The sequence below is a fragment of the Manacus vitellinus genome, unplaced genomic scaffold, assembly GCF_001715985.3.
Source record: "Manacus vitellinus isolate BGI_N305 unplaced genomic scaffold, ASM171598v3 scaffold_30_pilon, whole genome shotgun sequence".
In the NCBI taxonomy this organism is placed as follows: Eukaryota; Metazoa; Chordata; class Aves; order Passeriformes; family Pipridae; genus Manacus; species Manacus vitellinus.
In genome coordinates, this window is record NW_021940291.1 from 3,314,924 (window position 1) to 3,430,074 (window position 115,151).

At 39.2% G+C, this 115,151-nt stretch overlaps 2 protein-coding genes across 2 annotated transcripts; both read left to right on the forward strand.

Moving 5' to 3' along the window:
• The first annotated feature begins 15,033 nt into the window (after nucleotides 1–15,033).
• ABCC8 (ATP binding cassette subfamily C member 8) lies at nucleotides 15,034–94,939 on the forward strand. Its single transcript, XM_029961029.1, has 39 exons — nucleotides 15,034–15,418; nucleotides 16,780–16,921; nucleotides 19,608–19,729; nucleotides 25,069–25,235; nucleotides 27,006–27,248; nucleotides 28,097–28,285; nucleotides 34,988–35,152; nucleotides 37,093–37,248; nucleotides 43,014–43,148; nucleotides 44,615–44,777; nucleotides 49,055–49,095; nucleotides 49,406–49,551; nucleotides 53,992–54,097; nucleotides 54,319–54,429; nucleotides 56,405–56,480; nucleotides 56,570–56,675; nucleotides 61,029–61,064; nucleotides 62,612–62,647; nucleotides 65,973–66,071; nucleotides 66,858–66,942; nucleotides 68,192–68,272; nucleotides 70,881–71,018; nucleotides 73,333–73,458; nucleotides 74,125–74,224; nucleotides 74,733–74,980; nucleotides 75,539–75,699; nucleotides 76,876–76,945; nucleotides 77,637–77,794; nucleotides 78,988–79,080; nucleotides 83,476–83,578; nucleotides 84,957–85,070; nucleotides 85,695–85,815; nucleotides 85,989–86,119; nucleotides 86,670–86,748; nucleotides 87,621–87,729; nucleotides 89,132–89,235; nucleotides 90,022–90,155; nucleotides 91,499–91,561; nucleotides 94,315–94,939. Exons 1-39 carry the CDS (start codon nucleotides 15,034–15,036, stop codon nucleotides 94,450–94,452), a joined length of 4,980 nt encoding a protein of 1,659 aa, XP_029816889.1. The 3' UTR covers nucleotides 94,453–94,939.
• A 4,953-nt stretch (nucleotides 94,940–99,892) lies between these two features.
• KCNJ11 (potassium voltage-gated channel subfamily J member 11) lies at nucleotides 99,893–101,833 on the forward strand. The gene has a single exon (XM_018076057.3). It carries the CDS (start codon nucleotides 99,939–99,941, stop codon nucleotides 101,139–101,141), a length of 1,203 nt encoding a protein of 400 aa, XP_017931546.1. The 5' UTR covers nucleotides 99,893–99,938; the 3' UTR covers nucleotides 101,142–101,833.
• The last annotated feature ends 13,318 nt before the right edge of the window (nucleotides 101,834–115,151 follow it).

Consider the following 115,151-nt stretch of genomic DNA (forward strand, 5'->3'; position numbering starts at 1 on the left):
CAAATCTGGTCATCTGCTAGTTGGCAAGCTACTGAACACAGTTGCTATGGTATATTTTGTTTGCTAGGTCTCCTTGGGTGCATCTATCCAGAGCTGTAGACTTCCTAACCAACAAACTAATTTAAATGCTAAATGCATCAAGATTAGCACCAGAAGGAAATTGCAGCAGGATGTACTACTCCTGCTGCTTTGGTTCCCAGTTGCCTACATACTGCAACCATCTGGACTGTATGACAATGCAGATAGATGAGTGATGCTATCAAATGTTCTCTTGAGGGCTCCTATGATGTTAAAGAACTTCAGCCTGCAACCAGTGCTTGATTTTGCTAATCACTGTCTCAGCATACTAAGAAACATAACACAAAAAACTTACAGGTTAGATATTAGAAATATTTCTACTGTTGTTATTTTTTCAGAGACAAAAGGAGCACAGAAGACTGAGCTGGGAAAGCTGTGGGAGTACCAGGAGTTGAGTTCTAGCACTGATTCTTAGTCACAGAACTATCTTTCTTCTCCCCATCTACCCTGTTCACATGATTTGCTTGGATACAGCTTAAAATGCATGAGAGGCAGTTGAGGAAATAGTTACTGCTCATTACTTCAGGTATAACAAGAAAGTGTTACTTAGTGAGTTTAGCCTGTGTAAGAACTGCAAAGTTTCTTTAGGCAGTGTAAGGAGGTGGTGTTAGAAAAAAGGAACCTGACACCTCAGAAATGTTAAAATGATCCTAAGCCATTAGTCAGGTAGTTTTTTACTTTATTTCTGACTTTCAGTGCCCCGAGACTGGATCACATCTTTCATTTGCCAGTTAGCTCAAGGAGTTGGAAAATGCTACAAGAAAATACATTTTTCAAGCAACTTCCCTTTCAGTTACTTTGGTGAGCAGAGTGTCTCAGATGTAAATAATTTAAACAGGAGTGCCCGTTTGAGTTGCTAGTGCACTGTCTTCTGGTGGTTGTAATAATCACTGTGTGTGCCCAGGCCTCACCCCTGTCCAATGAAGCCAGCTGTGAAAAGATAACAATAAATGGGACTTTCTCTTTTTCAGCCAATGCTTAGTTCCCTTTGGGAGTATGGAAACTCTGACCTGATGCACAAAGCAGGAAGAAGCCCAAGTACTTCCCTGACAATATCACGAATGTTTCAAATTACTTTTAACATAAGATGTTCTTTTTGTTTTTCATTCACTATAATCTCAGAGGGAATATGTCTTGTTTCTCAGAGCTGTTTGTTTGGTTAAGACCACTAAACCCCATTATATCTCTCTATGGGATAATAACCCAGAGGAAGAGTTTCTCAGAACTGTTAACAGTCATTCTTATTCTCTCAGGAATTTCTTGGCCGTGTTAGTCACAGCGTTGTCTTTAGCATACCCTCATAGTTGCTGAACTGGAGCATGAATTACATTAGAGACTTGTGACTTTCACATCTGCTCTGTGAGCCTGTGCGTGCCTGTATGCAGGCAAAAGACGTGAGACCCTATGGATCAGAACCGTGACACTCATTACAGGATAGGAAATACTGTGGTTTATTACTCATATGGATATTAGCATAGGGAAGTCTTTGATCTATTTATTACTGCTATTCTGCTATTTGAGGGCTTATTATTTACTGTATGATTATGGCATCTTTTAGAACTTGTGTGTATATTTCAGGGAGGTCTTGGTTTTAAAAAAATGCTCTATTCATAAACAAATGTACATACATAAAGAGGGGTTATATGTGTACAGACAACAATAAGTTTTTTTAAAATCCAAAGCTCCAAAATTTAATTTGAAGGGCACACACGTACAAATAACCACAGCACTCCACAAATACAAGTTATAAACTCTGAATATAAATAAGTTGTTAAAAATCCCCTTACCTTAAAAACGAGACTGAAAATTATGGGCTTATGTCAAAGGATGAAAATTATGGGTTTGTATCTGGTTGTAAGGAGCTTGATATGCAATGGCTGATAGATGTTTTCTGTATGCTTTAGCTGTATGTTGACATCGATGAAGTGTGGTCAGAATTGAGGTAGCTGCTGTGGAATTCTTGGCCATCTTTCACCACAGACATGTTCTCCTGGGATCTGTGTTGATGTGAATAGTCACCTTTACACAATCCAAACCAGCTCTAGTGTAGAAAAGCCAGTGTCTTACCTGTAAGGAGCTGACCCTTAAGATTATAAATCAGATGAGTCTAAAATTACTTGTAAAAATACTTGTAAGCTAATAAGTGTTTGATCCTGATACTGAGTTTGACCTTCAGTGTTTTTCTTCTCATCTACCAATTTTATTTTTTGGCATTGTTCTTGTTCTCAGGAGGTCTCTTTTTTTTCTGACTGTCCAAAATTTCTGGAACAGATTTCAAAATTGCCTTCTTGCAGACTAGAAATCTGAGGATGCTCCAGGTGGGCTGCTCACAAGTCATGCAAACTATTTTCATGGAGACTGACTAGGATATTTTCTTTCCTTGTTCTTAAGGAAGGCAGCAAAATGTTTGCCTCTGCTGGAATATGAGGGGCCTATGCTGGAATACTTCTCCCTCCTTTACTAGATGTGCATTTGCTGTGTGATTGAAGGACACAGCTAATAGTACAACACTTTGGTAAGGCTCAGGGTCTATTTATACTTACAACAAGGTAACAAGGTAACTTGGTCTATTTTTGGTCTTTACTGAAAGTATCTAGGATGAAAGAGAAACTGGAGACAGACATAGGAAAAGCAATCAATAACATTTCTGTTCTCTAGAAAGAAGGTTTTTGAAATGTGAAGCTTTCAGAGGATCATGGATTATAAGAAGTGTTCTCTGAACTGTGATACTGGTTGTGAACCATAATGTCAATGAAGGTGCTAAACTATCACTGTAAAAGCCACTGGAAGGAAGTTTTAAGGAATTAATTTCGAATAAATATGTTGCAGACTGCCATCTCTTGGATACTTAAGTCTGCATAGCTGTTGTTGAACTCAGACTGTTTGTCTACCTGAAAACATGGAGTCTGATGTCCTGCAGATAGCTGCTTCATCCAGTATTCCAAAACCTCCTGCATGATAAGCAATGGTTATCCCTTGCACATCTGAATTGTGCTTGACAGATATTTCCTACTTAGATGGTAACCATAGACTAGAACAAGCAAGGCTCTGGTCCAGCAAAGCACTTAAGTACGTGCTTAAATTTAAGCATATGAGCCAATCTCATTGACATTGGTTGAGTTTGATAATACTACTCAGGCTTAAGTACTTTGCTGGACTGGGGCCTGAAGTCAAAATCTGAAGGCAAAGGATGCCTTAGCCCTGGAGATGCTTAGTATGGAAAGCTGTTAATGCTGAAGTTCTAGTACTCATACTGAATTTCAGTTCCTCCTCATTTTATCAAATAATTTTTGAAGGTTATTCCTCCCACCAACTCCCACTGCCCATTTTCCTAGCTTGTCCTCATCTTATCTTTTCTCACCATTTCTCTTCCAAACATCAGTAAAACTCATTAGTCTTCAATAGCTATAACAGAGTTTGTTTATGTGGTGCTTAGAGGACAGTTTGGGAGAAAGAGACTGAGATCCTCCCAACATAAACTGAGTAAGATAGAAATCAGACAGCATTTTGAGGACAAGGACTTTTCTAAACAGTAAGGAAGTGAGAGGCAAACTTGCTAATGGTTGTTCTTTATGCAAAGCTACTCCTTCCAAACCAAGGGAGTTTCAAATTACTTCTTATGAGGTTTTGTTTTCTTCTCTCTCCCTTTCCCCTAAACATTCTGGATGCTTTAGCCAGCAGGGGACTGAGACCCCCATGCTCATGCTGGCAACAGCTTGAACGTTAATGCCACTGAACAGAATGCAAAGCACACTAGATACAAAACTTTTAATTAGAAATATTGGGCACAAAATGGAGCTTTGACTAAAATCTTATGATAAGCGTTTCCCTGACAGGGTGAAGTAGCTTTTTGGGCTTGTCCTTGGAAACTAAATAGATTATAATTTTTCAAATATTATTTTTTGTTATCATTCCTCCCCCTCCCAGCATAAAACATGGAATTTTCAGAGGAGAGAAACCCAGGAACAAATTATGATTAGCAGCAGTTCCAATAGCAAAACAGGACAGAGGGGAAGAAAGAGGAGAAATTCATTTTTCCATTTTGATTATTCATTAAAAAATGTGGTGAAGCAGATCTGTAAATGTGGGGTATCAACCTGGTAGGATAGAAGAAAGTGCATACTTCGTTAGTGAAAATTAGGCAGCTCCATCTTAGTGCAGAGGAGAGACATGCATAGCAGGAATCAAAACCTGAAGAGTTCTTCAAGCTGGGTGAGAGAATTCCAGTTCAGAACAACACAGACATCAAACCATTTGTACAGAGATTGTAGCTGTTTAAGAGAATAGAAGGAACTGAGATGTTTGAGGTGTGTCCATTGTGCTCTGAGCTCCAGATTGCTTTCTTCATATAGGGGAAGGCAGCTTCCTCATCACCTATCCCATACATTTGGGTATGGGCAATTTGCCTATTTTTAAATAAATCAGCACTGTTATAAAGAAGTCAGTCCACAAAGCAGACTGTGATCTACAGATCACGCAAATGGTCAAGACACAAAGTCCAGATTGAAAGAAGGATGCACAGACAAGTCTAGTCTCCAACTAACATACGAATTTCTCATCTGTGATTTAAGAGTTTACAGGTGGGTACAAGATAATTTATGATGTTGCTCTTCTTAGAGTAGAGAATTTGATTGAAACAAATTTCTGTTAACCATCATAGAATGGATTAAATGGAGTGGATGGGCATATTTTGTGGTTGGATTGTTCACAGGGAAAAGTTATTTGAGTTGTATTAAGTTGCCGTTAAGTTGTAATGATTTGTCCTAGATTGTACTGCTGCAGAAAAGCTGTGTTTGTTTATTTGCTTTTAACTGTGACAATATTCACATTTCTCTACCTCTAGCCAGACAAACATGCCTTTTTTCTGTTGTGCTGTTGGATTACACTGTGAATTACGTACCTTCTCAATGATAAAATCACCTGGTATTGCCTTTCTAATGGTATATTTAAACCCATGTGTACATGAACAGATGTTTAAAATAACTTACTAAATAGATGCAGAGAACTGGCTAGATTTACAAATTACACAAAGGGACAAAATGCTTACCCTTTCTTACTGTAGGACAGTGCCAAGTGACTTTTACATGAAGCATGTCACCATTTTCCTAGAAAGCAGAAAACACCTGAGTATTAAATCTCAACTATTCTTTTTTTAATATTCATGTTAGTCACAGAGCAATGATCACTGTAGTCACTGTTCCCAACAGTGGAAGAGAGAAGATTTTTCATCTAGGTCTAGCATGACCCATTCCTTATCTTAGAGTATCTTGAGCCTTCATGGCCCAACCTATGAGTAAATAGGGGAACGAATGGCCAGTGCTCATTTATGATGTGGTGAAAAGAACAGTCTGTTCAGTGTTTAAGTTCAGCTTCTTCAAGAAGCCCTGGACAGTTTCAGGATTGGGAATATGTGGAAAACAATCTTACTTTTTCTGCCTAGTTACTTTGAGCACGTGTTGAGGATGTATCCCTGGCACACATGAGAAAATCATCACTTGTCAGTGCTCTCCAGCTGGATGTGGTTGTTCTTGTTGTCTCTACTGCATTGCTGTTACACTGCAGAGGAAAAACAGACAGCAGAGGATTGTACGTGAAAAACTTCCATGGCTGAGCCTCAGCGCTTGACATCCCCCCTCACGTGGAACTGCCAAAATGCAGACGTGCAGAAAGTTTCCGCGCACTCGTATTGCTGCCTTATCACAGGAGACAAATATAGCCCAGGGAAAGCGTGCTGGGACAAGCTACCTACACCCATGGGAAAAAGAGAAAATCAGGAATAATTCCACATAGGAGGGAAGGTCAGAGTCTGGGAACTGTACCCTGCACAGATGGTTCTGACATGTCAACTTGTAGTATCAGGTGGGCAGACAGGAGTGTTTGTGTCTGCACATGGCTGCCCAGGTACCTACTGAGGAGCCTTGGACGTAGGCTGAGAAGTACTGGGACCTTTTTAAGACATCAGTCTCCAACCAAGGGGACTCAGAAAACTCCCTACCAACTAGTTTCTGTAAAGTAAGGCATTTCTCTCTACTATGTTTTACAAGCTCATATGGCTCTCTACTTATTCTAAAAACTGTAAAACCCAACACAATGTTCATTCATGTTACTTGTCAATTCTCATTATATCTTCAGCAGGATATCAGCTCTATCAATCACAGTTGTATTTACAGATTTAGCACACTGCAAATTGGCTGCTGTGCTCACGAGTCAGCATTGTTTTTGTATCTGTTGCTACACAGTGAAACATTGGAACATATGCTGTTGTAAAAAGAAAACATTCAACTTTGAGAAAATAGGTATTTTCTTTCAGAAAATTTTCCACAACAAAAGAATATAGTTTCTCTTTTAAGAAGAGATGTACGATACAAAACATTATCTTCAGCCTTGTGGTACCACTAGGCAGGAGCAATTTAATATATGTGCTGAAGGGGAGAGTTATTTCTGAAGGAGAAAGGGGTTGTTCTCTTTGTAACCATTGTCAGGAACAAAAGGAGCTTTTCCAACTTGTTGTTTGCTTCTTTTTACCAGAACAGTGTAGACTTTTAATTATAGCATGAGTTTTCACATTAGGCACGTAATATTCCAACCAATAGCTCATACTTTTCTGAAAGCGGTTATAGAGATATCTACATCCTGCAGTGAGGTGGGTACCTAGAATTGTTTGCTGCCACTTATACTAGTTCACATAATGCCACTCAGCATCAGACTCCTGATATGCACCCACCTCTAAATATTCTTGTTTTCACAGAGAGAACAATTCTACATAGAAATAAAATTGGAATCATAAAATTGTTGGAAAAGACTTCTCACATCATCTAGTGCAACCATTAATCCAACACTGCTAAGTCCACCGTGGAATCACGTCCCTATGTACCACACCTACACAGATTTTAAATAACCCCAGGGATGGATACTCAACCACTTCTCTGGGCAGCCTGTTCCAGTGCCTGACAACCCTTTTGGTGAAGAAATGTTTCCTAATATCCATTCTGAACCTGCCCTGGCTCAACTTGCAGCCATGTTCTCTCATCCTGTAACTTGTTACTTGGCAGAAGAGACTGACCCCCACCTTGCTACACTCTCCTTTTAGGTATTTGTAGAGAGCAATGAGGTTTCCCCTGATCCTGCTTTTTTCCACACTAAACACCCCCAGCTCCCTCAGCTGGTCCTCATCAGAACTGTGCTCCAGACCCTTCAGCAGTTCTATAGCCCTTCTCTGGACTCACCCCAGCAGCTCAATGTTGTTGTGAGTGGCCCAGAACTGGACACAGTACTTGAGGTGAGGCCTCACCAGTGCTGAGTACGGGGGATAATCACTGCCCTGGTCCTGCTGGCCACACTATTCCTGATACAGAACAAGATGCCATTGGCATTCTTGGCCACCTGGGCACAGTGCTGGTTCATGTTCAGCTGCTGTCAACCAGCCTCCCCAGGTCCTTTTCCGCTGAGCAGCTTTCCAGCCATTCTGCCCCAAGCCTGTAGCACTGCACAGGGTTATTGAGACTCAAGAGCAGGACCCAACACTTGGCCTTGTTGAACCTCATCCAATTGGCCTCAGCCCATCAACCTAGCCTGTCCAGATCCCTCTGCAGAGCCTTCCTACCCTCCAACTGATCAACACTCCCCCTCAAGCTTGGTGGGGTCTGCAAACTTAGTGAGAGTGCCTTCGATCCCCTCATCCAGATCATTGATAAAGAAATTAAACATGACTGGAAAACAGCCCTGGGGGACACCACTAGTGGCCAGCTGCCACCTGGATGTAACTCATCCACCACCACTCTTTGAGCTCAGCCATCCAGCCATTTTTTTTACACAGTGAAGAGTTCTGCTGTCCACTCAATGGAAGCCAGTTTCTCCAGGAGAATGCTACAGGAAACAGTGTCAAAGGCTTTACTGAAGTCTAGGTAGACAACGTGCACAGCCTTTCCCTTGTCCACTAAGCGGGTCACCTTGTCATAGAGGAGATGAGGTTGGTCAAGCAGGACCTGCCTTTCCTAAACCCATGATGGCTGGGCCTGATCCCCTGGTTGTCGCGTACGTACCACGTGATGGCACTCAGGGATGATCTGCTCCACGACCTTCTTGGGTACTGACATCAGGCTGACAGGCCTGTAGTTCCCTGGATCTTCCTTCCTGACCTGAGAGATTATTCTCTCCGTTATTTTCAACCCATTCTCCAACACACTAAGTTTAGAGGGATGCTTAGCTGTACAAAGTCCTTGTTTCTATCATTCACTCTTAAAAAAAGACACCTTGTAAATGCACTGTATAACACATTAAAACTAACCTGAATATTCACTACTCGCACTCACCCGTTATTTCAGCCCTTTAAGGAATTCATAGTTTTAAGAGTAGATATTAGTACAAATACTAGGGCACGATCAGTCCGGGAGGTGATTCCTCTGTGTTATTCACAGTGTGAAGGACCTGTGGCATTAGTTTGAACACCTGAGAGACTCTATGACCCTGAATCCTAAGGATGAACTACTTGTTGTTCAGAGCCTGGTGGGCTGGCCTGTCTCAGCAAAGCCCGTTTTCTGTATACTAAAACAACTGACATGGTGTTATGTGCTGGGCAGTTGCTCCTGTATTTTCCTTACTTTCTTTGGCTAAAACACCAATTAAATGTGACTCAAACTTGCAAATAGTTTTAGCCCTCTTGATGCTGCATTATTTTGCCCAGGTTAAGGGGGTTTTATACTGCACACTGATTTGAAGGTTTGGTACTCAGTTTATCTTCTTTATTCTTGTTGCAAATTTGTAACTTTTCTATACAAGTCTATAAGTCTATAGACACTTAACATTCAAAATGTATTTTTCTTTTGCTATAGTCAGCAAAGAATACTGCCAAGTTTCAGTACTGGAGAGAGTTGTACAGCTATCTCTTCTATTTTTGCCCTTTTACAAAAGCTACTTGATTCCTCCTGAATACTGGCAATATAAAGAATATTTAGCCAGAGCAGAGGATCTTTGGCTGGTTTGAAGGCTGAGGCTATGAACATCTGCCATAACTGAGGACACTCAGAAATTACTGCTTCCAGGTGACAGTGTCACAGACAACTTAATTTCATGTAAAGCTTCCAGACCTAAAAGCCAGGTACAGCACTTTGCTGTACAAAAAACAACACTGTACTACTCCAAGAGAAAATAAGCTTCAGGTTAACATCATTGTGGAAATTAGGAAAAAAATATTACTGGCTACAAGTTCAATTACTAAGCTATTAAATTAATTTTCTGTATATTTTGTACGGGTATTGATTGTTTTAGCTCCCTTGAGCATCTGAAAATCCCAAAGGTAGTCTGCATGTGGGCTGAGCTCAAGAGGAAAGCCTCCTGAAATAGACCTTTGACAATTAACTAGTTATATGATAAATCACAACAGGGAATAAATATTATTGGCTATGCAGGAACAAACTCTTTGTGCATACTCATGATTTTTTTTTTAATCCATAATATGATTTTTGGTCATTGTTTTAATATCTAGAATAAATACCACATTGCATCCTATTAAAAAAAATAGAAGAAAAAACATACAAAGCATACAAAACCTCATTAAACTGTGACACTCTTTTTGTTAATTTTCTGTATAATTTTGTCAAATAGCAGCACAAGATAAATACATTCCAAATCCAAGTTTGAATTGATAGCTTTGTTTCTCTCTAATTGTCGTGTTGATTTTACCCACTGGATAAATTGAAGATAGTCTGAAACTGTTCCCAGGTGGTCAATAAACAAATCAACTAACTAAAACTCTCTGTGTGCCTGAACAGAAAACCATTTTCTATTCTGAAAAAGAAAGATATCTTTGTTTTGTTTCTAATAACCTTTAACAGACAATTCAAATCTTAGTTTTCAGACTAATTTCTGGTTTTTGGAAGGGTTCCTAGAAAGGCCAGTGACTTTTAGCTCTGTAATCTTTTGGAAATTAATGCTGGTTATGTTATTTGTTATGGTTATTTGTTAATGTGTGTGTATATTTTAGTATAAACAGGCAAAATAATCTTTTATATACAAGAGCCTATGTAACAAGGCAAGCATCATATCAGTGCTTAACTGAATCAGTAACGAAAATAACATTTGCTTAAGAATACCACACTGGAGCCAGCCAGGAGCTGTTTATGGACATGAGTTAGTTCACAGAGCTCAACTCATTCTCCTAAGGAGAACACAACAGTTGTACTACAAGTACTACACAGGGAGTACTCAAAACACTAAGCATTTAGATACTGGAAAATAAACTAAGGTATGATGTGATCAGTGAGATCATGAAGAGATTGTAAAAGTATATCTGTGTACAAGGCTTGTCAGGAGTGAATAGAAGGTTGGTTTAGGACTGATTTTTCAAAACATTAATGCTGCTTTTTTTGCCTCAGCATTTCTCAGCTCAAAATATTTTCAAGTGTTGAGCACCAACCAAGCTAACTGCAGCTGGTAATAAATTACCTTCAAAAACGTGTACAGGATGAATCAGAGCTGTCTGTAGGTGGAGTAAATACACAGGCAGGTTAAGAGGAAAAGCAGACCTTTCACCGAAAAGCTGGCTTTTCTTTTGCGGTGACAAGTGTATGTTCAGAGGAGAGAGAACTGATGAATGCAACAGTGACCCCTCTGCCCAGTGAGAGCAAGATGTAGAGTTCTGCCACGTGAGGAAAGCACTGTGCCTGGAGAGTAGTCTTAGCTGTTGAGAAGAATTCTGATGATGCAGGAGGGCAGGGGAGCATCAAGCCTCTCCTTAGGTCAGGCTGGTAAGGGAAACAGCCTGCAGCCCTTCAGGTGATTCACCATGAGTTTTGCCAGGTAGCCCCAAATGTCTGAGTGTTTAACACTTCAAAGGAGAGTGAGCAAAGAGAAAAGCCAGCTTTTCCCCCAAGTTTCAGGTGCCATGTGGCATTGCCAAGTTAGCACTGCTCTGGCCCTGTTGAACTGCGAAGCAGTATTAAACTGAGGAGCTAGTTCAAAGCAAGAATGATTTCCTGAATGTTATATTGGGTGTTGGAAAACGTGCTTCATAAAATGACTTGATAGAGCTCGTGTATGTAGCTGAAGCCGCAAGATGCCTGAACTTTGTGGCACACACTTAAAAGATAAGTTGTTCCAATCTAAAACACTTATCTGAGTGTTTGCCTAAAGATGATTTTCCAACAAAGAGTTTGTATTTTGTTTCCTCTTTAAGATAGATCTGCTTACTCATAAGTTCTTGCTTCATTTTTAATGAGGGACAGCAATTAAAAATTAATAAGGTTTATTTACAGAAAAACAGCTATTTCTGTGAATCTCTGCACTATTATTAAACTGAAAGAGAGCAGGTTTAGTTTAAGATACCAGGAAGAAATTCTTCACTCAGAGGGTGGAGAGACACTGGAACAGGCTGCCCAGAGAAGCTGTGCATGCCCCATGCCTGGAAGCGTTCAAAGCCAGGTTGGATAGTGCTCCAAGCAACCTGGTCTGCTGGAAGGGATCTTTACCCATGGCAGGGGGGTTGGAATAAGATGATCTTTAAGGCCCCTTCCAGCCCCAACCATTCTAGGATTCTATGGTTATGCTTATTGCATTACTTTTAATAGTAGCATTTTACCTTAGACTATTATCGCAAAGAAAATTCATTTTCTTTGTTAAATGATATCTTCTATGAAACTATCAAATGGAGTTCTTTGTTCCACAGGAATAAAACAACAGTTTTCTCTGGAGGTGATTTTGTCCAATTTTTTCGTTTCAGCCTTTCCCAATGTGTTTTTGAAATGGATTGGTAGTTTCCTTCCTCTCTACCTCCAAAGCAGAGTTTAATAGGAACCAAAAGTCATAGATCAGTGCATCTTGTTTAGCTAATTCTAAATCACAATGAGAATTTGTTTTATTACTGGTTTTTTTTCTGATTAAGATTTCCTGTTTATAATTGGTCTCACTAATGATTTAATTTTCCTGCTTAATGCCTAAATTCATATGCCTAACCATCTAACTTTGAATGTGGGCTGTAGCTGCTCAGAACTTTCAAAAGTTTTGTGGGGACTTTTTTGTATCTGTGTTTCTAAATGCAAACACAAGCCAAAAGCTGCAGAGTGATCCAGTAGCAAAATATGATTTTTAGGGAGAGACTACTTCCCCTACATAGCATTAATGAGAAAGAGAAGTCAGTGCAAAGCAGCTGAATAAGAGGAGCAAGAAACAAATTATAAAGGTAGAAAATAAAAATGAAAGCTTCCAGATATATGAATATCAGTTGAAAACAACTATCAGGTTTCAAATTCTGAAGTGTTAGTGCTTCACTACAAAATAAAAACCTCTCTACATCCTGTAGACAAAGTCAAATTCCAAGGCAAGCATGAAAAGAGATTTTTCCTTAAATTAATTTCCTTGAATTAAAATATTGCCCTTGTCTCTTTGGAAATCAATTTTAAATAATCAAAATGCTTCCAAAATATTTCCAGTCACCTACTGAATGTGCTAGTGGCTGCCAGAATCTAACTTGATGCCTCATTTCCAACAGAGATACTGAAATAATGAAGAAGGAAGCCGACTTTTTGTGATACGGAAATAGTCAGGAAAGAGTGAGGGAAACAAGATCTAAAGGGACTTTCATGAAAAATTAGGTTGCATTGCAACATGCAGATGAACGTGGCTGTCTACCTGTCGGTTTCGTATTTTCTTTGCCTTTTCTGTACTTTGAGAAGCGATTCTGCTCTCACAAAGCTTCACGAAATTGCAGCTTTGAGAAAGAAATTATTCCTCTGCTCCAAAGCCCGCAGGACTAGCAGAGGTAGCCTGGGTAAGGAGGTTCAGTCCTAAGACACCACAGGCAATCACATCTAAGCTTTACATAAAATGATCCAACTATAGCATTATTTTGTGAAGTCACAAAATAGATGTTTCACCTTTTGCAAGTGAAAAAGAAATTGTCATTTGCTGCTCTAGTGAGGAAAACCAGTATCTGTCCACATTTGGCACCCATTTTCACTGTTAGAGCAGGGACAAAATTGGAGCATTGCTATTGGAAGTGTGATTTATTTAAAGAGTTTGTGTGTGTGCGTGTCAGTTATTGCTATGAATGCTCAGCTTACCATTTTCAGTTTACCAACTGTTTTGATTTCTGTTAGTGTGGGTTTTTTTCAGTATTTCATTAAGTAGTTAATTGTAATCCAAGACGCTTCCTCATTTAATCCATCACTTTTCTGTTCAGGTTGCCAACACATTTTCAACTCAACTTTAGCTCTGTGATGGGTGCAGATCTGTCCTAGGATCTGGACTGAGACCATTAATTTGAAACCACCATGTTAACTAGGTAATCCAGGCTGCATTTGAAAACCATTGAAAGATAAATTTTCAAATTCAAAATTATGGAGTTGCCTGATGTTTTATTGTTTGAGATACATATTTTAAAAAAATATTGTGATTGACACCTTGTAATAAAGGAAGATGGTCTAAAGGTTCAGAGAACATGTAGATGTTCTCTGTGAGCTCAGTTCTTGTACTCCTTTGGAGACGTTGGGCAAACTTAAATTTCTGTGTTCATTTCTGTGGCCACAGTGAAGGTGATGATGATTCCACCCCCAAATCTTTACCATGATTTCAGTCTCTAGAGTGTAAACTGTCAAGAGTTCTTTGTTGCTCTTTGTTCTTCTGTAGCACAGAGCCCTAGTGTCACTTGGGGCCTCAGGAAATAGTAAAATATAAATTATTTTTAAATTATCTTCATGCAAACTGCTCGTACTGTTTATTAAATAAGTATTAGGATAACAGAGATGAGCTTGACCAGAAGTTCAGATGAATGCTGGATTCTGTCCAAAACTTAAAATAATTGTAGTCTTTTCAGCGTGGGTGTAACTTTCACATTGAGAATACATATACACAGGATTTGGCTTGGGGTTTGTCTTTTGATTTTTATTCTTAACTGCACTGCTGTAGTTCCAAAAGAGCATATATAGGAAATAATATGATGCATGCAGAGCATTGCTTTTTCTTTGCTCCTATCCAACAGCAAGATCAATAGCATGACAAACTTAATTTTCAGGTCTATTAGTGGAGCTGTCTGTCCTAGAAATTGAATGTGCTCTGTTATGCTGAAGGAAGAACAAAGAAATTTTTTATTCATGGGGTCATTTCCCTTAGAGGCATTCAGCCAACTTGTAGCTTTCATATTTTGAAGAGTGAAGCCTTGATATATGGGCATTATTTGTTTGCATTTCTGTTTGTAAGATGTGGCAAGTTGTATGAAGTACTCAGCAAAGCAATGGAAAAATGTGACTAGGAATGAAAGGAGCTCCAAGGGAAAGGATTTGGTTATGAATCTTATTGTTGAGTATTTCATGGCTACACACCAGAGATATTTGAATCTCAGGCTTTGACACAGGTTGTGCTGGGAAGTGCAGACTTCTGATGCACGTCAAGTTTTACTTTCCAGTATTATCCCCTAGCAGAGAGATATTTGGGTAGAGCTCTTGTTCAGCTTTAGCTCAGCTGAGCCTAACTTCCACTCAAGTAAAAAAGGTTTGAAAAGTTTGATTTATAGATTACTTTGATGTACATAAAAATGCTTAGGGAGTGAGATGGAACCCACTCAAATTAAAGGTCAGATTTCCATAGATTGTGGAAGTGTTGGTGGAGAAAAGAAAAAGGCTTGGACGCATTAGGGGTAAAAAAAGGTAAGGAACGAACATAACAGCTGTTTAGGATATGATGTAGAATCCTCCTTTGAGGAGAGAGTATGGCTGAATACACGACTTAATCTAATAATATCTTCATCATAGCGGAGAAAAAAGCACGAAGCTGACAAGGCTGAAAGAATACACTTCCTGTAGCCTATAGTTCCTCTGTCATCACTAATTTAGTGGGGTATTTTTTTATATTCTGTCATATTAACAATGCATGAAACACTCAATTCCGAGAGCCCCGGAACACCGGGTTTGGTGCTCTGGGGTACCGAGGGCTGTCACGGGGCGTTCGCTCCGTGCCGGGGAAGGGATGTCCCGGCTCCCCCGCTGCCGGGCGTTCCCTCACCTTCCCCCGCTCGGGGCTTTTCCCGACCCCTCGGGGCGGGCGGGGGCGGTGCCGGGGCGGGGCGACTCCGGCGGGCGGAGCGGATCGCGGTGCCCGGGCCGGCCGGGCCGTGCCCTCCCGGCAGCTGGGCAGAGCCTCGCCGCGCACCCGCGCCCCCCCGCCTGCCCGGTGCGCGCCCGGCTGCCGCGCAGGGTTCCAGGCCCCCTGGCGCTGCGACGAGCGCGCGAGGGCAACTCCACCGCCTACAACGTGGACCACGGCGTGCTCAACAACGGCTGCTTCGTGGACGCGCTCAACGTGGTGCCGCACGTCTTCCTGCTCTTCATCACCTTCCCCATCCTCTTCATCGGTGGGTGCCTGCGGGTCTCCCTTGCCCTGTCCGCCTGTGCCTTTCCTTCTGCCGCCCCCTTTCCTTCTGGCCCTTCCTCCCCCCGCCCCGTGTGCCTTGCCGTGTTCCCCCGCCGCTTTGCTCGCCGCGGTTTCCCTCCCCCGCTGCCGGTTTCCCCCGCCTGCCTGCTCCCCTGCCGGTGTCCCCCGCCTAGCCCGGCCCTCCGTGCCTCGAGATGCTGAAGCTGCGGAGATGTTATAGGAAACGCTGCAGCTGCGGAGCTCCGCGGCCGCTCTCCCCGCCTCTCCCCCTCTGCCCCGCAACCCTCGCTCTCCGCCCCGCCGCGATGCCATTCTCGCTCCGGGGCCTCCGCGCGGGACAGCCCGCGGGGCTCCCGCCGGTGAAAACCCCTTGCGCAGGCAGCGGAGAGATGGGTGATGCTGGAGGAGACCGCAGGATTTGCCTGCCGGTTTTGACGAGCAGCGCGGGAAGCAGAAATAAATGTGCTATTAACCCCCGGGAAACCTGGCGAGTAAGTCCTACGTTATCAAACAATGCTCCCGGTAATAACTGCAGAGTTACAGCCGCCGGGCAGCCCTCCTCATTACGGGTCCTGGCCAAGAGGGCTGCCCGGCGGCTGCGACTCCTGCGGTACCTGCGGTGGGTGAGATTTGGTGTCACAAGCCCGGGGGTGCCGGTAGGTGGCTCGGTGGTTCAGCACACGCGGCTCTCACTGCTCCCGGTCCAGTTCTCCTCAGCCTGGGCCGGCCTGAAGGGCCCCAGCGCGGGCTGCGTGGTTTAACACTCGCTGCTGTGGATCACAAAAAGTCCGGTGCGGAAATAACAACCAGCACGACTGTTAAAACGGGGTCAGCAGAAGAGCTGCTGAGGGTCCTCTGTGTTGGTCTGGAGTTTCTCAGTATTGTTAATTTTTAACTAGGTCAAGAGAATGAGTTGCTTTACACCTTAACTCGTGCCTTTTTTTTTTTTTTAACTTTTTAAAAGAATTTAAGAAAAAAACAAGTAGTGTGTTTATTGTATTGTTTGTGCATATTTGTCGAGATGTTAATTTGCTGTTTCTCTAAACTGTGAATGTATTTGGAAAATGTTTAGTGCAATGTAATTACTTATTAGTAAGTTGCCAAAAGTATAGGAATTTAAGGCTGTGTCCTGTCTGCATTGTTGATATTATTCCATATGAAGTGGAGTAAACACAGTTCTGAAAATATTCAAATGCATGTGTTTTTAACAACACAGCTCTGTCCATGTTGGTACACTAGATTGTTACATCTATGTTTAGGTTTGGTTTTCTTTTATGCAGGAGCTTTGTGTGTCACCCTTGTTGTTAAGAAAGCTCTTTATGATTCTCTTTTCTCATTTAGGATGGGGAAGCCAGAGTTCCAAAGTACATATACATCATAGCACATGGCTTCATTTTCCTGGCCACAATTTACGCTGGATATTGACTTTTATCCTCTTGTTTGTGCTGGTGTGTGAAATTGCTGAGGGCATAGTGTCTGATGGGTAAGTGTATGTCTGCCTTCTCCTGGTAGCACTGAGCAGTTTAAAGGTTTCAGGGTAGATATTTTCTCCCTGTCTAAATTCTCATCTAGACCATATTCCGTGTGGTTATAAACATGTAATCTGTTTTCTTAGTGATTAACCTATCGACCTTATATATCAGAAATTCCACAGACCTTGCCAAGTGATGTAGAGAGGCAAAACTGACCTTAATAATTTTTAGTTCAGCTTAATGACACTGTCTTTCCAAAGACTAATCATAGATAAATCCTAATGATTCAAACAGATGGTGACATTTTCGTAATATGTTTTATGTCCAAGGACCCAGTCCCACAGTCCTTACTCAGGAGGAACTCCCATGTGCACAGGAGGTCATACCATTCCTCCCCAAACCACGTTCTGTTCATGTTAATGAAAGTAGTGAATGTATTGGGCCTTATCTCAGGCCCTACAGAGTTTCTTCTGTTTTTGCAGTACAGCTGGTCTGTTACCTGGAGCAGAGCATCTCATATTCTGTGAGCATGATCCATCATCTGTTATTCAACTTAGGATGTCTTTAAACAGAAATCTGTGGGGGAAAATTATTACAAGTGAAACAAGTGATACAGGAGACTGATTTGTTACCAAAAAACCTAATGGTGTATAACAATGAATATGATCATCTTCTTCTGAAGAGAGGTATGATTTTCATAACAATTATGGATTTGCAACCGAAAGGATGATGAAGTCAAAGCTCCTCGTTAAATAGAACAAAACCTCTCTGATTAGCCATCTATATAACAAGTAAGCATCAAGCAGTGTGAAAGGCACTGCAGTCTTCTGCTGTAGAAGCTGATATCATCATTATTATTATAAGTTCTCTTAAACATATATAAATAGGATGTTTCTGAGTGCCAGTTTTTTTAAAAAGGAATTTTTCTTATACTTATTCAGAGTGATCAGGGTGTGGGATGCTCAAGAGCAAAATCTCCTGCTTTGTGTTTTCTCTTTTATTTGGCTCTTTAGCAATCCCTCTCATTATGTTTATTTGCTAGTGAACTTGACTCAGAACACTGCTGTTAAGTAATAGGTGTCACCTGATGAGAATCAAAGCTCCGAGCTCTACTGGGGGAGTGCCAACCCACAGTTGTGCCTCCCTGAGCACTCAGCAGGCTCGTGAGTGCTCCGGTGCATAAAAGCAAGTTTTGAGACTCATCAGCTTTCTAAGACCAAAATGGATCATGTTGGTAAGTCCTCTTGACAGCAACTGAGTGCTGAAAGCTTTGGCACCTCAGCAATAGAAGCAGCCTATTGGAAATAGGGTTATATAGGGGAATTCCTGCAACTGTGAAATAAACAGATTTAAAAAGCCTCCCACTGCAGTGTTACCCACTGAGGCTTAGGCTGTTTGAAGAAATCTGTTCCTGTTGCTTTTTTTTCTTGCTGAGAATTCAGCCCTTATGTACAAAACCCGGCATTAAGGAATTCAGACTCTGGAGAATCCTTTCTGATTTTGCTGTATACGCATACAAACTCATTGTCAGCAGGAGGAATTCAGTGTTCATGACACAGGCTGTCAGCATGGCTCTGGCCAGCTCTGTAGAGTTCACCACAATCTCCACGTAAGGGAGGACTCTCCTTTCTTTCCTACAGTAGAGATGCAGGAAAGGGTCCTCTTGAGTTCCTATGGATCTGTTAGACATTTGGGGTGTTCTGCTCTTATGTCCTGTGATCATCTCCCATTTCCCTGACAGCACAACCCTTTTTGTCTCTCCAAACTACACAAAAGTACCTTTTGCTGCAGCAAGAAGAAATCAAGACATTATTAGCATATTTTCTGTGAAGTTCAGAGGACAAGGTGTGAATTTCTCTGAGTGTTTGTGTCCTGAAGTCTTTCTCTTGGGGTCTTTTCTCCTGAAGCTGGTTGGGAGACAGGAAATTGTACCTTTTGCCAGCACAGGGTGCTTAATTCCTGTTGTAAAGGAAAGAAAATGGGAGGAAGAGAAGATGACAAGAAGAAGGAGGTGGAAGAAAACATATTTCTATCCAACTCTGCATAGCATTGCCCAGCAACTCCTATATTCCCAAAGGGCTGTGGTTGGCAGGACCCCCTTTGCTGCTGCCTGAAGCAAAGTATCAGGAGAGTTTTGGTTTATAGGACAAAATGTAAGGGTGTATTATTCTGTTGTAGTTTTTGTTTGCTGGCAGTCATCAAATACAGGCCTCTCTGTGATTCCTGTGCTGTGGTGCTGTTCCTTCTCCCAAACTGAAAAAAATTAAACGTTTCCACAAAACGTTTCTGTAGAAAATCTTGAACTGTGCTGTCAGTTGTTCTTATTTGCATACTTTGATGGACAGCTCCCAAACTAGTTTAGCTTAAATTAACTTTTCTCGTTTTGGAACTGAGCTGCTTATCCTAATTTAAACAGTGTTTCAATTGATTTCAGCAGGAAATAGGAGTACACACCTTTCATCTTCATCACAAGGGAGGAATTTGGAGTCCAACTATGTGATTTAGGAGCATAAATTCAATTTAAACTTGGAGAGTTTTGCATCCATAACTTGTTCTAGAAAAATCTTGAGGGGGGGGAAAAAAAATCTAGAAAAACCCAGAGCTGGTTAGAGGATACAATTCATAAATTAAAAGGGAAACATTTAAATAGCTAAGAGGGGTTTGACTTTAACAGATGCTCACTTTTTTCTTTTGAAGGGTCTCGGAATCACGCCATTTACACCTGTACATGCCAGCTGGGATGGCATTTTTGGCAGCCATCACATCGGTTGTCTATTACCATAATATTGAAACATCCAATTTCCCGAAGCTGTTAATAGGTATGTCTCACAACTTACCAGACTTGGAAGTGTGATTGTGGTGCTGTGTGTCTGCTCTTCCTGGGACAGGTCATTGCAGTTTCAGGAATGGCTTGTATGAATAAAGCTACAGCAATATGTATGTTGAAACTGTTCATTATTTTCAATGCTTTTAACTTCTAATAGTATTCTTTATAGTGTTCTTGGGGATCCAAGGGCTTCTCTAGGAAAAACTGGATTTGTGGGAAAAGTAGCATGACAAAGTCTTAGCTTTAAAAGCTGTCCAGGTTCCCTGCTTGCCAGCATGTTGTGTTCAAGCATGATATAAGAGTGAAGCAGTCTTTGTGTGTGTGGTCTGTTGAAATATGCAAGGAGTTAAGGAATGACATCCCTGACTTTCAGTATGACACACTGGATATATTACTTTGCCTGCTTGTTCTTGCTTAGCGTTCCTAAAACTCCCTTTGAAAACTGCATTAAGACCTTTCAAATGGAAAATGAGAACTACATAGTATACTAAATATTTTTTTCAAGGTTGTAAATAAACTGTAGCTAGAGAAAATCCATTGCTGCTGACAGTCGTGTATGCTGTCTTCTGTTAAGTAGACTGCAGGCTGTGGATGTCTACTTGTTTAGTCTTCCTGTTACCTGTTATTTCTTTGGTGGTCCTGGCTCATCAAATTTTGTTTGAGTTAGTTTTCTGTGTTAATAGATCCTGCTAAAATTTGTCGTGTGCCATTGTAGCTCTTTTTATCAAAGTTGTGTTTTAGTTTTTGTGGGAAAAAGTCAGTAATGACTGGATTTGAGAAAGCTTTGAAATATTGAAGATTATTTTGTACTGCATGTTGTGGTGAGAATCCTCCTCTGCAGAAGGAGCCTATGAAACTTGTAAAAAAATTCCTCTCCAAAGACTGAGATTTCTATCCAGGCTTAGCAACTTATGTCTTCTTATTTGGGACTGCTTTTCTTCTTGTACCCTTCTTCTAAGTAGGATCTTTTTTATATTTTATAACCGGCTGAGGTAGTTTAGTTAATTTTTTAATAAGTCAACAGTCTATTTAGTGCCTTCTCGTAGGACTGGATGTTATGTCTCAGGGAAGCATTGCCAGCCTGTTACAGTTCGTTGTGGGTTAAATAATTTAGTGTCATTACTGCATTCCCACTGTTAAGTCTTGAAGAAGGGTAGCACAAAGTTACAGCTGATAGGTGATTACCTGGTTTTGCTCAAGTCCTGCTCTGTAGAGATTTCTTTTTTATGATAATTTTTTTCAGTATTTAGAGTGCCAGTGCTGGATAAGCTCTGGACAATACTTGAATAGTAAGCAGTTATACCAATGAATACCAACATTTAAATATTATGGATTAATTTTAATTTTGCAAGAATTTCCAAGGAATAGACTCTTTCAGAAAATCTGATCTTAATAGCTCAAAGGCAAAAAAGAAAATCCAGCTATCATCCTCTTTCCCACTTAGTTGATCTGATTTGAATTTTAACCTGAAGTCTTCAAAAGCTGATGATCTTTGACTTATTTTATTTTTTCTTTTGTCTTCCCTTATTTGTCCTATGTTTCTGAGAGAACCTAGGACAGATTTTTCTGGAAGCCTCTATCCTTTTTTCATAACTGCACAACTAAGAGGACTGTCATCTTTAAATGTTAATAGCAAGTACTCTGTATTGACATGTGGGATGAGGCAGTTATCACAAATTAGCCCAGTGTGAGATAGTTAAATTATAGCTATACCCTGCTATCAACCCACTAGAGTGCAGTGTGGCCATGAAGCAGCTTCCCTTTAGAGCCTCATTTTATGGGGTAGATGGGAATATGAGGCAAAGCTAAAGTTGGTGATAAACTTTTTGTTGAGTGTATGAGAAAGAGGGTTCCTCATCACTGAAGTGTTGTAGAAGAGATCTAATGCTGAACCCACAGACAAATAAAGTAAATGACCTGATGTGGCATCTTGCTGCTTCTGAGCATCAGTGAATTTCCACCAAACTACAGGGCATCATCTGCCTCAGCTGCAGGATGTTCACAGTTGCAAGGAGTTGGTAGCTACATAAAGCAAAAGCTGACAGAGTCTTACCCAAAATTTACTAAACCCAGCAGAGAAATTCTCATTGATGCAGTTCAGTAGACCCTTGAAGGTCCGTTCATTAACTCTGAATAGGGTGAGATCTTCCAATCCTGTGAAACTTTAAGTTTCTTTTTTAAAAAAAATTCATTCTGTGCTTTAAAGAAACCGAGTCCATTTGTAGCTCTTCATAAGCAAGCAAGAGGCAGATAGATACCGTGACAGACCTGGGAATTAGCAGGTTCCCTTGGGGTTTGCAAGACAAGGACTCAAAGTTCCTTTACTGATCCTGCCTTTCAGCTTAGCCCAGACATTTGGCTATTTTGAAGCAGTCATTCTTATTATTTCTTATCAAAAAAAGTTGACAAGGTTTGGAATATTTATTCTCTGAAGATAACGATTGATTCCGGGGTCACAGTTGAGTTTCCTGACTCTTGGAACACTTTGATCTGATCCAAATATGTTTTTCTCTGTATGTATTTGACCTGTAATTATATTTCAACAAATGTAATTGTTCTCAAGTAACACTGTTTACCAGGGGACTCTCATAATAATGCTAATTTTGATGCCCTTTGCACCACATGGATTAATAACATTTGTACAGTTTAGCAGGACACATTTTGGAATAGTTTTCATACTGAATTGGAAAATCTGATAGCTTTCTCAACATTCAAAATATGTAATGAAATGGTAGCATCTGATTCCACTGTTTAAGTCAGTTTCTTTGTTTTGTAAAATAAATAAACCTCAGAAATTAACAGTAGGAGAAAATGATGAAATAACACTAGGACTTTGAGTTTTTAATCTGAAGTGGATTGTAGTGTGGGAACACACGAGTTTAAGAAAATTGTCCTTCTTTTAACCAGTCTTAATTACACAACTGCCTTACCACTGCTAGACAGTAATCTATTTTTCTAATTTAAAATTCTTGTACCTTTACATTGTAGTTATTTCCCTTGCAATTAGTTTATTCTTTTAAAGGAATATCATATAAAAATAATGCTTATTGCTTAGCATGCAAAGTTTCTTTCCAAGCAGACACAGGTTAATTAATAAATCCCATCCAGTTATGTGTGTGCATTTTTAGATTGGGGTTAATTCAATAAAAGTGTAGAAGGGTTTACTTAATTTTCAGAGGTCTGGCCCAAGTGTTGCGGGGTGAGGTATCTTACGTGGCCCAAAAAAAAAGTGAAGTCATTTAGGCATCTAGAATAGATCTAAAGCAATCCAGTAAATGCATGCATGCCTCTGTAGTCTCATCACTAGGCAGTTCTGATCAGTGGAAGTTCTTCGAGATAATTTCTAGAAACTCTCAGCCAATATGCATTCACCAGCCAGAAGACAGAAACATCACCTATGTAGTTATGGCTTAAAAGAAAGAGCCATAACTATATTTTCCAGGGATCTTGATCTTGAGGGGCTTGTGAACATTCACCAGATTAGATTATATACGCTTGTGTTGAAAAGTGACAAGCTAAGTAAATTCAAATGCTTGTAGGAAGTATGACAGTGAGTGGCCACTTATCACCTGAGAATATTGTGTTTGGCCCTTTCTAATACTTCTTAGATAAAACATAGGTTAATGTTATAAAAATGTCATATAAACCCTTATTTAAATCCTAAAATGGAGAATGGCTCTGCTAGTTCATATTTAGAATACCAAGAGCTCTACATAGGTGCCAGTTGGGTTGGTTGTTTTTTCAGAAGTCCTGTGCTGGTGCATATTTTAAGTTTGCAATGTTTGTATAAGTCCCTTTTACTCCAAGAAGGATGTGTTCTCAGCCTGTTGTAAGAAGAACGAGACAAAACAAAGATTAACAGATAAAGGTGGTTAAGAGTAGAACAGTATGGAATGTATTCTTGGATGAAGTAAGATTTTATAGTCAGACATTGCAAATAGGAAGGAATAGTGCCTCAAAGGAAGGAAGCAACCTGAAACAGGATAAGATTAAATTTGATGCAGTATAAGTTGGGAAGATAGTAGGAAGCCTCACATAAGAAAGCTAAAGTTTTATAAGATAAATTTTTAAAGTATATCTCTTAAATCCTCTCTGCAACTGCATCAACCACTAAAGTACAGTACCCGAATACCTACTTTCTTCTTATAAACTGGCCTGTTAATTTTAGAGGAAGATAGACTCTTGGCAAATGTCCTAATGCCCAGTATTACTGTACTATTCCATTCACTGTCCTCAATTAAGGGAGAGGTTTTAACTTGATATCTGTAGAAGCAGGATTGGCAGTCCCAAAGCCCATATGGATTCTCCATGTTGAATTTAGCTTTGCTTGGAAACGGTAGCCCCACAGTACCTCCCCAGAGGACTTCCTGGAGTGCCTCAGGGTAGCTGGAACACCACGAATTCTTTGAAGTTTGTACAAGTTCCTGAGAATATCCTTGTTTAAACTAGACTTACAGTTGCTAATGCTTTGGTCAAAGCCTTTCTCCGGTGTTTTGGCAAAACTTGGAAAGCACATCCAAGCTTTTCTTGGCAGCTAGATAACATTGCATCTGTTGCACCATGGCAGATACAGCAGCAGTGAAAGTAAAAGAACATAACCCCAGAAGGCATTTCCTTTAGAACGGGGAAAAGGAGCTGGCTTATGGTTTGATGAATAGTTTGGAGAGTGTTTCCAAACCGTCAGAGCTTATTGCAGAGATTATTTATCTGTAACTGGTGGTAGCATGAGCAGTTCTAGACAGGAAGTTCAATATAACTAAAAAATAAAAGTTGTATTCTATGAATGCCAGAATATCCTTCCTTGATGTGACTGTTTGTTTTGTCTACATTGTAAATTACATATATGGAATACGTGTAATAGTGCAGCAGCTGCTTGGACAGAGTATTTTATTATCTGTTCCTCCATACATCACAGAGAATTGCAGAGAATTTTTCCTCAAGACAAATTCATAGCAGTCTTGTAGCATTAACCAAATCTGAAGAGCATCATTCACAGGCACCTTCACTCATGGAACAATACCCTTCCTTGAACTCATCATGTGGACACATGTTTACAGCAGATGGAAATTTTCTTCAGCAGACTTCACTTTGTGAAACTTTTCAAATATCACTAAATCTAATAGAAAAAGCATTTAGAACCAATATCATCTTAATATTTTAATGTTTGTGGAATTGAATTAGGCTTCTGTTTTGACATGAGAAAGGCTACTCTCTGCTTTTATATATTTTATTGCATTCTTTCTGAATGAATATTTTATAATGCTATTTTATATTTTTGCAACTGTGGAGCTGATTAAGTTGTTTTGTGTTTGGTTTTTTTTTTCTCTGCAGCATTACTGTTCTATTGGACTTTAGCTTTTATAACTAAAACCATCAAATTTGTAAAGTTCTGTGATAATGGGGTTGGATTTTCTCAGCTTCGATTTTGCCTCACAGGACTCCTGGTTGTTCTGTATGGAATGCTACTAGCTGTAGAAATCAATGTCATCAGGGTGAGGGTAAGTTACTATCATAAAAGTCTCCTCCTGTGTTTTTTATTGGTTTGGGTTTTGGGTTATTGTTTTTTCTTCCTTTTTTTATTCCCCTTTCTGAGTACTTAGGTTAAAATGTATTTCTAAAGGAGAAAGAAAAATCCAGTTAGGAATAGAAATCAGTTTGAAAATCAAAGGTTAATCCAATTTTATTAGTAATCCAATTTTATTAGGCCAGATAAATATGTAATTTCAAAAAATGCCAGACTCCGTTGTAGCGAAATGAAGGTCAATTTCTTCTGTTCAAGTTTTAAATTTTTTAATAATTCTGTTTCAGTCATGACAAACAAATATTTCTGATGCAAGTGAAGACTGGTAGAAAGGAATTTTCTACTCTGTCAGAGAATATCTTAGACATACAAATAACATCTTTCATTTTCCAGGAGACAATCACAATAAGTGATTTATTTGGGCAACTGGGGTTTCTTCCAGCTGTATTTTTTTTCTTTTTCCCTCTGTGGTGTCTGCAGTCATAATTTAAACTGAGAGATGATTTTGGAGACTGCTGGATAGATAAATGCCAAAGTTTCCTTGACCTGGAACTCAAATAACTGTGTGCACAAATTAAATTTAGAAGGGGAAGAAATATTTCCATGTAAATTTTCTTGCTGGTTTCCTCATGTGTTTTCTTTCCAGTAATGCATGCAGCTGTGTGAGTTGTACCTGTCATATATTTGTTCTTTTGTGTTTGTGTGTATGTCTATTTGGTGACTTGGGACAAAAAATATGTCTAAAAGCAGCATTTGTAGTAACATTTTTAAAACAAAGAGGAATAAAAAGCTCAATGCTGGATATTCAGTATTTATATAATAAATGAAAACCAGTGACATCCAAATGTGACATCAGAGAGACTTGGCCATAAACCTCTTCGTAATAGAACTGTATAATTAAATGAGATTTAATCTCTGTGGAATTGTGTGTCACAAAGAAGAATAAAAAATGATCACTGCCTATTGTCACCTTTTTGTTTGTTTGTTTGTTTTATTCATTTAGTTTTAATTATTAAAGGAATGAATAAACTAGTCAACAGTATGATTTTTTTTTTGCTGCCTGTTGTTCTGTGGCTTCTTGCTGCAGCTGCTGAAGAAAGGTATTGGGATGATGGAGAGTTGGCCACTGCTGAGGAGGGGGCAGAGGAAAGAAATTAAAAGTAGGGGATGAGGTCTCTATGCTTTCAGAAACAGCAGACATTGGCCTCACTTTTTTTTTTTCTCCCACCTTCCAGTCTTCTTCTAGAAGAAGGAAAATTGACTTGTTTGACTTTGAGTCCCAACTGTACCTTCCCCCTTCTTTCAGCTGTTCTCTTGGTTCTAGATGGCCTTTCCCAACCCCATCACCATTTTTACTAGCACCTGTGAATTATTTCTCCAACTATGGTTGGAGCATATCCAGAAATCCTACTAAGATTAAAAGGATTTTAATCATGAATAGAGATTGAGTGAAATATGTGATTGAGTACCCTTCAGAAAGCAAAGGTATGTTTTTAAGAGGCTTGGCTTTTCATTCCCAAAAGTGAGTGAAGTCTGAAAAAGTTTTCTGTTGACAACAGGAAGCCACCAGCTGTCTGCCCTTTGCTCTTTCTTGCCTTACTATTTAGGCCAATGTAATAATTTGTTATTGCTGTATCCACTCTCAAGACTTATTCATTGATTATCTGCAATGTCCTTACCTGTTCTTTGTGCGGTTTTATTTTCTATGCATTTAGTGTGATTCTGTTGGTATTTTTATGAATTTCAGAGGTATGTTTTCTTCAAAACTCCTAAAGAAGTTAAACCTCCTGAGGACCTCCAGGACCTTGGTGTTCGATTCTTACAGCCATTTGTGAATCTGTTATCCAAAGGAACATACTGGTGGATGAATACATTCATCAAGACTGCCCATAAAAAGCCAATAGACTTGAAAACCATAGGCAAGCTTCCCATTGCTATGAGAGCTCTGACCAATTACATTCGTCTTAATGAGGCCTTTGAAGCACAGAAGGTGTGCAAAGCATGGAATTGTGTCTCTCTGCTTACTCAGTGTTTGCATTTTTGATTACTTTTTATGGAATGAGCATGATATTCTATCAGGAACCATGATGCAAATCAAGTATCCATTGGCATAGCTTTCCATATACAAAGAGAACACATACTTGGTGAATAATGAAATTTCTCTACCTAAACACGCATGTCAAATACATTACTGGTTAAATATGTGTAAAATGCATACAGCCTTTATTTTGATGTGGAAAACAATTATGGACTGTGTTCACTGAACACCATTTTTCTTCCTAATAAGACCCTGGAAACATTCAATTACAGAGTCAGTATTAATAAGGCCTTGCAGAACTGGGTTTTTTCCATGTAATTTCAATTACAGTTTGTTCATAGGAGAATTTGGGGCTGAAACTACCTCAGCTCAAATTAATTTTTACTCCTTGGTAGGAGCTGAGTGTATTGAGATTTTAAGAGAACTCTTTTCCATCCTGTCTAAAACAAGTGTAGGTTTCTAGTCTCTGTGTTCACCAGAATACAAAACCTATCAGTTCCCTCCCTCTTTTTTTCTTTCTCCCTCAGCAGGCCACAAACAACACACTTATTTGATCCCTATTAAGGGGTAGGAAAGAAATTGTGGTTCTTTCTGTGAATTGGGGGGGAGTGCAAATTAATGCTTTGTTCTAACTCTATAAAAAGAAATTAAACAATAGTTGTAGTTCCTGTGCTTTTCTAGCTCAAATATTGCAAATGATTTTCAATGAATTAAAGCAACAATAAAAATACCAATCATTTACCAGACCTGAGGTTACCGTGTAACATAATTCTTATTAATTTTTCTTTTATTCTGAACAGAACAAAAGGTCATCATCTCCACAGGGATCCAGATCCATTTGGTTTGCTCTCTGCTGTGCATTTGGAAGACCCTTACTTCTCAGTAGCACATTCCGTATTCTGGCTGACTTGCTTGGATTTGCCGGGCCGCTCTGCATCTCTGGGATTGTTCACAATGTTGGAAAAGGAAATAACACCATTCGCCCACAGGTACTGTCAACATGTCATAAAAATATAGGAGTCAAAAAAGCAGTGCTATGACTGCGTATTGTTTGGCCCCAGTAAAGAAAGCAAGTCTGCAATGTATTTTTGAATGCTAGAAATGACGGTATGAATGTACTGCCTGTTATCCACTTTTATACTGTGTTGGAACGGGTCCATCAGAGGGCAACAAAGGTCATGAAGGGACTGGAGCATCTCTCTTACAAGGACAGGCTGAGACAGTTGGGCCTGTTCAGCTTTGAGAAGAGATAACTGAGAGGGGACCTCATCAATGTATATGAGTATCTGAAGGAAGGGTGTCAGGAGGATGGAGCCAGGCTCTGCTCGATGGTGCCAAGCAATAGGACAAGAGGTAACAGGCAGAAACTGATGCACAGGAATTTCCACCTGAATACGAGGAAGAACTTCTTTACTGTGCAGGTGACTGAGCACTGGAACAGGTTGCCCAGAGAGGTTGTGGAGTCTCCCTCACTGGAAATATATAAGAACTGTCTGGTAACAATCCTGTGCAATGTGCTCTGGAATGATCCTGCTTGAGCAGGAAGTTGGGACCAGATGATCCACTGTGGTCCCTTCCAACCTGACCCATTCTGGGATTCTGTGGGGGGCAAAATATGTGACCCGTGTATCTTGTCAGCCTTGCATTCTGGAAAATAACCTCATTCAAGATAACAGTGAAGCATACTCAGAGTCTCATTAATGTCATGAGTATTTTATCCAGAAGCACAGAATGTTCTGAGTTGGAAGGGACCCACAAGGATCATCAAGCCCAGCTCAAGTCAATGGCCCATACAGGGATAAAACCCACAACCTTGGTGTTATTAGCACCATGCTCTAACCAACTGAGTTAATCTTAGGATCTCTTAGGTACAATCTTGAGTAGAGATTGAATCAGGTATGTGACTGAGTGCTTTTCAGAAAGGAAAGTGTGTTTTTAAATAGGCTTGGCTTTTCATATCCAAAAATTGGTGATATCTAAGATGATTAAAGAGGACTTTTGTAATCATAATAAAATGAAAAGTAATTTAACTGTGACAAAGAATTTCCACTAGTGTCTTTGGGGAGGTTAAGTTTTGAAAGATCAACTGAAACACATTTTTAAGGATGCTATTTAAATTATTGTTCTCCAAGAAGAGGCAGATGTATTTCTTGGTTAACAAAAAATAAAAGTGTAACTCAGGAAACATCTTTTCATTATAAGTTGAGGTCACTCAGGCTGGATTTCTATGAGATAGATTATTTTATTTCTGCAGCTCAGTTAATGTTTGATGTAAGATTTTATTTCCAAAGTCTGTTGACACTAATGGAAATACACCCATTCACTCAAGTACACTTCGGATTAGGTGCACTGTAAATATTGAAATACATCAGCTGCACTGCAGAAAATTTAACAAATGCCTCAGGCTAAAATTAATTGTTTGTCCATTTTGCAATCCTTATCCTAATATTTGGAACTTTAATATAGCGAGTGGATTCAGTGGAAAGCAGTTAAAGCAGGAAATGAAAAAATTGAGACTATAGGGCTGTGTTGCAGCAAAGTACTGTGGAGGTTGCTGAGCTCTGCTTCTTGATAATTTGTTTGGGATACTCTTTCAGCTGAAATTGTATCAAATCACAATTTACGGATTGTCATAGTTAATTTTCCTATGAAAGTGTCTGGTAGTGCTGCTCTGTGAAAAAAACTCAGGTCTGGTCTAGATAGGCTCCAAGCAGAGCCTCATCCAGCCTTGGCGTCCTCAGTCATTAGCCAAGCAGTAACGTCATCATTGTCATTTACACTATTTTGGGATCACCTGACAGCAATATTCACTGATGGTGATAGTCCAGGAGTGACACAAAGTGAATTTTAGCTTAGCTAAAATGTCTCCAAGAGGCTTTTCCTTCTGTTTTGACCTGGTTTATACACAGTTGTTTATACACATTGTTTTTTCTGTTAAGAGGCTAATTACATTAATGTTTGAAAATTGCCTTTGCTGGATTAGCTGAAATATCTTCCTAATGAAGGCTTTCTATTCAAACTATCTGTAAACAGGCTGGGGTGTTTTGGTCTGCTTTGGAAAGAAATACACCAGCTGTAGGGCTAGGAATGTATCCTTACTTGTAATGAGTCAAAAGAAAGAGAACCTTGCTTTATTTGCCCAAGAGCCTCATAGGTGTGAAAAACAAGCCTTCTGACATGCTGTCTTATGAAGGCAAAGACAAGTTGGAGGAAACATTTTGTGCCTGATGTGCTGCTGAGTTTGAAGGTGTTGGAAAGAGTTGCCACACAGTGGGACAGAATCAGACAAGCAAAGTAAGCTGTGATTACAGTGGAGGGCATCTTTTACGCATCTTTTACCCACCTACATCTTAAATAGTTTAGACTGAGGAGATGTTGTATCTTTCAAACAGAAATTCTCTTTGTGAAACTGAAGGCAAAGAAATATGAAATTTGCTCTGTTCCTCAGGCCCTGTGTGACAGATATAAACCCCCTTGGAGCCTGAACTCTGAGATCACATGGATGTCACAGGCAGTATTAACTGCTTTAGTTACTGCCACAGTTAGTCAGAGCATGACAGCGTCTTAAATTCTGTCACGCTCTTCATGTTTATTTATAACTCCAGTATCAATATTTATGCACACCCCAGAACATTCTTATGACATGAATTTCTCTGAGTGTTAATCATTTCACACCAAAGAAGAGACTGAAAGAATGATAACCATTATATTTTGCTGGTACCATCTTCCACATTGCAATGTTAGGATTAGCAGTTCCAGTATTAGGAGTATCTGCTGATATAACACATTCAAAGGATACACCAAACTTATTATTTAAAAAGTTTTGAAAGTCAGTGTAGCAAAAAGCCCAGAAATTACATTTGAAACTGTGTAACTGGGTTCTTTAGGTATTTAAGTAGTGGCCTTTTGCTCAGCCTTTTACTGGTTAGAGCCTACTGGCACTTATAAAAAGCAACATTCTCCTGAAGTTGTCAGGAACTGGGAACACTGAATGTCCCTGAAGACATTTCTGAAAATAAAACATCTAATTAGTTTCATCAACTTTTCAAACAAGGTTATTTGCCTTAAATGCAAAAGATTCGGTAGATGTTCATTGATTTCTCTGTATTTCCTACAGGCTGACAAGTGTAGGTAGACAGTTATTGTAGTTTAAACACAGAGGTGCTCAGTGACTTTGTAAACCATAATGGCCTGATAATGCATCTGAGACTTGGCAAACATCTTGGTGCTTTCACCAAGTGTGTGTGTGTGTGATGTTTATGTATGTTTGTCTTTCTTTTCTCTCAAGGGAGTATTAGATGAAATAATGAGAATATTCATCTCACTTTTGCTGCTTGTCTATTATATAAAGTTTTGATGGGAAACAATGCTGCACCAAAATCTCATTGCTAGAAAAGTATGCTTTGTCAAACTTGGTTTTGGAAAAAATGGTGTTCTTTCACATGCAGCAAAAAGTAGTATTGGCTGCAGTAATTAGCAGTACTTGCCAGCTGTATATGTAGGACAGCACTGAAATCATGTTGCTTCCCTTGCTGCTTTTGATAGAATACAGCACAATCTCTAATCTTTGTGGTTCATGACTGATACTGCTCTGGCCTTTCTCTTTGCTGTTATATATCTTTGACAATCAGGACCTCCCAGTGTTGCAGATTTGTATGTTATTCTGAATTTGCCTTCATAAGAAGCATTTTGAAGTTTTTCATGTGTTAGAGGTGTCACTTTTTCTTGGAGGATCATATATTGAAATAAAAAGAATTCCCAGTGAAGAACTGCTAAAATAATAGCAATTAACTCCTCAAATGTGATTTTTCTTTTTCTTGTTTTTTTTTTTTTTCTGCAAAACCTCCAAGTTTTTCAGTTATGTACTGTTTCACCTTCTGTTTAGTATTTGAATATATATATACTGCACAAGAAACTAGAGGTGGCTCTTGAATGGTACAGTTAAGGATTGGGGCCTTGCGGTTAGCATGGGAGAAGACTTGGTTGTACTTATAATTTTCCACTGTATTTCCATATATTTTCCAAATGTGGTATATTTTCTAAAGCTTCTGGGCTAAATTGAGAGCCTTGAGTCTTCCTCCTTATTCATCAGAGTCACAGCAAGAATAAGTTTACAAGGACCCCTAGATCTTGCAAGGGTCAAAGGCAAGTTGAATTGAAAAGCTGAACTTGTAAGACTATAAATAATCCGGAAGAAAGACTCATTTTTATTGTAGTGTAGACATTTGTAGTATATAATGCTGCTGTAGCCTATTTGAATTACTATGGGATAAGTAATAATTTAGGACTCCAAAATCTCTTTAAGGTGCAAATAACTAAAATTGCAGTTAAGCGTCTCTTTGTCTGAACATAATTGCTGACATATCTTGTAATTGTTCAGAGTTTTGCAGTTGATACAGATTTAAAGAAATGGGTATACCCAGTGATTACTTACGTTCTATTGATTTGACTTGGGAGACTGTATGCTTGAATAACTTTCTCTGAGGGCTGATTCATTAGTGAGTTCAGTGGCCCTACGGATTGCTGAAATGGTTATGTGCATCAAGTCTGGCTGAAGTCAAAGCACCTAGCTGAATTGGAAACATTATCATCTGACCATTTAACTTTGGAAGCAAGAAATAAACTACTGAAGTAGTTTCTATTCCCTGTTTTCAGAGCGTGAAACTCGGCACTGTTAAGTAGCACTTGGAAATTTTCCATGTTCAAGTTCTTGAACGTACTTGCATAAAAGTAGTATATGACTATCAAGATGCTTCTTTGTGGAAATAGTGAACAAAGATTTACAGGAATGGAATCATAATTACTTGCTTTTCTTTGTGTCCAGCCTTGTTCTGAATCTCAGTGCTTGTAACAAATGTGACATAAATGAGAAAAGGCAGTAAACCTTAGCAATCTACCCAAGTCTGTTTGTCTTGCATAGTAGACAAAAGTACTTTGACAGCTGCTTAGTTTGGCCAACATCTGAGGAGGAGTTAACCACAGTTGGAAGAGATCAGGTATTTATGGAGAATGACTGGTGTTGATGAATGAGCTCCCAGGCACCTCAACAGATGGTGAGATCATTGCGTGGACAGATCAGAGTAGTTTCCTCTCATGAAAAGGAGTATTGCTATGTGAGGTCGGAGACGCTGTCTCAGGAAACTTGTCCTGGATGTGTTAATGTAAGCATTCACTCTTCTCATGGAGTGAAACAAAAGATCCTTTCTAAAACAGTTTTGCTCATTATCTTATTTACTTGTTTACTTTCTCTGCTTTAAGACCTAAAAATCACCCTGCTGATATCAAGGGTATAGATAGTGTTCCCACTACTGCACTGGCAAGAGCAATCATGAATGCCAAAAGATAGAGTAAAAAGAGATGAAAAAAATACCCTAAGACTTCAGTTTCTCAGGAAGATGAAGTGACCTATTGGGTCACCACAGCTGAAAGGACTTGCTCTTCCTCCTTTCACATTCCTTGTCACCTCTGCTCCTGTTTTCTTCTTTGCTCTATCTCTGGCACTGAGTGGGCACTTCTGTGGTCTGATTTGGCCCATTATTTTTTCCTGGGATGATTTTCTTATGTTAGTGATTTAAATTAGCTCAGGAAGAGGTCCAGTTAACTCCCCAGCTAGTGCACAGTGAACAACAGAAGTGTACAGGTTGAAGCAAGCCAGGTGCAAGGAGGGGTAGGGAGAAGTTTGTTCCTTTTCCGGTTGGCTCAGCCTCACCTTACAAAAGAACAGCTTTAAAAACTAAATTTAGCCTCTGTATGAACTTGCCATATGGGGTTTCTATGAAGTTAACTACAAGGTGCAGATCACATCTAATAAAATGTACAGACAGTGAGAGTTTGTGAAATATAGTTTATTAAGTGTTATAACAGGTGTGAAAACTTCAACAGCAAAGAAACTATGTAGGCAAGAAGAAATATGCTGAGCAAGGAATACAGCAGGAGTGTAAATGGCAAGAAGCCCTCTGAAAGGGAATAGAGAGAGACCTCTTCCTAATTTTGCCATTAATGGAAGCACAAGCCAGCAATCAAAGTTTAGAAGAAGCCAAGAGGAGGAAGAGGAACACAGATATTTTAGTTTCAGAAGGCTTCCAGAGGTGGGCCAACCTCTCAACTAGTTGTGGCACTAAGGGTGTCAGCTTGTTAAATATAATCTGGAATAAATGCACTGTTTTCCCATTAAGCTGTAGACATGCTTCAAAATGCACTTGGGTCACCTCAGGAACAACTTGCTAGAAGGTATTGACCATAAGTAAAAGTTCTGAACAAGATGCTGCAGGCCAAAATAATGTACATAGTTCCAATAGTTTTCTTTGACAAGGTCTGAAGGTCGTTTTTAGTGTTCGGAAATCTGAGGCGTTAAAATAGTGAGAATAATTTCTCTGAAAGGATGTTAACTATTTCTCTGTGATGATGGGCACTCCAGATCTTTTAACAAATGACCATATGGAGTTACTCAGTGTCCTAGAGTTTTGGAAGGATATCAGTAATCTTGTAAATGTCATTCTGCATTTAAATGAAGCTTACTGAGTTGGCACGTTGTGGAAATGTTTCCTTGAATTGATAAACTGTGAGGTTTCAGGCAAGGTTGGGAGCACTTTCAAAGTAATAAATGGGGATTATCTCTGCTTATTAGTTATGCAAAGCAGGTAATGAAATTATCATTGCACCTGATTTCTAACTTTCTTTTTTTCTTATAGACCAAAATTCTCGGTGTCTTCTTTATTTCATCTCAAGAGTTCCTGTCCAATGCATATGTTTTGGCTGTACTCTTATTTTTTGCACTTCTATTGCAAAGGACATTCCTCCAGGCATCATACTACGTTGCTATTGAAACGGGAATCAACTTGAGAGGCGCAATACAGGTACCCAATATATTACTGATTAACCTTTCCATACACTTATACATGTATTTGTAAATAAAAACTATAATTATAGTTGTTAAATTCTGAAACGCTTCTCTCTTGAAATGTACTGAATGTAACCATTGCCATTAAAAATTGTTAGCTTAGACCTGGATTCTGTTTTTTCTGCATCTTATTTGATGATTTTATATAAACACTTATTTGTAATATCTAATGTTGTATTTCTTCTTACCTTTAACCAGTAATTTGCTGATAGTAAAACTGAATGTAAATTTTGAAAGAGTTTTGGATGTGAGCTGCACCTCACCCAACTCAAAGGCATTTTTTTTGTAGTGTTGCATCCCCTGTAAATAATACAGCTTTAAAATCTCTAGTTAATAAACTTTGGACAAAAGGATAGGTTGTATTCCCAATGTATAGAGTAGTTCTTATTCCATGGGTCATGCCACAAAACCTGCCAGCCATTGCAGGATCTGTAATTACGGAACATGAGTAAGATTGCTAAAGTGGAGTCCGTAATCATTGTAGCATACAGAATTCAAGTTTTATGTAGCATACAAAGCTCTGTGCCTGGAAATGAGAGAATTTGGTGTAGGATTACAACATGTGATTGCCAAATGCACTGGCTGAAACCTACCCTCTGACAGCCTGAAAGCCAGCCTTATAAGTTATACTATTTATCCACTGAGCTACGTGAATCCTGTGGGGAGTCTGTGATGGATGGATGCTTTCAATAGCAGCCTAATTGTTTAATTCTCTTTTGATCTTACACTTGGAAGCACTTGTCGGCTGCCAGGCTTCTGGATTCCATCCATTGGTTTTCCCTTATTACAGTGAAGTAGAAAAATCCCGAAGGAATAAGATTTGACCCAAAAGATAGGAAAAAAAATTGCATGTCTTGTATCAAGCGGAAGAGCTGCAACTCACTGAAACCACAGCAAGTGTAAAAGGGGAATTGTTGTAAAATAGCACTAAATTAATTTTGTTGAAGAAAAGTTTTCTGTTCTCTGCACTGGATGATACACAGAGGCCCAGTTGGGCTATTGAAATTGGAAAATTTTTATCCATCACTCTAAGCAGTAGATTAGTGTTAGTAGCACTCACTGTGCCAGTAATTTTAGACACTTTTTTTCTTTAAATCTTTTCTCTCTCTTCCTCTCCTGTGTAAACTTGCACCTCTTCAATGTGCCCTTTATGACTTTATGCTTTTTGATGGACAGTCATTTGATCTGAAGGCACTCACTGAATGAAGGTGCCTCCTGTCAGCTCAGTCTCATGATGGCAAAGAGTTGCTGTGTAGCCTTTTACCAAACCAGCTGGTAAAAGCACACTTTCATTTTTGTGTATTAGGTTACTTTCCTACATGGTGCCTGATTCTGTACTGAGGCACCTGTTTAATTCAGTACAGAATTGTACCTGTGGCATTAGTAGTCGGTGAATTAAACTTTGTAATGGGACTGAGCTCTCTAGCCAAAATGTAGCAATGTTCTCAGCCAGGAACATTGTTCTCAGGGCTGGATGGGACCTAGATCAGTTACCAGAGAAAAATAACAAGATTTATAATATCTTGATGATTGTATATTGAATCTAATAATACATTATTAGTGCTAGTTACAGCAAGAGCACTCTATGGATGTGCTGGAGGTATAAATCATAGTTGCTAATGTGGTTCTTGGGCATTTGGGGCAGTAAAGGTTTCATTCTCTTATTGATGCACAGGTGGAGTACTTAGACAACCATGATGCAGCTACTGTGCTTTGTGTTGGTGAAGAATAAGTAGCTTAAAATTTTACATCATAATATAAATGGCCAAACTCAAAATTCTTCATTTAATTTGCTGGAAATGTTGTTTTCCCTCAACATGCTGCACATGTGCTTTAGATGGAGCTAGAAAACTCATTTTATTTCTATATGCTAACACCTTTTGATGTCTCTTCCAGACAAAAATATACAATAAAATTATGCAGCTTTCCACTTCTAACATGTCTATGGGGGAGATGACAGCAGGCCAAATCTGTAACCTGGTTGCCATAGACACAAATCAGCTGATGTGGTTCTTTTTCCTCTGCCCTAACCTTTGGGCTATGCCAGTACAGGTAAGGTGATTGAATGTGCTTTTATTCTTAGTGCGCGTCAGCCTGTACTGGCTCATTGTGTATGAACTTTATGAAAGTAGAGATAGAAGTTAAAGAATAATTGAAAATAAGATTTCAAGCTATTAGCATCTAGAAATATTGCATATAATAGATTTCACATCTGTGACTGGACTCTAGGTATTTAGGATTGTATTAGAATCTTGACTGCTGCCAAACATGCTTTGCATTTGTAGCAAGAATTTATAGGGTGCAGCAGGTTGCAGTCCATTCATTTATTACATCAGGGAGGTTAACTGGAAGTTATTGCAATAATTTGTCTTCTGAATCCCAGCAGAAGCAAGAGAAGTAACACTTTATTTGCAAATCTGATTGCTTAGAGATGATCCTTTGGATGTCCCTCAAAACTACTGCTGCTTCTTGGATGACAAATTCCACAGTTTGGGGTTTTTTTATTATTATAACATATATCTTATATGAAATGGTTTTGCTACTTTGGTGTCTTTGGTCTCCTGTCTCTAAATACCACTCTCATCCCTTCAGTCCCCTTTCCCACATGGATAGCAGGGAACAGATCACTGTTCTGAGTCACACCCAATTGCCTTGTCATTCCTGGTTCTATGTCCTGTAGCCTTTTGTAATACCCAGTGAGATACAACTGTGTCTTATCAAGTCTTTAGGATGAGGAAAGCAAAGTCCCATCTCAGAGGGTACTTCCACGATTGATTTAAATTAATCTTAAGCCTATTCGCTTGCAGAAACAGGAGTTTGTGTGTGATATCCAACATGGAAACATGGTATTTTTACTTCTTCAGTGTTCCAGCTCTATAGATTGTATGTTGTGTCACATGAGCTTGTGGAAGCACTGAAGAACAAATCTGATCAAAACTAGTTGTTTTTTTTTTCAGTGAGGTGATATTCCTCTGAGTCTGTGAAGTGGTGAATCTCACTGGACAGGCATGTGATTAAGTCTGTTCTAATAAGTAGACGGGGGTAGTAGGAGGTCAGAGCAATTTCAGTAGAACCCTGGAGCATTTTTCAGAGTTCACACTTAGTGAAACAGGGGGGAAGAACAGATTACTTAGTTTGTAAGAGCCATACTTTAACAAAACTGTAGAAACATCCTACAATTCCATTTAAGAATTTCCTGAGAAAGCTGACAGTAAAGCACGTAGTTTCATCTGGAATTAACATAGTAACCTGTAAGTCTTTCCTCTTTCTTCCAGGTACTCATTGTATTTTGTTTAGCTTACTCTAATGCTAGAAGTAAATATAAACAGGAGGGACAGTAGAGTTATATTCACTTGGTATTTTCTAGAATATAGCTTAGTTTCAAAAACATGATGAAAACTCCATTCTGTTCATGTCACAAAGGCAGTCTGGTTTCAGCACCACACAGAGACTGATTTGACTGGTGGGGAAGTCAGAAACCTGCAAGTAATCTACCCAGCATCTTTGCATTTTGCATTGCCTGCTCTTGCCTGAAAACTAAATAATTTTCCTGAGACTGTATATAGACTGCAGCTGGCAGATCATGTTTCCAGTCACTTTCTAACATGGCTTTAGCAGTGTTGTTTAGGAGTTCATGTGTCCGTCAGCTTCTGGTACTATAAGATGTTAAGCATATAAGAATATTACATTGAAAAGCTGGGAATGGGGAAGAAGAGCCAGCCATTCCAGTAATTATGTAAACTGCACCGATGTCAAAGAGTGAGATGTTACAGTGCTGGCCATCAGGAGATCTGGATTCCTTTCTGATGATAAAGATACATATTAGAATTGAGTTGATTTTATAGTCATTCCTGTCAAAAATAAAAGATTTTGGTCAAGATGCTACAGATCAGATAAGCACATTCTCCTTAAAAGCAAGTCTTAAAATCATCGGATGCCATGATCAGCCAGATTAACTTCCTAACCTAGAAAAAAAACCTCTTGACTTATTTTTTAGCATCAAGATGGCTTCCCTGAAATTAAAGAGGGTGGGGGTGAGAGGGAGGGAGGCAATGGGAACCAGATTGTTTTAGAGTGGGTGGGGAAAAAAAGGTGATCAATGAATGTATCCTAATAGTGATGTCTAATCGCAAAAGAGAGGACAACTATAATGAAAAGAAACTGATATGAAATATCATATTAGATATGGCTACATATTGGCAGTTTGTTAGTAATAATTAGGATACCAAGGTATTTTACTTCCATTTACTGGAAGTACCCTGCAGTAAGAAGCCAGTGATTGTATACTGCTAAAATGATATTGCTGAAAGAGCTATGAGGCGTTAAGAAGAGTCCACCCCTTTAATGTTAATGTTTAGGGTACAATTATCCCTTCAGCTTAGTCTCCATTGTAAGTCTGTTAGTAAAACAAACAATGTACAAAGTACCAATTTCATGTACATCTCTTTTATAAGACCTCTCTGGCACCTCAGTGTAGGCAGCACTTTAGTGCAACTGAGAAGTAATCCAATATTATTGCATATTCTGTAACAGCATTTTACTCTAATGTGCCAGAAGTCACGGGCTCATAAAGACTTCCTGACAGTCTGCTTAAAATATGATTATATTTGCATTAAAATTCCCCCTGCAATGTTCCTTACCAGATGAGGACGATCAGTGCCAGAGCGTGCTCCTGTTTTGTGGATGGTGCACATATTGCCAAAAACAATGAGTCACATTGGTCACGAAGGTTTCTTCGAACCATTTTCCATAACATTCGTTCAGTACCTTGCTTTATGAGGTACTGAAAACAACTGCTTGAGAGATGGCTAATAATAAATTGCACAGACTCCATTATTATTTAAAGCAGATTTTTAATTGTTTTGTAGCTCTTAATCTAACAATCAATATTTCAGCATCTGCTGTGGATCTTGTAGTAGCCATTCATAACAAGTCAGGTTTTCTATACAGTCTTGATAATTTGAGCCCCATCTTTGCTCTGACTGCAGTCAATGGGAGCTTTATAATTGCTGTAAGTTACTGTTTGAATGTTATTGAAATCCATGAGAAGAGGCCCAGGAATGCCAATCAGTTGAAAGATGCCCTCAGTAGGTTTGGCTCAAACCCTGGGAGCAAAATGAGGCGCTATAAAGGCTTTCTCCCCACGACTCCATTTTATAAACACCTTTGTTTGAATTTGTTGTGGTTATTAAAAAATCCTGTATTCTCATATCTCTGGCTCACTGGTAGGGATAGCTTACACTGGTAATAAAAGGATATTTGTCTCTTTCAAAACTGCCCACAAAGCAGTTTTTGGCTGAAAGTGTTTGCTATCCTCAATAAATAATCAAGACAAAATAACCAGAGCTATTGGTGAGCTTCTTCCTCCTGATATATATCTCTGGCAGGGAAGAGCTTTGGGATTTTGATGAAAGGGAAGCAAAGTCTTCCATTACACAGGTTGTTTTTTTTTTTAAATATGATTGTTACCTTCTCAGGAATATTAATAAGAACCTTCCTATCTGCCAGATACTGTCCTCCAGAGTTCAGATATTGTCTGTATACTGTTTATTCTTGACTCTGTCCTTTGTGATATGATATAGAACTACATTCAATTAGATTTACAGATTTCAGCACTTTACAGATACAAGTCTTCACATATTTTTTTTTCCATACATGCTGAATATATTTGAAAGGTTTGCCCTTATTATCTCAGTATAAAGAAGATAAGATGGGATAACTTTAGCCTATTGGAAACAGGGAGTTTTTATTGTGAAGACTGTCCTCTCAATAGCTAGGATGACAGGTGGAAAAGCAACCATGAGCTAGCAGCTAACTCCCTCAAGATCCAACTGGAATAGCTTTCTCCTTGTCTATGTGAGAAGCTGATTCTCTCTTTTTAGAAGTAGGCAGTCCCATAATATCCTTGACAGTGAACCAGTAGCAAGGGAAAGCAGGAGAGCAGGGAGTCAGTATTCTGCAGTGGCTGCGCACTGTTCAGTGATTACCTGTATTTTGAGGGTCTGGAGTGTCTATCCATGATGAAGCCATTGGAAATTAATATCTTGATCTGTAAAGACCAAGACTGTTTTCTGTTTTGGAGGAGAGCTCTGCCAGGGCTATCCTTGTGTGTTTTGTTTGGCTTCATACACTCATGAATTTCCTGACTTCACATGGAAGCAGATTAGTCACTAAAAGATTTTTAATTTGCAATTTAACCTTACTAGATTTGAGGTGTGTATACAACAGGATTTTACTTTCATGCTATTGCATATTTCCTAAGTAAGTACTGTGGCTCAGTTTGATGGTCATGTTTTAGTTTAGTTCAGTTTTGGAGAGATGTAAAGGGTTCTTAAGAGAAAAAAAAGTCTGTATTTTCTCTCTGTGTCTTAAATTATTGAAAATGTTGATATAGAAATGTGGAAACTAGGGAGTCATTTTCTTCATGGAAACACCAAATTCCCATAAATGTGTGGAAATAGATGGGCATATAACTATTGAGCTTTGAAATGGTGGAAGATAATGCTTCTGTGAAGGTCATGAGACAGTGCAAACATAGCAAGAGTAGTAGATAACACTTTAAGGAAATTTCCAATTATTTTTTTAATTGAGGGAAATTATGTATGAAATTAATTTTCTATCACTATGTCTTCTGATTAATTTATCAGCTTGCACAGTTAAACATATAGAGTGTCAATGCTGCAGAATGTTCAGGAGTCAGTCATTAGAATAGTGTTAATTAACACTGGTAGCTTGTATATATTGTTTGTGTTTATTGAGCTGCCTACAGTAGCCCTCTCCATCCAGACTGTGGCTTTATCTCTAGGTTCTTACATATCCAAAGACAAACCTTTGTTTTTTAAGCTCTTTCTTTAATCCTTTTTTAATAGTCATTGTGAGTCTGGCACTGTAGATCCTTAAAACATATCCTTTCCAATTTACATTAGAGATTATTTGAAGGGGAGGTTCTCAGTGATGTAATTATGATGTTCCTTTGTTTTTAATGTGCTGGTCAGCACTAATGTCATCTTAACATTTGCAAGATCCATTTATTTTTAATAATATTAATTTTTGTAACATTATATTTTATTATTATTGATTATTATTAAATAATATTAATATTATTATTCTTTTAATAATATTTCATATTAGTTTCTATAGTAATCAAAGAAGCATTCCTTCTTGTGGAAGTCTCAGTGTTGCAGATTAGTGAGTTCTTACTAAACTGGGAGATGTAATTTCTTCTCTGGTATGAAAATACTGCAATATCAGAGAAGAAAAAAAATAAAATATATGATTTATATATGTGCATATATATTTTAAAATAAAATATGATATATATGTAAATATATAAATATAAAATATTTTAAAATGTATGCTATGTCATCCAACCAATGGAAAAAAATATTTAATAGTGACTCTAAAGGGAATACCTCAATGTGTTAGTTGGAAGTATTTTTAAATAAAATTTTATTTAAAAGGGTTTTTACTTTTTTTTTAAATAAAGTTCCTTTGAATAGCTGTGAGAGTTAAATTACAGAAGATACACAAACCTTGTACAGCCTTCTACTGGGCGTAATGGGGCATCTGTGAAACAGAAATATGCAGAATGCATAATTTGGGGAGGAGCACTGGTTGAGTGTCTGGTCCTCTGCCAGAAGATCCTGACTGATCACACTCGCTGTGCCAGCGATGCAGAACATACAACATTTGGGGTAGGGTGTAGCTGCAGTGGCTGTTGGTTTGAACATGGTGTCTGGTTACCCTCTAATTGGTGTTCATGGTACATACCCAAAGTAAAACCAGGACCTTTCCCTCACTTTCTTTTCTCCCAACAGATAATTGTAGGCATTCTTCTGCTCTACTACCTTCTTGGAATCAGTGCCTTAATTGGAGCAGCAGTAATCATAGTCCTTGCACCTGTTCAGTACTTTGTAGCAACAAAACTGTCACAGGCCCAGAGAAGCACATTGGTAAGTGCCTTCAAACTCTTTCGTGATATAAATATCACCTCTGGTAATTATGCATTGGTCTGTGTTTGGAATTACAAAGCTAACTGTGGACATTGACCCAGAACTGCTTCTCAAATATTTTGTAATGTTCAAGGATATCAAGTTCAAGAATGTGGAAACATGATAAGCGTAAGCAGTAAAAATGTATTTTTCGGGGTTATATTTTTCAACAAATATGTTTCCCTAAGAGAAAAAAAAAATCTTAAGAGTCAACAACTTGCAGATGTAAAGGGTCAGTAATCATTGACTGAGATGGCTTTGTGCAGTGCACAAATAAATGAATCGTGCAGGGCAAACTGTCCAAGGGCAAAGGAGGTAGGAATGCTGCATCCAAACTTGGACCCCAGATGTGGAAATCGATCAAATGGATTTATTTAAACTAACTCTATGCCATCCTAACTCCCACAGTGTGGGCCTGAACTGGGGAGCTTAGAGGTCTGCTAAGTCACGAGCTGTTCCTTGATCCCTCATTTGGCTTGTCTATAATTTGAATCGCCTGCATCACTGCCGAGAAAGTTACTTTGATTCACTGGAATTACTATGCCCAGCTGCTCTGAACCTTATTCCCACTTTCAGCGACTGTTGCACTGCCAAGGAAGCCGTAGGAACTTGTATTGGAGCCAGAGAGCTTGCTGAAATCTCTTCCACCACAAATCATTTGTGGTAACGAGAGTTATTTGTGCACCTTCCTGGGTGACCAGTAATGCCTTCCCATCAACAGCATGTGTCCTTCCAGAAATATGGACAGCATTCATCCCAACAGCATCCAAGCAGACGGTCGGTGTCACCTAGAAATTCCTGCAGATGGGAGCAGTGCTGTTTGTGATGGAAAAGTGTGTGCTGTGCAGTGTGGCGTGGTACAGAACTTGAGCTACCCTGAAAAATGGAAACAGTGTAACTTCCAGTTACACTTTACTGGAAGTATAACTTTACCAGTGTATGACTGTGCCGGAGCCAGCTGTCCCTGCTTGGAGCCAAGGTTCCTGACGGGATCACAACTCCTTGCTAACGTGGCCGGACTGTTTTGATTGTTTCCATGTCATGATGGCTGGTCAGAGCAGTGCCCAGGCAGAGCTTGTCTGCGTGTTCTGGTCTCCTCTGGATATTGTCAGGGTCCCAGTTGAAAATCCAGCCAGTGGTGTAAGTCCTGAGGGGCAGCCTTGCAAGTGATCAGAAACCTGACAGAGGAGTAAAATTTTCAGGCCAAACTATGCGATTTAGGAGTGCAAACCAACAGTCTTTTCCCTTGAAGTCTAGAGAAGCTCATCTCTGTGAAACACTGCAGCAGAACATCTGAATGGACAGAACTAGTGATGCATTCCTTACTGATTACAAGGGGCTGCAAAGAATTGTTGTGTCATCCTTATTCTTGGGGAGCAGGTGTTTTAATTGTACTCTTCAAGTAAATGTGTGTGTAAATGTTGCAGGAGTACTCCAACGAGAGATTGAAGAAGACAAATGAGATGCTTCGAGGCATTAAGCTACTTAAACTCTATGCTTGGGAACACATATTCCACAGCAGTGTGGAGGAAACCAGACAAAAAGAAATGACTAGCCTCAAGTCTTTTGCCCTTTATACCTCCATATCCAGTAAGTCTCTTCATTCTAATCCACTGCTCAGCTAAGTGCTGCTGCATTATTAGCTACTAATGAGTTTACCATTCCTCTGTTGAGATTATTTCTGTTGCTTTAGGCTCTGATCTGTCCTCACTTCCCATTTAGTCAGACTCTCCATTTATTTCAGTAGAATTTTGCTTGTATGGGAAATATGCCTGAAAGAGAAAGTCAATGCTTCATAGCATTGACTTTTTCTGGAGAAAAGCTTTCAAGGGACTGTTTCACAGACTACCTTCAACAAGCAGTATTCTCCTCTGTAATACAACATTCAGGATGAAGCCTTTGTTGACATTTCTGTCTCTTTTTTTTTCCTGCATTTTGAACAGTACAGAGCATGCAAATCATAATGTGTGACAGGTATTGTCTTTGCACTGAGGCTCCAACAGATGGTACTTACACTTTCTTACTCAAAATTTGGATTTCTTATTAAGATAAGTGATTCTTAAAACCATTTCTATATCCTGGAAAGAAAAAATATGAGCATCCTGGCAATTTCACCATTCTGTATGGAGATTCTTTTCTCTTGTTATTTTTCAGCTGTTTTAAGATTTTATTATGCTTTTAAAAAGACCTATGGCATATTGAACTCTGTATTTGAGGAGATTATATGCAACACCAATGTAATTTCTACTGTAATACTTTAGAAATAATTAGTAAAGTCACACTGAAGAATGCTGTTCATATAATCTGTGAGATATTAATGAAATGGAAAATTTTAGCAAAAAGTTTTCAAATGCTACAAGGTACCTGTACAAATACCTTCTGGAATAATAAGGAAGACTAGTCCTTAGAAAAATAATTTGCAGTCTGGTTAGTATTATTTGATTTCTTTCACCTAAGACACAGACAGCTGACTTTATTTGCTGACAAATGATCACATCGGTAATGCACTCTAAGGGAAAGATCCCACTGAATTTAACTGATGTTAAGTTGAGGTATTCATTGACTTCTGAGATCAGAATTTCTCTCTGGGGATCCTAAGCTCTCTGGTCTTGGAAAGGGGTTTCTGTTTTGACATAAAACAGATTTTATCTGAAGTTTGTGAGACTGGAAACTCAATCTTGCACCCAGATCAACAGAGATGGGTTCCCTTTGTCTGCAGTGCTTCATGTGGCATTAAAATCTGTTTATAGTCAGGGCCATGGGTTCAGCTGTGGGACTGAAGGAGCTGTGGAGGCTTATTAGATTTTAAATCCTCACAGTATTGTTTGTAATACTAGGAAAAGGTGTATTCCTCCCAAGAGTACTGACTATTCTGTAAAGAAATAATTACATAAATAAGAACATGTATTATTCAAAACAATTCTAAATATTTACTGATGCTTCTTGAAATGTTGTGAGTTTTCAACTGCATTTTTGTTTTGTATTATGTGTGATATTTATGTATTTGCAAGACACAGAAGATAACTTCTCAGCTTGGGGTAAAACCGTGCAGCTTTATGTTGATGGTGCACATAAGTTTGGTTTATAAAGGGTTCTTATTGTTTCAGCCTAGGAGTTCCTTACACCCTCTGACTTTTGCAGAAATTACACTGATCTTTAAAAACTTGCAGTTTAGCAGACTAAAAAGGGGACATAAATACAGGAGAACCTTCCCTTTTTTCTTACCATAATTAGAATGACAGGCGTAATCAGCCCAAAACATGTTAGCTAATATTGTGTGGACATATGTTAAGGAGAAAAAAAAAAAAGGCAGAAGAGGACCAAGATTTTATATTTTTGTGATCAAGAGGAAGGCAAGATGGTAGAACACTAAGAAAGCACAGTAGAGATTTTTATATATACTTTTTCAACATACAGTTTTGAATAGACTCTGGAATTCTTTTCTAAGTACACTTAGTTAGTAACAGGAATGAAAGAATGTGGTTGGAGTTATTTTATTCATAAGGAATAGATTTACAGTGGATTACAGAAAATATACCTAAAAGTTTCAGGGCGATGTTGGCTAAACCAAAAGAAAGTTCCATTTCACAACTGCATGGAAATTGGATCTCATGTGCCTCACCCCTGTGCCTGGATCCAGGTTGTATGTACATGGAATTGTGCATGTGTACTAAAAAAGCTATAATAGAAATTAGCTCTTCTTATATTTTAACGAAAGACACCCACCACAGTCAACGCTGTGTTGCAGCGTTACAGGATTTAGTTATAGACTATTCAGGGAAAAAAAGAGAAAGAAAGGAGTGGTTTTCCTACTGCTATGATTTTTTCCTTCATTTGTAAGGAACAAAATAACTCCAGACTTTTTCACAGGAAAATAACACTAGTTACTACCCTAAAATATTCAGGACCAACTGAACATTTTTCCCAGTTTTCAGTCTGCCTTTTTCCAGTAACAAAGTACTTTTGAATGGATCTAATTAAATAAAAAGTCTTCGCTGCAAAATAAATTCATTTTAGAAAATATTTTATTATTCTGAACACTAGCATAATTGGGAAAAAAAAAAAGGAACCCCCAAATTCCAGTGGCTCTTATTTGTTTGCTTGAAAGAAGAAGTTTGAAGTGAAGTTCTTGGATGTGATCTCACATAATAATAGCAAAATTCAGATCAACTTCTTGAGAGCCACCAAGTACCTTAGATACCTTAAATGCAGCATGCTTTGCCAACCCTACAGAATATTTAATCCATCCAGCTTCATATTTGACAGGTACCATCTTGTACTGTAGGCAGAAGCTTTGCTAGATTCTCTCATCAGATTCATTACTAAAAACCAACTCATGTACTTCAGCAGTCTCAAAGGCAAGGATTTGATGTAATTCAAAAGGACATAGTTGCAGGCAGCAAATTTCCCTGTTTCAAAATTTCTGTACTGTAACCACCTCAAGCTGATACAAAGTGTGAAAACTGGGCAGGAGGAAGCATCATTAGGAGAAATGAGAGTCCAACACAGAAAGAGCATTTTCCTCAGAAAAATACAGGATTTTTTTTCCCTGGGGTGAGGTGTAAACTATTAATTTCTAAGCTTTAATGCATATTAGTTTTTCAAAGGCTAAGCTTTTATTTTGGAATTACACACACCAACATACCTATATTTTTAAATACTCCCCTCGGTCAAAGAATTAGAGCTACATGAAATAACTACAAATAGTTATAATAAAGCTATAAAATAAAGCTATAAAATATAAAATAACTATAAAATAAAGCTATGTTGTATAAGCATGAGTACAGAGTTTATAAGTATGTTACAGGATTTATTAAATATAATCTAAATGTAGGTGAAAGAAACATCTGACGGTATATAAAGTCCTTCAGGGGCTTATGCCCAGCAAAGGGTGGCCAAACAGTATTTGTGGGTCTAATGATGACACTTCACTTCAGGTGAAGTAATTGGGAAGAGCTTTTACTGTTTAAACATTGATATACTTGGTAGGAAAGAAAGACAGGCACAGTTTAAACACAAAACAAGTGGCTAGCCTTTTTCTTTTCTGTTACACCTGTACTGATCTTTGAATTCCATTTTAGCCATAAATTCTATACTCTTTCTCTGTATGGTTTACTTACATGAAATACAGTTGAGCAAAGGTCAAAACTTAAAAGATGATGACTAAATAATATCCTCAGGTTGTGAAAGAGAGGACAGATGTGTAGGGTAAGATCATAGCTCCAGTTCTGACTTGAGCTCCCAGAGGATGACTGGTTATTACTGCACTCTTAACCCATATTCCTGCCTGATCTAAGAGAGGGCCCTATGTAGAAATGGTATTTGCTTACTTCTCCCCATGCATCTGTTTAATAACCTCTGAATGATGCATGAATAATGTATGGGTTGCTATAGAAGGGAGTCCAGAGCACCAAAACAGATGCTGTTCAAGGTCAGGGAGGAAACTGGTTCATTGTTCACATTTTAATAACTCAAGGCCCAGCTGAAATCTAAGCTCTACCACATTTAGGTACCATTAGAAGCTGTATAGAGCTCCTGAGGATACTATCAAGTATCCAAGCCTGACAAAGCAGGAGTAATTATGAGTAAATCTTCCAAGTTGAGTCAACAACACAGTGCAGAGTTGCCAGTCTTTCCTTATCCTTTGAATTGCATTCCAAAACCTGAGGGGGCCACAACTCTGGTGACATGAAGAAAAGTAAACTGTAGGCATTTTAAAACAGTGCACTCATGTGGTAGATACTTGTGCATTTTTCCTGTCTTGAGCATACAAAATGCCATTGTAAACCAGTGCTAGTAGTATTTTAGCATTTAGCATGTCTGAATGGAAATTGTTTCTAAATGTTCCTACATGTTTTCTTTCACAGTCTTTATGAATGCAGCAATACCAATTGCAGCTGTACTTATAGTAAGTATGGACTTTTCTAAGTAATGTTAATTACAACTGCATTTTCAAGTATAAGTGATGTGGAAATGAGAAAGAAGGAAAACTGGATGCAAACCTGCTACACATTTGTGGTTCCTCTGGAAGAGAATGGAAAATGCCCACTTGTCATCTCGGACCAGAAGCAACCTGGAATATGCAGCACTCCCACAAAATGCTAAGAGAGTAGAGTATAAATTAAGATTCTGTAAATGAAATGCTTATGCAGTGTGAAGTCTTTGTTTGTTTCCTTCTTTATGGCAAAGCACTGATGATGATGTCTGTCTCTTTGTAGACATTTGTTGTCCATGCTCATCTGACAAGAAAGGCTGACTTCTTCCCATCGGTGGCATTTGCCTCCATCTCCCTGTTTCATATTCTCATATCTCCATTGTTCCTGCTCTCCAGTGTGGTTAGATCCACTGTCAAAGCATTAGTAAGGTGAGAACTGTAAAATCAATACCTTTGCTACCACGTTTCTAATTTTTGAGAATGTGTCTCTTGCTCTTTTATGGTTTCAAGTTTAGAAATAGCCTGGTGATTATTTATCTGCTCTTGTAAACTGCTTCCCAACTTTTTACCTTGCTTGATTTCCTTGGTTGTAGCATGTGGGCCAAGTTCTGTGCTGACACAATTGTCACAACCAATATTTTGTGGTGCACAGCTGGTACTTCGTTGTATAGAATGGGTTGAGCTGTGTTGATACTGGATGTAACAGATGTGTGGTAACAAGAAAGGAAGTGAAAATTTACTGAATATTTAGTTCTGTAAATCACCCAAACATTTTCCCTTCATAAAGCACATAGAAGGGTAAAAGGTAATCACAGAAGCACGTGTTTCAGTGTGTGTCTTTTGGGTTGTGCTAAGCCTCCACCCCTCTGCCTGAGAGACTGCCCATTGATGGTGAGTTAGATGAAACAAATGAGCAAATAAAAAAAAAACTAAAAGTCACTATTAAGTGCGAGACCAAGTTAATGATTAAACGTCTACTCCAGACTTGATGAATTTTTACTTTCTTACAAATTGTTAGTTTGAGCATTTAAAAACTGAAACAACAACCAGCAGAACAGCCATAGAACTGCTGTTTCACTGGGAGTTTTAACTTAAGTATCAACAGATTACTGTAAAAACCTCATAATGCTTTTTCCTGTGCATTGTACCTCTACCTGACTCATAGGGGAGGCAAGTTGGGGCTTCTTGCTTTATTAGGACCTGCTTATGTCTGAAGAGCTTGTTTAAATATAGATGTCGGAAGAGCTTATTTAAACTACGGGCCAGATGCTGGACACCAGCCCTTGCATAATTACCTTTGTGTTGCTTTGAGGGTGGAAAGGAGACTTCAGCAAGAGGCTGAGATTGCCCTTGCTGTTTCAAAATTCCCTGACACTGCAAAGTCCCATCTGTGTCCTCTCTCCTAAGGAGTGTGAAATCTGAGAGCATCGGTGGCTGGAAGAAAATGCTTTGAGCCACTGTGGTAGTCTGTAGAGTCACGACAAACTGTCCTGCAAAGATTACATCCAGCAAAGTATCTGGGGGCCCGCATTGGTAATGGGTGTTTATTTTGGCTTGTCCAAGGATTTCTTTGTAAATTAATTGTGTCTGTCAATGCTGCAGGAACAACTCTAAAGCAATTAGTATTAACTAAGTATTAATTGTTGCTCCCTGGGAGTTCATTATGAGTTATTCTGTAGATACCTTGTTGTTAGCAGGCTGCTGCCCTGCATTTGTAATCCAGATAGGAATCATACTCTAGCAAAGCTGCCTTGATCCTTGTCTTCATGGCTGTTTGTGTGACAGTCACCTGGGTGGTGTCCCAGAGTGCATTTCTCCATAGTGCTGCTGGTGCTACTCTGGATAGAGTGCCTCATCCTTCAGAGCAATACTTTGGAAGCATGTGCCAGATATTTTCAAGCCATGCAAAGACGTGCTTGCTTTACTTGTTTGGTAAATGTGGAAAAGCAGACAGTCAAGTTTGCACCAATTGAGCACAACTAATACTTGCTTGCCATAACTGTGTCCTACTAATTCATGCTAATAAATAACTGGTCAGTAAGATCAGGAAAAGGTGACCTAACTTGGCAAAGTTGTATTTCAGCTTTTTTTAGGCTAAGATATTCTAAGTGGTTATAGCAAGTGTGCAAAGCAGCTTCTCCTGTAGTGACAGAAAGGGATCAAGAGATGCAGAAGATGATCCAGCAGTGAAACCAGCATATAAAGTATAGTAAGAGGGTGTTACTGGCTTTATATCTCAGGCACCTCAAAAACCCTGCTCTTTTAATATTGACTATAGTCTCTGATGCCAGATGCTATCAGGGACAATAATATCGCACAATAACCTCATCAGTCAGTATCTTTAATCATTACACATTTGCCCAAGTGCAAAGCATCCTTCTGGATTGTTACTGACATTATCAGAACCTCTGTGTGATGGATTCCAATAGCAACACAGACTTAAAGCTTCTGTTCCATGTAGGACTCCCAAAACCTTTCCAAGTTATGGAGCTTGGGTGTCCTGCTTCTAAGAGGGGGAACAGTTGACAGTCTTTAGGAAGGTGAGAAATTTTGGTATATCTTTGAAAAGTGTGGAGTTTGTTTGTTTGTTTTTTAATATGTAGAGCGTTTCTGCCACTGAAAATTAAAACTGAGCAGCCAATTAATGTATTTCCTAAATGTGAGGTCTTCAGGGGCAAAGCGTACAGTGTAAATTTTCTGTCAGCAAAGGTTAAGCAGCAAGAGTGGCATTATGTATTTGCCTGGATTTAATATCAAACCACCTTTTCAGTCAGCTGTGCAAATAACCATGTTTTAATCAATACGTCTGTTCCATGGCTTAAAAATAATCTCCCCGTGGAGATATTGGAGTGCTAATGAAATTGCGCTGTCAGCAGGAGCTCTGCAGAGAACATGATTTTTTTTATCCTTGAAGAACAGTGTGGCATCCCGAAATATGAGCTGCTGCCTCTAATGAAAGATTTTCTCACAGCTATACTATGTTTCTTCAGTACTTGCCATGGGAACAGTGATTCCAGAATTATGCATTGAGCAGAGGGATTGGCACTTAGGGTACAGCCACCTTGACACACAACTAGAGAGCAAAATCAAATTGTTGAATGGCTTAATACAGACACATCCTTGTTTGATTATGGATGGTCCAAGTATGTTTGCTGTCTTCTCTCCCTACCCCTCTGGACCCTGGAGCAGATACACAGAGGACTTCTCTATCTGCTCTTTCTACCTTCAGAGCAATTATTCAAATATCAGTGTAATTTTTGTATAGAGCATATGGGTGCAGCTGCATATCAATTCCATATAGGCAGCATCTAAACCATCAGTCAGTCCATTTACAGACATTTAAAATGTTCTTTTAAACATCTGGTTTGCTGGACAAAAAAGGTAAGATTCCTAGCCCTGTTTTCCAGACTTTTGTGCAAATTGCTATAAATATCTCTAGTGGTGGAGTTTCTAATCTCTTCCTTTGAGATAATAGACTTTCCCATCAAGGAATTTTGATCCGAAAATGAGCCTGAATTAATTATTGCTCCTCTTAGCCTGTCCCAAATAGTTATTCTTCCCCTTTTTGTTGCTAAGATTGTAGTACCCCCTCTAGCTAAATTCACTCCACTGTAAAGCTCTTAGTCTTCAGCTGCCATTAGCAATTAGGCAGGTTGACAGAAAAACTGTAGAACCAGTTCTCTCCTAGGCAGTCCCCAGGTGACTTTGATCTCTGCTTGCAGGACGAGTGCTAACTGTGCAGTGAGTCTGCCTTAGGTAGTGTTGTAAAACCATTGTCCGACACCATTTTGGCACCAGGGGGGATTTCATGAGCTACTTAGAAGAAACTAATCCTCCTTCTGAAGAAGAAAACCCTGTCAGTGGAATGCAAAATAAATGGGGGAGGTGTGTATTTTTATTTTGTAAGATTGGCTTCCTAGCAGATAGCCACGTACCACTATGCTGCAGTGAAATTGTTTACCTCTTTCTCCCCAGTTAGCCTAAGGCTTAATATTGAAACCAATTTTTTCAGTCCTTGCCCATAAATTTATTTTTAGGAACCTAAGGCCTTCTGGCACTTTACGCTTTTCAAGACTGATATTTAACTTATTTCCAGCTAATTGAGTTCCTTTGATGTTGAGTTTGTGATTCAGTCTAATTCTTTCACAAATTTCATTTGCTGTCCCTGTGAATAGATTAGATGTACATTTTATAAAGTCAGGTACAGAGATAAAATTGATGCCCTGATCTGTTAAATGTCTTAATAAAGGCACATTATCTCTTAACTAATTAAATCTTAAGCAGCTAGTGAAGATTTTATGCCTTCTTCTTCGTTGCTGGTTGTCAGGATTCCTTTTTCTCATCTCTTGAACACTGTTCTATTAAGGTATATTCCTTTATCACATTACCTTGTGCACTTCATATTTCATCATAGCTGGTTGAATTTAGCTCACAGTGTACAAATTTCATCAGCCTTAGTGTTCATAAGGCTGTTCAGTAGAACTGATGATGCCACACTTGAGTAACATAAATGACAGTGATTCCACTTCAGCATGTGGCTTTGAAACAAGCCACTGTTGTGTTGGTCCATGTCCCACCAGATGCCTAAAAGAACTTTTTTGTAGTGTCTCTGGTGGTGTCAGAAGAGACAAGACTTGAGAAGCATCTACACAAACTGTTAAAATATCATCCTTGTTAATAGACAACAGGGCAGGGTTCGAAAACTTCCTTGGCAACTCCCCATTGCACATTTTCATACACCTGTAACAAAACAAAAACAAACTATGCAGCAGACAGCAATTGAAGTGCCAGAAGGGATGGTCTATAATAAACATTGCAGTGAACAGAAATTTTCCTTTCAACACTGACATGTGATTTTTCCCCTTCCAGTGTGCAGAAACTGAGTGAGTTCCTGTCCAGTGAAGAAATTGGAGAAGAACATGATAAATCTTCAGAGCTAAGAAGTGCAGACAATCACAGCAAGTACCAGGCAGTGGTGAGTAAAGCTGTTCCACTGCACGTGAAGTGGCTGGAGTAGTTTGTACCCAGAATAAATTTTTTACTTTTCCATTTCCTACTAATTTTTTCTTGCGGTTGCAAAACCTCTCTTTTAATAACCTGAACTGTATCATCCACACTGTGATTGCTTGTGTTTAGAACATTTTGCTGATACTGCCACCAATTACTGCTGATTTCTGTCTTTCTGATTTTGCACAGCCACTCAAAGTTGTTAACCGCAAGAGGCCTGCCAGGGAGGACTGGAACAATTACAGCTCTCACATGAGAAGACCCATTAATATCACAGAAGCAGATGATTTTTGTGTAAAGGTGATATGAAGGTCACTCTAATAACACTTATATTAGCTCACTAATAGTCACTTTTGTATTCTGATGGCAGTTTCAATTCAAGAACCAGCATTTGATGTGAACTGTCAGACACTTGTGCACTTGTCAGAGATTAACCTCCACCTTTCTTGTCTCTGTATTTCTTTTCAAGAATTAACTACTGACCTCTATGTTGTGATTAGCTGCAATTATTCCTCTAGAATCCACTCAGCAATTTTCTATTTGAAGTGTCTAAGTCATTAGTCCTGTTCTCATGACAAAAATTATCAAGAATCTATTAACTAAATTAACTAAAATCTACTAGAATGTAGAACAGCCAAGTAAAAGGAACCTCAAAAGATCATTTGGCCCAACCTTTTAAGTATGCTAGACTCCTTCTTTCATTTCCAGTGTCTGTACACAATAATGGTATGAAGAAAATAGAAAATAATTTACTCTGGACCTTCCTAAAATAATCTTGTAATGGATCTGCCCTTCCTCTTTTGCATTTCCTAGTAGCCTTTCCAGATGAAGTTAAAAACTAACTCTCAAAGACCTAACTTCTCTGACGAAAAAATTAAAATTACTTGTGCCACTTTGAAGACTGGTGCTCTTGATTTGCTGTGGAAATGACCAGAAGTAATAAAAATCCTGATGGTTGTTATGGTGATGATGCTGTTTATTGTGGTAGTCTGCTGTTACATTTGCATTTCCAGCAAAAGAGAATGAATAATTCAGTTTCATGGGACTAAGTAGGACAACTGGTAGTGCTTTTAGGGTTTTTTTATACATGCTGATTTGGTGGCAGATTGATCTTGAATAGATTTCCAGGAAGAAAAGAGAAATATTTGAGAGAGAGGGTTTTGGGGGGCGGTGTTGGATCAAAAGACAGCCTGGAGTGGCAACAGAGGGGTTTGTCACAAAGGAGAGGCCAGTGCAGTAACCTCTGTAAGGACAGGATTTATAAGGTTTGAACCAAAAGCCAGGACCAGCGATAATCTTTGGCTCCATCTGCTGACATCATTGTCACCAGTGGCCCCTGGGTCAGGATACTTGTGCAGGTACTGTCTGTCTGCAGCTCGTTGCCCAGGAAGGAGCATTTTTTGAGAGAGGATCCTCTGGCTGCCTTTGGGAATCTAGAGGGAGGAACACCACATTTGCTTTGCTCATTTTTCAAGTAGTTTCCCAAGATAAGAATATCAGTTTTTCTCAAGGGTATGATAGAATTGTCCCCTTCCACTCTTCTTAGATCAAAACTTATTGTACCTTGTAGAGCTGAAAGGCTTTGGAAGCTTCAGTGGCTCTGAAAAAGTGAGAGGAGAGGGCCCTGTATAAATCCAGACCTTTTATAATTCTCTCCTCTTTCCTGTTTTTCACAGTATCCATGGAAATCTCCATTTAAAGTCTGAACAGGCTTTGTTTCCTGTTTTTAGTTTTTTAAATTAAGATTTCTGTGTCTAGCAAAGAGTAGGTTATCTGAGAATCATATCAGAAATTCAAAGGAAAATACTGTAGTAGGCAGCAACATCTATGGATGGTGGAAAGTTCTGCAAATCTGCTTGGAATTTGGACTGTGTAATTGCTGTATATGCTTCACTGTGTCTAGAGTGACATTCAGGGCTCTGCAGAGAGCAGACTGTGACCATGTATGCAATTTAATTGTGTCTTAATCGTTTCACTTATTATATGTACCTACCTTACAAATAACGAAACAAGAGAAACCCTAAACAGCAACCTTTCATTTTCCCTTTATGAAGTCTCAGTAATTTTCTAATAGTTGTGCTTGTTTGACTTCAGAGGTTGTTGCCCAGCAGAATACAGGCCTTTACAAAATCAGTCACTTGAAGATCCATTTCCTGTATTGAGCAAAGTCTCACTCTGTTCCTAGGCTCAGTGTAATGAATACAGAAGTGTCTCTGATGCTGAAAAAAGAAGTGAACAGGATTTCTGTTTCTTATTTCTCTCCGTCTTGGTATAGGTCACAAATGGATTTTTCACTTGGACACCTGAAGGTCCTCCAGCATTGTCCAACATTGACATCCGAATCCCTCAAGGTACAAAATTACATCAGATATACAGAATAAGATGTTTTCCATAGGCATTTGCTAAATCAGAATCTTATATCTACTTTCCTCTCTCACAGGTCAGCTAACAATGATTGTAGGGCAGGTGGGCTGTGGTAAGTCATCGCTCTTGCTGGCCATACTTGGTGAGATGCAGAAGATCTCTGGCAACATATCCTGGAGCAGGTAGTGCCATTTAACTTAAAGTTCTAATTTAATTTAAAAATTCATTTTGAGTTGAGTAGTAATGCAGAAAAAACCTGAAATCTATCCTGAGAAACTGTGGAGTCAGAGATTTTCTAGATACACAGTCAAGATAAAAACCTTGCTCTAAGTGGTAGGGGGACACATCAGAAAGAATCCTCAGCCAAGGTAAAACAAACTGTCTATTCCATTAATAAGAAGGGATAACAATACTTGGGCATTCTGCACTGCAGCAGCATAACTTGAGTGAAATTGAAACTAATTTGGAATCAGGATTATTTAGCTTGAAGAGTTGTACTGCTACAGAATGGCATTTGTACTTTCAGGCCTGAGCTTGTGTCTTTGCATGGAGCTATAAAGAGGTACTGGCTCACTAGGAATAGTCCCTGGCTTAGATGTGTGCTCCATGTGAGTCTCTTTTAAGTGGCAGTGACCTCAGAGTCCTCCCCCAGCATCCTGCCTGATCTGACAAGAGGGAGTCAGTCATGTCCTTCCCTCCTTTCCCAAGAGGACACAGCACCTGTATTCTGATAGCCAATCATAAATTCTGCTTTGTGTCTGACTTTTGTACTAGCCGTGAAGGGAAGGAGAAAAATGGTACTGAACTCCAGCAGCTTTTCTGTTGGGACTTGTTCTCTTGACCCTCAAGCTACGTGACAGATGGTGTAATGTATTGCAACTCCTGTACACGGTTTCCGGTAAACTGCTGCCATCTGTAGTACACAGTTTGATCAATGTGTGTGAACATTTTTGGCCTGTTTGTTTTACAGTACTAGACTTCCTAGCCATACAGACTGCACTTTGCCCTTTGGGATAGGATTATTTGTAGGCAAGGCTCAAGAAAATTGCTGAAGAACTTAGAGAAACAATTACTTTTGTTTCCAGCTGATTGGGAATGAAGGAACAACAGTGCAACTGTAAGTCAAATCCACGCACTCTGATGGATAGAGGGTCACTGTTACCCAGTGGGTTCTGCACTGATTTTGTGAAATAGTTCTCTCAAATTCCTTGAGCATTTGTAGAGAGATACTATTTATATCCAGCCTTCAAGCCAGTCATACTACTCAGACTTGCATATGCTTTAATAGTAACAAGGAAAGAAGGTTCTCTATTTTGCAGGTGTGGAAAATATAACATAGGAAAGTGACCCTTTCAGCTGGTGAGGGAGAAAAGAACAAAAGCCAAAGTTCCAGAAGGTCATGATCTATCTGTTAGAACGTAACTTCCCCAAGAGAAAATCAGAGTATGGTGGGCAACCACACAGAATCCCTGCAGCCTTATTAGGTGAACTAATTTCATTTCAGCAAGCCTGTAATTTTTTACAGATGACATAACATGATTAAGAAGTGTAATTTGAATGTCTGATGCTAAACTAAAACAGATGACATGATGGCTCTGATCAGACTGTGTTTTTAAATAGCACTTGTTTAGAAATATGTGCTTCACAACAATGCAAAGGTCAGAACTGGTTTTCATGTCTTCTATATGTGCCAAAGTATCACAAGGTGAAATTCAGTTGTTATCACATTTGCTTTGCTATCTGTCAGATATGTGTAAAGGGACTTGTGGCTAAAACAATCTGAGCACTGTAAGTGCTGGCTGCACTGGGACAGATTATGTTTTGTCTCATCTTTCAGAGCTGCTGCCATGTGCCCTGGTCTATTCAGAGTGATAGATGCAGTCATTGTGGGCTGCACACCTGTGTTGTAAAGCTATCAGATGAAAGCTCCCTTAATTTGATAAGAAAATACTAATGCCTGACCAGGAACATGCAACATTATCACAGGTTCAAGGAGAGTAGTCTTATCAAGTAATCACCAGACTCATAGCCTTAGCTCAGGCAATGAAATGTGTCACTGAAATCAGTAAGTTCCTTGTCACAGCTCTTTCATGGGGAATGCTTCATTCATGTTACAGAATAGACCTGAATTAGCTCCTCCAAATTTCCTTCCCCTTCCCCTCCTCCAAGGTCAAAGCTATGAAGACGAAGGGCATATCCTGCTGGCATGTCTCTCACTGCTCAGGAAATCTGGATTCTATTCCTGTCCTTTCCCTTGGTCTAATGGATAACCTTGCACAAGTAATTTCCACCCTCTGTGCCTCCGTGCTCTATGAATAAAACACGATTAACTGCAAATCATCTTTGCTTGCTTCTTATAAAAATTATTTGTTTCAAAACCTTAAAAAGTAATATGATTTATTTCTGGGCTAGGAATGGGATAATCAGAAGTAAGCAATGGCTCATTTGTGATTTTTTTGTTGTTTGTATTAAGGCATGTCTTCAGAAGATCCAGCTCAGATTGATGCCTCTTATCCAAAGCAGGCTTAGAGCACCTCAATATAAATATTGTATAAAATGGTTAGAGATTATCAAAAATAGAGAAATCATTATTTTATATTCTGAACAGGTAGTAAATGGTATTGATTTGGCTGGTTATTGAGTAAATAATTATAGTATATGCCATGCTAATTTTTTCTGGGCAGTATCACACTTTGAATAGTCCCATTTCAAGTCCTGTTGGAGTAAATAATACCAAAAAATTGACCTAAAAGAGAAATTGTTTGCTCAATCAAAATTACGTCATTTGTTTTTAAACAGGACGTATATATACTCGCATTTGAATCTCTAGTCCTTATAATGTGAAGGAAGTGATAATTTTAAGGTTGTTAATAGTAGGTTTTCTTCTCAATGTGGAGTTGACTGTTTTTATCAAATCATAAAGTTTTTAAAGTTATTTTGATGCCTAAAAAATACATTGATTTTTAAAAAATGTTTACTGGAGTTTTCAGAAACATCAAGGTACTTAATTTAAATTGGGAGGCTTGAAAATCTCAATAGGCTCATCTTTGCATCGTTAGACATCTATATGCCTTGAAAAATTAGATCTAGACCTCATTATCAAACATATGTTACTTTGGTATTTCAACACTGCAGATCAAGGCATCCTTAATTGGTAGGAGTTTGCAGGAAAAGGGGTAAAGGGCAGATAAAACAAAGTGGGGAGAAGAGGTTTGAAAAGGTTGAGTTAAAACTCCAAATGGAGAATAATTTTTTTTCCAGCTACCAAACTGAAACACAGATGAGGGAATTCATATACCAATGCTTGGATACAAAAGAAGGCACAGTGGAGAGGGAGTTGCTGTCATGCACAAATAGTACATGTTGTAAGTTACCAACGTATTCCCCAGCATAATTCAGAATGGCCCTCTTCAAGGTGAAGCAGGAACTGATGTTTGTGGTTCAAGGTCCTTGTGTTGTGCATGAAATGGGCTGGAAAAGATATTTGGTATTTCAGCCTATCGATAGTTTCTGTAAAGAATGTGTTGATATAGACAGATAGACAGATAGATATGCAACAGGGTTTTTGGAGAAGGTGCCACTGAGTTCACACAGTCACTAAAGATGAGTGAACTGCAAGGCAACTGTGGAAAAGCTTTTTTTGGTACTCTGACCTTTGGAATAAAAGTACTAGTGGCTGGCTGGTGCTCTCAAATTATACAGTAAATTCAATTTATATAATGGTCATTGCTTATTATGCAAAACTTTATGGAAGTGTCTCAAACCAGCCTTTAAAACTGCAGGTATAGTTTTCTCTCCTGGATATTTATAAGCAAATTGTGTTGGCATAAAGTTAATGAGACTGTCCTCTTTAAAGCATGAAAGACTTTGTTCCTCCTTGATTTTGTTTATACCATTTGACACAGATTTTTCACTCTGTTCATTGGAACTGAATTTAGCATCATTAATACGTATGGCCAGTCATCCTGTCAAAACAGCTCTGTGAACATCTTTGTACACGTTCAAAAATAGCAAAAACAAAGCCTGTCTGTCCCTCAGACTTGCCCACACTTACACTGGCACATCCCCCCAAGGATAGGGCTGACACAGAAAGCAGTATGTTGCAAGTCAACTGAAGGTGGGATTTGAGGTTTGCACTAACCCATTATAGGCTGCAAAGATGCAGTTACTGTCATGGAAAAAAACCCAGTATCATGAATTATCATTGTGTTTTCCTAGAAAATTAGTTTTTTAAATGGAACTTCATTCTTGTCACAGCAGGACTTCTCAGATCTACTAGCACCTTCAGGACAGGGTAGAAGTGATTTTATTTGTGGAGTCAAATTAATGCTTATAAGGAAAAAAAAGTCACCAAATTTTTTTTACCTGCTAAAATTAAGTCAGTTTGTGTAGAAGGAACAGATGCTGCACTGCAGCTCTGTGATAAGTAATGTTTGCAGCCTGTGCACTAAGTGGAATTTAATAGTTTTTCTTTCTGGGGCAGATTGCCTGTGCTCACTTAAGTAAACAGTCTTTGCTTTCTATTTGTGATGCAGCTGCACTTCTGACAGTGAGACGGGGGAAGATTTCAGGTACGGTATCGGGCGCGATTATCGGTCTTCCTACTAAATCGGTTGCAATAGAAGGAACCAGAGGCTTCAAAAATCTATGGTTAAGATTTTCAGAGTCAGAATTCTGAAAATCAATGAAACTTCAACGGCATTGATTGTCTTAGGATACAATTTTTGAAACCACCTATGCAAGTTATGAAAATAAGAGCTAGATTTCCATTATGAAAACATTATCTCCATTGCCGTTTGGAGAGTTTGAAAATCATGTCGTAACTTTCCTGTATGTCTTTGAAAATCCTTCTCTTGAAGCCTGAATCGGACTATTCCCTAATGCTACACTTTAAAAAATAGTATTTTCATTTACTAAAGCAAATTCTCCCCATTACCCTACAGTTTTAATATCCTGTCATAAGTTTATTTTCTCACCTAGCATTCTTCAGGCACACACAGACTGAGAAGTCTGGAGAGTAGCAGATTAGTCCATCTGTTGGCATGGGATCCTTGCATGGAAATTATTTGTATCTGATTAACATAGCTCAGCTTGGATTGTGGGAATATCTATCAAATCAACTAAGAACAAAGCTTTCTCACTGAGTTGTCATTCTAGTGTGGCATCTCCAGAATGGTAAACCTTGTACAAGTGACAATCCTGTCCCTGCTGGGGTCAGTGAGAACTTTGTTACTGAAAGCAGCAGAGGAAAAATGTGATTTTTTTCTTGACTTAGGCTAAACTGTGTGACTTCTACTGACCAGAGTATTTTCTCAGTTCTGTGATTCACCAGCTGTTCCCTTGCCTTTTCTTTAAATTTATCAGCGTCTTCTCTCCCATTTACCTTATTTCACAGACTTGTTACCTGGTTGTCAGACTGAGTCCTGCAAAACTTCTGCTGCCATCTATGTGTAGTATAAGAGAGAGTTTTATGTACCTAATGACTAAGCCCTTGTGGTAAAGGATACTTGGAAATCTCACAGTTCTGTCTGTATAAGAGAGACTGAAATTTCTGGGCCAAGTTAAAGATACATTAAGATACAAGAGAAATACGATCAGAATTAGACATTCACGTTTGAAACTGTTGTGAGAATGGACAGCAAAGGATGAGATAACATGCACCACAGTATGACTTATTAAAATAAGTAGGAAAGAATGTTAGACTGTATGAAGCAATTACCTACATTATCCTATGTTCTGCTAATCCTAGTTGGTTAAGTGCCATAAGACTATCTCAGGTGGTTTTGTTGCTCTGACATCCTGTAGAACACCTCTGGTGTTCTCAAAAGAGGGAGCATTTTGAGCCACTCTTGTGAGGTCTTGAGGATTTGCTCATAGATTTTGAAGGCATTCTACAAGGTTGTTTAGCACTTCTCAAAACAGAAGCTTTAACCATACCATTTTAGGTCAATATCACGCAGCACAGAATTTTAGTGTAAAGAGACTTTTATTTCTGTTATGCAGTCATTTTGCTGGATTTTTAATTATAGCATAGTGATAGTACTTTGTGATGTTATTTGCACTGTCTAAAAAAATTTCTTTTTTTAAAAAAAAACCATCTTGTATTTGTTTTCTGCAGCCCAGAGAAAGAATCTCCTGTTGACACGGAATTCAGGTACAACATTTTAAAAACTAATGGGAACCTTCAGAGGGCCTTTCCAACTTCAGCCATTCTGCGACTCTGTGTGAACATTGTTCAGAAGCCTCTGCACTTTATGAGTTATTCCTCCTTAGAAGACAAGCAGGATGTCTCTGTATGCAGCTACTGCAAGATTTAAAATAAAAACAAGGAAGTGACCCTTGCAATTTAATAATGGTAAAAAAAAAATATACTCCTGAATGCTCAGGACTGGCAATACCAGAATGCTCCAATACCATCAGGCTGAAAATAAGAGAAGCATATTTTTTGTGCATGCAGTGATAATACAGGACAGAACAGTACACATTTCTCTCATACCTGGAGAACACATGAATTTTTGTTGTTGACTTATATTAGAAATTAATGAATTGTGCAAAATAAGCAAAACAAAACTATAGTCAGCAATCCCAAAACACACAGGAAAGGCTTTGCAATGTATTATTTCCTCTACCAGTATAATCATAACTCCATTGCATTTTAAGTGCATCTGTTTCCTTTTTAAAATCACCACCATTTCAGACTTGGTATATTTATTAAGGTACTGAGATTCGTGTATGAATGTCCCTTAACTAGTTGAATTTTCAGTGATCTTGAAGGTGTACTGACCCTACTGGACTTAATAAAATAAAATGTGGAGATAGATTAAGAACTTTAAGCAAACAGTCTTCACAGAACCACAGAATCCCGGAATGGGTAAGATTGGAAGGGACCACAATCATCTGGTCCCACCTCCCTGCTCAAGCATGGTCATCCCAGAGCACGTGGCACTGGACTGCATCCAAATGGTTCTTGAATATCTCCAATGAGGGAGATTCCACAACCTCTCTGGGCAGCCTGTTCCAGTGCTTGGTCACCTGCACAGTAAAGAAGTGGATGTTGTTTCTTTTGACAATGTTGTTTCTGATTGATGAATTAATATGATTCATGATTAATGAACAGGCTTAATTCTATATTGGCCAAAGCTCATAATCTCCAGGGACCTTAGGGAAGGCTTTCTCTATTTATTGTAAGGCTGAATTTTTCTGTCTGCCTCTCTGTGATAATTAAGAGGCCGTGGCTAGTCTGTTGTGTTGCCAGAGGGGAAAAAATATACTGCATTGATGAAAACACGTAGTTGTTTATGCGCTCTGGGGGTAGGAAGCGGTTGCTTCCACTTGCAGAATAAATCCCTCGTAAGTCTTTACCTGCTAAGCCATTTATTTGCATTTGGTCCTTTAAGTGGGAAACCTTAGGTAGGTTCCAGGCAGACTTTCAGACCAAGTCTTGCACACTTCATTTCAGAATATTTTATTCTCTGGATTTTTTGCCACATGTCTCTCACAGTTGCAGCAACAGTTGTTTTTGATTGCCTCTTGCCTGTAAGCAGCACTGTAGACATGCTATAGATTTCACATGTGGTCAAGCACTTGCAAACTTTTTGCTTATGTCAAAATATGATCTGCTCTGATATGTCCTCGTAGTGTCAGTTTGCAGTTAGGATTAATTTGGAGGAACTCACTAAATTCTAAGTCCATAATCAATTTTGCCAAACTCATTGCTTGTTCCCAAGTTCCTTGCAATAATCAATTCTCTCTGATGTCCAGCAAGCAGAATATATTCCAATTATGAGTGGTATTCCCAGGCATTGTGCTGGTTCTCAGCATGGAGTACATCATACTGGGCAATGCCTGTATGTTCACTCAAACAAGTTGTAAAAGACTTTTTCTCAAAACTTGGCTACTATTTTTCAAAAACTAAATTAGAAGTAACTTTTTGATGGCATTGAGAATTAAGAGCTGCAAAGGCACAGTTTCAAGCAATGAAAAGGAGAGGAGGGGAATAAATCTTCATCTTGGAATGCTCAGAGCAATTTTTTCTCAATTATCGGTATGAAAATTTCACAGTAATTGAAAAAATGCTTCCCTCTTGAGGCAGAACTGAATGCTCTTTGCATTAGATTTTGCCACTGCAGGCTGTACTGCCTAGGGAATTTTTTCTGTCCTTTTTTTCTTGTGTTTTGTTATATCTGTTTCATTTTCCAGTAAAGAAAATTCGTAAAACACCATTAAATTCTAATGAACCATCAGAAATTTGGACTTGGAAGCATGTTAGCAGAGTAGTGGAATTGTGTGTCCTTCCAGGTCGTCAACGAAAATTGGATCATTGGATGCTATCATGACTTTCAAAACAAGCTTGGTAAAAGCCTGAAAAAACGAGCAGGGCAAGTGACCTTAACTGATAAAGAAAAATAAAGAGTATTTTGGCAGCTCATGGTTTCAACTGCTTTCAGGTCTGACTAGAAGGAGGCTGCTGTAATGGCTGTCTAGCAGACAAAGGCCACGTTTGAGTGAGAGATCCTATCTCCTTATTGGATTAGCTGATATAGCTAGAAAGGAAACAGATATGCTTTTAGGCGTATGATCCCCCCTTTTGGCCTTTTTCTGGAAAAATGGTGATATGCCAATGATTTTTCCAACAGTATCAGTTGCTCTAACAAAAGATGTTACCTTTCTCCCAGCTCTGTCTTACTGAGGTGCTTAGTGCACCACGGCCAACAAAAGCACTGCTGCTTCACTAGCAGGCAGACACTTTTATGTTTAAATAGCAATAATAATAACTCCTGTGAAATAATATGTGCATGGTGAGACCCTGTTGACTATATCTGGTAAGCTGTCCCTTTCTGATGATATATATATTTAGGGCAATTCCATGCAGGGAAATTTAGGAAATATTTTTTATCTGTGTTCTGTTTTCTTTCCTTTATAGGCATAGAAATATTTCACCCATTTACTTTGTTACTCTAGGTCTCTGATTAGAAGGGGGAAAATATATGTGTTTAGGGTGGAGGGAACTGTATTTGTGCACGTGTCAAGTTTGGGTCATTTTCAAACACTTTAAAAATATCTTTTTAGAATGTCCCCCCTGAAAAGTATTGCTTAACTAGTGATCTGCTGTCCATATTTTTTTTAATTAATTTATCCTAACAGCTGGGATTCAGTCTTTTGTAATTTCCCTCCTGCCATCCACACTGTTCAAGAGGCAGCTTTACTGAGCTAGCCTCTCCAAAACCCACTTCACAGCAGAGAAAGAGGGAACAAAGTGAAATTCAGTTGGGTGAACAATTTCAGTATTCTGTTGGAAAGTTAACATCTTATATATTTCTGTAATGGGAAAGCTATTGATTGACTAAAAGAAAAGAAATGAAAGCCAGCATTTTTGAAGAGTAATTACCAGTTTCTTCCTTTACAAGAAAATGGTTTCCAAAAACACCTACTGCACTGGTAAGCTGGGAACAACTTTTTGTTTGGTTGTTTTTGTCCAGGAAAAGAGGCTCAGTAGCTTATGCATCCCAGAAGCCTTGGTTGCTCAATGCCACAGTGGAAGAGAATATCACGTTTGAAAGCTCTTTTAACAAACAGAGGTAACAGGTTCCAGCCTTGTTATGTGTTTTACTCCTCTTTTCCTTAAATATAGAGGTTGTGTGGGTCAAGCATGGTCCCCATCTCCCTCTAGTAACAAACATACTGCACCTGCCTGAGTATGACAATCCCCCTTTGACCATGTTTTTCCTGAATGTCTCACTTGAACTTAAGTGTACAAATGTTTTTATTTCCAAGAACCATGTTTGTCTAGCATGCAGTATTCCCACACCTAATTGGCTAGTTTAACTCACCTAGGAGGACATTAGGTGTTTGGGAGTGGGAATGTTGTTTGTAAAGGATTAATGGGCTGCCTTTTTACTCAGTATAAATGCCCACCAAACATGCTAAATTATTTAGGAGTCAGTTGCTGATATTCCATCCCCCCCATCCTTAAAAGAAGTGGTTGACTATGTATTCACATCCTACACACATTTTTTTTTGTCATCCTTGGATATTGAAACAAGAAACAAAGGCCCTGAGCATGAAAAAAATTAAACGGTAAAGAATAGCAATATGCCTTGGAAGAAGTTGTGTTTGTGTTTCCAGGGTTTAACTATTTAACATTTTTAATTGGGAAGCTGACCTAAGATCCTTTTTCTTAGCTGAGATATTATTTACTTACCTGTGATTGAAAGAGATCCCATTAGAACAATTAGTGGGTAACAAATATGTTTTCCACCGTGTGATTTTTCCAGCTGGTTAATTTTTGTTCCTCTGCAGGTAGGAAATGTGCTTCTTTAGCAGTATCTGTGTGGATTTTGCATTGCCTTTTTTTGTTTCCGCAGGTACAAAGCAGTAATTGATGCTTGTTCCCTCCAGCCTGATATTGACATTCTCCCTCATGGAGACCAAACCCAGATTGGAGAGAGGGTCAGTAAACAGCTACAGGCTTCTATTTTTGTTTTAAATATATAGAGGGGGTTTTATTATTTTGTGGTGTTCTTAAAACCTTATGGGTTATTTGGCAACAAAGATAATCTTTTAGTTAAGTGTATGTTTGGGTCATTAGTCTGAAAGCTCATTGCTCAGTAAACATGGAAACACTGTCATTTATGTGAGGTGCAATGATTTAAATGTGGTGCTATCAGAACGTTTGACTATTCTGCAGCTGCTATTGCAGATATCCTGACTTTACAGGGCATTTTTTGGTTTCTTTAGGAGTAACATAAAAATAAGTAGTACGTAGATTTTTTAGAGCCCCTTCATTTACCAAAGGGCAGGTGTTTAATCAGCAGCAAATTAAGCTTTATCACATCAGGGAAGACTAAGGAGTGACAGGAAAGGAAACAGAAGTAACAAATTTGTAAATAATTTACTCTAGCATGTACTGGCACTGGCACAAACAAATAAAAGAACCCAACTACCACTCCGCCCCAACACAGAAACCACCCCCACACAGATAAATTAAGGACACATTTCCATGCTTAATCTCTGCACTGGCTACCATGTTAATTTTAAATGGAATAGTTCCAAACCAAGCTCATTGTGTAGCCAAACAAATGTTTTCGAGAGGGGAAGGAGAAGGTGGGATAGCATCTTTTGGCAGCAGTGCTGGCTTATGAGAGTTTAAGGTGGCTGTGAAACTACAGGTGGGTCACAGGAAATATAAATAACTTAAAGCAAGGTGGTAGCAGGGGACTGAAGGCCAAAAGAAGTACAATAGCAACCAGGAAATGTCCGTAATGTCCATGTCAGCATCGTCTGACCTCCCACCTAGCAGTTACTGATTATAGTATATAATGAAGCTGATTTAGCATTACAGCATATAGTAAACTGGAAAAAATAAGCCCAGGACACAGCCAGACTCACAAGGCTAACTTTTCAGCAGAAATGTAGTTCAGGCTGCCTGCAGAATATCTGTGTCACCTACAGCATTGTGTCACCACAGCCATTAAACATTTCGTGTCCCTCTGTATGGAGTACAGCCCCTTACGGAATGCTCTGGCTTCTCTAACAGTTTGTGTCCTGTATTCCCAGCTGGATTGCAGCCCCACGCTTCTGAAAAATTTCTCTGGGTTTCTTTACCCAGAGAGTCTGCTATGGGTACTCCAATCAGAATATGAATATTCAGTTGATGCTTTTTTAACTGTCTGATTGTTTTTCTCCTGCTTATCTCCAGGGTATTAATCTGTCTGGAGGGCAGCGCCAACGTATCAGCGTGGCAAGAGCACTTTACCAGCAGACAAATGTTGTGTTCCTGGTGAGTAGGTGCCCTTTTGTTTATGCTCCATGCAGAGGCACGAGATGCAAGCATTTAGAGTACTTCAGGGGTCACACACTGAACGCTGTGTTTCACTGAGCCAAGCCAAATGTGCACTGTTTATTTTATATCTGTTGTTAGCTAGCCTGCAGGTAAGAAGCATTTTGTAAACGCTGCAGACAGACAGATAGGTATTACAAATTGAAATGCTGATGCTTCCCCTCTCAGTATATTGAAAATTCTTTTTGACCCTTGTTTTTATCTTTGGAAATTTAATAATTTTAACTGCATTCATAAAATTCCCCAAGCTGTCTCAGGTCTAAAATTGATGTTGTCTTGTGTCTGGGGTGTTTCCTTTCTGCAACAAACTAAGCTGGTTTTCTTCCCTGAACTGCACGTTGTATATCCTGTCCCAGCTTCAACAGCCATGCTATGGAAAAAGGAGTGAGAGCAGGCTCTAACAGCTTCATAGGTGGGAAAACAGATGCATCCTACGTACTCACAAGTAGTGAGCTTGATGGCTTTCCAATTTAGGACTTCCTTCTCTAGCTCAGTTTTCTAAGGAGGTTTCAATCCAGCTGTTAAGACAGTGAGACGTGAGTCACGTGGGATTAGAAAAGCTGTGCACATTAGAGGTCATCCCTAAAAGTCTGGGAGGTTACTTAGACCTTTCCCTGTAATTAGGCTGACCACGATGTGCTTGCTTCATGTGTAGGGTATTTCCAGGCAATGATCAGAGTGTAGGAGAGTAGAGAGCCTATGTTAGGCAGGTGCTGCAAATCAGCAGATCCAGTGAGGTTGTAACTCCGTTTTGCCCCTTTTGTCCTTTTGTGAAGGACACTCAATAACCTCCTAATAGTAGCAGGTTCTCATATGGTTTGATAATTTAAAACCACCTACGAATAAACTTTTTTCCAGTTCCTAATATTTAAAGAAAATAATCAGGAATCCTTTATGTTATTTGCAAATTGTCAGTTCTTTTAAGGCTGATTTTGTGAACCAATGCACATGAAACTTCTCTCTCACAAGCATGAATGTAATATTTGTTAAACTTCTTGTGATAATTGCAGATGTGAGAAAAGGTCGTGTGATGATTCATTGCATATTTTTTTCTTAATTACCTTCATTCACTGTTACATTTATTTGTTAGTCTGTATCAGACTAGTCCTGTAGCATGAACTGAATCTTTTCAGGTCTCTTGTTATCAGTGTATCATTATAAGCATATATGTAGTGAGTGCTGCCTTAATGAGCAGCCTCACCTGACTTCACGGTGCAGTCTTGTGTTCTGTGAGCTGGCACTGCCAGTCTCCAGAGGTGCAGCATCACATTGGAGGTGGCTGTGCACAGACCCGGGGCTCAGAATGGTGTTTAGGGCTCTGCTAGATCGGAAGAGTGCAGCAGCAGAGCTGACAACACACGTCCTTGTGCAGTGAGCTCAGTGGACACACAGTTGCACATGCATTTTTGAGAGTAAATCGAGCATCACAGTTAGAAGTTACTGTGTTTCAAAAGCACTATTTAGGTGCTTTATGTTATGATGCTCTGATTTATTAAGATTTCAGCGGTCATATTTATCTTACGCTCGATTTCGGGTATATTTGAGTTTGTAGATGCATGAAAGCAACAATACTAAAGTGTCTAATACAGTCACGATGGAAATTGTTGCTAAATTTAAGGGAATAAAAATTTAAGGGGATTTTCTAAAGCACTCACCTCTTTCCTTATACCTCTCCCTAACTAACTGGTGGCAGTGATGTCACCCAGAAAGCAGAATTAATTAAAATTCAACCCTACTTTATCAACAAACCCTTGGAGAAAAAAACCCAAAATTTGATTTTCAAGAAAACCTGGGTTTAGTGTAATATATTATCATGAAATAATAATAGTAAGTAAATCCTATGGCCAGTATCACTATTGGAAGCAGAAATATCAAATCAAATCACAAAGTTTGTAATTCCATATAAATAGGATTAGGTAAACAAGTTCCTCAAAAGATGGTACAGATTAGTTTATGACTAAATGAATTGCCTATAATTCATTGATTCAATAAGGTAATCTGGGTCATAAATCAAACATCTGAAGTGAGGCATCAAAATGATCAATATTGCTCCTTTTTGTGATTTTTTTTTTTTTGTGATTCATTGTTAATAAATAATGTCAATAAATTATTGATTTATGAATTTAAAAAAAAAAATCTGGAGGCAATTATGTACAAAGGAAATGAAAATGTGTTAGTTGGCCCTGACCCTGGAGCAGTTATGCAATACCTGCCACAGACCCACACTGGGGCATTGTCTCGAGCCTGACAGATGCTGTGTGCTGCTGTAATGTGGGCCATGAACACATCTGGGGGCAGGACCAGGCCCCAGAAAGCCTTTACAAAGTCATGGCATTATCATGTGTCTGAGTGCTCACTGCAAAAAGACAGTTCAAGGTTTGCTGTTATGTAATTTAAAAAAACCATTCCTCGGCAGAATTTAGATCTTCTGAGGCTTCTTTTATATGTCTGTATTGATCTAATTAGTTTTACTGGTATTGAAATCTGTGAGTTTCCTTAAATCCCTGAAGCTGTGGCTCTAGAAGCTGACCCCTTATCTTGACGACAGGATGATCCATTTTCTGCCCTGGATATCCACCTGAGTGATCATCTCATGCAAGAAGGGATCCTGAAAATGCTGCGGGAAGACAAGCGGACCATTGTGCTGGTGACTCACAAGCTGCAGTACTTGCCCCATGCTGACTGGGTAAGAAAACTCTTCCCATTTTTTCTGAGGAGGCAAGAACATGGCACAAACATGTCTTGCTACGAATAATGCTTTAATAGTTAATGAGAAGATATACAATAAAGATCTTTTGCAAATTGGGCAATGAGTTAGGGGGTGCCATAATTTTGAGATTCCCACCTTAGAACACCTAAACAGGTTGGATTTTCAAAGAGCTGCTACTTAAAACGCTTGTGAAAGCAGGCTGCATTTAAAATAATATTGAATATCCAACACCCTATTGAAAAATTTTGCTCATTTTTTTTAATTTCAAAACAATGAAATGTTTGAGTAACACATTTGACTTTACCGGGATGTTACTAGGAATTTGTGCTGTCACAGAAGAAGGTGCATTTATGGATATTGAGGTACATGGAAATATAAGGAAAATATCAGTGTTTCCTTGTTGTTAGTACTAATATATAATGTATCAAGAACATCTTTACCCTTGTATATTGGTAAGATTTTAAGAAATATGTAATGTTTGATTGTTTTGTTAGGTTTCTTCGTTATATCCTGTAGTTTGCAGAAAAAAAAATGAAGGTTTGTAATTGGAAATGTCAAAGATGAAGAAGGAAGTTTGGTTTTTCAGATTGTTTTTTTTTATTTCATTGATACGCACTGGCCTTGCACTTAGTTCTCCTATGGTTATCCAGCTACAGCATCCCAGGTCTCCTTGCCCCTGGTGATTGATGACTGCAGTTATACCTCCTAGCAGGACTTCTCTCTGTTCTGCAGCTTGCACAGACTACAGCAGCAGTTTACTTGTCTCAAGAAATAATCGTATTTCAGCTGCTGCCTGTGCTTCATATTGGCTTGGTATAAAGTTGCAGAGAGACATTAATCTTGTTCTGACCATGTTTTTGGTGGGCAGCATTTGTCCTTTATGATGTCTGCTGTGACCTTGTCCCTCAGTTGTACACCTTTGAGTTCTCAACACAGGTCTGGTTTTCTGGTTAGTGTCTCTCAGGATACAGTAATTTTCTGCCTTCTTCCCCTCCCTCTGAAGTCAATTTTAACTTCTTGTTTTATATTGTTAAATATTTGCATTTTTAAAAAATATACTCAGTTATGGCCTTGTATCAGTATAATCATTTCAATTTTCTTTGCAAATGTCAGACCCATTTCTAGGTGTTGGTGTTCTGGGAAGTGTATGAAGCTTACTTCATTTTATTATCTTCTACATGTGTTTCAGTAATTTTATTATATATATTGTTCCAAGCAGCCTGTAAGACAGAAAGGATTTTTATTAACTTTATCATTTAAAGATAAAGATATTATCAGATAGTTCAGGTTTTATTCCTAAGTACAGGTGTCATTAAGCCTTAGCCAATGGACTGAAGAGAGAATATTTGTTCTATTAAGGAATTTTAAATAAAAGTATTGTTTGAAGTATATGTGATGGCCTCCTAAATCTTTGTAGCAAAACCCTCAGAAGAATTCAAGGTCCAATCCAATTGTAGGTTTCCTGAATGCACTTACCACAAAAAAAATCCTCGTTTGCTCCATTTTTACCTTTGCTCTGGTGTAAATTCTTAGCAATAAGCAGAAAAGATTATTTCCCCACACCCTACCCATGGAAATTTCTGAGCTTCCAGGGAGAGAGAAAAACAACTACTGCATTAACTATTTTTTTAATGATGTCATGTGGGTTTGCAATCTGCACGCCTCATTTTCCAATTCTCCTTGTCAGATCTAAAGTGAAGGTAGTTACACTATGAATATAATGTAATTACACTGATGCAAACCCGGAAACCATTCTCTTCAGACTTTGTCTTGCATATATAATTCCTTTCAAACTGTGTTGACTATTTATGCTTTTAAAGCTTTACGGATTCAAATTCCCTAGCTCTTCCTTATCAGTCCTTGGTATCAAACAGAGGGAGCCAGCATGCTCATGTCTAATTGCCTGAATGAGGTCAAAACATACTGCACACAGTGTGCTCCTAAAAGCTTTTTTCCTTTTAGGAGGTAGGAGAACTCTAAAATCTTATCTTGCTAATGACTTGTATTTAGGAAGAGTAATATGCCCCCCTGTCTGCTGACAGAGATCCCATTCTTCTTTCTTAAAAGCAGCCTTCTTTTCTGAAAATGAGAGTTCTGGTTTTTTGCAGCACCTTCAGCGAAGGGTAGAGTCAAGAGATAATGTCACTGTCCTTTTAGAAGACAGATTCGTTTGCAAAAATATTATTTATTTAAGAAAAGAAAAAATCCTGTCAAGGCACAGCAACATAACTTTAAAATAAATAGGCATAACCGGCCATTTATCTCACCACTTGTGTTTCTAACTTTTTAGATAATTGCAATGAAAGATGGTTACATCCAGAGAGAAGGAACACTCAAGGACATTCAGAAATCAGAGACTGAGCTTTTTGAACACTGGAAGACATTAATGAATCGACAAGACCAAGAGCTGGAAAAGGTTTTTGATGGGAAGGGCAATCAATATATACAAGAAAATGTGTCTTTTTTTTTTTTTTATTTTGCTTAAGTTGAAAGCTTTAGCAAGGTTGACATGCTGTGTGTGGTATCTAACTTAATATGAATGTCCTATTAGTATTAGCATTATTATTTATCTATTAAGATAAATTCCTTCACCTGGACACCTCATACTTCCTTGATTCTGTTCTAATCCATTTTTGATAGGGAACCCTATCAAAATATTCTTGTTTAAGGAATATTAAATATGACCATTTTAGGAAAAGCATTGCTAATACTGGCAATTGTTTTTATATGCCTGAATTTACTCATTGCACTGGGTAGAAGCTTTTCAGATGTGCCTATATCATGATGTTTTGCCTTTCATCCTATAACACAGGAAGAATGAGATATTAATCTTGGTTCTTATTAAGTCAGGAATAATTGTCAAAGTTAAGATTCCAAAGGAGTTGGGACTGACAACCTGAAATTAATGTTAGCTATTTAATTTATGTCCTTCGGTTTTACACAGATGTAGCAAATCCTTCACATATGGTTGCCTGCTGTGAGATTTTCACTTGTATTTTTTTACTGAATGGAAACAATTTTATCACAGCTAGTAATTTTTTTTTTTCTCTAGTTGAAAATACATGAACTGTCTCTTTTTTAGGAAACCACTGTTGAGGAAAACCCTGTTTTGGAAAGAACAAATCTCCGGAGGACTATGTATTCCCGTGAAGCACTGCTGAAAGATGATGAAGAGGATGAAGGTAAAGGGCACCCTTTGAACCCATGGATAGTACATTACTGTTTCACAGTTAAATTATATTAGAATGAATTAACATCATTCAAACTGGCAGGAGAACAAATCATTTTCCATGTGGGTCATGATTTGTAAGAGTGATGTTTCCATTGCTTTTACCTCTGGACTACAGTGATTGCAGGCATTCACAAGTCATAGCTTCCTCCAAACTTCTAAGGTTTTTTCTTATATGTGAATGTGATTTAATAATGGACAAAGAATAATATTAAAGTCACTACTTTCAAATTGCAAAAATATAATTCAAGAAATTGATCACCAAGTACTGAGGTTTTTTTGTAGCTTCTTAGCATGCATTACTACAAACTTTAGCAGGTTAAAACATGCATGCCTGAGCAGGTACTTTCACCTTAAAGCCACTCTTTATCCTGTATTGTAAGACCTGGTTTGTAGCTGCCACTTGCCACTTGCCACTTCTGATGAAAAGTGTGGCTGTGCTTTTTTCTTGCACGTTGCAGAAGAAGTAACAGAAAGTGATGATGAAGACAACTTGTCTTCTGTGCTGCACCAGAGAGCAAAGATGCCCTGGAGAGCCTGTGGCAAGTACCTCAGTGCAGCAGGAATCCTCCTCCTGCCGCTGCTGGTCCTGTCCCAGCTGCTGAAGCACACGGTGATGGTGGCCATCGACTACTGCCTGGCACTCTGGACCGAGGCTGTCATCACTAACAAGCTGGAACCAGAGATGAAAAACTGCTCTGTCTGCACGGTATGCAATGCCTTGTTCACCTTTCTCTTTTGATCTAACTGTTGGAGTTCTCCCACGGTCAACCTCCTCTCCAGGAGTTGTGTGTGGTGCACTATATTTCTAGTAAAAGAGCCGCTCCAGAGTATTTTGAAGCTCAATACATTTTTGGGTACACAGTGCAGTCAAACTAACAGTTAAGTTTGGTGTGTTGTTCTCATTCTGCTAGATTTGTTGTATTTTTATCACGTAGCTGATACACCTAAACCCTGGTCTCTAAAGTAATTTTGATATCATAGGTCTTTTTTATTTTTCCTGTCGTGTTGCATTCTCACTGCAAGCAGGGCTTTTTGTAGTATTCTGTGATTTTAATTTTCTGATTAATCTCTTATTTTCATGCAAACACTTCACTCTCCAAAGTATAAAAAATTGTGAGTTAAGATGAGTAAAAATCATGGACAGTTTAATTTAGGGAGGAAAAAAGAATTTACTCCTTATGTTTTTTTGTCTTGTGCTTGTGTGTTTACAATAAATTTTAAACATAATTTAAAGTGAATAATTATGTTTCTCTTTGCTTCTTAGGATTTCGACCATTCTCCATATTCTAAAGTTTTCAGCATTCTCTGCTGCCTTGGCATCGTATTATGTCTTGTCACATCAATAGCAGTGGAGTGGACTGGTTTGAAAGTCACCAAAAAGCTACACTCTGCTTTACTAAATAAAATTATTTTGGCTCCAATGAGGTATTTTTCTGATTGTTATACAAATTGTGTTGTAGTGATTTTGTCTTCTTTACTTCAAGACAGTCTTCTAAGTACAGGTTTTATTCAGAAGTAACTGTGCATCACGTTTTCTTAACATGTCATTGAAAATCACCAGGTATCAAATTCCTGAGTAGTTGTTGAAAATGGTACCCAGGCTGCTTGAGTTCCTGGATACAGAGACAAATACCTCTCCTGCCTGACTGTGACTTCAGAGATTTACTTCCTTGAATGTTTAATTTCTCTTGGCTGTTTTAATTAGGGAGAAAACACAATTATTGATCAATATGTTGTACAGTAAATTCATAACCTGCATTATCATCTTAATCACTGGAAATATTTACTGTCAGGCAGCAACTGTGCAAGTCAATGAAAGGTAATGAGTTTAGACAAGTGTCATTACCAGCATCATTAGAGGACACTGGGATGCACAGATAACAGTGAAGGCCTTTGTTGCCTCCAGAAGCTTTCTTTCCTGTGCATGACAGGAAAGTTGCAGCTTGTTTCAAACGTGCAGCTCTTACTGGACATTAGGAAAAATACCATCTTATTTCTATGCTAACTGTATTTGACCCAGAAATCACAGAGAAATAACATACATGGAAAACCTCACTTTATTTTTTTCCCCCTAGAATAGAATTAGACTTCAAGTTCAGCATGAGTTATGGAACAGTAAAAAATTACAGAGCAATAATGTAATTTGCATTTTGCATATCCAAATGCCTTTTAATATATTATTCCAACAGTTGTTCTTAGTTATGCATTTCCATTCCCATAAAAATGCAAGGCCCTCCAGTTTAACTTGTTTTGCATTTTTCATGAATTGAAGGAGCCTCAAATCAAAATCTGAAAGGATTTTTTCAAGTGTAATCATATGATGTGCATACCTTAGGCAGTAGAGGGAGCTGAGGGTGTGCTTGCAGTTGTAGGTTTCTTGTAGGTTCTAGGTAGTTGGGTTGATGCTTGTGGTTGTATATTCCAGACTGCTATTCTATAGGAAAGCCATGGTTACTGGGAAAAATAAGGAATTTTACTGTGACTGTCAATCTATTTGCTTGTTTCTGTGATATAGTACCAAGCTTAAGTAAGACAAAAAAGTAAACTAAACCAGTTCTAATATCAGTATTGCAATCTTTGCTGTTCCTTGTTGCAATTTAGGTTTTTTGAAACAACACCTCTGGGAAGTATATTGAACAGGTTTTCAGCTGACTGCAATACCATTGACCAGGTACTGAATAAATATATTCAAGCTCCCAAGTTATCCTGTCTTTCTCAATCTGAAAGACTGGATTTTCATTTATTATAAACTTAATTAGATAAAGCTCACTGATTAACTATATTTTTCACTATATCAATTTGCATCATGATTTTCTCAGTTCTGAATGAGTTCCTCGTCTTAAATTCACATTGAAAAACCATTTATTTTATTAAGATGCCCTGTATGGAAAGGGGAAGCAAAATTAGATTCATAGTGATATCCCCAAATTAAAGAGTATCTACTTTTTTTGAAAGTGGATAAACACATTCATTTCACAATATGAGCAAATGACATGAGAAAAAGGCAAATGTTATTGCCTAAAATAGAAATTATTGAAATTCACATTATCATTATTTACTCCAGACTGCACCGCCAGTTCATAGGATTGATGCAGCTGCTAAAATCATCTCTTGCATCCATCTGTAATTGTCTGACATGAGGATTGTGCTCCACAATACAGACATGTGGAGCAGCCCCACAGAAATCCCTTCAGATGTTCCCAAAACCCAGCAGTAAATTCAAGAACAGACCTGTATGCTTAGTGCTTCAAATCCTCAAAAATTTTATTTCTTGTGCAAGTGGGAGAGAGGAAAATGAAATAATGATGGTTTAAACTTGGTGTGTTATGGAAGTTTCTGTGCGGTTTTTCTTCTTTATCCAGCACATTCCAGCTACCCTGGAGTGCTTGAGTCGTTCCACTCTGCTGTGTGTATCTGCCCTTGCTGTCATCTCGTACGTCACACCCATGTTCCTCATTGCCCTGGTTCCCCTTGCAATCATGTGCTACTTCATCCAGAAGTACTTCCGAGTCGCCTCACGGTAAGAACATAAACCAGTATAATTCTGGCAATAGAAACATCTGCAGTGCATGAGTAGTGCACTGCAGAATTACAGTGCAGAGAAACTTCATTATTAAATCCGGTCGTGTCAAAGCCATGTTCCTGTCTGAAAGTGGGACAAATCCACTGTAGTGTCATTTTACAAGTGTCTTTGTTGGCAGCTCTTCAAGAGCTCGAGCTCTCCCAGAACTTCTGGGAGGCATGAGCGGAGTGCATGATCTAAGTTTTTTGGAGTTCGCAGGAGACAAAAACCCAGCTGGATTCTGTTGTCCCCAAGGGCTGCAATCTGGGCAGCCCAAGAAAATGTGGTAACAGAACTGGGAAACTGCTGTCTACCTGTCCAGGTGGAAGTGGAAATCTGTAAAGCCAGGGAGAGGCTGCAGAATGCAGTATAACCATGGTGGTACAGCTGACCATTAAGAATCCAACATGCACGAGCAGCCTCTCCTGTTCTGAGTGCCTTGTAGTTTTTAACAAGATGAAAAATTATAACCATATCTGTGACTTTTCTCCTTCTAAGGTCAAACAGCTTTCCCCTTGTGACACTCAAGAAATGTTTGCAGCAATGCAAAAATATGCATATTCCTTTATGTATGCACAGATTGAGAGGGAGTCTGCAACCAATTTACTTCCTGCTGGAAGAAATTGAGACTAAATAGAATTTCACCCTACATGTGCTTTTACTGATATGATGACTAAATATGAAATGGAGAAGTGCAACCTAATGTGCTCTCATTTACTCTGTTGAGTGTTTGAGTTATGCTGTTAGCTCAGTGAGGAGTTATGCTGTGATCTAGGGATGCATTTTGCCTTCTGCTTAACTCAAGCTCTTATTTGCAGAATCCCATCAAATTTATATTCAGCATAGAGCCAGAATGGTGTTTAAATCAATAAACAATGGAATATAACAAACAGGAATATAGGAGAAAGGAAGGAAGGCAGTGAAGGGAAAAGGGCCATTCATAACTCCAGCTAGTTCAATGTTAAAAGAAAAATCCTCCTGGGGATTTCGTTCCCTTCTTGGGGACATGTGACACTACTTTGCAATTTATCTAAACTTTATGTTTATGATTATTGTGATGATGTTCCTTTTCACTCCCTGGGCCTGGTTTAAGAGAATAACTGCACAATAAAACCAGCTTTTTACGAAATTCTTTTCATAACCTTCTCCAGAGACCTGCAGCAGCTGGATGACAGCACTCAGCTACCATTGCTCTCCCATTTTTCAGAGACTGTTGAAGGTCTTACCACCATCCGAGCCTTCAGGTATAGTTTTTTAAGAAACATACACAACCTCACTTTTGAATATTTATCTCTGATGCTGTTCTGCAGTTGTGCAGTTATAAGTAATTGTTACTGGGATCACCTGGAAAATCCAGAGTCTCCAAAACATGGGTAAGGGCTACACTAAAGCATTGAAGAACTTTAAGTATTTTGCATTTGAAGGGGTTACTGTAGAAAAACAAGTTAGTATGTGTCATTTGCCCTGTGGCTACTGTCCAGACACTTGTCTGGAAAAAAGTCTGAAAAAAAGTCTGAAAAAAGACTTCTGATCAAATGTGATTTAAGTAGCTAAATTAGCTTGCAATTACCACAGCATGTGCTGTGGCAGAGTATGGGCTTGGACAATTTCCATGACATAACTAATATGCACCAACTTATTATGCCAGAGCAATCTGTGTATGAGTTGATGTCCTGGTAAGATAAACTGTGCATGTGCTTGACTTCAGAGGATACAGTAGCACCTCACATTATTTTACAGGTTGCTAGCTGAAAATGTGTGTGTTTATACTGATTTCGTATATACAAAAACTGGAGACAAAGTGTTTCTTTGCCTCCTTTGGTTCATTTTCCATCCACATAAGCTCAGAGGAGAGCAGCCCAGGAATACCTCATAATGTGCCTGGGTTGTGTATCTGTGTTACAAAACTGGAAGTCATGCTGATACTTCAGAGGTACCAATAAAACTGCTGCTGAGCTTACCAGATGCTTTCCCTGCACTAGTGCTATTCTTGTCTTCTCCCAGTTGACTCAAACGCAGTCAACTGTTTTCTGCACCCATCTCATCTAGATAATGTCTCTGTGTTTTTGCAGTTAATTATTACTGTTACCCTTCTATCTTTGAAACAGTAGTGCTTATTTCTCCTAACCTGTAATTTTAATTTTATAATAAAAGTAATGCACAGTTAACTTCTTGTTAAACTGTTTTAAATAGGACATAAATAACTCAATGAAAGAACAACCAATTTAAGATTGACTGAAGGTAGCTTCCCTGAGAGTGGTAAAAAAGCTTAGTGTTTTCCATTATTAATTACTGTTATTGAATATTTAATCCATTAAGTGCCAACAGTGTCCTTAAGTTTGCAGTTATGTCTATGTTAAGTTTTCAGGAAAATCAGTTTCCTGAAATTGATTGTTGCTTTTCTCATTTATCCATATATTCTTCTACTTGATCAAGAGAATCTTTAGAGTATTATGGCTGTATATTTCCTGTTGTTGATACAGAAAATAATATTTATTGCCATCTAGCTAATATTTTCAGTCTTTCAGAACATACCCTCTTGACTCTTCCTGTCACTTTGGAATTAATTCCTCTGTCAAAGAATTGTGTTTGGTGCCTCCTTTTTCTTAAATCTTGCAGTAACTGATGTGTCTCTGACCCAGCCAGCCATGTGCCTTCAGTAAGTTTTGTATTCCATCTGCCTGCCAGCCTCCTGCATCAGCTGGTAACCCAGCTATTTTAGGACTGTGTAGCTTTTCAGCTGCCTAACATATTAGCAGGAGTGGAGTTTAGACTTGCTAGCGTGAGCATACCTAAAAATAACACTAATTCAGGAATCTAGTCATTCTGTTACGAGGTGCCAGTTGTTCCCAAAGTGTCCTTACCCCTGGTAACTCTCTATCTTGGATTTAGTCAAAATGCATAAGGAAAGAAATATAAAAAAAGTCCAGAGGGAGATCAGAAGGACAGCTACTGCTGCACCTACAAATGCACCTTCAGCAGATGCCCTGGCCTGATTTAGTTTGCTGTCTGACACTTCAGATCGTGTTGGTGCTAAATAAGCAATAAAATTTAAATGTGAAGGCTTCTGCAAAGACTAGTCTGTTTTCTGAGAGGCCTGGTAATCTGGGGACAGTTTCTGAAGAGAAATTCTGGTATCTCTGCAGTGCTCCAGCAACAGTGGTAACTTTGTTGGGATCCTCATTCCACATGCGTGTGCATGACTGACTCATGATGTGTAGCTAACATCTTCTGAGGGTATCTGTATCATGTAGTTCATGGTATTAACATATGAAAGTTAAGTGTGACTGAATTGGTTCCAGAAGCAGCACAGCCACTTCTGCATGGTAGGGCACTGAGGGTAATGAGCCCTGAGGAGAGACAAGGCTTTAGCAGCTCTGACATGGTGACACAAATGCCTGCTTTCAGGAACAGCCATTCTAGGCTGTGCAAACACACCGACATGCTCGGAGCCAGCCCAGATCCTGGGCTGCATCCAAAGCAGCCTGGCCACGTTGAGAGAGGTGACTCTGCCTCTCTACTCCATTCTGGTGAGTAGAGGGGCAAAATCACCTGGAATACTGAATCCTACCTGGAGTACTGGGGTCCCCAGCATAGGATAGTCATCTACCTCTTGGAATAAGTCCAGAGAAGGGTCACTAAGTTGATTAGAGCACCTCTCCTATGAGAGAATTGTGTTTTTTCAGCCTGGAAAAGAGGCAACTTTGGGGTGACCTCATTGCAGCCTTCCTGTACTTGAAGGAGCCTACAAGAAAGACAGAGAGAGACCACTTATGAGGGCATGGAATGACAGGACAAAGGGGAATCATTTCAATCTGAGAGTAGGTTTAGATTAGATATTAGGAAAAAAATTCTTTACTGTGAGGGTGGTGAGGCACTGGAACAGATTGCCCAGAAGTGTTCAGGGACAGGTTGGAGCTCTGAGGAACTTGGTCTAGTGAAAGGTGTCATTGCCCATGGCAGAGGAGTTGAAATTAGATGATCTTTAAGGTCCCTTCTAACCCAGGCCATTCTATGCTTCTCTATTGCACACAGCAGACATGTCTCTTATGTCTTGGCACATGGCTAAGTTGTGAACAGCTAAGCTATTTCCACTAAGAGGCACATATTTCTTTTCCTCAAAATCATAAATGATTTATGTAAAGTCGTAACTTTATTATACTGTACTCAGAAGAAGGATTAAAGTACTCTGCAGTGAACAAATTTGAAAGCTTCTCCAAGCCATGTACTTCATACTTAGATATTGTCCTATTTTTTTCACATCAGTATAAGGAGACCTGCTTGTTGCAGCCATAATAGCTAAAGGATATAAATGGGATAAAGTTTCATAGGGAAACATGAGAAATTTGTTAAACTTGCTAATGTAGTAAAGGGACGAAAAAAGCAAGCAAACTAAATCTTCAGGCCTTCAAACTTCTGTTACTACCCTGGAAAAGAATCTTGTGCCAGACTTGTTTATTATAAGCCATAATTGTTGAGACACTTTATCATTAACATCACATGAATTTACACATATAAAAATAAATATGCCCAGGTAAATGGATGAGTGGGTGCAGATCCACTTTAAGACACTGTAAACAGACCTATTTGCCATTAATCCTGCTTTGTGTAGTGTGGCTAATTCCTTGAGGGAAGAGGAAGGGTTTTTTGCAGCCTGTTACTTTTTGTTACACCATGTAGTCGGACTTCTGTTTTCCGAAGTGCTCCACTTGTTTAATGATAGGGACAAACATATTTGTCTAATATGGGAGCTCTATGACTGCAGGTACTTTGAGTTTATACTTACAAATTGTTACAATTCCTAGGCACTGCAGTAATATAAATTTTAAAACTTGAGTTTATATGATTAAGTGAGAAGAGAAACTGCATTCTGCAGCATTAATACTTTTTTTCACGAGTATTATTTCTCTCATAACTATTTGAATTTTTTTTAGTTTTAGATTTTTGTCTCTCACAATTACCATATAATCAAATTCATTCAGAAAATGTCCAGTGGGATCTTGAAATCCCATAGAGTTTCATCAATGCAATAACATTTATTTACTCATTAAGATACCACACAAATACAGTTTGCCTGGGTCAAATATGAGTCTACAGATTATGTCAGTCTTAACTATGGATATTCTGATTTAGACCCTGTGTCAAGCTGCCCATAAGCATATACCCCAGAAACTGAACTGTATTTTTCATTTTTCCAAGACTCCAAGGCCCGACTCATTTATTTTTTCTCTTTTCTTTCTCTTTTCTTTCTCTTTTCTTTCTCTTTTCTTTCTCTTTTCTTTCTCTTTTCTTTCTCTTTTCTTTCTCTTTTCTTTCTCTTTTCTTTTCTTTCTCTTTTCTTTCTCTTTTCTTTCTCTTTTCTTTCTCTTTTCTTTCTCTTTTCTTTCTCTTTTCTTTCTCTTTTCTTTCTCTTTTCTTTCTTTCTCTTTTCTCTCTTTTTTCTCTCTTTCTCTTTTCTCTCTTTCTCTTTTCTCTCTTTCTCTTTTCTCTCTTTCTCTTTTCTCTCTTTCTCTTTTCTCTCTTTCTCTTTTCTCTCTTTCTCTTTTCTCTCTTTCTCTTTCCTCTCTTTCTCTTTCCTTTCTTCATTCTTCTCCTTACCTGTCTTTTATTTTCTTTCTTTGTTTTATTTCTTTTTTTAGGTATGAAGCCAAATTTCGGCAAAAACTTCTCGAATACACAGATTCCAACAACATTGCTTCCCTTTTCCTTACAGCTGCCAATCGCTGGCTGGAAGTTCGCATGGCAAGTACATTAATTATTGAGTGTACACAATGAATCTTTGACTTTGTTCCAAGGAATCTGCTGAGGCATCCAACAGCCTCATCGGGGTTTCAAAGCTATACCTTTGCCCTCTGTGTCTCTCTGACTGTAATGAGCACGTGCCAAACCCATCCTGGAACCTGAATGGAGTATGAATTTTCCCCATAGCTTGCAGCTGTTTTTCCAAGACAAGAATAGTTTTTATAGGTCACATTGGCTCCTCTGAGTGTGAAGAGCGATCAGAGCTAGTTGAGCAGTGCCGCCAGCCAGGATGCCATTGTGGAAGGAACCATATCAGTCAATGTCAGCAGGTCCCTGCCTTATGGCTCCCTAGGAATATTTCAACATCTTGGAAGCTCTCTGAATGAGCAGAGGGTTGTAGATAGGTTTGTGCCTCTTTTGGGGTCATCTGAAGAATGCCAAAGATATTCTGTGGCCTGTTTCCTGCTCAGTTAAGTGGTCTGGCATGAGAAATGGTTTATTAAAAATAATTCTCCAAGACACAAATCAAGGAGTTTTATGTTGTGGATGGTGGTATCAGATTTTTAGGTGCAGATGTAGTACTGCTGTTCTGGTAACATGGACTCCATTTATATGTAATAAATGTATGTTAATTCAACTTTCATGCCATTTTATCTGGCACCTGTTGCTACTTAAGTTCAGGTATTGAGTATGACTTAAATAAAGTGTTATTATCCTATTATATGTTCAGGCCTAGACCACCCAAAGTCCCTAATTCTGATCAATGCCTATATCACTAAACAGTACAAACATAGACAAGTGACAGTTTCCCTCCTACAGAGGTTTTCTCTAGTCTGTTACCCGATTTTACTCAAAGAACTGTCTGTGGGAAGTCAAATCACCAGTGATTTAACTTGAAGCAGCAAAAGCCCATTATGGGTGGACACAGTCCAACTAACAGGTACATGCTGTGCAAGAACAGCTTGTTTGAACAAATATGGATGGTAGCAATTCAGCAGCAGCAGCTGAGCCTACCAGCGGTTCGTCATCGGCCACAGAGAGAGGATCTGCTCACAGATGGGATCACGTGAACATTTCCCTCCTATCCCAGGTAACATCAGCTGCAAGGTTTCAACCACCTCCATTACATGCTTAAGATATCTGTGTTGACTCCTCCAGAAGAACATTAGGAGTATTGTTACAATAGCGTTTTCACACAGCATGGCCCCACTGAAGGCAGTAAGAGTGGTTTCCTAGGCAGGGTCTGTATGGAGTTACATGGGGGTTTTAGCCTGTATTTCAAAATATGCAATGGCTTTGTTATTTGATATGCAAAGTTATGAGAATGTTTTGATCCTTTGTAGACTTATAGTGATGGAGCTTATTCATATTCCTTCAGGAGTACATTGGAGCATGTGTGGTACTCATAGCAGCTGTCACTTCTATTACCAGTTGCCTGTATAATAAACTCACTTCAGGACTTGTAGGCTTGGGACTAACCTATGCTCTTATGGTAAGAATCTCGGGACCCTTTCTGTCTCTCCCAAACATTTTTTTGTAATTCTTCAGGGCACAAAGATGAACAGGAAGATTGAAGGTGTCTGTACATCTATAGTGGGTACTGTAACATCACTGAAACCATGTGCTTACATCAGTTCACATTTAATGCTTGACATATTTGAGTGTATGTTTCCTTCAGTTTTTAGATAAAATGCACGTAAAGGTGTTAGTTCAAATATGTCAACAAAACATGGCCAAGTTGCTTCATAATTTTTATGTTGTCTTGCATTGTGAAGAATACATTTTCAGTGCATCAATTGTAATTATGCCCTGGCACATCATTCGAGATTGTCAAACCTTATGTTACCAAAATGATGTCTTGTCACCTGTCTTAATTGTTTGCCCCCTCTTTTCTGTGGGTGTAGATAGATCTCCATAGTACCAAAGTATCTGTGCACTGCAGTTAGGAAATTAAACCTTTAGTCGTTGTTGCCTCCCTGTTGATGTGCACCATACAGTTTGTTCACAACCTTCCACTTATTGAGGCATTCCTGTGTAGGAATATAAACTGCATGCTGGTCAAATGATGCAAACTACTAAAAATCTGGAATTTAGTTGTGTATTTGCTTTACATCAGGTGTCTAACTATCTGAATTGGATGGTTCGTAACCTGGCTGACATGGAGATCCAGCTGGGTGCAGTGAAAAGAATCAATGGCCTTCTCAAAACAGAAGCTGAAAATTACGAAGGGCTCCTTTGTAAGTGCAGTTTTGTGCAGCATGCAGAATGAGCTTACTGAAATTTTAATGATTTTGTAGTGTATTAACATGGAAATTGTGGTAAATCACTTAATGGACCAATTAATTTATCACAAGAGGGTTGATTTTTTAATTCTTTTTTTTCCGCCCCTGCCACTGTGCTCCTGGTACAGCTTCCTCACAGATTCCCCAGAACTGGCCAGACAGAGGGGAAATCCAAATCCAGAACCTCAGTGTCCGATATGACAGCAACTTAAAGCCAGTGCTAAAGCACGTCAATGCCCACATCTCACCTGGACAAAAGGTAAAGAACTGCAGTGATTCTGAGAAGCTCTTTAGACTGACTCATCACATAAATCAGAGTTAAAAAACATACCACAGAATGTTTTGATGACTGAATTACAGTGGTTTTTTTCTCTCAAAGAGTGTAGTGCACTGAAAAGGGGTCTGGGGGATTGTTAGCTTGGTATGTTTAAGCATACACCCCTGCTGAAGTATCCCAGTGCTCTGCCATCAGCAAACTGTGCCAGAAAAAGTGACAGTGAGCTCTTACTGCGCTAGACCTACTTTTTGTCTTTCTCATGTGGCTCTCTTGCCTTTATCCCCATCATTACTGCTCTCCTATTGTTCCCATATATAGGTCTGGCCTCGATTTATCCTTAAATGCTCATACCCCTAAAGACAAAAAGCAAATGTAGTGATTCTGTTATAGCCAGTTCGGTTTGACTGACCTGTCAGGATGACAAGAGGATCATGTGGATCAGAACAGCTCCTCCACCCACTCCTCTGAAGTGTCAAGTACAGACATTATCCATTTCCTCTTGCCTGATGTTCATCTGCTTTCTGTGTCACAGATTGGGATCTGCGGCCGAACAGGCAGTGGAAAATCCTCCTTCTCTCTTGCATTTTTCAGAATGGTTGACACTTTTGAGGGTAAGATTACACTTTTGTGTATCAGTCAAGCTTAGTACCTGAAGGTGCTTTGGTAGTCTTATTAACATCAGCAGCTCTGAAGTGTGGTTTTTGAATCTGCAGGACAGACTTTCTGGCCCTGTTTAAATCCAATGTCATCTGTCACCTAACAGCTGTGCCATTCCTAAGCTGGATCAATAAAAATTCTACTTGACAGAAGCAAAAGTCCAAGAGTGACAGATGACAACCTTTTGTGCTATTAAATCACAACAGTGGAAGGAAAGCATAAAAGGGAAAGGTGTCCAAGCACAAAGAAAGATCCAAGGCACAGATGGGATCTACTGGGCCCAGAAAAGTCAGCAACTGGGGGTCGCACTTTGGCCTGCTGCCCTGGAATTTCCTGCCATATTTCCTGCTCTGTGTGCCATGTCCATGTGCCTCACAGAGTGCATCTCAAAAAGATGTTAACCAGTTTCCCAGCTACATCGCCCACAGAGCCCTTATGCGAAGCCAGACAGCTGTACTTGGAGATAAAATTTCACAGTGCTCAACAGTAATTTGGCTTTCTGAAACGCTTGTTGCCCCTAGTAATTAGTCCCTGATTGAAGTAAAGTCTGACCTTGTTGTTAGATAAATGTTTATATTAGTCAAGCAGTTAAGCAGTGTGTCTAATCATTCATAAGATACACAGGTATACTCCGTGTTCTTTCCAGCTGAGGCTTAGTGTCCGGGCAGTTGTGTTTGCTGCTTAGCCAAAGCATGTTTTGTTAGTGAAGGGGGTATTTGATACAAGGCCTGTTCCTGCTGTACTGCATTTCAGCCTGGAAGTGAGCCGTGTCTTTGCCAGCAACTGTGTGGCACATTAAACAGACTGTCCATTTTCTTTTGAATAGGAAGGATTATCATTGATGGTATAGATATTGCTAAGCTCCCCTTACAGACGTTAAGATCCAGGCTGTCAATCATTCTCCAAGATCCTATTTTATTCAGTGGAACAATCCGGTAAGTATTAAGCACCATCAATAAATAAAGCAATATGTAATTGCTTATATGTCATATAATATGAATTATATATTCTAATTATACTATATAATCACTTTTATGCCCAGCTGTTCAATTCCAGTCTCCTCAGTTGGAGTAGGGAGGGTCACTGCCTTCTGTCTGTGCTTTTCACTCACCCTGTTTTGATCTATCTGTCTTAAAATAGGAGATGGAAAAAATGCAGACTACCAAATGATGTAGACAGAGGGAAAGCAATAGAATATGAGAAGTACTGGGAGACTGGTCTGTTTTATCCTTGAGCCTCTATCCATGTTTCTTCTCTACTCTTTGAACTAGTCTCTCATCTGTGACACCAAACACCTTAATTCCTTTTTTTTTTTTTGTTCTCTTCCTACTTCTCTGAGAAGAGGTTGCAGTAGAAACAGTGGCAAAAATTCCAGTTTCCAACAAATATCCTTCCCTGTGTCCATGGCATTTACCTAGGGAAAAGAACAGTACAATCCTCAGTGCACAGTTATATCACCTGCAGTTGTAGTTTCTACATAAGTCATTAGAGTTCACTGAAAATGATACAGGCTTCTGTGGTTTGCTGACTCCATGCTAATGCAGATCTCATGGTTATCTCCTGAACATGCCTGAATAGAGCACAATTCATTCTCATCAAGAAGATGATGTGATTGTATACCTTTGTTGTGCTAATTAACCTATTAAAAAATTTATTTAGGCCAGCATCTGTCATTCACAACACATACAGCAGGAGTAAAACATAAAAATAGAGTGTTATGCACCATTGAATCTTTTATTATCATTCTATATACTAATGTAATATGAGATTGGCATTTGTTGCTATCATTTCTGGGCCACAGCAAGCTAAAATAATGTTCATCTATTCATAAATGCAAGATTTGCTCATTTGCACTGAAGACTTGCATTTCATAACGCAGTATGAAGCTTGATTATTCTGTTAAGGTTTCTGTAGGAGTGAAAAACAAAGAGACACTGGATTTAAAAGGAGAGAGGGTAGATTTTTGCCCTTTGTTAAAAAATTAGTGTTAATTTAGACTTGAGTATAGCCACAGGTTTTTCCAGTAAAACATGAGAATTTCTTTCGTTTATTCAGAACAAAATAAATTATAAAACCATAAAGATATCTGCAAAACAAGAAGCTTTTTCCTTTCTGCTCAACTGAAAGTGTCAAATTTTCTTCTTAATCACATTGGTGTAAATGTTAACTAAGTCTGGAAAATTCAGTGGATTTACGCCAGTGATTGATCAGAGTCAGGCACAGATCTTTAGCATATGATTCTGATTATCTGCAGATTTGTTTCTAAGCACACTAAAAGAAGAAATCCATTGCAGAAGTTTCTGTTGACTGATGTTGTTGAATTACCCATGACTGTAGGTTTAACTTGGACCCTGAGAAGAAATGCACTGACAGCATGCTGTGGGAAGCACTGGAAATAGCACAGCTCAAGCATGTGGTGAAAGCACTACCTGGGGGTCTAGGTAATAAGACTTCCTTTTGAGAATATTGTTTCCAGTATTCACAACATTCCTGTTTCACATTTATTTATTAAAAGGGTAGTTGATGAAGCTTTTTAGGTTTATGGAAGGCGACAAAAAGTGCTTGGCTGTAGTCAAAGGTTCTACATCCATGTAACTGCTTTATCAACTGTAGCTGTGGAGCAGAATCCTCTTTCTTTTCAAATCAGTGGGTATGTCTTCATTATGAAGTATTTAGTTTTATAGGTCTCTTAAATGCAAATAAGGTGTCAAGAAGTCAGGTGTTACCTAGAACATGGGATTTTTTTATTTTCCAGTAGTCATTGTCCGGGGAGGAAAATTTCAAAAGCTTAAAGGTGTGAATCATTTGGCCATAAAAAAAAAAAAAAAGAAAAAAAAAAAGAGAAAAAACCAAACCAAACAAATGAACCATCAATAAAATCCCTTAAAATGTATAATCCTAAATTACACATCCTTAGGGTAAATAATTGATGGCTGCTGCTTTGACAGGGAAGTGTCGTGTCATAGAGTTCTGTAGAAACCCACTCTTAAACATCCTTAGCTACTTTGATATCTAACAGATATAAAGAATATAATGAGACAAAAGTACAGGTTGTTTTGAACAATGGAAATAAACGGGTAAAATAACATCACCAGCAGCTGTAGACTGAGGAAATATTACTTTATGCTCAAAGCGAGACATTATTTTCCAAGCATATGCTCTGTTCTGATCTGACCTTCTCATACACACACACAATATAAATACTGGTTTTGTTGTATCATTTCCAGATGCTATAGTCACAGAAGGGGGCGAAAACTTTAGCCAGGGCCAAAGGCAGCTGTTCTGCCTGGCAAGGGCTTTTGTGCGGAAGACGAGCATCTTCATCATGGATGAAGCCACAGCATCTATTGACATGGCAACGGTGAGTTTAGAGTGTTTCTGATTTCTTGTTTTCCTTGAAGGGGAGACAACTGACAACACATGAAGAAAAAGGTGGAAAGCAATTCTATCTACTCTCTAGTATGCTTATCCCATATTTAGTGCAGATGTGTTCACAAGTCCACAAGTCCAATGATTGGGAGTCATTGCTAACAAATCTAAAGACCTTTCAAACCATTTTAGTATGAATTTAATAGATATTGCAGAATTGCTTGCATTAGGAAAATGAAGCAGGTTATTTTAATTGGCAGTTTCTTAAGTAAACAAAGCTTTGGAAGGTCAGCTGGAATGGTCAGTGAAGGGTAAATGGGCAAGCAACAAATTTCCCCAGCACGGTGGACAGGACAAGTCAGGAAGTTAAAAGGCTTGAAAGTAGAGTCAAAGAAATAAACAGAGACACAGAAAAGACATACTGGATTATTGCATTAATTGTCTGGAGTTGCTGGGCAGATGTTAAACCACTCAATAATAAGCAGTGACTGGATTTTAGCCAAATAGAATGGTACATTTTTAGGATTTTTTTTCCATCTGTTAGGTTTTGGTCTCCTTCCTGGTGTAAGTAAAGAAAATATTTGGGTGGGGATGGTTTACAACAGCTACAATTTTTAGTTCAGTAAAATGTTAAGTTGTCAGTAGGGTTGGGAATTCTACTGTATGCAGCCCAGTTAAAACACATTTTGGATTTTGACACATTAAGGATAGAGTTCCTCCCTTGAAATACTTATCTAAAGAACAGATAACACCAAATGAAAGTATCTGTGTTAGTGACACTTCTAGGCAGTTTGGTATGCAACATGTCTCCTACATAGCAAAGGATGAGTACTTGTTGAGTGAGAGCTATGTATGTTAAGACCATCTTAAATATCATCTCCACTGTTAAATATGCCAGGTACAGCACACTCCCTTGTTTGTCTCTGTCACCCCTTGGTGTTAGATGTCCCCAGTGTGCTGGAACATTCCTGGGCTTGCAGTGGGATGAAGAACACACTACTGAGTGCCAGCATACGTGCAGCCTGGCAGCACCCTGAATTCACCTTGGATTTCCTCACCATAAACCTGAAGTCAGGATAGCAGGAGTTTTGAGGGCCAGAGCACAGCTCTTGTGTCCTCTGAACCCCAGAGGCAGTGGGGGTGGCAGGGGAGCAGGGCTGTCCAACTGGAGACCAGGCTCAGGCTTCGTTCTGGCATGTAGTTAATTTTCCATTTCTGTGGTGTAAGATCAATAAAAGCGTGGAATAATCAGTGGTTACTTAGGCCTTCTTAGTGTCTGTGTCTAGCATGTAAATTCTGTTGTTTGAAAAGCATAAAATATTCTTCTTTCCGTAGGAGAACATACTCCAGAAGGTGGTCATGACTGCGTTTGCTGACCGTACTGTGGTTACAATAGCAGTAAGTACAGTCTCTGCTGCTATTCTAGGGCAAACAAGAATCAGAAATGCCCCATTAGTCAGTTCTTGTCAATGTTAATGAATGTGCTAATTTGGCCATTAATCTTTTTTTTTAAGTGGTTTTTAAATGTAAGCTTTCCTTTCCAATTTAAACTACTTTCTAACTTAAATTCATAATAGCAGCTTCTTAAATGTGCTGCGTGATGCTAAGTGAGATTGCCTGTAAAGGCTCCTAATCTATGTATGTAGTCTGTCTTTTGTTACCCATTTTAGGCTAATTTAAAATACCATATGCTTTGACTACTGTGAAATCTAAAAATAAGTTTCATCAAGCTAAAATAATTACTTAATTAAGGACAAGTAAATAAATACACATATTTCAGAGTGGTGAAATAAAGTCAGTATGCTTCTTAACACTTAAAAATTGAATCAAGAAATCTATGCTCAGGAATCTTTGAGCATCATTTATTCTCACCTAGCACACGTATCATAGAAAACCTGATTTATCTTATGGTATCCATTCAGTGTGTCATTATAAAAAAGCAAAGGAACCATAAGCACGAAATTTCCTGATTTCTCTGTGTGAAAATTCAGAGTTGCACTGCATTCTGCATTTGTCTATCTTTTTCAGTTTGTTTGGGGACAGATTTATTAGTTTTTTTACTCTCTTAGTGAGTTTTAAACTGCACAGTTCAAACAAACGACATCATGGAATAAACTCACTTTTAATGTTTTTTCTTCCAATTGTAAATGTGGTTTACAGCAGGTGGGTTTGTAGTCAAAACATTGTAGCAGAATGGTAACATTGTTTTTGGGGGGATTGAGTAGTAGTTTTGACCTTTTTTTGTTTGGGTTGTTCTTTTGGGAGTTGAGGGGGTTATTTGTTTGTCTGCTTTTTCCAGAGAAAGCCATATATTCCTAAATTGTGTTAAGGAAGAACAGGAATGGGAAGAGTTATAATATTGGCCCTGTATTATCTTCTGTGTTACTTGCTGTGTTACCAGAACCGCAGTACTGACTGTGTTATACTGAAAGAGATCAGACAACAAGGGCAGCAAGTTCAACTGGAATGTGATATTTCAGTTCCCTCCCACTGCCTGTGGACTGGATAAATGTCACAGAAACTGCAGCAGAAATGAGATTTGTAGATGCCATCAGTGATTATTTTATGGAACATCTGGCTAGGAAGCCACAGAAGGAAATACAAGAGCTATTTTTGTACAGAGGGTGCCCAAAACCTGATAAAAATCCTTAGGGGTGAAAAGCGACTGTGTAACAGTATTCTGAGATTAAATATCCCTGCAGGAGTAATGCAGACCCCAAAAATCCCATGCAGTTACACTCAATGTTAAAAAGTGGAATTCTGTCAATATGGGGAGACTTGCAAAAAAACAAAACCCAAAAATAAATGGTGGAAAAAAAGCTAAAGGAAGCAGCAAAGAAAATTGAATCTGACAGACATTTTGGAAATTACTGAAGGATTTTATTTTTTAAAAAAAGAAACAATGCATGCTATTTTTAAGGAAATACTTGAGTAAGGATAGAAAGACAGTGGTATGGTTAAACAAATAAAAAAGATTCTTAGAAACAAGAAGGCATTCTTGTAAAAGCTGAACTCATAGCCAAATAAAGAAAAGAGAAATTATCAAAATGGCGTGTTACATGTGAAGAGCAGTAAAGCAGACAAAAGAAAACAAAAAGAGAGCAGTGTCTGTGAGCCATAAAAAGTAATAAAGAATCCATGAAACACACCAGGAGCAAGATGTCAGTCAGTTTACAGGGCTATTTGATGATCAATTCATGAAAACTAACGTTATTGCAGAAAAGCTGAAGTAATTGTTTTCACTGGAAAAAAATGGGGAGGTTTCTTGCTAATAAAATTAATCAATCAATCAAGTTAGGGCTTACTAGGAAAAGGGGAGGGAACAAAAAAAAGAAAACAAAATACCACTGTATAAGTCCACAGTTCGCATATACCTTGAATATTGTGTGTAGTTCCAGTCTCCTAATTCCAAGAACAACACATTACAACTGAAAAATGTTGAGAAACACAAGTAGGATTGCAGGTGCTAGAACTGCTCCAAAAGGGGAGCAGCTGAATAGGCTGGGGTTCTTCCTTCTGGAAGAAGGACAATGTAAGGACATGTGAGAGAGGTCTGCAAAGTCATGAGTCAAGGGGCATTAGATGAAGCTCTGAGCAACACCGCCCAGAGCACACAAAAGGAGGGAATGCTTGTTCATACAGTGGGATGGAAGGGTGGAAAAATCCAATTCCAAAGGATATGGATGCAAAATGTTCATGAAAGCTCGAGAGAAGACACAGACAATGTCTTAGAAAAATGATCTATTTGGTTTTACAAATGGACAAACTACATCAAGCTCAAGAACGCTCCCTGACCTAGAAGTAACCCAGGACTGGGAGAATTCCCACATGCAGTACCACACTTGCTTGCCCTGTTCTACTCTGCCTGGCCACCTTCTTGTGGCAGGACACTGGGCTGGGGACATTCTAGTGTGGACTCATAGGACTCTTCATACTGAAGTACCCGTGTGCTGTTTAGGTACTCAAATACCCACATGGCCCTTGGTGTGTATACTTATCTGCAGTATCTGCACAGTAAATAAGGATGAAAAGTAGGATAAGTAGCCTGAATATAACTTGAACTTGATACGAAAACTAATTTCTGGAAGTCTTATCCCGGAATATATTGGGATAGGCACACTGACCTGGCATTTTGTTTATTTGTTTTTCAGCACCGTGTGAACACGATCCTCAATGCAGATTTGGTTATCGTAATGAAGAGAGGTGTTATTTTGGAATATGACAAGCCAGAGGTTCTGCTAGAACAAGAAGACAGTGTCTTTGCTTCTTTTGTACAAGCAGATAAGTAGTAAAAAAAAAAAAAATTTAGATTACAATTGTATTATTTTCTATAAATGTAAAATACCTGTAAATAAATATTATTTCATAATAAATTGAGCTTTTCCTTTTTTAATAAAATGAGCCTTTTTTCTCCATCTAAACCATTAATGAATTATCTGTGTACTTTACTTTTTTGTATACAACTACTCTTCTTTTTATTTACTACCAAAGAAACATGAAATATAGTTGAGAAAAACTACATGGGTGAAGTGCAACAGCATACACACCAAACAAACATAGCCGGCATGGAGTTTTTATGTAACTCTCAAACCTCTCCTATCATTTATGAACATGTTATTTTTTTAATGTGTCATAGCCCTACTGTAAATAACACTTGTGACTTACTAAATGCAGAAGGAAAAATTATATACCAAAGGTATTTCTCAAAAGCTTGTATGTCTTTCAATCATACGACTTTGTAAAGCTTTAATATCCAAATATAAAATCTATAAAACATTTTTTTATATTGTGGTTTATTGATAGTGCCTGTGTTGTCTTAGACTCTCTAATACCTTCTAGAAATTAGTCACAATCTGATTGCATCTCTATGCCCATAGAATACTGATTCCAAGCAGGATTGAGGCAGACTCTTTCCCAAACTGTGAAGAAGCTGAGAGGAGGCAGGCTGTGATAAAGTATCAGTGTTTAATGCCCACTGTTTCCAGACCAGTGCAGATGTACCAATTCATCTGGAAATTATCCCTCCAGGTCTAGTAAATAAACAGTATTAAACCTTTCACTGTAGCTCAGAGCCATGAGAACTTGACTCATCGTCTCCTCTTTTTACATATTTCACCCACTGTCATGCTGTTTCTGGATTCACTGTGATCCTTAGAATTATATTATATATACTTATTAGGATAATTTTTAACCACTGAAAGTATCCTAATCTGGCTAGATGGCTACTCTTCTCTGCCCTGTGAGAATCATTTCAGGATTTTTTCATTGCTAGAGGGTTAAAATGTCAATAACCCAATGGAAGGCTGCAGTGCATTTTTCACCCTTATTCTTTGTACAGCAACTTTGCCTTTACATACTTTTTTTTGTTGTCATCTTCCCCTTTTTGAAGAATTCCTGACACTTTGGAGAACTCTTTTTTTGTCTCTTTAATCTGCTCAATTAATTTGGAAGCTGTTTTTAAAGGCTTCATTTTCTACAAAGAGACAGCTTGATGTTCTCATGGGATATATGATATTTTAATGCATTACTTCTAACACTGCAGCAGAAAGCAAGGAAAACTGAAGAACTGTTGTTGCTGTTTAAGTAGTGTTACTAGTGCCACAGCAGAGGATTTGCAGCATCTGCCTGCTGTTATTTGGGCAATAACAAAGGGCAGGTCACTGGTGTATGAGCAGTGTTAAAAGTGGGGAGGTGTAGGATATGGTTATGCAGATGAAATGCATGAGCTCTGACATTGCCTTCTACACTTGAAGAGAGAAAATGGGCAGCTGGAAGATATCTCCTCCTTCAGGGAATCATTTGCTGGGCAATGTCCCAGAAAAAATGGCTGCAGAACTGTTTGTGTGTTTTTACTCTGGGATACCAGGCTTCCATTAGGGCAAAGTGAGAGGAAATGGGAGACAGGTGACTATCCTTTCAAGGGCACAGAGCAAGTTTCTACTACAGCTACTGTGTACGCTGTCTCCTAGTTTTCCAGTACTGGTTCAAGGCAGGATCTCATCCTGTAAAGACTTAGGAAAACACCACTCTGCAGGACATCTCCAACTCATACTGCAGAGAGAAATCCTCAGAGGTTTTGCAGCCATCTGTGGAAGATCCTAAATCCTAATGGCAAGAGAAGAGATGCAGAGAAGCAAGGTTTCATATGCTTTTAATTAAATGCCTGGGATTTGACACTGCAATTTGGACTAGCTCCTATTCTACAAGCTTCTGACAACCTTACCCAGAAGGGAAAGCAGGGGAGTAAGGGACACAGCATATGTGCTATATCTCACAGTATTAAGAAATTAGAACTCACAGTACAAGTGTCATATGTTTCCATTTTAAATGGGATTTATATTTCACAAAAGCAGTATTGTAGAAGAGTAGGGTGAGTTGGTTCATACTCAACGATTTTATATCTTTTCAGTGGTACCACAATGTTGAATAAATACATGTGAACAGGGAGAGTCTCAGCTGCTACTTGAACAGGACACACTTGACGTTTCCTCAGCATGTTTTATCTGGTCTTCTTGATACAGGGCCAAGTCCCAGGGATTTTCTGCCCCTAACTCTAAAGGGTTAGAGTCTCAACCGTGATCTGAAGCAATACCCAAGAACGTTTTTCTATGGTGGGAGGCTCACTGTGTTTATCCAAGTCAATAAACCTTGTTGCCTTAAGATAGGCAGTCCAGAACTTGCTACTGAATCAGGCTCATATGTGTTTTCATGGCAATGAAGCATTGCTAAGCAAAGGGCCATACTGAAATGGGTGCAAGAAAACACAGGAGCAGCCATGGCCTGACTTTCAGTTCTCCTCTGGGATGGGACGCAGTTCAGTCCTAAAGGTATTCATGGGATAAACTGCCCATGGAGATGTAACCAGGATCTTTTTTGCTTCCTTTCTATAAATGCTTCCATTATATGAAAACCTTTATAGCATTTATTCCTTTGTCTTAATGTGGCCATTTCATCACGTTCTGATTTCCAAGGGAAGCCTTTGTAGCCTTACTCTGCTTCTAAAGGCAGAGTAATACCATGGCAACAGCTAGATTTTAATTTAACAATTATCCTAAGATCTTATAGCCATTAAAATTAGGATAAATTGGGGCGGAGGGAGTTTTGAAATGTAAAACTTATTTTTGGTTTGAAAAACTTACCCCCTGTGATTCCATATCACAGAGTGGGATTGTTCATTCCTGGGAGCCCAATTTGTTCAGGAGCTCTTAACACAACAATGTTGGCTCACTCAGAAGATCTGTCACTTTTTTCTTTTAAGTACCTGCCACTTGATCCCCAACGACAGGGCTTCTTTTTATTCTGGTGTAGAAATTCCTCAGCAGAAGCCACTTGCTTTGCTATCCCATCTCAGCCCATAAGTGCTCAGAGGTAAAGAAAAAGAAGTAGCCAGTGACAGTCCCAATAAAGAACAGAAGTGGAAACAAGGAAACACCATTCTAGCACTATAGAGTTCAAGATTCCTAAAACCAACACAGTGAATGTGTTCATGCCATATCCCTTGCTGTAGCGGGCTCCATGGGTAGTTCCTAGCACCAGGCGACGCAGCAGTTCACTCTTCTCTTTAAAAACACTCCCCCACACAAGTTTTTAACCATTCTACGTTCATGGAGGTACCGCCCCCTGGAGGAAAAGGTACAGAATAAGCCCACGGCTAGAAAAGAGTACGGAAAAATGGCACAGAAGTCAGGACTACCTCTTGAATCCCTACGTCCATCTCTGCAAAGAGTGTGCAATGTTGCCTGCGAACTGCGTGGTGTTGGACAGCCTCCTCGCGCTCACCGCAAAATGCTGGAAGTATGAGCTGCTATCAGCCAGAGAACTACACTTTTGACAAGTAAATCTTCAAATTACTTCCTCATTTTGGGTTATTTGGGTTTTTTTTTAAATGTTTAGGGAAAAAAAGTATTTTTTTAAAAAAACCTAAACTTTTTTAAAAATTAAACTGTATATATATAAATCATGTGCTTGGCATGATTTATATATAAAACTAAAAGTGTAGGTGCAGGTGACATATTCACAGTAAGCACACAAAAAGTCAAGCAAAGTGATACAGAGAAAGGGGAAACACCTTTGGCTACACTCAGTGTCCTGGCAGCCACATGTTGCTTTTCTAGTTTTATTTATCAAAGAAGCAAGAAAGATTAACTAGAACAGGAGAAATCACGCAGTATTGGGAAACTGGACCATCTAAAAGGAATAGATGTGTGCAAGGACACGCAACTATTCATGTATAAAAAGTAGAAATAGTCTAAAGTAAGCGTTTAATTGCAAGACCCATAACAACTGCTCAGAATGCTCAGTGATTACTTCAAAATGCTAGTCTGAAATCCCTAGGTGGGCCACTTTAAGTAGCTGTAGGTGGTGAAAGTTAATTTCAGCCCCAACTGGCTGACTCCCAGATATCAACTGGGCAATTGCCTTGCCCAGGGAATCAGTGCCAATAGCTGTTTACAGGGTGTATCACAGCACTTAGAGCTTAAACTGAAGGGAAAGTCCATGGACACGTGCAATTAGAAAAAAAATAATCACAAATCCACTGGCACTGAAGAAAAACCCCTTATGCAGGATTGCTAATTGCTAAAACATCCTAGGATGTTTTAGCAATTCTACAATGTTGGTGTCTAAACTGAAATAGAAACAAAATATTGAAATTAGAGTAAGTAAACACATGGATGAGAATATTGCTGTTTACACAACAGAGAAGTCAGATCAGAATGTTTCTGAATAATGCATCTTGTCAGGAAGATACATCCTTTCAGGCGTGCACATGTATGTATTTACACCCACAGAGACATCGTAGTGCCACAGATGGGTTCTACCTTCCTGCCTCCTTTTGTTGCCTCTTCCGAGGATATGCCCCTCTGGAAGTTCATGTCACCAGGGGTTAACCCTTTGCAGCTGGATCATTTTTATTGCAATTTTTACTTCTATTTGGACTATAGACATTTTCCTGAGCAGCCATAGCTCATGTAAGTTCATGGGCTCCTTTGTTAAAAAAAAAAAAAAATAAAAAAAAAAATCCTTGTTTAGTCTAAATAACTCTAGAAAATTTTATAAGTGGGATTGAACCCCTTTAGTTCCAGGTCTGCGTTTAACCATTATATCCTTGGATTTAGCTTCTTCAAGCAAATTTTAGAAGTGGGATTCAGTCCTTTTATTTCCAGGTCTCTGTGTAACCATTATATCCTTGGATTTAGCTTCTTGAAGCAAATTTCCTGCCACCAACTGCCCGATTTATTAGATGAACACTTTCCTCTTTTTGAAGAAAAACGTGCAGGTGAATTTCAGGAATTTTATTATTATTATTATTAATATTAAAAATTCGTTTTAAAAAATTGCCCAGTACCGTTTCTTTTCTGTCTTTCTTTTTTTTGTATTTCACGGAGTAATCACCTGACCCGAAGCCACAGCATCCCACAAAGCAGCCCCCGGTTAACGGAAGGCAGCTGGGGGAGTAAATCCATCCTGGATCAAATGTTTACAAACAAACAGCGGCACGAAACCCTTCCTCAGGGGAAAAAAAAAGAAAAAAAAAATTAAAAAAAATAAAAAAAAACCACCCTGAGGGGTAAAAGGTAAAGGAACGCCCCCAGCTCGCACGGGGAGCGATCCAGGACCGGTTCCGGCGGGGGCTGCGGCGGCGCCGTTTCGCCCCGCTCTGCCCCCGGGCGCGGCCGCCCCCCGTCCCCGCCGCACTCACATACACACACAGACACCGTCCCTCCCGCCCCCGGTGCTCGGGGCGGTGCTGAGCGGCGAGCGGCGGCGGGGAGCCATGCTCTCGAGGAAGGGGATCATCCCCGAGGAGTACGTGCTGACCCGGCTGGCGGAGGATGTGCCGGATCACGCCCGGTACCGCGCGCGGGAGAGGCGGGCGCGTTTCGTGGGCAAGAACGGCGCCTGCAATGTGGCCCACAAAAATATCCGGGAGCAGGGACGCTTCCTCCAGGATGTCTTCACCACGCTGGTGGACCTCAAGTGGCCACACACGCTGCTCATCTTCACCATGTCCTTCCTCTGCACCTGGCTGCTCTTCGGCATGGTCTGGTGGCTCATCGCCTTCGCCCACGGGGACCTGGACCACAGCACGCGGCTGCAGCGGGACCCCGGGGAGGGAACAGCAGGGGCCCAGGCCAACTTTGTACCCTGTGTGACCAGCATCCACTCCTTCACCTCCGCCTTCCTCTTCTCCATCGAGGTGCAGGTGACGATCGGCTTTGGCGGGCGCATGGTGACGGAGGAGTGCCCGGCCGCCATCCTGGTGCTGATTGTGCAGAACATCGTGGGGCTGGTGATCAACGCCATCATGCTGGGCTGCATCTTCATGAAGACCTCGCAGGCCCACCGGCGGGCCGAGACCCTCATCTTCAGCAAGCACGCGGTCATCGCCCTGCGGGAGGGCAAGCTCTGCTTCATGCTGCGCGTGGGCGACCTCCGGAAGAGCATGATCATCAGTGCCACCATCCGCATGCAGGTGGTGAAGAAGACCGCCAGCCTGGAGGGGGAGGTGGTGCCCCTCAACCAGATCGACATCCAGATGGAGAACCCCGTGGGGGGCAACAGCATCTTCCTCGTCTCCCCACTCATCATCTACCACGTGATAGACAAGAACAGCCCCCTCTATGACATTTCCCCCATGAACCTTCACCACCACGAGGACCTGGAAATCATTGTCATCTTGGAAGGGGTGGTGGAGACCACAGGCATCACCACTCAGGCCAGAACCTCCTACCTGGCAGACGAAATCCTCTGGGGCCAAAGGTTTGTGCCCATTGTGGCAGAGGAAGATGGGAGATACTCTGTGGATTACTCTAAATTTGGCAACACAGTGAAAGTGCCCACCCCTTCTTGCACTGCGAGGCAGCTGGAGGAGGACAGGAGCATTATGGACACCATGACATTGTCCCCTAAAAGCACAATAAGGAGGAGGTCTGTCAAGCTAAAACCCAAGTTTACCATAAGTGAAGAGCCTTCCTGATGCCTTCTGACTGGAAAACTCTGTTAGGGCTTTGTATCTGAAAGATGATCTCATGAACTCAAAACACTGAGGTGGCCTCTTACTTTTTTTTAAATTCAGGTTGGTAGCACAAGGTATGTTCTGGTGTTATTTATTGTGGGGAAATCTAAAGCTAATTATATTTTTTTAAAGATGTGAGAGATTTCAAGCAGAACTGGGTGTAGGAAAATCATGGTCTGCAGCTTTAAATTTCAAGTCAGACTATTTAATTGCACGATCATTCTGCATTGATTCAACTGCAGGTAATAACACATTTTCTCAAAAAATAAATGTGTATTTATCCTCAGACATTGCAGTTTTTAGGGTCTTGCAGTGTTCGCAAGTCAGTAGTTTTTAACTGCTTTTTTTTCTTACTTGAACAATCAATATAGCAAAATAAAATATTAATAATTAATAAAGTAGGCTGGATTTAAATTATAACAAAAGGGTCAGACAATGTTATGTATGACAGAAGACCAGATCTGGAAGTGTCTATATATTATACTCTATGTCTCAAAGAAATATACTGCTGGATTTGCATCATCCATATTGTGTTGTATGGAGCCACTCCTACCAGATGCAATATGAAATGTATTTGAATATTTACCTTTGTTTATTTTAAAAACCTTTACACTTCCAAAATAAAACATTCAGGAATACCTATTTGGACTGTACCTTTCTGATAGTAAGCAATACTTTGCCTTTAAAAGGAGTAACAGATAATACACAGTTCAAATTAACTATAAATCAGAAAAATTCTCTATTTCAGTTTCTACATGAAGAGAAGCAACATTCCCCTCCGCCCAAGCCACATGGCCATAGGACACTCAGTAAAAAAATTAACCTCTCTTGGGTCATGGTGAATTCTGCTAGATAATCAGAGAATAAAAATAGAATTAGATATTTTAAATGAAAGGCCAATGCTGAATGCTGAAATTATATCTGCATGCAGTAGGCAAAACCTTTCACTCCTTTCCCTTTTATAAAAGAAGCTGAGGTTTTTGTGCTTAGGGGAAGGAGGGATGTGTAAGACAGTGTGGTCACTTCTGGGATGCTGTGTCACAAAATAAACTCCTGCTGAGGAAGCGATTCCCTTTCTAATTTCATCCTGATCTCCCTGCACACCCGGCGCCTGCCTTGGTTTTTAGCTGAATTCCAGATCTGTCATTTGCCAGCAAACATGAAGGAGCCATGTTCACCCGCTCAGCTTCACAGTGATAACAGGAGCAATTCCCCTTAGCACACTCCTGCAAATCCACTATCTGGGCACACTGGTAACAGCAGCAATTTTATTTCTATGCAGGGTGATCAGGAGGTAGCTCCAGGATTAACTACAGTGCAACCAGTCACCCAGGAAAAAAATATAATGTTAAATACAACCTAAAAATAAGTATTACAGAACTGATCCAACGCCTGGTTACACAAGCTGTGCTGAGAGGCACCAAGTTAGTTTCAACTTAAAGGAGCTTCTAGTATCAAGTCTTGTGTGTTATGTAGTTCACAACAGACACCCAAAATGGTTTGTGTTGGCAACATTATGGCAAACTTTTTATGCCTTATTAGTGTAACAATAAGACAAACTCATTCAGAAGTATAAGAAAACTTCCATAGTGACTACAGAATGCTTTCAGGCATCTATAATGAAACAGAACAACTTTTGCTGAAATCAAATGTTGTTTTAAAATGCTAAAATATTAGTTATATTTTTGCTGTTTGTGTATTTCAGTTTCATGAAGTCCTGTATCAGCATTATCAGACTGCCAGTTACAGGAATAAATATCTGCTCAGTTTCCAAATTCCCACTACACCAGTACTCTTCTGTGAACAGCTCTCAAAGTGTGATAAGAGTTTGACAACAACAAGACAGGAAAGCTAGCATTAACAAGTAGTCAGCAAAGAAAATTTGGAAAGGCATATTTTACATTTGTAATCATACCCCCCCCCTTATTTTTTAAAATGCTGAACGGTTAAATGCCTTTGATGATTAAGTTTTTTCCGTCAGATTGAGTTGAACTGTCGCATTATTTTCCAGCTTTCCCTTTTACTGCCCCTATGCCGTCTCCCGTTGCCTGTCAGAGAGCACTTACCGTAGAGCTACCTGCATTTCCCAGGCACCTTCGTTCCTTTGAAAGTTCATTTTTTTTAATCACATGTCACAATAGCACTGCTCTATTCTTACAAGAGCCATAGACAAAATATTAGTTAGCTTTCCGGTGACTTGAAATCTTTGACTTCTCTATAATCTCCTTAGTGCCTTATTTCAGTGTGTAAGATACACCTTAAGGTTCTCTCATAAAACATTTTCAGCTCTGGTTGCAATTTTAAAGCTCTTTTCAAGGTTTGACCTAAATGTGAAGCAGTTTCAGCAGCAATACCATGCAACTATTTTCAGGAACTGATGCAAGCTTCTTTTTGCCTCAGGGAGATCTGTGAAGGAGAGAGGTAGAAAATTCTCTTTGTTCACTGTGAATGGAAGGGAAAAGATGGGAGGAAACAGTTTGCTTTCACTGGGCTGCTGTCAGGACCATCTTTTATGTCACTTCTTTTACAAGAATTGGCCTGATTTTCCACATCTTGCAATAAAGAGACATCAAAATATTATGAGGTAGGCAGGATTTGTGCTGTTAAAACAGTGAATTATTTGAATCGAAGTGTTGGTGATTTTGAATCTTGGGATTGTTTTGATCTAAAATCCTTCTGTTCTTTCACCATTGAAAATACTCAAAAGCATTTCAGGGGCAGAACAAGGAAGAGTAAGCATATTTATTTTGCACTAGGGATATCACTTCTTTTTGGGGATCCTTTCATTTTGCCATTTACACAGTATTTAGGAGCACAGGTATCTGAAATTTTTCTGAAAGTTGCACTTGTGCCGACCGCCCCCATTCTCTGTGGGAGGGTTCTGAAGAAGGCGTCGGTGCAAATCATTTGACGTACAAAAGTTCCTCATTCTCAGCAATGAGCAAACACTGCAGTTTTTTGTAGTTGAAGTCCAAAGTGAGTGGGCTTTTGAACTTTCCTTCTCAGCCCACGTCTGCTTTTTGGTAGGTGGTATCACAATTTGGATCCTGCTTAGCAGCCGGGGAGAGTGTGCCGTGGCTCCCACATGTCCTCTGCACAGAAACCAGCATGAGGGAAGCCAGAGGCTTGCCCTGGCTGAGGTGTGGACATGAACACAAGAAGTAGGAAGCACAGGTTTTGTAGTGACCCAGTGATGAGTTTTGGGTGTGGCAGAACCAGCTGAGTCCATGGGAATTGCCTTTCATGTGCTTCAGAGTCCAGATATCATCATTAGTTTGTTCTCATAAGTTCACACTGTTTAGTGCATTCTAACTGGAGCTTGTGAAGCTGCTTGGATGGAGAGAAGGGTCATAAAGCTGGTTAATCAGAAAGGGAGACTGGAGAACACTTATGTTTTATGCCATAGTTTTAAAATACTTGTAGTGACTGCTGGTGAGCCACTGAACGTATCAGTTTCGTGTTGTGTTTCCTAATGAAATCAAGGGACATACTTGTGCAAAATTAGAGCATAACAAGGTCCCACTTTGTCTCTTTATCCCTCAAGGCCATGATAAATACAGTACTTCAGTAGTACATGTCCCTATAAAATAGATACAAACCAGAAGTGAACTGAGGAGGTGGCATATGAGGGCACAAGGGAGTAAGGGACACAAAATAAATACATTTAAAATCCTGAAATTACACAGTGAGAAGACAAGAAGTAATGAACTGTTTTCTTTTGAAGGACCAGCAAAGGTGTGACAATGCTGATATGTGAGATCAGAGGCCTAAAAAGCAGCTATGAGAGGCTGGTATAAAAGTCTTTAAGAAGGCCATGGTTTACATGCTAGCATAGATCAGCAACAGGGTCAATGTCAAAATTCTGGCTGCCCTGTAAGGCGAGACTGCAGGCTGGGCATGATCAGCATTACTCAATCCAGTGGGTCAATATTGCTGTGTGTTGAGCAAGGTACGAGTCACAACAGAGCCCTATTGGAAGCAGTGTTAGGAGGACTTTTTGGCATCTGACCCTTGTGGTTAGTTATTTATTAATAGTTAATAATATCAAACTAACAGGTAATTAATAGTTTTTTGAAAACTGAATTTGTTTCTTCATGTTTTCCTTTCTCTTCCACTCTTTCTTTGTACATCAGTGTCCCCTTAAAGTAATTATCATAGGTGTGCTAGCACCAGTTGTTTGGGATAAAGCACAAGAATGTTTTGAGAAATAAAATACAACATTTAAATAGATACTAGAAACCCAAAAATCCTCTGTGAAATTGTCAAGCGTGCAACTTTAATAGTGGTTATTTGTACAAAGCATGGAAATACCTATTCCTAGGAACTGGATATTAATAAACCACCATGAATTATTCCCTCTTGTTCGTTTTGCAGGTTTGTGTGGAAGGGGAAGTGCTTTAGCTCTTCAGATTAAGGTTGAGGAGAAAAGAAGAAGGTTCAAAATCACTGCATTTTAGGCTCCCTGGTTACACCTTTCCCTCTCCTCATGCTCAAAGTCATACTGGTGTGTCCACTAAAAATGGGCAGGGTCAGTACTCCTTGCAGTGCATGTTCCTGTGTGGAACTTCCTTTATCCAGGCCCAGCTGCCCCATTCCAAGGTGGACATCTCAAACCCATCAGCCCTGATCCAAGCTTCCTGGAAGGCAGTAGAAAAATTTCCACCTGTTTCAGTGTGGTTTTGGATCAAATGGCATAATCTGCCAACCTGCTGAAAGCATGTGCTGCAGCAGAAAGGGGGATTTAACCATCACTGCAGACCTTACTGAAGTGAAGATGCTGTTTGAGGTGAAAGGACCCTTGGGTGAAGAAGGCCTTGGGTGAGCTGGACCAGAGCAGGCGGTGGGACGTGTGTTCAGCGTGGCTGGGGACTGTCAAACTGCCTGTGACAAGTGACTCAGTGCACTATTTTTGATCCAGCAACGGGAGAAAGATACGTGATACAAACCTCCATACCCCCAAGGAGAACTATTAAAAGAGCAGAAGACATTCTTAAGAGGCTGCAGATGCCGCTGCCTCCATCCTACTCTAAGCACCACTGGGTGCCTACAGAGGATGGTATGCTGCATGTTTTTCTGGCTTATGCCCCTGTTTTAATATATAGTGTGACTTTAAGGAGTTATCACAGGGGAATGACTCAGTTTAAAGAGAATTTTCAAAAATCACCACTTGCAGCTCCTCTTCACCACTTGCCTCTGTCAACCTTTGTGCCTTAGGAGTTTAAATGCCAATGGAAACATCCAATGAGGGTTTCCTAACCAGCTCCCTTACTGCAAAGCTCAGCAACATTAAATAAGCAATCCAATCTGAACTGGAGAGAGTTTAGAGGCCTTGTGACAGTGGCCCCACAGAGAACCATGTCTTCTCTTTCTTTCCCTTGCAGGAGCTGAGGCCCTGAGCTGGGAGTAGGGCTGCCACATGCTATGGCAGGAGGTGGGAGCCACATTTTTATTTCTCTAGTTCTTCCTTTTACCTTTGCTATTTTAAGTGGCCAATACCTGCTTATGGTTTTGCCTTTATGTTTTCTCTGCCCAAGAGAGGGTAGGCACAGCATATAAATAGCATTGTTGTTGTTATATGTTATTCCTGAGTGAAGCTGAAGCGCAGAAATTAACAGTGAGCATCAGTGCCAGAAAGAAGGGACCCTTGACTTCAATGAGCCCCCCTTCTATCCAGCCCTCATTTTAAATCCTGAGCCTTTAAATCCAAGAGAGCTTGCCAAGGAGTTCATTAGCACCAGGATTTCCCTCTTAGGGTTGGGAACTATTAGGTTAATGGGGTGGGCAGCTGACTCAAATAGTCTCTGATGGTGCCTTTGCTGTAATAGTGATGCTGTTCCGGCTTCAGCATCTCCTGGGAACTTCTTCCTGTGCCTTGTGAGTAAAAATCCTGTTTTATTTCCTTTTCTCTAGCACAGAGAATATGGCCCTTGTGTCTATTGTATAATCCTCTATGCTAAGGCACTTGAATGACTTGAATGTTTATGTCATTGTCTTAGATCAACTTGTCCTGTTTGTCATGTACCTGAAAGGAGGTTGTAGTGAGATGGGTTTTGGTCTCTTTTTGCTGAGTAAGAAGGGACAGGACAAGAGCAAATGACCTCAAGATATGCCAGGGAAGGTTTAGACTGGATATTAGGAAAATTTTCATCAGTGAAAGCATGGTAAGGCATTGGAACAGGCTGCCCAAGGAAGTGGTCGAGTCACAACCTCTGGGGGTATTAAAAAGCCGTGGTGCTGAGGGACGTGGTTTGGTGGTGGACTTGGCAGAGCTGGACTAATGGTTGGACTTGCTGATCTTAAGAGTCTTTTCCAACCTAAACAATTCTTTTATCGTAAGTTCTCACTGTCTCCCGATGAGTGCATACAAGTAATGGAGATGTTAGTTCTACTTTAGTTTTAAAACTTGAGGAATAAAAGTTAGATAATGCTTCTTTCATGGGATGGGTGGACAAGAGAAGCAGTGAGATAAGCAGGAAGATCAGAGTGATGTTCTTGCAAAATGTATGGATTTTGGTGTAGCAGAGTGCCCAGAGAGCACCTTCCTTGTGTAAAATGATGGTAAATTTTGAACCTGAGGGTAAAGAAGGTACCCTACCCAGTGATGTTTTACAAGATGTCTGTCACTCTGTATGTATACTAATCACTGAATATACCAGATGGCTTGATTTGAAGGAACTAATGGCTGGCTACATCAACCTTGGACAAAGCTTGTGCTTGCTGAGAATTTATCTAGAATTACAGACAATAAACAGATATTTTTTTGAAAGTCAGTATCTATCTTTAAAAATTACTTTGTAGGAAGTAGCTGTTATTTTCTCACAGATTTTCTTCTATCAGGAGTTGTCTGGATATTCATAACTGAAATCTTTACATTTAGAATCCACCTGCTTTGCTAATTGGATCCATTTGGTTTGAAAGTTTGTTCTTTCATGTTTCCTTTTTGTAATTTTTATTCGAATTTTTTTCCTACTTACTTTGTTCATTACTGTACATAACCTGAAAAGCACATCACCTCTGTTGTGCTCTTGATCATCTATTTAAGGAGAAAAATAAAATAAAAAGTTCCACAGTGTGTCATAACCCTGTGACCTGTGGTCAGAACTCTTGAATTACAGTACTACCATTCAAGATATTTCCATGGTATCACAAGTGTTTCTACTCTTTTGCCCAAATCTGTCCTCACTGAAGAGAATCCATTTTCTTTTTAAGTGGAGTTAAATCCAATTTTAAAATTTATGTTTCCTCAAAAGTCTCCTCTTCAGTAGAAACCTCACGTTTGGACCTACATTCTTCACTCTGTTTTATGTTTTGCAAGTTACGTAGGAGATGAAACCAAATCCCTCCTCAGGCAGTCCTTATTTTCTGCTTCTTTCTCCATTGGGAATAGTCCCTTAAACCAGATAACTAAACTCAATCGGTTTCTATTACTTTCATGTACCTGGCACTGAGGTGTCACATCCACAATAGCCTTTGGATGTGTAGTAATGCACTTCATCTTCGATGTGGAAACTGCTTCTTGGCTGGATGAATCAGAATTGTTTATTTTACTTTTCCAGAGAGAAGAGAATAAGTGTTTTAGCAGCAAAGCTATTCCATAAATGTGTCATATTGGATGAATGGTTTTGTGTTTTACTGTTAAAACTGTAATTTTCACACTTCTCTGTAACATTAAATAACTACCTGAAGAGACAACTATAAATATAAGACTCCCTGCCAGCTTGTTCCTCTTGTTTGGACTTGGCCTTGAGTAGGCTCAGTGTGAAACTTGCATGTTCAAAAACATTCTCTTTTACCCCTGAACCTCTGTCTGGACTTCCAGAGGTCCCTTACTGCCTCCTTCAGGTGACTTTCATATCAAAAATCAGCTTCATTTAAAAACTACCAAAATCAACCTGGAGACAACTTATTTGCTGGTGATGAACAATATGGATTTTGCCTATTTCTTCCTCTTGTTAATCCCAATTCTGGAGTTCTGTAGGTTATACAGGGCCAAGCAGCTGCTGAATAAACACTCTGTCACTTATCGCACCTTCCAGTAATGTTTGCCTGGTGAGGTGAGGGTCATGCTCAGGTGTGATATTGTCAGAATGGCCTTTATAGCTCTGTTTTAAAACTAAAAATGGAGTTTTGTTGTTCATGGTTTTGTGTGCCTTTGATTTGGTGTCAGAGAGAGTTTATTAGCAGCCCTGTTAGGTTCTTCTACAAAGTAGGAAGAAATTAAATTAATTACAATAGTAATACTCTTATCCTGTCCCATCATAAGGGGAGTTAATGTATCTGTAGAAAAATACACGATCTTGTGTTAAAAAGTATTGCCCAATTTACACCACTCAACAAAGTTTTTAGTAGTAGGTATTACTCAATATCCAGTCATCACTGGTTTCCACACTGACTCTCAGAGAAACTACTCCAAAGTGTGCTAAATTCAACAGATGTTGTCTTACTGACTTAAAGAAGTCTGGATGCAGTTCAGAGAAAGCCTGACTAAAATAGTGTACTGGCACTCACATTTCATTCATTTTCCTGAAACAGTTTATTATAAGTGAAAAAATACTGATCAGCATTAATTCAGAAGTTTGACTTGGTCCTTAGTGAGTTATTGGTGGAAAGTTCTTTTAGTTTGCTTTTCAAGTTTATGGTATTGCTTTAGTTCATTCAACTGTAAAACTGGGATAGAAAATTGAAAATTTCCACATAATTCTGATATACCAAAATACTTTCTTAGAGATATGATCTCCTTTAGGTAAGACTCCAATACCTCTGATAACTTTGTGGGGTGTCTTATTCCTTTATCCAACCAGTCTAAAAGAAGCTTGAGTATTTAAAAACTAGTATCCAAATTTAAACTAATTTCTAAGAGATAACAAACAATAATAAAACAATACACTTTGCCTGCAAGCTTAAGTTGAAAGGTTTGCTCTGCACACCTGTTTGATGTTGTCAGGTACAAAATTTGATACGGAAAGTTCAAGACACACCAAGTCTGATTGGCTGTGGTTTGTGTAGGAATTTCTCTTGTCATGGAGAAAGGAGGAGGCTTTGCTAAACCAAGAGAGAAAGTCTTCCATTAAAAAGCTGCTGCAGTAAAATACTCCTGGGACACTAAGCCAAGAGTGATTTATTATAGAGGAAAGAACTGCAACAGAAAAAAAAAAGTGTCTGTGTGCTGGTTTTTGGGTGCCCTATACCTGGTCTCAGTAAGACACTGAGTACATACATACCAATAGTCATACTGCATATATGACTTAGAAGAGAGAAATCTTACTCTTTGTTAAAGGAGGTGGCTTTTTTTCCTTGCAGCAGGAATATGACCAAAGTATGACTCCTATCAACACTATAGCAATAAAGCACTTGACTTGGACAGGCTGTTCTGAGCCCATTCACCATCATCCACCAACTAAAACATTCTGTTACTTTGCTACAAAAAAGATTTATAGTTTGAGGACAAACTCGTTAAGAAGTAAACCCCAGGCAAGTGTTTGATGGTAACAGTCCTCAAATATGAAATGTAAAATCTATACTGCTTTCTTGCCGCTAGAATTTTACAGCAGGGTAAATATGAAATTACATATTGTGGTTGAGAGGGTAAGTGAAATAGATCCTGTCAGATATGATATCTCATGGAAAGCAAATTGGTGGTGGAATAGCTGGATTAAAGGTAACAGAACCTCAATTTTTGGCTTTTATTTTTTTCCCAACCACTTTACTTTCAGCATTTCATAGCAGGGAGTATAACATTCTTAACTCATTTGAAATAAAACAATTCAAGGAAAGCAAATATCCAAGTTAAATTCAACCTTTGTTTGCGCCAGTTTCTTAGAGCTTTTGTAAAGACTCTCGGTAGCAAAAATAACATGCCAAATGAATATACCTGTGTGGACTAATTCTATAGAAGCTTTAGCCGGTGTCTCCTGGGCCTGAACCAAGCTTGCATGGTGACTCATGAGTTACACCTTCCTGTTCCAAATGACTCTGTACAACTGAAATAAAATTATTTTCCCCTACAAATTACATCAAACAGTTCTTTGTACTGCCCTCACAGTGAAAGGACCCATAGATGTAGTATACATACCTGGGAACCTTAGGAATCTCTCTTTTTTTTTTTTTTTTTTTTTTTTTTTTTTAGTTTTCTCCAGGCTACAAAGTACATGACTTTGAAAGCATTTTTTTCCCACAAATATGAAAGCTGTAGTGTTATCTGAAGCATGGAATTGAGGTAGAAGCAGTTGCCTGAGTGGGCCAGTAACTCTTGTCTTGATTGTATGTCCTCCATTAACCACTAAGTTTAAATCTCTTCAGGTCAGAAACCACTTAGTCTCTGTGTCTGTGTGCATAGAGTATATAATATTTCTTACTGCTAGATAAGTTGTTAAAAGGAGGCTAAAGAAATTTATTTATCTCTTTATAGCCTTGGTATTTATATAGCTGGTTAATTATACAGGAAGCAAGAGGAATCCTGTCTCAGTAAGGAATATGAGAAATAATGTTCTTTTGACAGCTTAAACATAACAAACCTCTAGTCCTCTGGATATGAAAATGTATTTATTTATACTAATTTAGTACTCATCCACCTACAGGGCTTCTGTAACAAATGTAACATGTAATTACATATTTTATTTTCCCTGGTTCATGAAGTTCCCAGCTTCTCCTTGCTAGTCCTTCTTATGGTCCCCTAAAAACAGCGATGCCAGCACAATTTAAAAGGTTATGAATTGGAGCAGTTTCCCTGCTGCAGAATAATCTATTTATTTTCTCTTAAAGGGTAAGTGTCATCTTATTAAAATATGCTGCCTCAGGAAAATACTTAACAAACTCCAAGAGCTATTCTTTCCTTTTTTTTTTCTGTAATAGTGTCTTAAAAGCTTCCAAAAGTCGTAGAGCATTACATCTGCTCAATGGATTAGGCTCCCTGATTTGCAGCAGGGGAGGCAGGAATACAGGTGCTGTGGACACTGAAATTCTCAGGCTAGCTCTGTTTCTCAAGATTAATCTAGTCCTTGGGCTAGATTTAAATCTACATCTACATTTTTCTTTCTTTTGTGTGCATTAGTTTGCAAGTGCAGTGCTCTGTAGGTGTGTCATAGTGGAACACTCAGGTATGCATAGGATTTTTTTTTTAGCACTTTATTAAAATCATGACAAATCCTGTGAAATCTGATCAGGAGCAGTATCTTTGTTGCTCCTTAGGTTTGGCCCTCTCAAAACTCTCTGTTTTTGGCATGTCAGTGCTTATAAAGCTGGACATCCAGGACACAGCTGCACTGACCTCACTCCAGGGCAGACTGAGCAAATCTGACTCACGACAGAGCAAACGCAGGTTTAAAGACAGTGTGTCCTCTCCAGATGTTTTCAAGTGGATCAAAGAGGAAAGCATAAACACATTGCCCAAAGGACACAGGATAAGAGAGTCACCTTGTAAACTGAGGGAACAGGATTTCCTTGTAGTATTCTTTGAATGTGCAAGATCAGCAATGAACTGCACTGCAGGGTCTTGTAAATGAAATTTGGTTTTCCTTGCAATACAGTTTTGTCTCCAGCAGGAAGAGACCCTTTCATTTTTAACTTCAGTACCTGTGGAGGATCCTTCTGAGAGTTACTCATCACCTCTATGCCTAAAGAGTTCAATTCCTTCAGGAAAGAAAGAATGGGCTCTCCAAGTTAAAGTGCCTGCACAGCAGTTGGCGTGCCCATTAAACATTGCACTGCATCCAGCACTGGTAGGGCTAAAAAGCAAATCACCAGATTCCTTTAAATGTTATCAAGACAATATAGAGCACTGCAAGGTGCTGACTGGGGGGGTTCCTCATCCTGGAGAGGAATCCCTACTGGAAGCTCATAACATAGGCAAAGAGAAAAGGATTGGGGAAGGATAGGTTTCATGGTTGCACCGTACGCAGCTGTTAAATTCCTCTGAAGAAAAGCATGATGTGTTTGAAGGGTGTTTGCTTTCCCTGGTTAGAGAGATCCAGTGGCTATGACCAACAGTGTTTGAGAGATTAAGCTGCCTTCTGTGAAGGGAATGTGACTTCTGTGGGGAAATGGCTTCCAGACATCTTATTTAAGATCTCGGGAAATGCTTTGCATCCTCCTAGTTCCTGCAGGCCTGTGAGGGAAACGACCAGCTGTTGGACAGCTGATTGTGGCAGCTAAGGCAGCTATTTGGAGAAAATACATAGTATTACTAAGAGCAATTCCATGTGAACACATAAGAATCACTGTGTATTCATGTGAGAGTGTCTAGAGTAGAAGACCTGGAGACAAAGAATGCCCACCCTTACAGCAGCGAGATGAAAATTTGGGAGTTTTAAAGTGGACACTTGCTTTAAAAAGATTATCTTTTTTAACACTGACCGTAGCTCTACCAACTGTAAATCCCACACCTCCTTGTCTTCCAGAAACTAAACTATACTGTCACTTCATGGCAAAGCATTTTGACAGTCAGTGGTGTTGTCCACTCAAGAGAATGTTACTTCTGTCTCTCTTTATAAAAAATATAGTAAAAAATATATGATACAAGAGTGTCATAAATGATTTCAGTGGAAGGCTCTGCCCTGTGCTGCTCACATACATTTGGAAAAACATGAATGGTGTGTGGAGCCATGAAAGTCCCGTTCTCCTCTATGTGCACCTGAAACTGAAAAGGTTTTAGATTGTCCTGGTCCTTTAGCAGAGCTGCTTTATCTTCTCTTGCAGCATTGCTTTGTGTGGTACAGAAGAAAATTTGTACATTCATCTCATATGGATACTTTGGATAAAAACTTTAGTACTAATGGTTGGGATGAAAGCCCACAAGCTGGTGATTCAAAACTGCTTCTTCCTAATGCTTCTTTTCTATGCTTCATTTGAACACTACTAGTTTTTGAGGAACTGTAAGGAAAAAAGGACTCACTTGTTTCTAGATGCACGCTTACCCCCAAGTGCTGGACAGACTGCAGCCAGTTTTAGGGCAGCGTTAAGGAGCTGTGCACCAAGAACAGCTGTGAGCTGCATTTACACAGTGCTAATGACTGCCTGAAATAAGCTTGCGATAGCTTTTTTTTTTTAACTCATAAACATGAATTAATTCTTCACTTTACAAAGGTTTAGATACTAGACTATGATAGTGCATAAAAGTATTTTATTGCCTTATTACTTAAAACATGCAGTTACATTCTCTGGATTGAAGAGCTGCAATTATTTAAACAGTGTTTAGTCCACCACTGATGGCAGACATGTGACTGTACAGTCAGCACAACCAGACAGCCTCCAAGGTTTTTTCTGTGTGGATTTGTTTGTAAATGGGTTATTTAGATGCATAAGTTTGTTAGTGTTTAATAATGAAGAAAGCACCTCATCAAACACTTGAGAGTTACCACTTTGAAGATTTACTGATGACACATGTGCATCAGGCATGAGCAGAATGATGTGTATTAGGCACTTTCTGGGTCAAACTGCATCTTTTCAGTCAGTCCTTTGTGGCAGCATGTGAATACATTGCATCTAGTCCCAGCCCTGTTTTTCCCCTGTTTCATAACTACTGTGTTGCAATTTGGTTCTGAGGGGTTTTTATTTGTTTGGGGGGTTTTGGGTTTTTTTTATATTTAAAAAAATGCTCTGTGCATACTCAGTGCCACCCTGGCTTTGTCCTGAGGAGCCCAAGGGACATCTGAACCATTGAGGACATGTCTAGACTGACAGATGAGCTGTGATGAAACATGCATAAGCCGGCAGGGCCCAGGTCTGCAGTGCCACGTAACAGCACAGATGGCTTAGCAATCTCCAGCCTGCCTGCAGCTGCCAAAGGACCAAAGGAAAACTTTGCTTTTAAGCAAATGGGAGCAAAAGCATGTGAGTGTTGCTTTTGGGAGCTGGGGCTACAGATCACAGTAGCGCTAAAAGAAGTATTCCAGTGCTGGCTGTAGTCGCTGATTCCTCCTTATTAGCCTTAGAATAAAATCATTTGCAAGAACAGTTTTCAGTGTCGAAACTGTA

What these genes read in the sequence shown, in the direction of transcription:
- ABCC8 (XM_029961029.1), top strand. Translation starts at nt 15,034, where the DNA reads ATGTCCCGGCTCCCCCGCTGCCGGGCGTTCCCTCACCTTCCCCCGCTC. An exon ending in AGCTCTTTTAACAAACAGAG is followed by an intron (nt 66,072 to 66,857) that starts GTAACAGGTTCC and finishes TTGTTTCCGCAG; the next exon opens with GTACAAAGCAGTAATTGATG. An exon ending in GTACTGTGGTTACAATAGCA is followed by an intron (nt 91,562 to 94,314) that starts GTAAGTACAGTC and finishes TTTGTTTTTCAG; the next exon opens with CACCGTGTGAACACGATCCT.
- KCNJ11 (XM_018076057.3), top strand. Translation starts at nt 99,939, where the DNA reads ATGCTCTCGAGGAAGGGGATCATCCCCGAGGAGTACGTGCTGACCCGG.